The sequence below is a fragment of the Nelumbo nucifera genome, chromosome 2 (genome assembly GCF_055504915.1).
Source record: "Nelumbo nucifera cultivar China Antique chromosome 2, China Antique-T2T, whole genome shotgun sequence".
NCBI classification, from domain to species: Eukaryota; Viridiplantae; Streptophyta; class Magnoliopsida; order Proteales; family Nelumbonaceae; genus Nelumbo; species Nelumbo nucifera.
In genome coordinates this window covers 37958008-38102186 of record NC_142650.1, presented here as the reverse complement: position 1 = coordinate 38102186, position 144179 = coordinate 37958008, and the positions used below count along the sequence as shown (strand labels likewise).

Here is a 144179-nt window from a genome sequence, read left to right as displayed (position 1 = left end):
AATATGTTGGGCACTCAACTCCTTTATCATTTTCTTATGCCAAAAGGCTTCCTATTTACCTCTGGGTTTGATTCAATGCAGACTTTGAACTCTCGGCCGTTCTTGGGTGGTTACATAGTTGGGGCCTTAGCTAGGGTACTTTTCAATTGCTCAAAAGCTTTCTAATGTTCTTTTGTCCACTTGAATTTCATAGACTTCTTCACTAATTTCATTAGTGGCATGACCGCATGCGCAAGGCCATAGATGAATCTTCTAAGGAAGGAGACCTTTCCTAGAAAGGTCTTTAGCTGGGATTCATTGGTTGGCGATGGGAGATCTAGGACTGACTTTACTTTACTTTCATTTGGGTTGATCCTGGTCCGGTCCACCCTATACCCCAGAAACTTCCTGGACTGTACTCCGAATGCACACTTCAAAGGGTTGAGCCTTAGGTTAAAAGTTCTACACTGGCTAAACACCTTCCTTAATACATTGGGATGATCCTCCTACTTCTTTGCCTTAACCACTATGTCGTCTACGTAAAAATTGATCTCCTTGTGCATCATATCATGAAAGACACTCGTCATCGTCCTCTAGTACGTGGCCCTAGCATTCTTCCGGCCAAAGGACATCATCTTGTAATAGAAGTTCACAATGGGCATCCTAAAAGCTGTGTAAGGCACATCTAGAAGGTTCATGAAGATCTGGTTGTATCCACTGTAGGCATCTAGGAAGGAGAAGAGTTGGTTCCCTACTATTGAATTTATCAGTACCTCCATGTTTGGCAGGGGGAACTCATCCTTAGGGCAGGCTTTATTTAGATCCCTAAAATTGACACAACACCTGCAATAAGGTTTCAAGAGGATAGTTTTCAAAGGTGCGCTAAGGTTAGGTAACTAAACTTCAAGGTACTGACCTGAGTTGTCCATTCTTTTTCTTTACTGGCACTTTATGTGCTAGCCATTGAGGGTGCACTATTGGTTTGATGAACCCTACCTTCAGAAGCCGCTCGACTTCTTCTTTGATCTTCAGAGCTACTTCAGGCTTAAAGACTCTCTGGGGTTGCTTTATAGGTCTGACCCTGGGGTCTATACACAGGGTGTGTCTGACGAGTGCTAAGTCCAATCCTGGCATCTGGTTGTACGACCAAGCGAAAACATCTTGGAATTCTGTGGGAGTGCACAGGGATTAGTCTCTTTTAAACGGGTCTTAGAGTTTTGCGGTAAAGAAAGGCTTTTACCTTTTAATAGTGCGATCAACTTTTCTCTATCTTCTTCCCTTAGTTTGGTCGATATGTACAACGCCCTTTTCTCTTCTCCCTTCACGGCCATGTTGATCTCTTCTAAAGGTTCTTCCACCGTATCGATGGAATCGATCATACATTTGAGAGGTGCTTGGAATTCGTCACAATATTCTAGGGTTCCACTCCTTTGTTCCTATTATTGTGGGTAGTACTTAGTGTTTTCTAGTTTTTCTATCAATTGCGAATATAGTATGTTCATTGTCGTACCTCTAGTGTTTGCGATACTTTTCTGGGTTGCAGTGCTTCTTTATGCGATGAGACTACAACAATGTCCTTTTGCGGGAATGACTTAGTAAAATAGTTTTAATTGAAGCATTACTTTAAATTTTCATTGGGAGGAATCTTATGATAGTCTTGCTTAGAACATTTTCATGGCATACACATATGTCTAAAGAAAAGTATATGTATATTGTATATCTTGGGAATGATAGTAACTGTGACTTGCGATGGAATTACACTTATCATGCTCAGTGAAAGGGATGAGAGATCCATCATATGGATGGCCGAACCCTACAGGTAGGTTGGGAAAATTTTCAAAAATTTCTCTCTCCCATGTAGAATCACATTCCCTATTTTAGAAAACTGCATTTTCAAGGATTAATCTTGAACCTAAACCAGACCAGATCTGAAACCAAAAGGTAGGAGAGGGATATACCTGATACGGAGTAATAGTAACTCCCAACGAAGGTGTTCACGCCCAAGGAAAACGCCAAAGACTGCTTCCACTGAAGATGACATAGCGTAGGGTGGAGCAAAATCAGCTGGTGGTTCTTCAGCAAGAACCGAAGTCTTTAGCAAAAATTCGATGAAGGGTGAGTGAGCCCGACTTGATATCAGTTTTCACCAAAAACTGATATCAAAAACATTTCTTGATCGCTCCTACAGATGGAGATCGAATTGGCTATGGCGGCAGCAATAGAAGGAGGCAAGAGTAGAAGATGGCATCAGTCTAACTGGAGTTGTCTTCTCTCTTGAATTTGTAATTTGATTGGGTGATATGGGGTTCGCCCTCCTCCTCTATTTATAGCCTTAAAGAGAGGTTCTCCTAATCCCATTAGGAGTTTCCTAATCCAAAGCTTGTATTTGGATATGGACTCTCTTTAAGAGATAAGGATAATCCCTTATCTTATCTGCAAATAAAGATCAGCCCTCCTAATCTTATTAGGAGTTTCCCAATCCAAATCTTTATTTGGATCAGGACTCTCTAAGTGGATAGAGATAACTCCTTATCCTATTTGTTGATCTAAATCCCAGAACCGCCCCTCTTTAATTAGTCATATTAAACCAGTTTGAATTGGGCTTTAGGCCCATTAAGTCCATGTGCTCACTTATCCTTCAAACTGTTGCCTAGTTGGGTATCCTTGTATGGCATGGGACCTAAACATTGATCTACACATCAGCCACATGGGTTCAGCTCAGCCTCTGTTACAAGGCCTGGCCAAATTCATTGTAGGAGACAGTGAACCCCTGAGTCCATTACCATGGGCTCTTAATGGGCCCAACATTTACACTAAATGGTCCTTGGGTCAAGCCAGCTTATAAAAACCCAAGGACTGTGGGCAAATGCAAGATTAACCCATCAGGTATTACCCTCAATGGTCTTACACTTAACCTCTTAGCCCATAATGATCAAACACTGCCCGACAAGAGAGGACATTTCCCTCGACTGCAGGGTACAGTGTTGCACGCTTTACTCACATGGATCCCGGGAATTAATACATTTTGCAAACATTTTGAAACCATAATATATATGTATATCTCTATATAAATATATTTTGCAAAACAAATTTCAACGGTTGAAATCAACTGCCAACAGTTTTGGTTTTCATCAGAGAAAGTGCATCCTTGATCATTCACTTTGTCTAGCAAAGGGGTTGAACCTGTCACTATGATCACCCACTCAGATGAATTCTCGGATTGTCCCACATACCCAGGTTTTGACCCCCTCTAAGGATCTCACTGATTGACATATCAAAGATAGCCCAATCCGACACCTAGTGTAGTATCATAATCGAGTCTAGGGGTCAGGTGTAACATTCTAGTTTTGCCCATCAATCTCTAAGGTCTAGGGTAATGCTGGAATTCTAGTTTGGTTCAGGGTTTCAAGAAAACCCACACTGCATGTACCTTAGGTCTCACCCTGGCAGCCGAGACAAGCTACCCCAACCAACTTGGCGGCACATCAGTGTCAGCCTTGATAGGATAAATCTCCCCAGATCTATCCAACGGCTATGAAGATTCTAAACTAACACGATTCTCATATGTTTCCAGTTTAAGGGTATTACACAGAAACACACCATAATAATATGAATCAAATATGTACTTTATTCATTTATATTAAATGTCATAAGGTACATCATTCTGATTGGAGCTAAGGGCATACACTGTCTAACACTCAAAATATTGTAAGATAAATTGTAACCTAGAATTACCAGAAACTCGTACCTTGGGAATAGCTCTTTTGGCCATCGATAGCCCAGTGTCGTCATAATCTATGATTATAGTGTAGTAGCTTTTTCCGTTGTTGCCAGTCATCTGCACACACCTGGTCCTTTTCTTCTTTTCCGCCACCGTCGGAGGCTCCTCTCGTGCTAAGTTTGGAAGCTACATCCCTTTTACCCTAGCTATCTTTGTCTCTCCTTCGTCATTCAGCTCCGTGTGGTACATTGCATCTTGTAGGTGAGCCTCTGATCTGTCGAAAGGGACCTTGGTAGCGGGAATCCTTATTATGTGTCCTTTATGCTTAGCTTTAATGCACTGGTGGTACGTCAACGGGACCAAGGTGAGACTGTGTATCAAAGGTCTCCCCAAGAGGGTATGGTAGGTGGTCCTCCCCAAGATGACTTGGAACTCTTGTCTGATAGAGAATGGTTTGATCGCTACCTACAAATCAATGGAGCCCTCTATAATAGACGCATTCCCGTTAAAGTCAGTCACCTCCATAGGCAGACCTCTAACCATCTCTAGTTATGTATTCATCAACTTCAGTGTATGGATAGAGATCAGGTTGATAGAACTCCTAGGGTCAACCATGGACCTCCTCACTTCGAAGCCCCCCACTCTTGTTGTAAGGTATAAGGGCCGAATGTGGTGGGGGTTTGTGGCCAGCATCTCCTTTGATGTAAATTCTACATTGTTGTGATCATGACAATAAGGCTCCAAAGGTCTTCTAAACACTTCCGCTACGGCCCTGATGGCTAGCTTTCTTGTTGACGTGCTTGTCCCTTGCTTGCTAAAGAAGTGTTGGAGCTTTGGGGCTTTGTTCTAATTTTTCTATTAGCATGTCCGATTGATAATGAACCGGTTCTCCTACTACGTTGATTCTTCCTCCTTGGGTGTGGACTAGGAAGGGGTCGGTCTCCACCTGTGCGGGGTTCCGCTTTATGAATTCATCTAGTTTCACTTTTTACACGAATAACCTCCTCAACGAGAAGCAATTCATCAGGTCATGGTGCAAGGATTGGTGGTAATTGCACCACTGCCCTCTGCACCTGTCCTTCTCCAAGTCTACTCCTGTTGGTGGCAGTGGTAGGCTGATCACTCTGTCCTCGACCAGTTTATTCATTATTATTATGTCTTCTTCCTTGGTGTAGGGTAAAGGAGGAGGGACTGGCAAATCGTTCCTTCTGTTATGGTTGTTGTTTCGGTAATAAGGCCCTGGTCTAGGCCCTGAGCTATTGGCGGGCTTGCGGTCAATTGCCTAGGCCTCGTTTATACCAAACTGTTTGGTATCGGTGTTGACTAGGTTGTGGTGATCCTGACCATGCGCGTTGTCCTCTTCGTGCACCGCCATAGTTGGTTGAATATCTCCACTTTGACATTCTCGATGCCTATTCAATAAGCATTTTGCATTCCTTGGATACATTGTTCGACAAACCCAATTTCGTGGCATGTTCATTGAAAACTGAGTGGGTCAACTTTTGAAACCTCATGACATAAGCCAAGAGGTCTTCTCCCGAATGTTGTTCTGTGTTCCTCAGGTTGGCCATCATCAGTTTCCTCGCCAAGGTGAACCATTTGGCTAGTTTGGAACACGAGTCTATGCTTCAAGTAGTAAGGTTGATAAACCACATATATGTTGGCCCCATTAAAGACTTCGATAACTCATGAACTTTCAGGTCACCATTGAGAGCAAAAGACCCTAGAGCATCTTTGAACTTACAGATTTGCTCTTGTGGACTTCCCCTCTATCCGTCATATTGGGGACACTATTGGGGAGGGGCGTATCCAATGGGATAGGGCTTGTACAGGATTCTATCATAGTAAGGTTTTTGTAGGACAATTGAATCCTGGGCTCAGTTGTGGCTCGCCACTACCACCCCTTGGACATATTCTCTTAGCTTGTCTTGGCTGAGTGGAGCCTCCGTCATTGGGTCAATTTAGGGGAAGATTCTAAGTTGGCCAGTGGAATGTTGCTCTGTTTGCATGGGCGCAGTTGAGCAAGGAATCTGATGATAGGGTTAATTAAGAGTTGAATGAATGACGATCGTAACAAGAGGGACCCCTATTTATAGGGAAGGATCCCGAGATCCTGAAAGGAAGGAGCCAAAAATGTTTGTTTTCTACTAGGAAAGAGAATATTAGATTTGTTGTCGGCCATTAAGGACCATTGCTAGGGTTTTGCCACATGTTCTTATGGGATCTCTTGAAGGTTAACTTTCCTTTCACTTGAAGATCCTCATAACCCACGTGTACTACCGCCTTTCATATCTCACTTAACCGACGTGGCATTAATGATGTCATTGCCTAGAGGGTAGCCTTTTATTAAACCTATGTGGTGCCCAGTCACGTAGGTAACTTAAAGTTTCACGTGCAACCTGTATAAAGGCCCAGTTTTGGTGAATTGCAGCTTCGTAACGATCCCGGGTTTATCATGGGCATGTGATGAACTGTGGGTTCATCACAGACCTGCGATGCACCATAGGTTCATCGTAGACTTGCGATGCACTATAGGTTCATCCTAGGGGAAAGATCGATTGTAGGTTGGTCGCAAGTGTCCATGTGGTATCAATCCAGTGTTTATTGTGCTCTGAGGGACTGAGCGAGCACTCTATACCTACAGAAAGAGATTAAGGCATTCCCACAAGACATAGTAGTAGACAGAGAAGAGTTTGGTCGATAGGGCAAGTAATAAAAATATAAATAATCACAATAATAAAATAAGTAATAAGATAAAAAAAATACTAAAAAAGAAATAAAATTAGTAGATCAAATAATACATAAATCAGGTAAAAGGGTTGAAATGAGGGAAACTAGCTTAGTAGGTTCAGATTTGTTTAGGTAGCAAGGGGAAGATTGGGTTATTGAAAGGGAAATAGTAATAAAAAATGAAATAAATAAAAATAATATATATATATATATATTATTCAAAAAATGTGGAAGATAAAAAATAAAAAAAATGTCAAAAAAATAGAAAAACTAGAAAATATAAAATGTAATGAAATATAATCAAGGTGGTTCTCTCGTAATGCTTTGTTCTTTGTTTGTTTTGCTTCATTAAATAACTATCTATTATGTGATTATGTTTGTTCAAGATCATCATGTGGGCCCCACCTATTGGATCTAGGAAAGGGGTTTCAAGATCATCATGTGGGCCCCACCTATTGGATCTAGGAGAGGGGCGCCTAACCCCTTTCCTCTCCTGTCTGAGTCTTACTTAGACTGGTATAGTCAATGCCTAGGCTTTGGAGTCACTATTGAACCATGGTATTTTTGAAAATCATTCTGAGAGGTTCCATCACGTCAATTTCCTTAATTAATGGGTCGCGACTCCATTTCCAACCCAAGTGTGCCATTTTCCAATGCTCACACTCATCTTTCCTTTTTAAAACTTTAAAATTTTCAAAAAATAGAAAAACCCAAGAAAATCCAAAAATATCTTCTTTTCTACCCATTTCATCTTCCCTAGGGTCCTTTTGAGGAATACTCACCCACCTTCATCCAAACTAGGGAGAATCTGATAATGAAGAAAAATTCAAAGTCTTGACAAAAGTTTTCTCAAAAAAGATCATAAAAGAGAAAAAAAGAAAAGAAAAGAAAAAATTCAAGTATTTTGAAAAGAAAATTTCAAGCAGAAGTCAAGTCAAAGTTACAATACATCATTACCCCAACTATCTAGTCACTCAAGTAATGTAACACCTTAATAGGCCCTAGGTGTCACTTTCAATTTGAGCCTTTTATTACTTCATTTCTTTACCCAAGCTCTAAGCCACATTTTAGGAAAGTCCTCCTTGGACCCTAATGTAATGAAAGCCTCAAGTCAAAGCAGATAGTTGGTATGACTTTGAGAAACTCCCTTGCTCAAAAAAGAATTAGCCTTACAATTCTTAACAAGGTGACCCCTGAAAAACTTACTCCCCATTCTCCTTTTCACAAACCCACAAAGCATCAAAGAAACCTTATATCCCTTGTCTATGAGTCTCGTTATTCCTCTCTTTCTTAACCTAAACACCAAACCACATTTTGTCCCAAACAAAATCCTTTCTAAATCTCATCAAGCTACCAACCGCTTATGATTAGAATCATCTTCTTTAAAAAATACGCTGGCTAGATCCCACATTGGGTATGTAGGTAGTCTAGAACCTTGTTCTAGATGCAACCATTCCAAAGGAATGACATCTCCCTGGCTCGTTGAGATGAAAACCCGAAAAGGGTAACTTAAGAAAAAGATATGGCACAAAAACAAAAAAGAATAAGCCAAAAAAGAAATAAGCCTATGATGAAAACTTGAAAGGGCATCTAGGCAAAAGATAGGGCACTAAAAATAAATAGCATAAGCAATGAAGGAAGCAATTCTTATGGCATATATTAACAAGATGAGCTCACCAAGGAGAAATGATACAAGCTACGCATAGCTAGTGATGAAAGAAACTCAAGGCCAAGGCTTGAGTAACTTTGCTAAGTGATCCAAACTTGGAGAGGTCATGAATGATTAATCTTGTGACAAGGCCCAAATCTAGGAAAATTTTGTTGACATTTATATATTGAGGAAGTTTCTAAGCTCCTAATTTAGTAGTTCGGATCAATTCTTTTTGAGTAATGTGCCAATAACAATTCAATAACTCAAGATGTTTTTCTAAGGCAAGAAAGTCCTAACAATAAAAAAAAAAGTGTTTTCAACAATTCATGTTTTCACATTTCTCCAAAGAAAGAAAAAAGTATTTTAAGTATCTTACGTAGTCCATCACCACTATCTACTTTATCATACATCTCTGATAGCTAAAATTATAACCTTAGAAAGTGCACTAGTTATCAAGTGGTATAAAAATATCGTTCCCACGAGGATTTAACAAAATAAGTATTAGAACTACAACATTCCTTAATTATTTGGACAACCGAAATTAAGATCCAACAATAAGAACTACTGAAAATTAAAAATAGAAAAAAGAAAATAAAAGCAAGGGTAATCAATAACTGAATATGCAACGATTAATTGAAATCGCTAGGACCATTGGTCCGCCTAACCATTCCAATGAATATTAATGGATGAGATTAACCAAGATAAGTTGTCATTTCCATAAACTGAAGTTTCTCCAATTTTATTTAATACTCTTTCCCAAAATATATCAAATCTACCTCTATCAAGTAACCCTTCGATCCTTCAACTAGAGTTCTCAAGATAGAAATGCATTAAGTTCAAAGAAAAACTTGTACATTCAGATGAATCATGTGTATATATCCCTATATACCATTCAATTCACACAATGAATTATTCGGTCCACTATATGAATTCTTCTCCCAATTCATTCACATAAACCCAATCAATTAAGAGATGGCCACTCCTAATCGCATTAAGCATAATAACTCAGACTATATGGAAATCACAATCTTGGACAAATCATAATAAAAATATATTCATTGTCATGGTTAGGCTTTGCACAGCCCTAGCTATAAAGAAATCAATTCATGATAAAGGAAATAAAACAAACAAGAGGAAAGAAAGAACTCATGTTGCCCTTGGAGCTGAGATCTTCTCTTCTTCTTGCTGCCACCTCCTTCTTGAAGCTTTCTTGCCTTGTTGATCTCTTTCTTGAAGCTTTCTTTACTTGTTGATCTCTTTCTTGAAGCTTTTTTGATGGTTTTCTTGATTGCTTCAGAGAGAGGTTCAATAATTGATTGATGTCAAGTGCTGGTACGCCCACCCTTTCTTTCCTTGTTGATCTCTTTCTTGAAGCTTTTTTGATGGTTTTCTTGATTGCTTCAGAGAGAGGTTCAATAATTGATTGATGTCAAGTGCTGGTACGCCCACCCTTTACATAGTTTTTGGGGAGGGGCTGTTACAATTACTTGGAATTATTTCAAGAATGGATAATCCATATTAATTTTACATTGATCCTATCATATCTTATCTCTTATCTAATGATCTCAATCTTCTTTAACTTTCTAGAATTACATTTAGAATTTAAATTTAAGAGGACTCTGGATTCTTGAATTTGAGTGGGCTGTTTTAATAAGTTGGGCTGCTACAAGGCTTTTCTGCGAATTGGGCTTCAACTGTGAGCTGGGCTTTTCTATGGATCCACTTCGACTTTAGGCCTGATTTTGACTTCGATGAAGGCCGAATCTATCAAAACCCAAAATATGAAAGTTGTATATCTCGCTCTTATCTTTCTAGTGCATCTTGAATCAGCCCAATCAAAGCCCGGATATGAGAGTTAGGCCCAGATTACTGAACGGTGCCGAAATTGTGAAAAACCATCCGATTAGCATTGTCTTCCTTCTGATGACCTCTTTCCTCGCCCTGAATCAAAATACCAGCATAACGAGTCCAATTAAGTGTAAAAAGACTGAATATTCATAGATAAGAATATGATAATTTGTATTCACATCAATCTCCAAGGCATATGATCTATAATCAATAGCATCAACACCAACCATTAAGTTTCAATACAGGTAAGCACCAGGTACAAAATCATCAATTGCCTCATCTCTCACATTTCAAATCATTACAATTGCACTCTCACATCTTTGCATCATCACCATCATCACTGTCATTAGATTTCATCCATTACAAGAGCGCTAAGTCTCATATGTGCCTAATCCATATATTAGGTGGTTGACCCAACTTCCAAAATCAAGCATATTTTGGACTTCAAAGCCAAATGCCAAAAAATCCATGCATATTGACTTGCCCATTTCAAACAAGCATGATTTAGGAGTAGGAACATGCTAGATGTCTCTCAATTATAATTTACAAGGAAATACATTGGAATGGTTTTCCCACACTCAATACTTTTTTGTAAAAGATTTTCTCATTAACAAAAATCGCATTTACCTCTTCATCATCTATTTATCAAATCATGCATTCTAAAAAATATGAGGGAATTGGATAGCAAGAGATTTGAAATTCCTTTATTGCAAGGATGATTGTAGTTCTAGACAGCTGCAAACATTGTGGGTGAGAGATTTCATTTCAAAAACTCCTTCAAGAAGATCCAAGTATTGGTTTGCGTATGACAATCCTTTTGCCAATAATCGGATGAGTCCTAGATAGCTACGGGAGTGTACTATTGGAGGAGATTCCAGGGGAATCATTTTCAATAAAAAAACAATCTTGTTTTAATCAAGTAGTACTTTTGTCATAAATAGGTTTTTTAAGCAGCATTTTTTTGAAGTAGGGCAGTTATTCCATCACATTCCTGTACAAAAATGGATTGTCTCCTTAAGGTTTATTGTTCAGATTATCATTCTCCAACAAAGAGAGGCAATTTGTAGACACCCCATTTTTGCACCCTTCAATCTTCCTACAACACTTTGAGCCTCAAGCATGCTTCCACTAACCTCTTAGCCAACACATGGGCATTTTTTAAATTTTACAAAACTTTGGACCTATAAGATTCGATACCATAGGTATGTAGAGTCTAAAATTTCAAATTCGACAACACCAAGATCACCTAAATCCGGCATCATTTACCCCCTTCATCTTAAGACCCAAAGTCAGAATCGATTTCAATCGTATGATCAGGGTCATTTTGATCTTGAATCTTATCTCATAATAAGTTAGAAATCCAACACCATAGGCATATCGATGCCAAAATTTCAAATCCGATGACACCAAGATCATCCAAATCTGACACTGTTTACATTTTCATCTCAAGATTCAAAGCCAAAATAGATTTTGATCATCCAAGTCCAACACCGTTAACCCCTCCATCTTGAGATCTGAAGTTTAACTCGATTTGAACCCTCCATTTGGACTACAATTTCGAACCTAGGGACCCACACAACAAGGTCTTATTCCCAGACTCTAGAATGATGTCTCTAGAGTCCCCTATATGATTGAAATCAAGAAATCCCCCCGAAATGATGCTTACATCTTATGCAAAGGTTATCAAGTATTCATTAGTTCATTATATATGTTACAACAGAAAAATCACAATCATCTAGTCATTTTCTTCTACCATGGGCTACATTCCTAGCAATGTTGATAATCGTTCTTCATTTGGGAACTCATCTTGAGGTAGAGATATCGTTCAACAAGCCAAAGGGTCTTAGGAGTGTGCAATTGGAAAGGTAATCAAAGGGTGGAGTTATTGATTTAATGTTTAAAGTTGTTGGACACAAAAGAGTGGAAGCAATAGTATTTTCATATGTAATAAGTCTCCCAAGAGTTATGTAGAAATCCCCATCTGTTTATTGTTTTCTCTACAAAATTTGAAAGTTGCCACCATCATAACATGATCAATAAAAAATATATATATTTTTATTACTTGCATTATGTTTTCTGCACTCTTTAAATTGCATATTCATCATTTGAAACATTCTCTTCATGTTGATTATTTCCTCTCTTTTTTTTTGTTCTTTTCTATAAGTTTCCTTCATATGAGTAGCCAATAGGATTGGCTAACTAGCCTTCTAAACGTGAATATCACATTGCTAAATCTTAGTTTGCTTAAGGTTTTCTTTCAATAATTGTCAATACACTTTGGCTAGCTAGGAAGTCTTACTTGTCCATTTGTTTTGATTGTGAGGCTGATTCTAGTTTTTCTAAAATCATTCCATTGGATTAATTAGCTCACCATTTAGTAAATTCCTTGTCATAGCTTTCTTAATTAGCTAGCATTCCCTCATTTCAAGACAATTAGCTATTCATGCTTTTGTCTTATTGTTTTGGACCATTTGCATCTCTTTTTTTTTCTTTTTCATACTTTAGATCTCTATTAGTTTTGGATTTCCATTAGTCCTTTTTTTCTTTGGTTGTTTCATCATACATCATATAGGAGCATATCTTAAGAATCAACTTAGAACAAGCACTTGGTACTTGCCTAACTAGTTAAGTTTGGTTTTTCATATGGTAGGATAATTGGGATCACTAGGGACCATTTGGTGCGTCTTTTTGAGAAGATCTTGTATCTCTGACAGTCAAAAGACGCATTGAGCTTTTGACATAAGATATGGGCAGCCCAAAGACTGTTTGGCAGACGCACGTCTTTCCATGCATCTGCCCGTGTCTTTCCACGTGAGATTAAAATGCGAAAGACGCAGGCTTCCCGAAATCAGCCCGAAATGGGCTTCTCACGTCTTTTCAGCGCACCGTCTTTTGGCGGCTAGATCTTCCATTAGCCAAATGGGAATAGACAAAAAATCGGTCTTCCTGGCTTGTAAACAGCCGAAAGACTATGCGGAAAGATGCACCAAACGGGCCCTAGGTTAAGTAACATTGGGATTAGCTGGTCTAATAGAAAAGTGCACTATGTTAAACACATTGCATGTTGCATATCAGTTGTAGGCTGGATTAACATAAATACATCAAAGTTAGCCTTATTGCAACCATTGAAATTCAGAAATTCTTGTTGAGAATCCCATCATTCTCTCCTTGTGTACAATTCCTTGGACAATAATATTGCATTCTAAGTTGTTTCATCGGTGTACTTAATTGTGTTAATCCTTTTTGAATTATCCTTGCATAAAAGAAATAACTTCAACTGCTTTGTGTTTAAGAATCTTCATCCTTACCCCTGTTTCTTATCTTATTTAGAGCTCATAGTCTTGCATGCTCATTTTTCAATCCAACTGTGTAGTTTATCACCATCTAGTAATTTGATAAGTCCAATGTTTTTTTTTCTTCTAATTAGTCCTATTAGAATTCTTAGTTTATTACTTTCTACTATTTGGAAAATTGTGTATTGTAATCTCTCTCCTTATTCAATGCTTTGGTATGCTTATTCTCTCTTGTCTAGTAATTTATTCATTAATTAGAATTGTAATTTTCATTTCTATTTATTTAATTCCTAAATTATCGAATAATCCTAGGAATATTGGTGAAGGCTGGTTCAACAAGGCTTTTGTGGGGTGCCTAACACCATCCTACACCATACCTTGGTTCTCAAACTCAAAGAATCTTTATTCCCCATTGGGTTACAAGTCACCAAGAAAAATTGTTTTTCTTGTGAAGTTTTCGAGTTTTCCTAAATTCCCAATTCTCAAATATTTAAGTGGCGACTCCATATCATCTCCCTCCAGTTCGAGTAACCATAGATGGCAACTCAATTGGGGGTTGTTTTTAAGAGGACCAAACTTTAAACATTGAGTTCCAAGGATAATATGCTTATTTTTGGGATTTCAGACATGTTGTATTACATTTTGTCCCCCGACTTGATTATAAGCAGTCCCTGGTGTGATTTCTTAGTAATAACCATCTTAGAAAGAGGAGGATCCTTTTCTCTGGTACATAAAACCACTACTTGAATAAGGTTAGGGGCTCTAGATTAATGAGGTGAGGCCTTAGTAGTGTACCCAAGCTCAATCTTGAGGTATATGGGTAGTCCCTGGTGTGATTTCTTAGTGATAACCATCCTAGAAAGAGGAGGACTCTTTTCTCTTACCTCTGGTACATAAAACCACTACTTGAACAAGGTTAGGGGCTCTAGATTAATGAGGTGAGACCTTAGCAGTGTACCCAAGCTCAATCTTGAGGTATATGGGCAGCCCAACCCGACTAAGGTTCCCTTACACCTATTAGGACCGTTTAGAAACAAAACCAAACCCTTACAATTACCCTTAGGAGTCTCAATTAGGCATTTCAATGCATTGATATTTATTTGTATTTGCATTTGCATTTCCCTTTTGCTTGCATTTATATTCTTGTCTTGCACTTGCCCTTTTGTTTACATTTGTATTCTTATTTTTGTCTTTAGCAAACAAATAAGAGTAGTTGCGGGCCCACCCAGGTTCAATTCTTCCTTCTCTTTTAAATAAAAGCATATACAACCAAAACCCAACTATTTAGAGTAATAGAACAGTCAAGCCAGGAATTAAGCTAATTTCAACAGTCCTAGAGCTAACGAATGAACCAACTCCAAATTCAAACGGAAGAGCAAAATTGCAAAACTAAATAAGTAAGCTCCTATCCAAGAACCAAGGGCAAAACACTCAAGCCCAAGCTTCATAGGCCCCATCCTTTCTAGTTTGACCCAACTATGGTCTAAAAACCCAAACCCAAGCCCAATCTTCATAAGCTTCTTCCTTGCTAGTTCAACCTAACCAAGGGAAAAACTCTCAACCTCAACCACCCTCAGCCTCATCTATGTCTATCCAACACAACCAAGGGTAATCAGTTAAGCCCAACCACCATGGGCCTCATTTATGCCAGTTCAACCAAATCAAGGGAAATTTACCCAAATTTCATGGACCTGAACCATGCCAATTCAGCCTAGCTAAGTGTCACGGTTTGACACAGGCTTAGCCTTGCCTACACTTGGCAGGCTTATGTTAAGGGACATCATCGTCATTTTTGCCTGTAAGATTTTTGGGAGAATTGATGTTATCTTCAAACAGACCACCAAAGCTTAATGTACTCTATGAGGAGGGGTGGTCGACCTCCTTGGGTGCCTAACCTTGGCACTCCTAGATCATCATCCCTTGCGGGGCGGCCCTGGTTAATGGCTAGCATGGCTACCAGGGTTCCTCATGGGCGCGCACATGCTCATGGGATAGTGCATGGACCGGCACTACGCTACCGTCACTCAAGGGAGGCTTGGCATGCGGGCAAAGCTTAAGCATGACCCTTCTCCACGCCACCCCTTGCCTAAGCTGATTGGGCTATCTCGTTGCCCATAGCGCACGGATGTGTTTTGACCCAACGGTTGCCTATATCATGGCACACAGGTGCCCACATCATCGACATACAAGAGACCCATCACATCGGTGCCCAGTCACCTCTCATCGAGGCTCAGTCGCCTCACATCATGGGCTTCCCCCTTTAGCATGTAAGCGGTGCCTCCCATGGACCGGCCAGAGCCAACCGAGTGCCCCGACCATGCGACTTGAGGTCATGATCCAGTGCTACTGACCTTGGTGGAGCCATCTCATCGGGCAAATCCTAGCCTCCAAGCACACATAAGGCTTGTCCTGGCCTACCTTGGCCTAGATGTTGCACGGGTTTCTTCCATTGTAGAACTACCCCCATGATAATTGGTATCAAAGCGAGCTAGCCAAATGTTGTCGCAGTTGGTATCAAAGCAGATTAGCACAAAGCCAGTTGAAGCAGTCATCTCGACAAGCAGCACATTGTGGTGTGTGGTCCCTAGGCACTTCCACCTGGGTTCAAGTAAGCAAATCACATCAGGCCTGGCAAGAGGCCATTCATCGTGTCCTCATTCCAATGACCCCAAAACAGCGCCCTTGTGGGGGCAGACACATTGAGTATTGTGCTCATGCAGGGGCAAACGTGTGAGCCATTACATGGAAGGCATATTGTGGTGATTTGAGTGGGGGAGTGCCATGCTTCCTAACGGACATCAGTTGTTGTTCATTTTGGTGAGTTGTGGGCGGTGCGCCTACATCTTGGTTTCATGGCGGACGAGCCATTGTTCCATAGCTTTGTCTGAGGCACTACTAATGTGGGGACAGAAGTCCGAAATTGGTTGGTGTCGACGATTGGTCAAGGAATATCACTGAAATGGTAGTTTTGCACAGAATGGGTCCTTGGTTGAAGCCACAATATTGGAATGTTAGGAATGTGGGTACACTGGCCGTTGGAGCATGGCGGCCCTTCATCGACAATGCGTCGAAGGACAAGCTCAGCATTCACAAGGTGGAACACTTACAGTAGCAACAACTCATAACAAGGCGAGTGCATGTTCAGCAACATCATGGGTAAAAGTTGCCACACTCGTTCACATTGCGATCAGATCTCCTTGAGGCAACAACACTTTGGGGCCCCCTTAGAGCGAAGATTTAGCCCGAATCGGCAAGGTGAAGTGTAGTTTCAAAGGCCAAGAGAGCATAAGCCATGGACTAGGTTTGAGTAACCCGCACACGGCGAGGTGAAGTCTGCAGGCCAGCATGGTGAAAGGGTACCCATGACACATCGCCAACAGTAGGAGTAGACCTATCACATCGTGTTCAGTAGCACCACTGAAAAGCTACCAAGAAGACGGTTGAGCCTTGAGGTAAAGATGATACATGGGGCAGACCTCCACGAAGCATACATGTCCAATTCTTTGAGGGCCCTTCTTTCACACTTTCAACTGCATAGCCATTGCGCGGTTTGAGTAACTTCAACATAGGGGGTGAAGTCCAGGCAAGCCGGTATGGTGAAATGGTTCCGTCCCCATAAATGGACACCAACATAGGCGAGACTTGGGTTGGCCAGGTGTGCCCAAGAACTGGCAGACCAGTGGATGGTGCGGGACTCAAACGCCCATTCACAAGAAGATCCACTATCGAGGATGACAATGGATTGAGTGGGGGAGCTTGTCACAGTCTGACACAGGCTTAGCCTTGCCTACGCTTGGCAGGCTTACGTTAAGGGACATCATCGTCATTTTTTCCTGTAAGATTTTTTGGAGAATTGATGCTATCTTCAGGCAGACCACCAAAAGCTTAACGTACTCTTTGAGGAGGGGTGGTCGACCTCCTCGGGTGCTTAACCTTGGCACTCCTAGACTATCATCCCTTGCGGGGCAGCCCTGGTTAATGGCTAGCATGGCTACCAGGGTTCCTCATGGGCGCACACATGCTCATGGGGATAGTGCATGGAGCGGCACTACGCTGCTGACACTCAAGGGAGGCTTGGCATGCGGGCCTGGCTCAAGCATGACCCTTCTCCATGCCAGCCCCTTGCCTAAGCTGATTGAGCTATCTTGTTGCCCATAGCGCACGGGTGTGTTTCGACCCAGCAGTTGCCTATATCATGGCACATTGGTGCCTACATCATTGGCATACAGGAGACCCATCACATCGGTGCCCAGTCACCTCTCATCGGTGCTCAGTCACCTTACATCATGGCCTTCCCTCTTTTGCACGTAAGCGGTGCCGCCCATGGACCGGCCAAAGCCAGCCGAGTGCCCCAGCCGTGCGACTTGAGGTCATGATCCAATGCTACTAACCTTGGTGGAGCCATCTCATTGGGCAACTCCTAGCCTCCAAGCACACATAAGGCTTGTCCTGGCCTACCTTGGCTTGGACGCCACATGGGTTTCTTCCGCTATAGAACTACCCCTGTGACATAAGGGCAATACAATCAGGATCAACCTTTATGAGCCTCACCCAAGATAGGTCCAATCACCATGGGGTTACAATTCCAAAACAACCCATTGAAGGGTTTCTTTGCCCAACCTAGCCCTCATCAATGTAGTCCAACCAAACTAGGGATAATTTAACCAAGCCTAAGTCCCTATGCTAGGGGTAATAATTGCCTTACCAGTCCAAAATCAAACACCTTGATCCTCTACTTTAACATAAAGCAAATTTTGGATAACACTAGCCAAGTACAAAAGCCCTTTACAATATCAAGATCTAAGCTATACCATTAACCTAGGATCCAATCACCTAAGACATCAAGCAAATTAGGGCTGGCTCGTTGGTGTGTTAATTGGTTTGTTCCAGTGTTGATGCGGAATCGAATCCCACAACCAACACTTTGGGAAAGAGGAGGTCAAGGGGAAAGTTATTAATGGTGCTTGGCACTGAATACCAAACAAAAAAAAACACCTAAGACATCACCATCAAGGAATCTAGACCTAGTCCCAGATTATCCTCTATCCATTGGCACAACTAAATCTTTCCCTAGAACCAGCTTAACATCACCCAACATGCATCATATGTTTTCAAAGACAAAATCCAACCTAAACAATACCATTGATATTTGGGAAGGTTGTAGTTTTCCCATGCCACTAGTTTTATCATAGTTTTCCTAACAATTTATTAAACACTTGTACAAGTTTATTATTGCATTTAATCTTAGGCATATATAGGAAAAATTTCGCTAGATGTTACTCAATACAATCCGGTAAAGATTCAACTCCAACTTAATATAATATTATATATAAATTATATGCATATTTTATGAGTTTACTAAAATACCCTATAGTTATATTTGATATTTATTATTTAATAAATTATTATATGTAGTAATGTTAGGGAAAATGGGTAAATAAGATATAAGCTTATAAATATCTTGCTTTCCCATTCTTGATCAAAAGTTGAAAGCCTAATCAATGACAATGGAGAACCTGTGAGTTTGTGACAGTTGGGTGATTTCTTCATCTAATTCATTTCTTTGAAACATGCTTAATTAGATTGGAGAGAAATCAACTTTAATTAAGCTTGCTTTAAATCCCGTAACTAAGCATTGGCATTATCAACTCATCCAAGTTCTTTTTGCAATTTTGTGTATAAGCCTCTAATCGTGAATGAATCATTTGTATTGTGTTTAGTCTTTAACTTACAAAGAATTAAATGTTTAATTAATCTCTTGTTCTCTATGTCATTCTTAATTTGAGGATGGAGTGAATTATGCATCTCTGTAAATAAAATTGAAGGAAAAGGGGTGTGAAGCATAAAAAAGGATACTATATTACTACTCTATTTTCAAACTTGATGTTGAAGTTACTAGTGTCGTCTATTAAACTTATTCAAACAAACAGTCAACTTCAACAACTATATTTTGTTTTCTTTTCTTTTGTTTGTCTCTCATGTCTATGAGTGAAAATTTTCTCTTGGTTTTAGTTGGGTTCATTTTCAAGTTTTTTACGTTTTAATCCCTATTTGTGAAGCTTTTGTTTCTTGATGTCCATCTGTTACACTTTTCATTTCTTTTTATCATACGTTTTTCCCAAAAAGAAATGTAGAATCAACGGATTATATATTAAATAGTGATTTAACTAATGGGAAGTTTGAGCACATAATACCCAACATTATTTTGTCCTTGTTAATCAATTTAACTAATGACTCAGACCCATCTTGGTAAATGTTTAATAAGGTGGTAGTTAAGGCATATAAGGCTAATACGAAAAGGGTGAGTATGTGATATGAGACAAATCTTGATGCTCCAAAATAAAATCCAAATGAGAATGTCAATGACCTCATGAATGAACTTTGCCAATACCTCAAGCTTATTTTGGTAAATGATTACTTGATTGGCAATTTAGGAATTTAAGGAAAATGTGAGAATGTAACCAAAATGAAAGTAAAACTATTGTGTAGTTTGTTTATGATTTATTGTGAAACAACATTAAACATTTATGATAGTTGCCATGTGTTTGCATTCTTTGAATCAACCCCTCAATCTTATCTTGGTAAATTGTTACCAAGATGGATATCAGGGCATGTAAAGTCAATATTGGGAAAAGTGAGCACACAATAATAGACACCATTATGTTGTTATTCATGATACCATCAATATGCAATATGAAGGCCAAATTAAGGTATCATTTCTTTGTAAATCACTTTAATAAACAACTTAGACATATCTTAGTAATTTTTTACTAGATTGGCAATTATACTAAGTGATGCTAATATGAGAAGATTGAGCTAGAACTATTATGTCACTGTTTATGAGTTCATTACTATGCAACATTAAGGATAATCAAGGTTGTCATGTCCTTGCCAATGAATTTACCTAACATCTTAGACCCATCTTGTTAAATGTTTACTGGGATGGTAGTTAAGGAATATAATGCTAACAACAGAAGGTTGGGCATACAATAATTGACACTATTATGTGATATTAGATAAACATTAATGTTGCAACATGAACTTAACCAATACCTCGATATCATCTTGGTAAATGTTTGTCTAATTGGCAATTAGAGAATTCAATGTAAATGTAAATTTTTACTAGGTTAGCAATTGTTGTAGGTAATGCCAATATGAGAAGATTGAGCACATAATAATGAGACTATTATGTTATTGTTTATTAGATCATAACTAGGAAACATCACAGGCAATCAAAGTTCTCATGTCTTTCCTTGTTAATTTAACTAAAAACACAAACCCATATTGGTAAATGTTTACAAGGACGACAATTAAGGCATTTAAGGTTAATATGAGAAGTGTGGGCATACAATTACCAGTACTGCTATGTGAAACAAAAGTTAGTAGCATAATCCACCTTTATCACTATCCAAAAAACAAATTAACTACATCCAAAATATCAATGTATGTCCAAGTAGCCAATGTTAAAAATTGTTTCATAATAGAATTTATCTAATATGAAAGGTGGTGAAGAAGGATAATCTTGTAAGATCAATTGATAAGTGCTAACATACATGAATACATAGATTTGCATTCAACCCAGCCATTTATAGACCCTAATAGCTAGGATCAATAATGAGTAATGGCCTTAAAGGGACACACTTGTTCTATCCCTCATTTTCTTCTTCATATAGGCTGTGTTTGTTTGAGGTGTAAATGAGAACCGGGGTAAACTTTACATCTTGGTTCGATTTTACATGCATTTGGTAGAAGTATTAATATAACTCATAAATTGATGTAAAAATCCATCTTGTCAGTATTTCCCTCGAAAATCAATAGAAAGTTTACATTGATAAAATTGATGTAAAACTCCATCCTCTTCTAAACTCGATGAAGCTTCTCTTCCAGCTTCTCATTGAAGAAATCATTTTGATCCCAATGAGAACATGAGTGTCCACTCATTAATAATCCAACATCTAATCTCCTTCTCCCCCGATACTCTCTCTCTCTCTCACCCCTCCCTCCCTTTTTACCTCTTTGATCAATCTCCATTTCTTACTACTGCAACAAACTAGAAAATTGAGTCTGATTGAAGAGGAGAGGATGCTGGAGTCTAATTGGTGATTCGAACATTGCAGCCATAGGAGTGTGCGCAATTTCCATCCAACGGTCTCCTCTACCTTCTTCTCTTGTCTCTCCTGCAACGGTCTCATCTCTTCCATGATCTGATTCACGATGGCCCACCTTGCATCTACCTTCTCTACTTCAAGATGCTAAATGCGGGGGTTTTATTGAGTTTACACCTCTTTCTAATAACAACGAGTTGGTGGTGACTATGAGAACCTCAAAATACCTTCTCTTACCTTCTCTGAATCTCTAAAGCCCTCTTTGAATTTTTCTATCACAAGAGCTTGTTTTGGAGTTGGGTTTCTTGTGGTTTGGGTAGGGACTATGAGAACCCAATTGGCTTTTATTTTGATTTTGAGAGGTTTAATGGGGGATTTGGGTTTGGAGGTTGAACCCATTTAGGTTTTGGAGTTGTTTCTACAATGGCAGAGATAGATGATAATGGTGACTGGAAAAGTCTTACGGCAAGTCCTAGAGGATTGTTACAAACTTTCATTTCTGATGGGTTTGCTTCCAGGTTGTCTTTGAATGGGGCAAATGCTGCTTCAACAAGTGTTGATGGTGAGCCTGTGAGCTCAAAGAGGAAAGCTAAGGATGTAGGGGGTTGCAGGTGGAAGTATTGGGTCAGGCATTAATGCTCCCGGTTTAGGTTTATCAGCCCTTTGTCTCCACCGGGCATTTGTTCATTGTATTCTTCATTTTCTATTCCGACGACACAAGTGGACCTAGAGGTAGGGAGGGTTTCAGAGCAAAAAGTAGAGGAGTGGGAAACTTTTCACTTTTACACCGTGACAACCAAACACCATGAGCTTAAAATTCAAAAATACCCTATTCCAATTTCCATTGATCATTGAACCAGAACCTCTTTTTTCATTGGTGGAAAAGTGAATTTACACTTAAAACAAACACAACCATAAGAAATTTCTTGTACGTGAGCAAATTAAATAAATTTCAATGGTTGAAAACTAGGCTTGGTAACTAGGATTTTTGGTGGGTCCCAATGGGTTAAAATTGGTTTAGGGTATTAAGGGTTAGAGCTAGGATTAATGTCTAGTATTAAGCTAGGGAAATTTTGGATAGTTTGTTTATAGATTTGAAATGTTCAAGAGGAGATTGCTGACTAAAATTGGAGTTAGGTTAAACATTTACAAAATAGTATCTTAGTATGATCTAATATAGTGGTAGAAAACATCCCGTGCAAATATGAAAGTTATGCATAAAAGTTATAAGTGAAATCAAAATATCATGTTTAAGTGAATTTCTTTTCTTCCTTTTCTTGAAGGGTAGGTAGATTTTTGGTAGATTTGATAAAAAATGTGTAAATAAAATAAAATACAAAAAGTACATTCTATTTGGAGTGACTTCTTATTGACACTAAGCCAATTACTATGATAGGTCTACAAACAGAATCAAATTATGCTTGTATAATGCATGAAGAGGTCAACTTCAACTCCTTTTGTGAAATTTTACCAAGCTGAGTTTAATGAACTAATTTCAAGAAGAGAGTTAATAAGGTAATTTAAGCATTAGTGTCAAAATTTGATGGAAATCACATCACATTGGTCTTCCATGCCTTATCTCTAAAATTTATAAAATTCACATAGTTAAATATGGCAGGCCACCTTCCACACCCCATCCCAACATGTAAATAGTTAACTAAGCCAAGGTGTTTACGGGAAAAATAAATAAGCAAAACCAATAGGTCAAATTTATACTCATTTGGCTTTAAGTATTTACTACTAAGATTTGGCTTGAAGTTATATGCCATCTTAAGTTTTTGATGTATTGAACATCACTATACATTCTTTTCCTTTTATATTACTAAGATTTATTTCAAATTCAAATCCCCAAATAAAGTTTCTTTCCTATCAATTACTTGTTTTTCCCATATCTATGTCAAGTTCACATATGATATAATGCATCAATGTTTTTAGGGTTGACAATGCCTTCTACCTAGTCTCATAAATGCCTCATTTGTTACTAAACTGCAATTGCATGAAGTGTGAACAGTAGAAGTAAACAACATGTCACACAAATGTAAAGAATTAATATTTGAGAATGAAAAATAGCCAAATACAAGTAGTAGTTACGCTTTAAATACAATCACTTGATTGAACATATGGACATGTACGCTTACTTTATATCTTATTGGTATTACATCCTAATAGTTGTTGGTATATAACCATTTACTTGTATATTTTCTTTTCTCTTTATGTAATTGTTAGAGAAACATAAAGTAACAGACTTTGTCTTTCAAATTTGATTTTGTGAATACCCTATTTTTTCTAGTGTAAACTTTGTATCAATATTTTTTATATAATTTCTATAGTTTATTTATACCCTTGGTCTATTGTAAATTACAACTTAAAGTTTGTTTTTTTTTTCAGAAGAGTTTTTATGTTATACTCAACATCTAACTGTTATTTCTAGTTAATGTAACCTCTTATTGAAGATTCTTTACTATATTCAAATAGTCCCTCTTTAAAACACTAAACAAAATCCTAATTTCTAAAAGAAACCAACCCTCTAGGTGTCCTCCCCCAAAATAAATCTCTAAAGAATTGCCAAGTTACATGTGAACCCCATTAAACCATTGAAAATAAAAAATTTGGGCTGGACTTGAAGTTGCCACTATGAACTCCATAAGTGATCCATACAAGTTTCTCATCTTCCATGTGGTTTGATTAGGTGAAACCAGATATATTACCCCCTATTATATTTTTTAGATGAGGAGGGCAATGCATTCCATTAATTTAAGATTCATTTTGTTCCAATAAGTGCTTAAAGGTAATAATTGAAAACATAATTCAAACAAAGCATTTTACCAATTATTTTAGGATGACTATAAATTTTCTTTTCCATTGCATTCCATCAAGAGTATTAAACTTTGAGCCAACAAAATTTTTTATCACCACTTGAACCTTGGCCCTCCCCTCACCCCTCTTCCAAGATACATTAAAATCTTCAACTCACATTTAGTCAATGCATATGAGTTTAGCATGTGATCTTTTATTAACACATTATCCAAGAATATGAAATGCTTTTTTCTTTAATATTGTAAAATATAATTATATTGCTTTTTGTGTATATTTTTTCCTTGTATTTTCTAAAACTTGTATTTCCATTTATTATATATTTTCTTTTTGATTGTTTTATAGTTTCTCTATTAACTTACAAGTTAACTATCAATCCAATTATCTACTCAACTTAGCATGTTACTTAGTAAGTTAGAATTTCTGAGTTTATAACACTAATTAATGTATAGATGTAACTTATGAGTTCACCTATCTTACCAAGGAATAGGCTAATGTGATACTAGTTCTAGGTACCTTCATTTATGTCATGCTCTGACAAAGACCCCTTAATGTATAGAAACATAGTTGATGCCCTATTTAAGGATTAAGCTTATGTTGAAAGAAAAACAATTATATGTAGTGAGTTTTCAATGGTTGTTCATAACATAATTTTATTATGAAGGTTTGTCTTGAAATATTATAAGCATGATCAGAAATATTAAAGATTTTCAAATGTCAGTGAGTAACATCTGTAGCAAATTAACCATTTTATATTTCACAATATAAAGACATTCACAAATCTAAAACATATATAAAACAACAAAAATTTTGAAATACTTGCAGAAATTAGGTGTCAATAGTTTAGGATTGCTCATGGTCTTGAATTTTCAGCAATGGAAGTAATATGTTCTTGTTTCTTTTTCATAAGAATGAAAGTAATGAATTTAGAAAAACTATACTTAAGTTGAACAAGAATGTAAAGAAATAAAAAAAAATAAATCCATATCTAATACACAATATCATAGTGGTAGAAAATTTGAAAGTGAAGCATGATATTAGATTCTCAAATGCTTTAGTCAAAGCCCTCCAAATCCCTTCTAATTCTTGATTAATAACTATGTATAAGCAAAACATGGAGAGAACTTACGAGCTTGGTGCCACTAGAAGAGAGAAATGGTTAAGCACTTAGACCGATTAGATAAAAAAATGAGAAGAAATTAAGAAAAATATGGACAAAATAGAGAAATCAAGGATTTTCATAATGAAGAAGAAGAAGAAGAAAGGACAAAACCAAAATAGTTTTATTTAAGAGATGTTATTTAAGTCTTTTTACACTTAGGCTGGTTCGCTTTCCGGGAAGTTATTTACCTATGTTCTTTTATTTCGCAAGTAAATAAGACAATGACCATTTTAGACATAAAAAGCCACTATTAAAAGGGGCAATTTTGATAACTTTCCCCCATGGGAAAATTACTTATCCACATAGGAGATGGGAGGAAAAATAAATTTTCCTTGGACCCCACACAAATCTAAAAAATGGGAACCAAAATCCATTAACCAACTTTCTCTCCTCTCAAAATCCAAAAAAAAAAAACAAGAATAGACCCTTAAGGGTATTTTGGGGTTGTGTAAAAGTAACTGAAAAAGATGACGTGGATAACCACCGGTATTCCATATCATCAATTAAAACATTTACCCTTACGTGGTTCGGGAATCTATCTATTAAATTATTTCTAATGATATTTGGGCTTTTGGTGTCTGATTAGAGGGTGACCCCTTGTACTTAGTATGGGGCCAATATTTTGATATTTTTAAATTTATGTTTTCTAAATTTTTAATAAATTTTGTTTGGCAGCCCTTTTCTATTTTGTAAGTTTAAAACATTATTTTATTTATTTTTTACGTATAAATTTGATACTTAATTTAAAAGATTTTTCAAAGAAACATAAATTTTTTTGACTAACAAAGAAAAAGCATATGAAAAGTAGTTATTCTTTCTAAAAGATGGGGTGTCATGTGATACGACTAGGCTAGGATTGTGTTAATAGTTCCACAAAATTTGTGTCAACGAAAACAGTTTTGGTCATATGGTGACAAGAACAAATGGTTTTGCCATGTGTCAAAATAGGAAGGAAGGCACCGTACTTCCTCCGAGATCATCTCTGCTAAGACTTTCTCCTTCCGTGACTAGTGGCGTAGTCTTTGTGTGCCTGTGACCTTAGAGCACTAATAACGAACTTAACTGGAGAAAGCGATCAGAACTATCCAAATCTCCTCTAAAATTTGTGATCAGAAAATCAAAATTGAAAAAACAAACAAGAAAGAACGGAAAGAATGCTAGGCTCAGACAGGCGAAAGGCATCGTTCGATACTATCCCTCTCCTGGACAATCGCTTCTCTACCTCTTCCTTTCGCACCTCCTCCTCCTCTACCTCTGCTAGATTGGAGACGGATGCCACCAATTACAGTTCTCGTTCTATCTTTCTTGGTGTTGACGTTGGTACGAGTAGCGCTCGTGCAGGTTCAATTCCTTCGTTCCCTCATTTTCTCTTCCAGTTTGATCATGTTAAATAGATGGATATTATTTGCTTTTGGTTTTTAATTGCAAATCTATTTGCTGTGATCATCTTGATGATTCGGTAATTTCTTTTTTTTATTGTTATATAAATGCGGATGTCATGATTCCTTTATTTTAAATAATTATTAAAATTTTAAAAATATTTATTAAATCACCCTATACATAATGATAATTACTGATTATCATTAATAAATACATACATACAGAAATAAACATTAACTGATTATTAATAACTTTTTGTGTTCATAATAACGTTTCTTAAAAATGATTATTAACATTAACAAACTATTATTAATTAATGTTTATTTGAAAACTAATACTATTCCATAATGATTGAATTTAATGACTGTTAATAGTTAACATCTAATGATTAGTTATTAATATTAATAACTAATGTTAATCATTAGTAATAATATATACTAACCATTAATATCAATTAATGTTAATGTGAATGTTGTAATATTAATGATACTAATGTTAACATTAATAACATAATGATAGCATTAGTTAACATATTATCATTATCATTAACGATAGTTATTAGTGTTATTATATTATTAGTATATTATTAATATTAATAATAATATTAATTAATGATAGTAATTAGTGATACTAATGATATAATAATTATAATCATTAATATTAATGTTAATAATAATATTATTATTAATAGTTATTATAATGTTAACATTAATAATCAGTCAATAATAAAATTATATCATTAGTAATGATTATAATCTAATAAATTATATTAATAATATATAGTAATGATATAATCATTATTGATCATTAATATATAGGTTGATAATGTGAATATTATTATCATTAATACCAATATTAATATTATTATTATTAACATTAATATCATTAATGACATTAATGATTTAACATTATCATTAATATCACTAATGGTTCATTAATAGTATTATACTATTAATAATAGTATCATTAATAGTACTATTATCATTAAAAATATTAATGAAATACTAGTACTATTAATAGTATTAATGATAGTATTAGTATTAATGATACTATTACTAATATTATCATTAATTAATACTATTACTATTATTAGTACTATCATTAATTGTAATAGTATTACTAATACTAATACTATTAATAGTAATATTATCATTAACGATAGTACTAATAATGATGCTAGTACTAATACTACTACTAATATTATCATCAATACTATCATTATTAATACTATTAATGTAATGGTACCATTATTAATTTGTATTAATGATACTCTCATTATTAGTTTTATTACTATTATAATATTATAATAGTATTATTATTTTACAATAATATAATAATATTATATTATATTATAGTAAATTTTGTTTAAAATTTACTATTTATTTGGAATATCTAATTTAAGTTTGTTATTTAATGATAGTATATTGATAGTATTAATATAATACTAATATTATATTGTTAGTAATGTTATCATTAATGATAGTAATGATATTATCATTATAATATTAATAATACTTATACTAATATTATGATAAAATTAATATTAATATAATACAAAAGCGAAAGCCCTATCTCCTCATTCGCCCGACATCCTTTTCTTAAGAAGAAAAGATCCGAGCCGATTTCAGTCGATTGGATACCTCTAGTCAATCTCTACCAACTCCTTTCAAAGCTAAGAATTCTATATCTTTATATATTGGCCTATTCGAGTAGGTTATTACATTCCAATTATATTAACCATTAATGATTAACTATAATATTATATTTATTAATATATTACTAATAAATATTAACATTATCATTACTAACAGTATCTATTATTAATAATGATTAATATTAAACATTACCCTGTACTGATAGATAACCATTATTAATTAATAATTATAATATTAATGCAATTTATTATTAATATCATAATGTTTAATACAATTATGGTTCTATAAAGGTAACCGTTATGTAATAATGATAACCCGGTCTAATGAAGACTAACAATAGTTATATATTAATGTTAATCATAACATTAATATTATTTGTTGTTGAAAAACTAATACTATTCCAAAATAGATTGTCAATTACCAATTAAATATTAAATAACAAACTTAAATTAGATATTGCAAATAAGTAGTAAATTTTAAACAAAAGTTACACCCTATACTTAATAAGGTGTGTTAAACAAACTTTATTTGTTCAAAACATAGCTTCTCAATAATTATTAGTATATGGATAATTTTCTTTTGTTATGATACGTAAAGGGTTAGTGATTACCTAAGATTGATAGAATGTAGATAACCACTTTTGCATTTTTTGCATTTTTTTAGGAATTGATTGAAAATGGTAGTAGTGGGTTGTGGCTTTAATAACTTCTCAGAAAATGCCATAGCCCACATGTCTAGCTTTTCAAAAAAATGAGAAGACCATGTGTTTGAATGGTGGGGAGTTGTAGCCTGATAGTAGTTTGTGCCTTTAGCAAGAATTTCTTAGAAATTGCCACATGTAGCTTTCTAGAAAAGAAGGCCACTTATCTAAATGGTGGTAATGGGCTGTGGGCATTAACAACAACTTCTCAAAAAAAAGCATTGCGCTAAATTTGAAAAAGCCTGTTTGAATGGTGGGGGTTGTAGTCTGAAATATATATATAACCATTGAGCCAAATGACCAAACCCACAAAGACCCAAATTCCTCTTTAATAAACTTATAGTTGGCAATTCATCAAACAACTACAATTCATCCACTTTCGGCCCAACTACCATTTTGATAAAGAGTTGTTTGATAATCCTTTCAACAACAAGCCCGATAGTATCATATGCATGGCATGCATTAGGACTTGCTCTTGGACAAAGAGGCTCACCAAAGATAAGCTCATATAGACCTGTATTGACGTGATTAAACCATGGATCATTAACGCTAATCTCCATCTCATGCATTCAGTTCTCTTCATGATCAATTGGTACAAATATCATCCGACCACTAGTGTTAGAATGTATTCAATGCATGCTTTTATGCATCGGTTTAATCAGTTTGATTCTACTCAGATTCTCGAACCTCATCCTGTGAGAAGCAATTGTCAGGATTAGAATTCCAAAATGCATTGGAGCCTTGAGTAGCAAAGTTGGTTTCAACGTGGTTTTCTTTAAACCCCCATTGCTTTTAAGTTATTTATTTGGATAAATGTAATTACCTAGATCACTTAAGTGCATTTATCCATGTCCTTTTATTTTTTTCAGGTAAATAAGACAGTGACCATTTTATTCATAGAAATCCATTATTAAAAGGGGCATTTTTGTCCATTCAAGTGTTGGATAACTTTTCCCTTATATGGAAAATTTATCACTTTATTTGGTAAATGATATAAAATATATTTTCCCTTATTAGTCAATGAAAATCAAAATAGCAAAATGCCATTAACCAATTTTCCCCCTTTCCATATAAAAAAAAGACCAAAACTGATCCAACCCGACTCAAACCGACCAAATCAATTTTGCTTAATATTAGGTCAGTTTCGGTTTTAAGTTAAGGTAACCCGACCAGATTGAATCGATTGGAATTTATCGTAGTGAACATGTTAGTGTCTTCACATTGGTGCCTACCTCGCAAAAAACCCAAAAATAAACCAAATGTTTATTCAGGTCATGCCCAAGAAGCTTACTCTCATAGATCGTTCGTACGTGAAGTGGGTGCTGGATAGCATAGATCAGTTGCAGTCGTTGAAACGCAACTCCTGTAAGCGTGTCAAGTGCTTGAGCACCCTTGGCGACACGGGGCATCGCCGGATGGAACCGGGCAACGTATACTCCTCTCCAGTATTCTGTTGAGATTTTACGAAACTGGTAGATCTTTTTGCTGCTCCAAATGGTGAGATCACCAATAACTTTGAGATCGGTGGTTTTGCTATGGCTGGAAGATGTTTGGTCCACACCATGACTTTGTGACAGAATAGGTTTGTTGGCTTAGTGAAAATGGCGGTACCACACTGGTTATACTGTTGGAGAGGGCGCTTGAGAGAGGAGTAACCGGAGCAGAGAGGTGAAGGGGCTGAGTTGGCAAGGGTTGTATAGTAATAGTTGGGCTTCTTTCCTTCTTCGAGGGGGAACAATGTTTGTCGTGATGGCTGTTAACACTGTTGGGAGTAAGGTTCAAAATTTCGAATTGTATCATTGGTTTAACGATACGCTCATACAGGGGTTGTATCAGGGTGTGACCTGGGTCTGGTTCAGAGGGTAGATCAGCCTTATACCGACCCCGATACACCCCCGGCTTGTATCAATATTTTAAACCTTGGTTGAGAGTAGTAGGGTTGAGGAGCTGGTGGGTATTGGCTTGAGGGGTGAAGGTCTTTGCACTAATCGTCAGAAATGCCACCGTTTATTTATCAATAGGGGCAACAAGATCCGGTGGTGGGTTTGGAGTCTCAACACCCTTCCACATTGCTTCATCAACCAGAGGCAAAATCTGTTTGAGGTTGTATTCGATCTCTGCCATTTGAGCTAGGATCAGTTCATGGTTCTTCTTGATTCGACTAGGATGAGCTTCGAGATTTGCTCTTCTTGAATCCATGGGATAGTCTGCTTTGATACCAAATGTTACGTATTCCTTTTCGGTGAGAGGAGAAATAGGTAACTCCCTCAAGCAATGGTGCAGAGCACCGCTCAAAGAGGGCTGAAACCAATAGAAGGCTTCAAACAAATAACTAAGGGAATAAAGTGATCGCTGATTTCATTATTCAAGCCATGCAAATATATAGAGAGGGTTGCCTCAGACCATTACAATAGAAAGCAAATAACAGAATATAAATGATTGCATCTGCCAATGGCTTCGTAACGACCTCAGATGCTTGCAGATGTGAGTAAGCATTGTAGCTGAAAGGCCATTGCTTGCTCCCTTGATGCGCATCACCCCAATGAATCTTCCACTGTGGTTACTTGCCAGATCTTTTGCCACGTGTCCTCTGCCACCAATGGCTCGTAACAAAAGCTGAAGCTGTGTGGATTGGATGTCCCTGTTTCGTTAGGAATGCAATGGGTTAAGGGTCAATCAAACGTTGCCCCTGTTGATCATCTTTTACATGTGGCTCCTACAGCTTAGCTTTTAGGGTCCCCTTTTATGGTAAAATGGTCAAACTAAGTGGAGGATTCCAATACTCTAGAAATCATCAAAGGATAACCTCTCAAGATCCTGCATCAGGTCCAGGTCACAAATAGATTCTAATCTTCTTGCACTTCATGCCCCCTTTTTCTGGATCTTGATTAAGAAGAGTAGCTTCCCATCTAGCTGTTGCTTCTGCCAAGATGATGTTAATTTGTATACCCTGAGAATCTTTCTTTAAACTTCTGTAGTGTTCATTAAACTCCTGTAGTTTCAACCATTGATGTTGATGCTATGTTAGAGCTGGGTACTGGAAAAAATAGTAGCTGATAAGATGATAATGTTATTCTTATTTACTATGTAACCGATCAATGAATGTTTTGTGAAATTTCTTCATAACTGCAAGTAACATAGTGAAAATTAATCTCTAGTTAGAAGGATTAATTTATAAAATTTGTAAGATCCACATTATATGATTTCATGCTGCTGGTCTTTGATTACTAGTTGTAAGTTCAAAAATTACATTGAACCAGTTGTTGTCTAAAAGAGCTTTCAACTGGTTATATTTAAATATTTATGCTTTAGCTATTATGGATGTTACCTTTTTTTCTTACCTATGGAGTATCAACAATTGACTCAGGTCTCTTTGATGGGAATGGAAAGCTTCTAGGTTCAGCTAGTAGTCCCATACAAATCTGGAAGGATGGTGACTGCATTGAGGTGACAAGCAATTTAAATTTTTTATCCTAATAATTCTTCAGTGGAATTGTTTTGTTGATCCACTGGACCAAGTAATATGTTGTATGAAGGTTTTGTCGCATTAAGAGATAATTGAGAAATTAGTAGAAAACTTCTTGCATTTTAAGATTTTATTCCATATAAATAGGACTCCAGTGGATGGTTTTTTCTGTTTCTTCTTTTTTTTTGATAAGAATATGATTTATTAATAAAACCAGAAGATGTACATAGAAGCTTTCCAAAAAGTAGGTGTGAGATGCAGCCTCAGATACAAATCGAATTACAATTGAGCCCAAAACATCTATTCCCTATGCATCCCCTTTCTTGTCTAAGTGATCTGCTATCCCATTAGCTGATCTCCTTTGCTAAAGGATCCGTACAGTCACATTAGTGGTAAACCATTTAAATCCTTTCACAGCTTCCCTATAAGTCCAAATGTTGTGTCAGGATTTGTCAACCACCCAATACCCAACTTAGAGTCTTCTTCAGTTACCAATCTGTCCACATTCATCTGTCTTGCAAACTACACCCCTTGTCCAACCGGGCTTGAATATAAAGCAATTATATGCCCTTCCACATCCTTGAAGACTGTTGTGAGGACTGTAAATTGCCCAAAAAGGTTGAACCTTGCTAGGGTTTCTAGGATGAAATTCAATTCTTTTAACAGTCCAAGAAATAGAGAATTGAAATTCTCATTAGAGAAACCAATTTCTCCTAGGATCGATCTAGCTTTAGGTTGCCCAATTTGATTTCCAAATTTGAATAGGTTTATACCTGATATGGAGACCACAAGTTGCAGCTCCCAAAGTGGTTGTTCACACCCAAATTCAAGCTCAAATCGGGCTCCAAGTTGAAGATGGCGCAACACCAATAGAGAAGTTGATCTTGCAATCTTTTGTGAATTGATTTTGCACTCCAAGTTTGTACTTTGTGTGCATCTATTAACCACTTGAGAAATTTGGGTTTTTGCTGGAACAACAGAGAAAATAAGAGAGAAAAGTTTCCTTCAATGGCCTGGTCGAACTAGGGTTTGGATGCTATGAGAATGGATAAGAATCTCTTTCTAGATTTCTCTTACTCTATATTTTATAGAGTTGACAAGACATAATGTCATTAGGAGTTTTGAAATCTTCGCTCTAACTTAATTAGAAGTTCTCTAATTTGGGAATACTCCTAATTACATTAGTAATAAAAAAAGACCAAGCTCATTAACAATTCGACCCAAGCAACCCACCCATGCACATGACGATTTAAACTAGTCATGTGACTAGTCTTATTAGCTCATAGAATGGATTAGGCCCATTACTTAAGTAGTTGTTGTTCACATTCCTTGCAAGTCCATTATACCTGAATATTGTATGGTGTGGGACCCACTAAGCTCTCATATCAATCTATATGGGTTTGGCCCATGTAGAGAACCACATGGACCGAATTCACTAGGTAAACCTAGTAAATCCCTAAGGCAATTGTATTGGGCTTAGAATGGGTCCAACACTTAAGTATAAGTGGTCTTTGGTTTCAGCCACCCAATGAAGCCCAAAGACAATGAATTAATGTAACAAATGGTTTCAGCCTAAATGATCTTTTGCTCTTAAATTCTCAGCCCAAAATATCTGTACACTACTCACAGGGAAGGACCTCTTCCCTGACTACTAAATGCAATGCCATACCCTCTGCTCAAATGGATCCCATGATTAAAATCTTTTGTAAACATTTTTCATAAAATAACCATTTATAAATATAAATACATTTTGCAAATTGATTTCAAAACACATTGAAATCCACTATCGACAGTTTTAGGTTTTCATCAAAGAGAGTGTAAACTAGGATATTCTCTTTGTCTGATAAAGGGGGTGATCCTATCACAATAAGCACCCACTCAAGTGATACTCCAAACTGTTCCAACGTACCTAGGTATTTGACCCTTAGTGGATCTCATTGGTTGGTACATCAAAAGCAGCCCAGTCCATCACTTAGTGCAATACACAGGCAAGGTTCAAAATTTCGATACGATACACAAACAAAGTTGTATTGTATCGGGCGTATCGTATTTGTATCAGTGGCTTAACGATACACCCTTATAGGGGTTGTATCGGGGTTTGACTTGATTAGACCAGTCTTAAACCGACCCCGCTAAACTAGTTTCAAAGAAAAAAAAGGGGAGACTGAGCTTCGTTATAGGCCAATATGCCCCTACTGGTGTATCAACTTGTATCGATATTTTAAACCTTGTACACAGAAACATTTTTACTAATACAAGTCTCATAAATGTCCAGTTTAAAGGGTAATACACAAAAAAATACCAAAAACACACAAAAAATAATAATGATATGATTTTATTCAATAACAAAAGTCATAATACATCAGTTTGATTGGAGCTGAGGGCATACACTGTCTAACAAAGACACCCCCTATTCTTGATGGCCTTGGGTTTCCAAGGCTGCTGCCATCAAAGTTTAGTTTTATGAACCCTTCTGTAGGCCTTGGAGCAAGCTTTGCCTTAGCTTTTGAATAGTTTGCCACAACTCCCCAATTCCTCCAAATACCACCGAAGGTAAACTAGGAAAAGAGATTTAAGAGTTTGGCCCAATGTATATCTCTTTTAATGAGACAATCCTAAATAACCTCCACCATTCTTTCTTTATCATTGAATATTCTAGCATTCTTTTCTTCTCAAATGGTCCAAATCACATCTCCATGGGATTCTCCCCTTCGCTTAAATTAGCTGAAGGTAGAAGTATTGTATGGGCCATTGATTTGCAAAGGTGATGTTCAACTATGCCCAAAGAGTACTAACAACCTTTTCCAAAGGCTTCCAACCATGGGATAGGAAGCAAATAAGTGGCAACAACTCTCACCATTAGCTTTACAAAGGGTACACCAATTAGGGGAAAGGCAAAGAGAAGTTGTCTTTTTTGTAGAATATCCATGTTCTTCAACTTTTCATGAAAGATTCCCTAACAGAGAGCATTGACCTAGGGTGGGATAGGTTTGGACCAAATTCTTTTGAAGGAAAGAAGAGGGAGAGGAAGATGAGCACAAGGAGGAAATGAAGGAAGCATAAGAGAAGACACCTTTAGGGTGAAGAGTCCAAACCCTAGAGTCAGGTAAGAAAGGATCCAAAGAAATAGGCTTAAGAATTTTAAAAAGCAGAGAAAGATAATCAAACTCATGATCCATTAGGTTTCTTTTGAACCTTAGATCCCAATTAATACCATTCGAAGTGGAAAGGGAGTCAAATCTTTGTACATGTTGATTTTTAAGCACAGAGAGGGACTACGAGGGAAAAAGGTCTTTAAGAGTAGAATTACCAATCCAAAGGTCTTCCCAGAATAAAACCTTATCTCAAGTACATGCATTGTACCTTATAAAGCTTAGAAACTTAGGGAGAATGCCACTATGAAGACAAAGTAGCCTATTGAGAAAGACCAACATTCCATGTGTATTTTCCACCACTTCATGCCAAAGTCTTCCCCTCTCTTAATGCCATCTCTAAAGCCACTTACCTAACAAGGTTAAATTCTTCTTCCCTATTTTCCCTATGCTTAAGCCCCCTTCTTTGCCTTTACACATAGTTCCCCAACTTATCAAAGATCCTTCCTACCGTCACTTGGTTCCCACAAAAAATCTATCATAGTTTTCTCTACATTCCACACCTTCCTTCTTGGCATGTTGAAGACTAAAAGGTAGTAGATTGGTAGGTTTTCTAGAGTGGGTTTTGTCAATGTTGAGCATACTTTTCTTGAAGAAATTTGCAAGGTGTAATTTCTCTTCCATGCTGCTAAACGTTGAGCATACTTTTCTACTATGGGTATCTAGAGCCTCCTTTCTTGAGTATTATCTTTTAAAAGCATGCCAAATATTTTAGTTGGTAAACAAGAGTTATAAATCTAAGGTTTAGAAGAGAGAAAGAGAGATGTGCCGAGAGGTGTGTGTTAGTTACTGTTAACACCCTCAAAAGTTCTTTATATTTTGAAAAGAGAAAATTACTAGGAAGACCCTACTTGGGCGTCCAAATATAGAGAGAGTACAAGAGAAGGAAAAGGCTAAAATACCCCTAACTAAGCATTCTCAACACTTCCCCTCAAGCTGAGCATATATGTCAATCATACCTAGTTTGGTAAGGTTCTTAGCAAACTTTGGATGGTGAACACCTTTAGTGAGGCAATCAGCTAGTTGGTCTTCTGACCTTACAAAAGGAAGGCAAATCTCTCTGCTAGCAATTTTTTCTCTAATAAAGTGTCTATCCACCTCAATATGCTTTTTATGATCATGTTGGACAGGATTGTGGGCAATATTTATGGTTGTTTGGTTGTCACAATATAGTCTCATTGGGACATTTGCTTGGAAGCCCATCTCAGTCAATAAGGTCTTCAACCAGAGTAGTTCAGACACTCAATGAACCATTGCCCTATACTCTGCCTCAGCACTAGAACGAGCAACAATAGATTGTTTCTTACTTCTCCATGAAACCACATTGCCTCCAACTAAGGCACAATAACTAGATGTAGATCTTCTATCGTCAATGGACCCTACCCAATCAACATCTGTGTAAGCCTCAATCTTTAGATGGCTGTGATCGGAACACAACATACCCTTGCTAGGGCATCCTTTCAGATAGGCTAAAATTCTATTAACTACTTGCATATGAGATGTCTTGGGTTCATGCATATATTGGCTAACCACTCCAGTAGCATAGGATATGTTAGGTCTAGTCAAATAGAGATACAGAAAGTGATTGGGGCTGTATTGGGATCTCTTTTAGCTTACAGGTATCACAAAATTCATTAAATCTCCTCATATTTGTAGAGATTTGTTGGTTAGAATTATTTGTTTCATTTGTTGAACCTGATCACATTAAAGTCCTCCCCAAGACACCATGCACTATCTTAAAAGATTTTTTTCTTGATGGAAGGGTATTGGAATGTAGGTCATTTGTATTGAGTGTGGGCACAATTGGGTGAATTGGTCAGTTTGTCCAGGTTATCTTTGTCCAATAGCCATAAAAAGATATCTTTCTTCATGTTTTGTCAGGTTATGTTCTTTTCTGTTTTGTGATATATATATATATGAATATGTAGGTTATGTGTTCTGTTTGTAATTTGGATTGAATTTCTCTTCATTTTTGGATTGTCTCTCTTTTGGGTTAGTTGGGTTGTCTATTTAACATCTTATTGGGGCTCTATTGGGAGTGGAGCTTTGATGCTCTTCCCTATGGGTGTAAACTACCAAACTAAACCACATTTAATCTTTATGACTTTTTTTATTCAGCAATACAAAAATTGATTCATTAGATTAAAAAAACAGAGATACAACAAGGAGTTGTGGGCAAAAACAAAGCCCAAATAGAAGCTATTCACTGTTTTCAGATCTCCTAATCCACCTTATTTAGATCATCATGTCTTTAGAAATTTTCTTGAATCGCCTAAATTCATTCCTTAACTTCCATATGATTCCTTCCCCCTTTTACAGCTAGCCCACAACTACGTTTGAATCACCTTCAATAATCAGCTTATTAATTCCCATTTCTTTATCTTTCTCTACTCCATAGACTGCTGCCAATAATTCTGATCTCACCGCATCTCCATGCTAAATAGGCCCCGAGTACAAAGCTAGAATGTTTCTATTTTCTTCCCTACTTACCCCACTAATACCCAATGGTTCAGGATTGCCCATACAGCTACCGTTAAAGTTTAATTTCTTTCACCCAACACATGGAGGAGACCAGGCCTCATGTACTATCTGTCTTCTAGATGAAGAACCTGCAATTATTCCCCATGATCTGAAGAAGTTTTCTACCTTAAAGTCAGCAAAAAGCTTTAAGGTGCTCACCCTATGTGCTACTTTTAGGGTAATCACCTCAATCACAGCTTCCTTCTTTCCTTGTCTTCAAAGATTCTTAGGTTCCTTTCCTTCTAAATTGTACAGATCACTGCTACTCTAGTGCATCTCCACATAATCCTGCCTCTTCTTTTAGGGCAGCTGAAAAATTGATAACTAAATACACCTACCAGACAATCAGGGGGAAAGCCAACTGCATCCAAAAAGAGATGAAAACCACTCCCAAATAGAATTAGCAAAAGGACAGGAGATCAAAAGATGAAAGTCAGTTTCACCATACAACTTACATAAAGAGAACCAACTTGGGGACAAGCACCAATTTGGTCTTTTCGTTTGAAGTAGATCATAGGTGTTAATGGAATCATGAAACACTTCCGAACAAAAAGCACCAAATTTTGGAGGGATGGGCTGAGACCATATCTCCTTAATAGGGAAAGGTGAGGGGTGGTGGAGATAAGAGAATTCAAAAAGGACTTATAGGAAAAAGAACCCGACTGATTAAGGGTTCACACTCTAGAATCTAAACCACCCTCCCCCAAAAATACTGAACTCAGTAGAAGAAGAAAAGAAGAGACATTGGAAATTTCAGATTCTCTCACGTTTCTAGTGAAGCCAAGGTTCCAACTCAGGTCTGAAAGGGATGGGGAAGAACTAATAAATTCACAAATAGGTTTACCTTTGAAACTAGAAAGCTCAAAGAGAGAAGGAAAAACCTCCGAAAGGGGGGATTCCCCTACCCAAATATCCTCTCAAAATCCAATTCTCTGACCCAAAGCCAAATCATACCTTATGTGATTGAGAAATACAGGAAGATTGCCATGGATAGCTTTCCAAGGAGCAGCCAAAGTAGCTCTATGTAAGCAGCCCGCATCCCAACCATTGTTTGACAGCCCATGGATACTTTAAATTACTTTAGTCCACAGCCTCTCCTTTTCTTTAGGGAATCTCCAAAGCCATTTACTCAACAAAGCCAAGTTCTTCAACTTAACATTTCCAATGCCCAGAGCCCCTTCAGCCTTTAGTTGCATCACCTTATACCATCTAACAAAATGATCTTTCTTCCCTTCACCAGGCTCCCAAAGGAAATTTCTCATTATCTTTTCAACTCTTTTTACCACAGTTTGAGGCATCCTAAAAACCGACATATAGTACACTGGGAGGTTCATTTAATCTTTATGACTTGTTTATGTCTTTCTTGTTATTTACCCCTCATACTGACAGCTTTAAATATGTAAGAATTTTGCTGTTACCAAAAAACCCTGTGAAATATTTAGCACCACTGATAACTTTTGAAACAGAGCTGACTCTCTTGCTAAACAAGGGGTAGAAAGGGAGCAATTGTTCTGGGTATCTTTGTAACATATTGTTGATTTTGGGACTGATATCATGGTCTTCAAATCAAAATTGTATTGTTTTTTCACGTATTATTTTAATAAAATCAAAGTTTTACTGATTAAAAAAAAACTTATTGTTGAAACAGCAATCTTCAACTGATATCTGGCATTCAATCTGTGCATCTGTAAAAGCAGCATGTTCTCTTGCAAATGTTGCAGGTGAAGAAGTAAGTGGTCTGGGATTTGCGGCTACTTGTTCACTTGGTTTGTGACCTTCTACTGATTCTTCATGCACATTCTCAAGTCTCTAGTTTTTATTTTTTAAAAGATATTATTTAATGTATTTTTTAGACTGTGTTGCTAAACTATTGACCTTGTTTTCTATTTGCAGTTGCAGTGGATGCTGATGGCTCTCCTGTTACAGTTTCTTGGAGTGGTGATACAAGGAGAAATATTATTGTGTGGATGGACCATAGAGCTGTCAAGCAAGCTGAACGGATAAATTCCTCTAATTCACCAGTGCTGCAATATTTTGGGGGATCAGTCTCCCCTGAAATGCAACCTCCAAAGGTACTTCAGCAACTGATTTGCTAATTTCTCATGTTGACCATATTCTATTGTCATAATGTTCATTCCTGTTCCTCTCTGCCTATTGGTAACAGTAAAACTTTGAACACTGGACTGTTCTTTTTGTTGTGCCCCTGAGATGCAACCTCCAAAGGTTCTTCTGCAGATGATTTATTAATTTCTCATAGATAACCATACTCTGTTGTCATAATGTTCATTCCTGTTCCTCTTTGTAGCATTTAGCCTAGATCTTGGTAATAGTAAAACCTTGAACACATGGTGTGGTGCCTAGATGCCAGTATGGATTTTAAATACTAGGTCCCAATGACATAACAGATCCAAGGTGTTTAAGGCACCATATTCAAATAAGGATTTGTCAACCCTCCTGAATAGCATATGCCAAGTAATAAAGCAATGTTTCCTATCTTTTGAGTGCATGATCCACTGGATTCCACTCTTCAACTGCAGATTTGTGGTTTTAGTGGCTATAGTATCATATTATTAGACATTTTAGGGCCTGAAAGCATTAGACCTTGTCCATGAAATTCCCTATTTCTATCCACAACTAGATCAATCTCACTTGATAAGCCTTAATATTAGATTCTGGTTGTCATACATGAGGGTGTTTCCTCTGGCAATCTCTGAAAAATTTCTGGGAGACAATTACCTCACAAGTGACGGGCAATATCAGAGAAATGAAAGTTCTACAAATTACTTTCTCATTTTATTGACAAGGAGTTGATACGGTGAGGATATTGACTCAAGGTAGTACCATAAAATTTGATTGGAATGAGCGTGGGCAAGGTTAGTGGTAAAGAAAAAAATATGGTAGAATTATATCATTTTTTAGGCCCTGTTTGCTTTTTGGGAAGTTAATTACTAGAAATACTTACCTGTGTAAGTGCATTTACCATGCTCTTTTATTTTCTAGGTAAATAAGACAATGACCATTTTAGCCATAAAATGCCATTATTAAAAGGGGAAATTATGTTCCATCCAAGTGTTGGCAACTTTCTCCCCAGGTGGGAAAGTTACTTGCCCACCTGGGAGGTAAGTGATACCCAGGGAAAATAAATTTTCCATGGACCCTACATAAATCCGAAAATAGAACATGGGTATCTTGGTCAGTGGAAACCAAAATTCTATTGACCAACTTTGCCCCCTCTCAAAATCCAAAAAACGAATTGGCCCTTAAGGTCAAAAGTAGGGTTCAACAAAATACTATCAGGTTGAGTTGAATCAGAGTCAAACTAGACGAATTTTACTGAGTTGACTTGTGAGCCCAGTTGATTTAAAATACATTCAATGCCATTTACTTGGCTATTTCTGAGTTGAACTTTTGAGTTTTAAAACTATGGTAAGTAATAGTAAGAAATTTCAAAGAGAACTCTAATTTAGGATGAGTCAGATGGCCTCAAACTAGAGTCTTTAGTTTGTCATGTGAGAAGTCTAGTTCAGGATGAGAGTTGGACCAAGAAATTGGAGATGTCATTACCTTTGAGAAGAGTATGGAGTCATATGACCAAGAGGGAATAAATTGCCAACAAATTTATGTTTAATTTCCAACATCGTAATTTTCCCCAAAAATTGCTTAGTAACTTTATGTTCTAGTATTTCCTGTTGCTGGAGTCCACAATTTCCCATGTTTTTGCTTGAAACTAAAATACTATATTCCTAGCCTTTAGTTTGGCTATAATGCAGATTCAATAATGTCTTGATGGATCAGTGTTTGATTGTTTATGTATTAAAGTGTAGAGATTTTGTTTTTAATTGGTACACTATTATGAGTGTAGATATAGAGGATGGTTATGAGTTTCTATTTAGATTTGGGTCCCTTTTGTACAATTCTGTACTTCTACATTTAATAAAATATTTTTTGATTACTCATAAAAAATTCTATTTATTTTGAATTTTGAAATACATACATGTTTTTAAATAAGTTGATAGCAAACTAATTTTGCAGCTGTTATGGGTGAAAGAAAATTTGCAAGAGTCTTGGTCAATGGCATTTAGGTGGATGGATTTGAGTGATTGGTTATCATATAGGTAATCCATGCTAGCTACCTGATGTTTTTTTTTCTGTTTTATTTTTTAAAAGAAGATTTTTTTTGTTGGCTTCATGGGACTACACAACCGTGGGGAGGAGTAGCCCATCCCCCAAAGCCATAACCCCCTAAAATTGGTGCAGGCAGGATTTGGTCCCAAGTCTTTGCTACAACCAGCTGGCGACCTAACCAACCAACCAGTTGGAACCTTGCACTATCTGCCTAATGATATATAATCCTTTAAGTTCCATATTTATTTTATTGTACATAGTTTGGTGGATTATAAAGTATTTAATTTTGGTATCTGCTGTTGTTCTTGGTCTAATGAATTTATCCTGATGTATATTATCCTAGAGCAACAGGAGATGATACTAGGAGCCTGTGTACTACAATCTGCAAATGGACTTATCTTGGCCATGCACACATGGAACAACTCAATGAGAAAAATTCCCGAGATATGGAAGCTTGTGGATGGGATGATGACTTTTGGGAGGAAATTGGCTTGGGTGACCTTGTAGAAGGGCATCATGCTAAGATTGGTATACTCTTATGTCGTTTTATATATTTATTTATTCTTTTTCTATAGAATCTAGATTCTAGAATGACATCAATCCCCAAATATAAAAACTAAAAAGGAAAAACAGGAACTAAAAGTGGAAATTAACATTAGAAAGGATTAAACTTCTTGTTTCTTGTTTATGGATTAGTGGTTTTCTAGTCAGAATTGTAGTAACAAACAATTTTGTTGTCTTCAGTGCATTATGGTGCATAGTTGTAGGGAAAATGGGAAATTATTCTCAAGGAAGGAAATGCATTACACAACAAACCTGTTTGTTAGAAAGAATTGTTTGCATATGCAATTTTCAATGGGAAAATGGATTGGGGGGGTGTCTACAATCTTGTCATTATTTAGTGATATTAAATGTTTCTATAAAGGACTTCTTCGGGGCCATTAGGGATCTAAGACAAGGTGATTCACTTTCCCCCTTCCTATTCACTCTTGTTGCAGATGTGTTGAGTAGGCTCCTCCTGAGAGTAGAGAGTCTTCAATTGTTCAAAAAATGGAGAGTGGGAAAAGATACCCTTCTAGTGACCCACTTGCAATTTGTAGATGATACTATTATTTTTTGTGATGGGGAGAATAATCAATGGATTGAGGATTTAACTTTGGTGGCGAGACTATTTGAGAAACTTTGAAGGAACTAAGGTCCTGGGTGGTAGCTTTAGGGTGTGTCTGTAGTGAGTGGCTGATGAAGTACTTAGGTCTCACTTTAGGAACCAACCCTAAAACTGGTAGTTTTTGGAATCCAGTGGTGAAGAAAATAGAGAAAAGATTGGCGATGTGGAAAAGGAATTATATCTTGCTGGGAGAAAGGATATTATTGATTAAGTTCACCTTGGCTAATCTGTTTTTTTTTTTTTTTTTTTTGATAAGATTCACCTTGGCTGATCTTCCTGTTTATTACCTTTGTTTTTAGAATGCCTCAAGCAATTGCTAGAAGAATTGAGAAGTTGATGAAGGATTTCCTATGGGAACCTGGGAAAGGAAAGGGGGATCATTTGGTTAGGTGGGAGTTTGTGAGTAGAAGGTTGATGGGACATTGGAGATAGGTAACATTGCTAAGAATAATTTAACTCTTCTTGGGAAATGGTTGTGGAGGTTTTCGGGAGACTTTGAAAAGTTTTGGCATGAAGTTGTGGTGAGCATTCATGGGCTCTTAGAAAATGGTTGGGATGTTAGTGTTCTACGCAAAGCTACCCTTATTTCTCCTTGTAAAGCAATTCATAGTACTTTTTCCCTGTTTCTTAATTCACATTAGGTATGATCTTTCTTTTGGCAACAAGATTAAATTCTGGAAAGATCTTTGTCTTGGGGAGTCCCCATTGAAAGAGGTGTTTCCTTCTCTTTATGCCATCTCTAATCTTAAAAATAAACCAGTCTCTGAGTTATTCCTACCTTCTTCTTTATCGCTTGGTTTTGATTGGAAGGTTTTAGGAGAAATCTGAGAGAGTCTGAGCTAGGTCTTGTTTCTGGTCTTCTAAACTTGTTGGATGGGGTGGGTGGTTCTAAACTTGGGGATCAATGAATTTGGGTTCCTAATTCTGTCATTTTGTGGGTAAGATTTCTTGTAGTTCATTTTTTTATATGTTATGTGAAGAAACTCCCTGATGTACCATTTTATTGTAGTCCTTATTGTATTGTTTCTCTTATTTATTATTATTTTCACTTCAGCCCTGCAAGGGCCTCTCTGTAAATTCTTTAAATTGTGTTGCCCTACAAGGGCCTCTCTGTAATTTCTTTAATTTCACTTTCTATATAAAGGACCCTTGGGGTAAGGTCGAATCATCCATTTCTTCATCCCCAAAATTCTGTATTCTGCTCTGGGTCTGTTGAGATGGTATTAGAGCAGGCTGCTCTATAATCTCTACCCTTTCCTTGCTCATTCGTTGGGCATATTAGGGTTTTTTGTTCTCAGGGTGTTTTGTCTGGTGTTAGGGCTGTTCTCTTTAATCCTAACCCTTGTTCCTCTTGAAAGCTTCTGTCTGGAAGGATTTCTGACCTGCTGTGTTGCCCAAAACGTTCTTCTTTCTCTCAAAAAATCAGCAGAAACTGACAAGTATTAGAGGAGTTCTGGTCTTCTCTCCTGGGTGGTAGCAAATTTGTTTTCTTCCTCCCCCCGTGTACTGATATCTCCAGGGCAGCAGCAGCTTTTCTCCTTGTGGTTCAGTTTTGAACAGTCACAGATTAAGGAATCTCAACAGTCTAGCTTCTTCTTCCCTCAACAACAGCAGTTTCGAACCTGGTTTCTTTCGCTTCTGACTGAGGAACTTCAACAGACATCGGGTCCTCTCTTCAAGCTGATCTGGAAAACTTCTCATTTCAGGTTGGTGCATCACACTATTGTCATAATCGACTATTATCAGTCCTTGGAACCCTAGTTTTTTATTTGCCCCAGGGATTTTCTTCTCTTGGTTATCAGTCCTTGGAACCCTAGTTTGTGCTGCCCTAATTCTGTGGTGTTTATTGGAGGATTTTTTATTCTTCTCTAAAGTTTCCTACTGAAGTTGCCTTGGATTTGTCTATATTTCATGCTTCAACCCTCATTTTACTTTTCTGAAGAATACTGTGTTTGGCTGAAGTAATTTTCTGCCTTGTTCATTGCTGATTTGAGTGCTTTTCCAACATCAGTGCTGCTATTTTGGGTTGTTTTTTTTTGCTCATTTATGATGGCTGAAAAGGTTGATTTTCTCCCTGTAAAATTTGATGGAACTAACTACAATATGTGGAAGTTCCATTTTGATTTCTATGTTGAGGGAAATGGACTTGAAGGTTACTTGAATGGGACTGTATGTAAACCTGATGAGGCTGAGGCTGATAGTAAAGCTTATACACAATGGAAGCTAGACAACGGAAAGTTATCTCCTAGATTTTGAGCTCCATTGTGCCTCACATTAGTGTCCTTATGAGAAGACTGAGGACTACCTATGAGATGTATGCCTATTTGAGAAGAGGTTTATCATCAGTCCAATATGTCATGTCAATATTAGTTTGAATATGAAATCTTTGCTTATTGCCAGGGGGACAAAAAGATACAAGAATACTATTCAGGCTTTATTGATCTCTGGGCTGAATACAGACTTGTTCATACTGAACCTTCTGATCCCATTGAATGTGACAAGTATTTGCAAAAACATTTTGAAAATAGGAACATTAACCAGTTTCTCATGAGGTTGAGACTTAAGTATGAAATAATCAAGTCAAATATTTTGAGTGAGGAACTCTTCTAGACTTAGACTCTATGATGTGAGAGTTGTTGAGAGAAGAAACTAGACTCTTAACTACTACAAACATAGAAGGGAAACATCCTAATTCAAAGATTGATATTGTTTTTCTTGTACGAGGGAATAAGAAATCTGGTGGAAAAGACCATTCTAAAACTTAATGCTATGAATGTAAAGGATATGGATATATATCCTTTCATTGCAAAAAGAAAAATGTCTGTACATATTGCAAACAATATGGACATATCATTCCAAATTGCCCAATTCATCCACCCAAGGGACCCCTGAAGAAGAATCGGCCATGAGCTTATCAGGCATCTGAGGGACGAGTGTCCGATACCCCTATTGCCAAGGGAGACTCTTCTGCTTCCATGAATAAGGAAGATATACAACAACTGGTATCCTCTGCCATCTCATCTGCCTTTTCTGCTATCGGCCTATCTAGTGAGTTCTCCGGTTATTGCTCTTCTCCCTCTCACGTTTGGATAATTGATTGTGGTGCTACAAATCATACGACTGGGGCCTATCCTGAACCTTCAAACAAACTGTCTGAGACCAACCATAGACATATTGTCACTGCTAATGGTGAGAAACTTGACATCATTGGGAGTGATGACTTGTGTATCAAACTTTCCCCCTCAAATTTCTTGTCCCTTGCTAAAACCTTCCTTGTTCCTAAACTTACTGCCAACCTTATTTTAGTTGGTCAATTAGTTGATGAAGGTCATATTCTAACCTTTTCCTCTGATGGTTGTTTGATTTAGGACTAGTGCATTGGGAAGGTGAAAGGGAAGGGGCGTAGGATGGGCCGCTTGTTTGCATTGGAGTTTGAGAAATCTCCATCAGCATCATCCTCTGCTTTTTTGAGCTCTTCGACATTGAGTCCTGTTTTGAGTCAAAGAAAATATGTTTGGGATTTGTGGAATAAACGTTTGGGTCACCCAAATTCTGAAAAACTTAAATACTTGTTCGAATATGGTTTTATTAAAACTAAAATTCCTTTTATGAAATCCTTTGATACATGTTGTGTTTCTTGTTGTTTGAGTAAGATTCATATTTTACTGTTCACCCTCATGATAATATCCTTTGTCATGCCTCTTATCACCCTCATGATAGATCAAAACTGCCATTTGACAAGGCTGTCATTCATTAGACAACCCAGCACCACTACTGAATCTCCTTCTACAATCAAAACCAAGAGACCTCGCTAACCTCATTATTGTAGTACAATTCTTATTTCTGCTCTCATTGAATTTCAGTGACTTATGGAGCCTGACTATAAAGCTAGAATTGACCGTCTATCATCTCTAGAGGTGTCTCTTATACTGGAAGGGCCAGGACATGCATTATTTTGATTTTGGTTTATTATCATAATTCTGGGTTTTTTTGTTCATGTTGTAAAGTTTCTAAGTTTTACCTGCATTGTGCAACTCGAAATTGGGATGCTTTTTTTTATCTCTTATCTATATAGTTTATATGGTTTTGATCCTTACTAATAATAATTTCAGTTTATAAAGGGAAACAAAATAAGGAAAACCTGAATATTTGAATATGGTCCTCCCTTTCCTTTCCCATGCATTTATGTTTATATGTATATGCATGCATGTAAATATTACATGCATATTAATATTTTCTCTGCACCTCCAGTTAGGAAAACCTTTTATTTTTATTTTTATTTTTATTTTTATTTTCACATTTCTGCTAGACATATAAGAAAGTTCATGTTTATGCTAATTCTATTCCCATATGATAACCATTTAGTACTCCAAATGGTGCTCTTTAAGATTGGCAATATTTCATCTGCTTGGATTCCATTGGTAACTTTTCTATAACCAATGTGAACAGGGCGAAGTGTTGCATTTCCTGGCCATCCTTTGGGTTCTGGTCTTACTCCAGCTGCTGCGAAGGCAAGAAACTTTTAGTGAAGAATTCACATTGATTTCAAGTGGCGCTCCCTTGAGGTCCATTAACAGAGCAAACACATCTATTTTTGTTGAAAAATGACCATCACCTTTTTGTGGGCTTCACAGGGCGATTTTGCTTGAGATTGTCAAAGCAATTTTGCGCTTTCTTGATTGTTTTCCTCACAGGAGCATTGGAATTTTCAGGAGCTGGGCCTGTCAGTGGGAACTCCAGTTGGGACCTCATTGATTGATGCTCATGCTGGAGGGATGGGGATAATGGAAAGTGTGCCAGTATCACAATATGAGGAAAAAGGTTTTACATGCTTTTGGAATTATTTTAGTTGTCTAACATGAAAAGTACTATGTGTTTTTGATTTCTTTTTTGACGAAGCATTCTGTTTTTTTCAGAAAATGGCAAGGAAGCTATATGCCATCGTATGGTTTTAGTTTGTGGAACATTCACTTGCCACATGGCTATATCTCGGAATAAAGTTTCCATTCCAGGGTTGTGGGGACCATACTGGTCAGGTATGCTTAGACAGATCCTGTGATCATCATGTGGCTGATATGAAAGAATAAAGTTATCTTTGTTATATCTTTTTATGTTAACACCATACATCATACAAGGGCCGTTTGTGAAGAGGTTGACAAGTGGCAGCCTATAGTGGGATTACCAGCCTGAGGTTATATGAAAATTAGACAAGTTTAGGATCTTTCTCTATCTGCTTGTCTGTCTCATGTTTTGGAACTCAGTGATGTTTCTATAATCAGGTTGAGTACCCACTTACTGTTTGTTTCCATTGTTGGGAATCCAAAATTTATACAAGTATTAGGAGCTAGAAAATTTCCATTGATATTTTACATTATTTCTTTGTTTGTCTACCTATACAGAATATCCTAATTAATAAAGTGTAGATACATAATAGCATGGAACAAGAACATACTGTTAGAGAATCAAATTAAAGTTCCATACTATGGATTGTTAATATGGCACACATGCTTGCACATAGCCTATCAAATTGTTATTACCTAAGAACATTCTTTTGTATCTTCTATCTTTTATATCTTGTACTGTTGTGCATTAATGGGGTTGACAATAACTGTAATACTACAAAAGGCCCAATTAGGCCCATCAAATATGTGTATGCTAGGGGATCCCGTAAGCAGGCCCAATACCTACAAATGATGTAATCAGCAATGTATAAGTAGTCCAAATAATGAGAAGGCATCGAGAGTTTTCCCTCCAAACTTCCTCTTTCTCTATCTCCTCAATATTTCAGGAGGCAGAGTCTCCCTTGAATAAGAACTCGAGGTGAGTTGGTGATCAATTCTGGTATCTGTAGAGCTTCGATCTACCATGCCTAATACCAGATAGGAACAAGTTGACTGGATCATAGTGTGAAAGGATGACAGCAACAGTAGGCGGAGGATGAATCAAAGAGTTTCAGCTAAGGCAGTGGTAGGAGGTTTGGAGGAAATTTCTCGTGAACAGTCAAGATGGACTTTCTGATCTTCAATGGTGAAGATCCTCTCTCTTGGATCTACTGTGCAGAGAGATATTTCGAACCCTACGAGGTTCCAAGTCATTAGAGAGTTGCAGTGGCTTTAGTTTATATGGAAGGCAAAGCTATCCACTAGTTCCAGTGGTATAAGTTCTCACATCCTTGATTGAACTGGAATGATTTTACAGGAGGCTCTGTGTTATCCAGACCATCCTCTTTTGAAGACTTGGAGAAGGTGCTAGCCAAGCTTCAGTAGGCAGGATTGGTCTGAGATTACCAGGTAAATTTGAGAGGTTGCAACGTGAGTACATAGCAGGCATGAGAATGCTCTTGTTGGCTACTCTGTGGGAGGTCTTTGGGAAGAAATCAGGCTGGAAGTGAAGGCTATGCAGTCTATGACTGTTCCCACCACTGTTGGTCTCTCCAGAGTCCAGAATCCACAAGGAAAGACTAATAAATGGCCTAAGGAGAGTGAATTGAGTGGTAGGAACGGTCCTAAAGATTCTACCCAGCTGTCCTGAGTTCTATGAAAGTAGTAAGCTTCCGATGGTACTAGCTAGCTTAGGCCACATTCCTCTGAAGAAATTGTCGTGGTTGGAGAGGTCCACTAGGAAAGGGGCTCTGCTATAACTGTGATGTAAAGTTTTCCTGGGGCAGAGGTGCACGTGGTAGCAAGTATTCATTTTAAAAGTCAATCTGGAAGAAGATGATGAAAGCGGTTAAGCAGATAGACCAGGAGAACTGGGCCAGGTGGATGAATCGGAAGTGCTGGTTATCTCTTTACAGGTCCTTACCAGTCTGCATTTGGCCCAAAAGATGCAAATTGTGGGTTTACTTATGGGCTTCTGCATTTTGGTTCTAATCAATATCGCACCCTTCATTTTGTTACTACAGTGCTCGAGGGAAGCCCTATCATCTAATGGGATTTGGTATAGGCCTGCTTCATCAAGAGAAGCTACAAACCCTTGTTTAGCCAAACTATCCACCAAACTGTTGGCTGATCTTCTAACCCAATTAACTTGAATCAACATTTTGAACCTCCTAAGATCACTCCTTAGGTTCCATGATACTCCTCCTTTCTTTAACCAGTTCACAACTGTTTTGGAATCACTTTCAATAGTTAGCCTTTCAAAACCCATTTCCTTGGCTTTCTCAAGCCCAAAAACAGCTGCTAAGAATTCTGTTGATGCCACATCACTTTGCCCAGATGGACTTGAGAAGAAGTCACATATATTACCTTCCTCATCCCTTATAACTCCTCCAATTCCAGTGGGGCCTGGATTGCCTACACTACTCCCATTGAAATTCAGTTTCAACCAGCCACAAGGTGGGGGAGACCAGACCGCTGTTGCAATCTGTCTTCTAGAAGATGAGGCAGCTATAGCCCCCCAAGCTCTGAAGAAATCATTAATCTTAAAATCTGAGAACAAATTCATGGTCTTAACCCAATGTGCCACTCTTAGGGTTATGACCCCAATCAGTGCTTCCTTATTCCTCCCCAAAAATTCTAGAGTTTCTTTCCTCCTAGAAAGTCCAAATAATTGCTTCCCTTGTGCATTTCCACATCAAAGTACCTCCTTTAGTAGAACACCTACAAATAGAAGGATTAGACAACCCTCCCAAGTTAACAGGAGAGAGCCACTTGCAACAAAAAAAGTGAAGCAAACCACTCCCAGATAAAAGCCAACTAAAGGACAGAAGATTAGAAGATGAATTGCAGTCGTCTCACCATGAAACACTTCCCAACAGAAAGCACCAACTCTAGGAGGGATGAGAGAACACCATGTTTCCTTGACAGGGAAAGTAGGGGAAAAGAAAGGTGAGGAAGCTACAAGGGAGTTAAAAAAAGGATTTACAAGTGAAAGTCCTAGCTGAATTAAGGGTCCAGACCCTTCTATCCACGCTTCCATCCCCAAGGACCATTGGATTCAACAAAGAGAGCAAAGAGCAAAGCAGAAACAAGGGGAATTTTAGATCCTCTAAGATTCCTAATGAGGCCCAAGTTCTAGTTTAGCTCAGAAGGAGAGGAAGAGGAGAAAATGAATTAAGCCACCAGTCCGCCTTTGAGAATGGAAGGGAAGATCTCCGTCAAAGGGGTCTCCCCAACCCAAATATCTTCCCAAAACCTAATCTTCTTACCCAAGACCAAGTCATTCCTGATGTGACTGATGAGAACAGGAAGACAGTTGTGGATGGCTTTCCAAGGTAGCTCTATGAAGGCAACCAACATCCCATCCATTGTTTGACAACCAATGAACACTTGCTACCACTTTATGCCAAAGCCTATCGCTCTCCCTCGGGAGCCTCCAAAGCCACTTCTTCAATAAGGCCCAATTTTTCATTCTAATGTTCCAATCCCCAACCCTCCTGCCTTCAACTTCGACACCTTTTTTTTTGAAAGGTAAGAAAAAAAATTATTGAAAGAAAAAGCTTGGGTACAACGAACAAGGTGTTAAGAAAACACCCACCCTTCAACAACAAAAACAAACAACACATTAGGAGCACAAATTCTAAAACACACCAAATTGAGGGTAAAATAGATGAAAGCCACCATGAGAACAAACAATTTAAAAAAGCATTTCGTCTTGTCCATCTCCTTCGGCTCCTTCATTCCTTGCCTCTCCTCCTCTCCTAGTTACCTTCTTCTTCAAGCTTTCTTCCCTCTTGCTTTTTCAAAGGTTTCGAAAGCCTTTTTGGCGAACTCCTTTCCTACCCAAAGAAACAGCCCTAAACCTTGACTGATGAAGTTGTAATTGTCCCCTTTTCACTAACTCAATTACCCCTTTCCTCCTTGTCACCATCCTCTGGCCTTGACTCCAAATCTTCTATAGCAGCCCATAGTTTTCAAGGCGCCAAGGTGAGGCTAGGCGACTGGGGGGTGCCTTGTTGCCTAGTCGCCTAGGCAATGGATTTTTTTATGTAAAAAACATAGATCCTAGGGTAGTTCCCTAGGTACCATAACCATATTTCTTCAATAATTATTCATGATTTTCATAAGAAAAGTATAAATTTCATATTAAAGTATAAAAAATCAACATATTCATGAGAAGAAAAGGAAGAAGGAAAATAAAATTCAAAAAATATAGGGGATGAACCCTTATTTTTGTTATGGGAAAAGAAGAAAATAAAAAGTATTGGTGGTAGTAGTAGTAGAAGAAGAAGAATATATGGAAGAGGAAAATGTGCTGATTAGATAAAATTTTAAGTTCTTCCTTACTTATTGGTTCACGTTTTCAAGTCTTTGAGGGTTCAATACAGCATTTAGCAATGTTTGTGTTGATTAAACCCTAATAAATAAGAAAAAATAAAAGAAATTAGTATATAAACACACAAAATGATTATTTTAGTTTAATAATGTCTATTTTATAATTATAATCTCAAAAAAAATGAATAAAATAGTATTTTATAGTAGGAAGTAGAAAACTGCTAGGCGATTAGGTGAGGCGAGCCTCAAAGGGCGCCTTGTCGTCTAGGCATCGCTTTGACAAGTATGGCAGCCAATGACTACTGTAGTTGAATCCCTTGAGAATCTTGGCATTTGGTTCCCCTAGTCTTCACTGTTTTCATCTTCATAGTTTTATCTCTTGAGCTTCTTTTCTTGCAAACATTCTTAACTTGTTGGTAGGACCAGCACCAATAAGACCATCTTTCAAACATGAGAAAACTTTTGACACATGGATAAGCTGGAACTTGCCTGACTCTCTTGTTTTCTTCAATAACTCTAAAGAGGAAGCATCCTTTTCCCTGGCCTCAGAGTTCCTCTTATGTCCTAGGTCGATTCCAAGTCTCCCAACTGGGACTTCAAAGATTAATTGCTCTTCTGGACACTGTTCCCCACCATTCTCGTCACTTATGCTCTCTTCTTCTTGTTGATTGCTTACTTCCAAACTCCTGTCTTCCCCTCCTTCAAATTCCCCTTCCCCCTTCTCTACACCTCTTCTGAGGTCCTTCCTCCCCTCTTACTCCCTCATCCTCTCCTTTCTCTACCCCAGACTCCTTACCTCCCCTGTTTCTCTCAACCTTGGAGGAATCCACAAAAAGCGATGCCAAATAGTCCTTGGGGGGAGAATCAGCAAGAAATTCCACCACAAAAGAGCCAAAACGGATAGAGCAATCTGTAGACCAGACGGACTTTGCCTGTTCCTCTGATCTCCCAACATCTTCCTCAGGATGTAAAATAGTTTCACCACAAGGAAGATGATGAAGCTCCTTCTCATCAGTTCGACTCTCCTTATTCTTCAGACTTAGTTTTTCTTACTAGGTTGTAGTTTGCAATGATTCAAACCCAGTCCTCCATCTTTCTTGTTCAAAACCTGTGAAAATCCCTCTTTTCTTTCCACCTCTTGAGCTGCAAAGCCTTGGTGCCAAAGCCTTTCCTAACCTTTAATTTGTTGCACCTAAAACTGCTTCAAATCCTTTTAAGTCTTGACCTCAGAGAATGGTTCCCACTCTTAGAATCTGACGTCTTAAACGAGCCCTGTGACCCTTCACATCTCCCCTCAAGGTGCGCTCTTAAGCTCCCACCCTCCAGTCTGCACCTCTTCGCAATATCCTCGTCAACTCCCGCCACGTGCCTCTCTATTAATGTCCCTATCCCACCCAAAATTATCGCTATGCCCCTTGTACCATCTCCTTCGTTGTCTTCCTCATTCGAGCGACTCCTTGACTTCCCCTCTTCAACAGAGTGAGTGTCCTGCAGCTCCAGCCCTATTTCAGATTTCTCAACGTCCCTTCCTTCCCTTCTGGTGTGTGCTTTGAAAAGGTATTGTCCTCTCCCTTGAAAGATGTGAATCTATCCTTCAAATATGATATTAAACTGATAAAAAATACGAAAAGTGAGAGAGAAAAGAAGGTTACATCAGAATAGAAGAAGAAGATGGAGAAGAAGAGAAAGGAGAAGAGAGTTCGGTGGATACTTCTCTCCCTTCACTAATCTTTTATTAATCTTAATCAATTATGCTAATTACAAGTCTGCCCTTTAAGTGGTGGCTAGCAAAGCAAGAACTTAAAAAGAAATTAAAAAGAGGTTAACAGGCCCATTAACTCATAAGACAGATAGAACACTACTTAGACATAAAACAAATTGTAGGAAACTGTGGACCTCACATTAAAAGTATTATTGTGACACCCTGAGATGTACTTAGATTTAATTGATTAGGATCAGCTTTCCTAGTAGGATAAGTTTTATTCTATCTTATCTAGGATTAGTTTTATTTTAATCTTTTCTTTTATTGCCATGTAAGCATTAAAGTTCTTTTACAATTAGGAAACTATGCATATAAATTAAGGAGTGGGGCAGCTGTTTTAAGCACTCCAACCATTCTCTTCTTTCAAAGCTTCTCCCACGAGTGCTCTTTCTCTATCTCTTTTCTTCTCTTTTATTTTCTGTTCAAAACCTAAAGAGTCTCTGTAGTCTTGTACAACTATTTGGTATCAGAGCCAAATTTAGGGCTTCTCATGTGAGTTTGATCCAGCCGACCACATGAGAACTGCCTAGGGTTGGAAGAATAGAGAAAGCTCCCTTCGGCTGATTCTTGGATGTTATTTACAACAGCAGTCCAAAGATTGGATCAGATCTTTGATAACCAGGAAGAATCAGAGGAAGAGAAGAGGATCAAGATCAGTTCTTGATCAAGACTAGAGGTGGCGATCAATGTTTCAGAAGAATTCTGGTTCAAGATCGGTTTCTTCTATTCAAGACTGAAGTTGATTATCAAGATCGGAATTTCTTAGAATTTTCTGGTAAGTTTTCAAGCCTTACCAGAAATCAGCAGCAAGGATATCTTGATATAAGAGGTATGGTTAAGAAAAAAAAACCCTTCCTTTCTGCATTTTTTTTAAGGTTTAAGAGAAAACCCTCAAGTTTCAGAGCTGTTATTACTTCAAAGAGGTAATCAGATTTGTCTCCCTTGATTTTTTCTTTTGCTCTTTGGAAGATCCAGTAGTTTTTTTTTTTAACAGGACTGATATAGTTCGGTCTCAATAGGCTGACTGTCACAAAATTAGGGTTTCTGAATCAGAACCCTCCTGTTACCTGCTACAGGCCCAATAGGCCGATTGGTACAGTAATTAGGAAGCATTCTAATGGAGTTTAAAAGCCAAGGGGAGGGTGTTTTTGGGGCTGGTTCAGGCAGCATTGCTGAAAACACCTTCCAGATTACAATTGTAAAATTTGATGATTCAAACTACTTAGAGTGGGCCCAATCAGCCATGATGGCCACTGGGGGAAGAGGAAAGCCGAACTATTTGTTGGGAGATGTGAAGGAACCAACCAAGGAGGATCCCACTTATGCTAAGTGGATTCAAGAAAATTATTTGGTGATGACATGGCTGTGCAACTCTATGCAGCCACACATCAGCCGAAATTACTTATGGGCAAAAACAACTAAAGAAATTTGGGATGTTGTGAAAGAAACCTACTCTCAACCCCTTAATGTTGCTAGGGCTTATGAGCTGAAATGCGAGGTCAAAAATCTCAAACAAGGGGAGAAACAGGTCTCTGTTTATTTCTCAACCCTAAAATCCCTATGGCATGAGATTGACCACCTTGAGACAATTGAATGGGAGAGTCAGAAAGATGCACAAACTTACAGAAAGCAAATTGAAACTAACAGAGTATTTGAGTTCTTGGTTGGTCTAAATTCTGAATATGATATTGTAAGATAACAACTATTGACAAGAGAAAGTGTGACTCTATCTCAAGCCTATTCCCTAGTGCATATTGAAGAGACTAGGAGAAAGGTTATGTTACAACAGCAACCTTTTGAATCTGCCTTGGCAACAGTTAAACCCAAGCCAAGGGGAGATAAGGAAAGGGATATGAAGAAAGAGGCTAAAAAGGACCTAGTTTGTGAACATTGCAAGAAACCTAAACACACCAAAGACACTTGTTGGAAGTTGCATCCACATCTAGTTCCAGCAAAACTCAGAAACAAAAAGGGTAATGCCAATATGGCTGTCAACACTGATAGTGCAGCCTCAACGGCTTCAAGAGGTACCCCTCTTGATACCCTAGATGCTGCCCGAGCTGCTTTGACACAATTAGAAAGTGAAGTCAGTAATTCAGTATCATCTCCTTAGCCATCATTAGTTCCTTCAACCTCATATTTTGCTCAATCAGGTAATCGGGCCTCAACTTATCATGCTTCAGCTTCAGGTAATACAGAACATTCTTAGATAATAGATTCAGGCGCATTTGACCATATGACTGGCTTGCCATCACTTTTCTCTACCTATCATTTATCTTCTAGTAAAGACAAAGTGTCCATTGCTGATGGATCCCTTGTTCCTATTTCTGGCAAAGGAGACATCAAGTTGTTTGATGCAATTTCCCTATCCTTTGTCCTACATGTTCCTAAGCTTAATACTAACTTGCTCTCAATTAGTAGCATTACAAAAGGGCAGAATTGTTCAGTAACCTTTTTTCCTAACCGATGTGTTTTTTAGGATTTGGAAACAAGGAAGGTGATTGGGACTGGCCGTGAGACAAATGGAATCTACCTACTTGGAGGAAGTGCTCATCAGGAAGATAGTAAACAGAGAAATCCTTTGTTTCTCAGTCTGTTGATCAGGTGATGCTTTGGCATAATAGATTGGGCCATTTATCTTTTCAGGCTTTGAAAAGTTTGTTTCCTAGTATATCTGAATCTATCCAGATGACTAGTTTGAAATGTGAAAGTTGTGAGCTCGCAAAACAGTGCAGGACTACTTATTCATTAATTAATAATAGAAGCAATATTCCTTTTGAAATTGTGCATACTGATGTTTTGGGACCCTATCATACCACTGCCATGGGGGGGAGGGTACAAATATTTCCTATTATTTGTTGATGATTACATTCGATTTTCTTGGGTTTACCTTATGCGTTCTCGAGATGAGGTTCCAGCATTAACCCGAATCTTTCATCAAATGATTTTAACCCAATTTGGGGTCAAAATTAAAATTTTTAGATCAGATAATGCAAAAGAATATTTTGCAAACCCATTAGCCTCCTACATGCTTGATCATGGGATTATCCATCAGAGTACCTGCCCACATACACCACAACAGAATGGGGTTGCTGAAATAAAGAATAGACATATATTGGAGGTAGCCAGAGGCATTATGTTTACCTCAAATGTGCCTATACGTTTCTGGGGGGATGCTGTTCTTACAGTTGTTTATCTCATCAATCGGATTCCCTCACAAGTTCTTGACATGAAAACTCAATTTACCCTTGATAAAAGACTTGTCTCAATGGATGTCACCTTCTTTGAGGATAAACCCTATTATCCAAGGGTTTCTCCTTAGGGGGAGAATAGTGAAGCTGGGAGTAGCTCATTGGAAGTTCCTTTTCCAATCCCATTAAGTGAAGAAGGATGTAATGGGGAAGGATGTAAAAGGTGCAAGGATGTGAGAGTCTATCACAGACGATGGAGACATGTCGATTTTGGACATAAGCAGTGCAGGCCAGTTCCAGTTCCCTCTGCAAATCCAGATCCCGGTACCACAGTAGCCCCAGTTCCTTCTATAGATCCAAATCCAGGTACCACAGTAGCCCCAGTTCCTTCTGCAGATCCATATCTAGGTACCACAGATACTACAAATGAGAGACATCCAACGATGGAGCTTTCACCTTCATTCAATGACCTTGATCTCCCCATAGCAGTCCGTAAAGGCAAATGCCGTTGCACTACAACTCATTGCATTTCTCAGTTCCTATCCTATGATCATTTGTCTCCCTCGTACAAGTCTTTTCTCGCATCCATTGCTGATATTCCCATTCCCAGAACAATACAAGAAGCATTGGAAATACCAGAATGGAAAGATGCAATAAAAGTAGAAATGGATGCCCTCATCAGAAACAATACTTGGGAGATAGTTGATCAACCTAAAGGAAAGAAACCGATTGGATGTAGATGAATATTCACTGTGAAACATAATGTTGATGGTTCTGTTGAAAGGTATAAGGTCCGATTAGTTGCAAAAGGATTTACTCAGACATATGGTATTAACTACTTAGAAACTTTTACACCAGCAGCAAAGATGACCACTATCAGAGTACTATTATCTCTTGCAGTTAGTTACTCTTGGCCATTGTATCAAATGGATGTCAAAAACACCTTTCTCAATGGAGACTTGTAGGAAGAAGTTTACATGCAGTTGCCTCCAGGATTTTATGGTACGGAGACAGGAAAGGTTTGTCAGTTGAACAAAGCTCTATATGGACTAAAACAGTCCCCCGGAGCATGGTTTGACAGATTCAGATGAGCCCTTGATAGGTTCGGATATGTGTAGGCTTAGTCAGACCACACCTTGTTTATTAAGAGAGTGAGTTCCTCCGTAACCTTGCTTGCCGTGTATGTGGATGATATTGTAGTAACCGGGAGTGATACTAGTGAAATTGAGTTTCTTAAACAACTCCTTCATCAAGAGTTTGAGGTAAAAGGTTTGGGGGAATTACGATACTTCTTGGGAATTGAGGTAGCTAGATCCAAGCATGGGATTTTTGTCTCTCGACGAAAGTATGCTCTTGATCTGCTAGAAGAAACAGGAAAGTTGGGAGTTAAGCCTGCGGACACACCTATTGAACAGAACCACAAGATTAGTGCAGAGGGTGGAGAGTCTATTGAAGATAAAGCTATGTTTTAATGGTTAGTTGGAAAGCTTCTCTATCTTTGCCTCACAAGACCTTACACCAGTTATGCAGTCAGTGTAGTTAGTCAGTATATGCACTCTCCTAGAACTACTCACCTCCTTGCGGTTGAAAGGATATTAGCATATTTGAAGAGGTCCCCAGGCAGAGGCATTTTGTTCAAGAAAAATGACCACATGAAGATAGAAGTCTACACAGATGTTGATTGGGCTGGGTGTGTTGATGACCGAAGATCTACCTCTGGATATTGTGCCTTTGTAGGAGGTAATCTGGTCTCCTGGAAGAGTAAAAAACAAAGTGTTGTTTCTCGTTCAAGTGCTGAAGCTGAATATAGGTCCATGGCAAATGGTGTGGTTGAGATCATTACTTGAGGAATTGGGTATTGTTTATGAGAAATTCCTAATGTTGTACTGTGATAATCAAGCTACCATCAATATAGCCCATAATCTAGTACAGCACGACAGAACCAAGCATATCGAAGTGGACCGACATTTTATCAGAGAAAGGGTTACATCTCAAGAAGTATGCCTTCCCTACATCACCTCTAACATGCAGCTTGCAGACCTTCTCACTAAGGCTGTTTCAAGAAAGAAGTTAGAAGCTCTATGCAAGTTGGGAATGACAAATATCTACTACCCAACTTGAGGGGGAGTGTAGGAAACCGTGGACCCCACATTAAGAGTATTCGTGTGACACCTTGAGATGTACTTAGATTTAATTGATTAGGATCAACTTTCCTAGTATGGTAAGTTTTATTCTATCTTATCTAGGATTAGTTTTATTTTAATCTTATCTTTTATTGCCATGTAAGCATTAAAGTTCTTTTACAATTAGGAAACTATGTATATAAATTAAGGAGTGGGGCGGCTGTTTTAAGCACTCCAACCATTCTCTTCTTTCAAAGCTTCTCCCACGAGTGCTCCTTCTTTATCTCTCTTCTTCTCTTCTTCTCTTTATCTTCTTCTCTTTTATTTTCTGTTCAAAACCTAAAGAGTCTCTGTAGTCTTGTACGACTACTCAAATATTAGGGCCCATTCGACCCAATCACTTTACACTCCCCCTCAAGTTGAACATAGATGTCAATCATGCCTAGCTTTTTTATATAGTGTGTCAGCTTTCCTTTTGGTAACACCTTTGGTTAAAACATCAGCCAACTACTCTTTTGAAGCAATAAATGGCAATCAAACTTCCCCTTAAGCAACTCCCTCCCGTATGAAATGTCTATCAACCTCTATATGCTTAGTTCTATCATGCTAAACAGGATTATGTGCAATGTTGATAGCTGCCTGGTTGTCACAGTAGAGCATCATTGGTTTTTCATAGTCAATACCCAACTCTCCCAAAAGTGATATCAACCACAATAATTCTAACACTCCTTGTGTCATTTCCCTGTACTCGGCTTTAACTGAGGATTTGGCAACTATAGACTGTTTCTAACTTCTCCATGAGACAATGTTTCTTGCCACCAAAGCACAATATCCTAAGGTGGATCTCCTATCATCAATACATCCAGCCTAGTTAGCATCAGTGTATGCCTCTAGCTTCATGTGTCCATGCTTGGCAAATAGAATACCTTTCCCTAGAGTGCCTTCCAAGTAGCACAAAACTCATTCTGCAACTAGTAAATGTGCATATCTAGGAGAATGCATAAATTGACTAATAACACTTACTGTATAGGAAGTATTTGGCCGAATCATGCAAAGATATAATAGCTTCCCCTAGAACACTTACCTATTAGTCAATAGTTCACCATCAATAGTAGAAAGGTTATGGTTTAGGTCTATAGGGGGTGGAAGCCGGTTTAGCACCAAGTTTACTAGTCTTTGCAAGGAGATCAAGAACATACTTGCGTTGAGAAATGAAGATACCATCCTTAGATCTAGCAACTTCAATTCCCAAGAAATATTTGAGATCCCCCAAATCTTTTATCTCAAATCCAGTGTTAAGGAATCTTTTGAGCTTAATCACTTCTTGAGTGTCATTACCCGTAACCACAATGTCATCAACATAAACAATTAGAAAAGTCACCAAAGAGTTACTTCTCTTCACAAACAAAGTATGGTCAGATTGAGTCTGTGCATAACCAAAAGAAACAAGGGCAGCTCTGCATCTCTCAAACTAGGCTATAGGGGACTGTTTGAGACCATAAAGAGACATCTTCAATTTACACACCTTCCCTTGCATTTCCTTTCCATACACCCCTAGAGGTAAAGACATATAGACCTCTTCATGTAGGTCTCAATTCAAGAAGGCATTTTTAACATCAAACGGGTGAAGGGGCCAATCAAAGGTAACAGCTAGAGACAAAAAACTCGAACCAAAGTCATTTTAGCCACAAGAGCAAAAGTTTCAAGGTAATCAATATCATACATCTGAGTGTAACCCTTAGCAACCAATTGAGCCTTAAACCTCTCAGTAGTGCCATCAAAATGATATTTGATAGTGAATACCCATTTACAACCCACTGGTTCCTTCCCTTCAGGAAAGTCTACAATATCCCAGGTATGGTTCTTATGCAAAGCATCTAGCTCAGTCATCATAGCATCCCTCAGTTCAGTTTTGGGCAAGGCTTTTGGTACATACTTGGGAATAACATGGGTAGAAATAGAGGCCGGAAAAGAATAATAGGTAGGGGATAGAAGGTTGTAGGACAAATGTTTATAGATACAATGTATTGTACACTTCCGCTTGCCTTTGCAAAGGGGGCAATAGGAAGGTTCCGGGAAGGTAGCAGGTGGGTCAGAGGAAGGCTGACTTGTTACCTCAGTAGTGATGGGAGGTGTAAGAGGCTCTGATGAAGGAACGGAAACAACTTGCCCATGCTTGAATCTGTCTTTGGTACCACCTTTGGAGAACAGGATGTCAGGAAAATATAGGACGATGAGCTGGGGAGGAGGGGGAGCAAGAATTTGTGAGGTAGACACAATGGAAGGAGAGGCAACAGTAGAAGATGACTCAATAGAAGATTCAAAAGGAACTGGAAGAGGAATAGTTGGAGACATAGCAAATGGTTCCTTAGGATGCTCCCCCTTTGGAGGAATACTAAAGAAAGGAATAGACTCAGCAAATGTGACATCCCTAAAGACAAAGCGGGTGCCACGAACCGGATCAAAACAACAATATCTCTTCTATATGGAGGCATATCTTAGAAAAATGTACTTATGTGCCTTAGGCTAAAATTTGTGTCTCTGATGATTATGAACATGTACATAGTAGGTGCACCCAAAAACTCGGAGAGGAAGAGAAGAGATCCGCATCCAAAAAGAGAAGGCTAAACGGGGTCTTGAAGCCTAGAACCCAGGAAGGCATAGCATCCCCCAAAATTTAATAGGAACATGAGATACAAAAAGGAGGCATCTAGAAACCTCAACCACATGGCGGTTCTTCCTTTCCACTATTCCATTATGTTGTGGAGTGTAGGAACAAGAACTCTAATGAATAACCCTAAAGGTCTCAAAGTAGGATGAAAGGTTCTTGTCAAAATATTCCTTAGCATTATCAGACTAGAATATTTTGATCTAGGTGTTAAACTAGGTAAGGATAAGTTCATGAATTTTTTGCACAATAGTTGGTACTTCATCCCGGGATCTCATGAGATAAATCCAAGTATAGCGAGAATAATCATCAATAAAGAGGATAAAATACTTGTAACTCCCCATAGACCATAGCAAGCAAATGATATGGCCCCTACACATCAGAGTGCATAATATGAAAAGGAGAAATAAATCTTTTATTACTTACCGAATAAGAATGTCTACAATGCTTTGCAAGTTCACAAGACTCACAATGAAGGCTCGATAAAGACACCCTTAAACATATCGGGAAACAAATGACTCAAGGTAGGAAAAGGTAAATGACCAAATTGTAAATGACATAACATGACTCTATCAATAGACTCTAACAAAACAGACTCCAAAGCAACTCCATTAGGTGGTCAGACTCCTATCAGGTGTGTCCAACAAGTATATTCCATTCGCCTCATGGCCACTCCCAATCGTCCTTTGGGATTTTAGGTCCTAAAAAACATAATGGGTAGGAAAAAAAGGTTATGCTACAGTTCACGGATTTAGTCAAGGTACTAACAGATAAAAGGTTGGCATTAAGCTTGGAGACATGAAGGACAGAGGATAAAACAAATGTGCCAGAGGCCTTGATATCTCCTTTGCCAGAGATGGATGCAAAAGACCCATCAACAAGGGATATCTTCTCTTTACCAGAGAGGAGTCAATATGAACAAAAGAGGTTAGATAAACTGGTCATATGGTCTGATGCACCAGAGTCAATAATTCAAGGGATTTTATGATTACCTAAAATCGTAGCATGATTTGTAGAAGCACGAGTACCTGAGTGAGAAAATGTGGATGATGAGGTAAAGATGCTGAAACAGTGGTCTCCAAGTGATTAAGTAACCTCCCATACTTTTCAAACTCTACCTTTACTTCTGCCAGTTGCTCCATAGCTGATCTTTCTTCACTTTCCTTGTTTCCACCCTTAGGCAGTGAGGGAACATTAACATTCTTAGGCTTCCTAGTCTGACCATTCTTCTTAAAGTTGTTATTCCGAAACCTGTCCGCAAGAAGATTTGGATGAAGTTTCCAACAAGTGTCCTTAGTATGCTTTGGCTTCTTGCAATATTCACATATTACTTCTTCTCAATCGGCCCTGTTAGAGTGAGCTGAATAGGGGTAGTTTAGTAATCTCATGTCAGTTAAGTACTTTGCTTATGTGGCTGTTTTATTAGAGTACTCTGCCCCACACTTAAGTGAGGGCAGTTTAGTCTTTGTAAGTGTAATTAGAACCTAATAAACATAAGGGGGTCGACTGAATGGGAGACTAATCAGTTTTCGACTAAACCCTCCTGTTCTCTCTTTCTCTTGTCTTCTTCCTCATCTTCTTCTTCCTTCTTCACTGGTTCGGATTACTGTAGCTGCTCCAAAACAGGCCCCTTCAGCTTTATTCTAGCATGTGCAAAGTGTTCTGTAGGTGGTCCCTATAACTGTACTTGCCACCTACTCTCTCCACTACTTACCATGGCATATGCTTGAGCAAGACTGACCTCATCTTTGGCTAGGATGTTCTACCTAGTAATGTCGAACTCAGGGTTGAGTCCTATAAGAAACTCAAACACCCTATTTTGTTCCACCAGTTTTCTAAATGTCTCTACGTCTTTAGTACTCTCCCATACAACTGTCTCCATAATATCGATTTCCTGCCATCGTTCCACCATAACTCAAACATCCATTTCTCATATGCAGGGTCCGTCTCTGCAACCTTACTACTTGTGAGATACCCTAGTTTACCTCTACTGCAAACATAAATCTGTATGGATTGTGCCTAGGCTAGATAATTGGTTCCATCTAGTTTAATTGTGGTCACTCTAGTAAAAAAGGAATTTATCAGACCAACCCCAGATACCAGCTTCTGCTTCATTTCACTTCCAGATTGCTTCATTGATAAAAAAAAAACTAGTTTTTCAGTCTTCATAGACCTAACTGAGGTCAGTACAGTCCTGGAGATTCAAAAACTTGGGTTTCACTACACCTGGCTGTTGGGGAGGAAGAGAGAAGAAGTAGCCGCTCCTACCAGAGCTTCCCAACCTTCTTCAAATCTCAACCGCACACTTCTGAAGATAAAACTACACCTCCCAAGCCCTAAGTGCCACACCCAATCCTTCTCCTTAACCTACAACTTGAAATCTCTCTAGTTGGCTAGGGTTTTGGGCAGAAAAATTACAGCTTCAATTCTTCTCAATTTTCGGCCAAATTCTAACTCTCCAAACCCTCTACCAACTAGGAAAATAGTCCTTTGATTGATCAGCAACTTATCTCTCCATACACTCTTCTAATGGAAGGGTGTATGGAAAAAAAAAGAAAAAGAAAAGAGGAGGAAGAACTGCTTTGATACCAAAATGTGAATCAGTCTTTCAAATCTGATATAAAACTGATAAAAAATAAGAAAAGTGGGAGAGAAAAGAAATTAACAGCAGAATTAAAGAAGATGGAGAAGAAGAAGAGAGTTTGATGGATACCTCTCTCCCTTCACTAATCTTTTATTAATCTTAATCAATTATGCAAATTACAAGTCTTCCCTTTAAGTGGGCGGCCAGCAGAGCAAGAACTTAAAAGAAATTAAAAAGAGGTTAACAGGCCCATTAACTCATAAAACAGATAGAACACTACTTAAACATAAAACAAATATTAGGGCCCATTCAGCCCAGTCTTTCTACATTGACAAAAATTCTCGGTTCATATTTCTCACCAGTGAAGCCTAGAACTAAGCACCCATGAATGGCAGAGATTTGATCAATCCCCACCAAAATTTTTGTGGCATTGATCTTCTCCAAGTTTCTGTTCCGTTCGTCGACAAATAGAAATTTACCACAGGCATCCCCAATCGACCTGAAGGAAGCATCACTCTATGCATGCAGGAGGATTCCAAGAACTCCAATCCACATTGCCCTCCTCCTTTTGCCTTCTTGTAGAAGGCCTTCTATTGGAAACCACCAGGTCAATCGTAAGTCACAACCCTACTCATCTTAGCTTTTGACTCCAAAACTCACTCTGCATCCTTCCTGCCATGGAACATAAACAAGAACAAACCCCCCGTTCAGCCTTCTAGTGCACAAAACTCTGTCCTTACTCCGTTTGAGGAAGGCCCAGGTGACCACCTCATTCTCCCTCATATTTGTTCCAACGAACCTTCCATTCAAGCTTGCATTGAGAGATTTCATCCTCTCGTCTAGACTTTCGTCAGAGTCAATCTGAATCTCCATCATCTAGCCTTCTTAACTTTTAGAAGAAATTTTAATGATTGGGAGCTGGGTTAGGTGGTAGATCTGTTTTCTTCGCTTCAAGCTCAACATCCAGATCTGCATTCTGAGGATGCTAGATCCTCCTGGTCATGGACATTTCTCAACTTGACACCTTCTCCCACCTAAGCAAATGATCTTTCTTCCCTTCCCCAGGTTCCCACAAAAAATCTCTCATGATCTTTTCCAGCTTTCTCACGACAGCCTAGGGTATCCTCAAAACCAACATAAAACAGATAAGAAGGTTAGCTAAGGTAGATTTGATCAATGTTACCCTCCCACCTAAAGAAATGTAATTTGTCTTCCGCCCAGCTAGCTTCTTAAACCTTTCCACCACTAGATTCCTAAAACTCAAAAGATTTAGGGTTATCACCAAGTGGTAACCCTAGGTACTTGATCGGCCAATTTCCTTTCTCACAACCCAGATAACTTGCCATATCCCCCAATCTTCATGCACATTAATTCTGACCAATACACTTTTATTCCAGTTAATCCTCATGTTAGAGACCCTCTCAAATAGATTCACTACCAACTTCAAGTTTTCCACACCATCTCTACTGTCCCCCTCACAGAAAACTAGGATATCATTCTGACCAATAACCATGTCTGGTTCAAGTGAAAGGGTCTAGATATGAGCATGCTCAGGTTAGACTTTTCATGCTCCTAAGTGGTAGAATGATGTAATTTTTTGGCCCTAATAAATGTATGAAATAGCCAGCTGATGTGCCTGAATTGGTTTGTTCTTTTGATCAGTAAAAACATTTTATTAAAAGCAATTTGAGGATTCAAGGTGGGATTAATATCCATCCCTTTGAAGCTTGGTTCAAAGTATTGACACGATGTGCCACGTATCACCTGTATCAGGTGTATCATATCATATCGGCAGGTGGCTGATACGACTTTTTTACGGTATATTAAGGAAACAGTAATTTTAATAGTTAAATAACATTAAAATAACCCCTCAAATTTTGAAAAAAAACTAAAAAAAAATATAATACATTAGGTACAAAGTACTGATACACCCCTTCCACCGTGTCGGGGTGTATTGATACTTTGAACCTTGCTTTGAAACAGAGAATAAAACAATTGTTGTCTAGTAGCCCCCTGCTTAGCTAAAGCATCGACCATCCCATTTGCTGTTCTTCTCACCCATTTGAAGGTAACAGTTAACTCTCTTGTTATGCTTTCAATTTACCAAAAGGTGTATCTATAAACCCATGGGATTTGAGAATTGTTTTGTCTGCTGCCAACTTATATCCAGTTTCAATCAAAATTTTTCTGTCATTGTTGCTACTAAGGCTATGTCATTCATTCAAGCATTGCTAAGTATGGAAATAAGTGACTATTAACATTGTTGCTACTTTTTATATCTTCAGCATTGGTACCAGAGTTCTGGCTTACAGAAGGGGGCCAGAGTGCAACTGGTGCTTTATTGGATTATATAGTTGAGAATCATGTTGCTTCTCCTTGTCTTGCAAATCGTGCTGCTTATCAAAGTAAGTTTTACTCTTGTCATATTGTTTTAATTGATAAATGTTATTAAGAATTTAATATAGAGTTGATTATCCTTTTCCTACTGATAGTTTTTGTATATTTCTAAAAGTATCAGTTTGATCCCTCATTTATTTCTCCATATATTCCAGGTACTTCATTGTTTGAACTGCTAAATAGAATCTTAGAATCAATGATGCATGACATGGAAGTTCCTTTTCTTGCTGCATTGACCAAAGATATACATGTCCTTCCTGACTTCCATGGGAAAAGGTATAGTCAGTCCATTGATAGAGTGATATAATGTTTCAGTTAATAATGACGAAACGTGGTTCTGAAGCATCAGTGTATGATATCCTTTCAATTTCAATGTCTCAGGTCACCCATTGCAGACCCAAAAGCAAAAGGGATGATATCTGGCTTAACACTTGACACGAGTGAGAAACAGCTGGCTCTTCTCTACCTTGCTACAGTGCAAGGTATTGCATATGGCACACGCCACATTGTAGAGCATTGCAATTCCTATGGGCACAAAGTAAGAATATGCTTTTTATTTTATTAATGGTTAATTGACCTTTTTGGGTGGTTTTGTCATTCTGCATCCTATTTTGTTCTGGAATTTAGTTATTTTATTCTTTCTAGGAGGTTTCATAGCTTCATTTAAGGGTGTCAATGGACCGGTTTTGGATTGGATGGGGTCCCCAATTCAATATCAATTTGGATGGATTGGATGGACCAACAAGACATATATATTGGATTAGACCAATCCGGTCCAAAATATTTATTTGATTGGATTGGACCTGGTCTGTCCGTAATAATTTTACATTGGATTAGGTTGGATTAAGCCAAAATTTGGTCCATTGATATAAGACAAGAATATGTCAATGGACCTGGTTTGGGTTGAAACCAATCTAAACCAAAATGAATTTGAACAGATTGGACGGTCCAGACATGAATTGGACTGGTCCATAATATTCATCGGATTGGATTGGACCTGGTCCATTTATAGTGGACTCACATTGACACCCCTAGCTTCATTACCTTCAGAAACATCTTCCTAGTTCTTTGCAACTTCTGTTCTTATGGTTCATCCTACTTAGGTTCTACTATTCCATCATAACCTACTATGTCATAAAATTATCACAGAGAATCGAGTCTTTGAAAATTCAGTATTATTCATTGATTATTATAAGTTTGCTTATAAACATTTTCCACTCAAAATATTCAATATTATGCTGCATTCTTATAATATTATAATATATACACTTATATTAAATTATCCTTTTTGCTGGTTCATAATATTTCCATATTTCATGATACTAGTTTCTTTTCTATTATTTTATTATTTGTCGGAGGCTTCAAAATCTGAACCAATAAGCAAATGAAGATTTTATCTGATCAACACAAAAGAGCAACCAACGCATGCTTTCTTCTTCCTCTTCTTCCCTCTTTGTTTCTTCTTTTCTTTTGGGAAAATAGGGACTCCACCTCTTCTTTTCATTATATTATCTTTTTTCCTTGGATTAAAACAAAGGCTCTACTGCTCTATTGTGTTTTTTGAGCTTTTTTTTCGTTTTAACTTCATTTGATGAATATGTCGGACAATGTATGTCCTTAGAATCCAATATATGATGTAAAAAACTTTCGTTATGAATAAAAGTTCATTTTCTTGTATGGTGACATCTATTGTTTGGTGTCTTTTTATGAATTAGCTCTTGATCTGCATTTTAGGATTATTATTATCTTGAAAATGTTTAAAGATAATCATAGTCAGTATGTGGATTAAATGCTTTCAAATAGTGGATGGACTTGTGTAGTTTATCTTGGCAAGGTTGACACACTTATACTGCCTTGAGGGAAGGAGTAGTTTGTCTTACCTGCTTAGGTTATACCCAAGGTATTAGTGTAGGTATTTGTGAAACACTAAACCAAACCACTTTCAAATAACTTCTGGACTTTTCGATTTGTGGAGTATTTAGATCGTTGCATATGGTCCTCAGACTTGATAATGGTACTCTATAGGATCTTGGACTTGTCTACTTTTGATATGCCATCCAGGTCAATATCTGGCTATGGCTTCTCTAATGGATACCTAAATCTGCTGGTTGTGTTTCAAATTGATTCAGATTCGGTATTGGTTTTAGTTTTACAAAATGTATTTAGTATATTGATAAATAGTTTATTTTTGAAATGAGTTTGCAAAACGTTTTTCCATAACATTGATTTTATTAGAGTGGGGAATAAATTCCTCCCTATTATTAGCGTTGGATATTAATAGCAGAAGGATTATGTTGCAAGTGTCTATTAGACCCAAGTACTTGATGGACATATTTGAATTTGAACCAACAGTTTGGGATTTGAGGGTGTCAGAGCCTGAAAATACTGACATATGATATTAACGGGCCTAAGTTAACTGTAAGCTCAACTTAATTGGTTGAATTCTCCTTGAGCTAGGATAGACTTCAGCCTTAGTGTATCATACACTTAGGGGACCCAAGTGTTGGTTCAAACTAGACTCCTATGGGTCCCAATATATTCAAACTCCCTCTCTCACCAGGTTCTCTAAATCCGCTAGGAAACAGGTAGGTTCCAGTGAGGATGAGCTAAACTAGGAGAGTCCTAGATTGATTGGAACTCTCTAGTGCATAGAGAATATTCTAGCTGAATTTGGAAGCTGCTATTTTGCAGACTTTCTTTGTTGCATTGCGAATCAAACTAGGTTTCTTAAGAGGCTTTTGAAGTATACTTTAGACTATTTTTTTAGAGTCGTAAAAGTCGTTTTTGTTTGCTATGAAACGTAGGGAGTTACCCTAGGATTTAGTTTTTTTTAATCCATTTGACTAGGCACTCCTTTATTGCCTAGCTTTTCCTTGGCACCTTGACAGCTATGTTGACTAATCAATTGAGGGTCATACTTACTACATTATTATTTAGTTGGTTGGTATCCATGATGTGGATTAGGGGGGATGATCATTTCTGCACAGGCCTGCATTGCCTGGCCTGGTCCAGATGCTTAAAATATTTCTCTTTTATGGGACTTGGGAGTATTTTCGTACTATGTATTATATACACTGTATTATAGCTGAAATGTGTCTAATACTCCATAGATGCAAGCTGTTCATGTTTAAGGATCTGATTTTGGGTAGTGGTTCAGTTCCTCAAAGCTCAATAAATCCCAGAAAAGAAAATTCACCAATCAGATGGTTAAAACTCATCTGATCATGATGATTTCTTTTCTACAATATTAATGGTCTTGAGGTGGTTTATACAACATTAGATCTCGATACTTTAAACAAAAACCATGTCGAGAGTCGGGGGGTTCCAGATCCATTGCAATTTTGTAGCCCCCAATCTAGGTTAATTGTGCTTTTCTATATACATCTTGTTTCATGTAAATATTGTCCTGATAAGACCTTTTAGGTATAATTGTGATTTAAAACTGAATTCTTTACATGATATCATTGCTGTGTGCTTATTTGTTATCATTTTTTAGGTGAACTTGATGTTTTTTTTAATATTCCTGCCTTGTGAACTTATTTTTCTTTCTTATTTCTCTTTCCAAGTACAGATTGACATACTTCTTGCATGTGGTGGGCCTTCCACGAACCCTTTGTACATTCAACAGCATGCAGATATCATTGGTCTCTCTCTCTCTCTCTCTCTCTCTCTCTCTCTCTCTATTTATCTATCTATCTATCTATCTATCTATCTATCTATCTATCTATCTTTCTATCTTTCTATCTTTCTATCTTTCTATCTGTGTATGTGTGTGTGTATGGGGTGCATTAGCTTTGACATCCATTAGTAAATAGTCCGAGGAGAAATCAACTTTCAGATGACTCTTATAGCCTGAATATTGTAAGAAAGCTTCTTAGAATGCAGTTTTAGTTTAGTCAACTCCTGAATGTTTTCTGACCCAACGGTGTAGCTTTTACCAGTCCAGTTTTCTTTGCCTGTATGGGATATCTTATCTGATCCATGATAGAAAATGAGATATTAACAAATTAATTAGGTCTTGAAAAATAACCATAGTCCAATTATCAATAAATAGGTAAAAAGGAAAAGTGCATAACGACGAAGTATTATTAGAGTATTATTTGTTTTTATGTAGTTTTCATATACTGATTGAATTTTAGGGTGAAGCATCCTAGTTCACAAGAGATCCATGAAGATTTTTACTTTCAATTTCCAAAACTTTTATTTGTTATTTCTTTGTTTTATTTATTTATAACCAACTCTGAGGCTCTTTCATTATTATTGGGAAAAACAGTCATGCTAAAGTTGCATGATGCACTGGTGGGCATAGATTCTGAGATTCCTATTATTACCGTTCATGGACAAAACCTGAGAGAATCCTGATCCATGAAAAATACAGGTTGTCCAATTGTTCTTCCAAGAGAAAGTGAATCTGTTCTTCTGGGTGCTGCCATTCTTGGTGCTGTTGCTGCAAAGAAGTACTCTAGTGTTGATGAAGCCATGAAGGCACTGAATGCAGCTGGTCAGGTATGAACCAAATATACTATTGGATATATTTGCCAATTATTTTGGAGCAAATGAAAAATATGTATGGCTGGATTCCTCAAGCTGAAGCTTTAAATTATTCTGGTACTTCGATTCTAATGATCTTAACTCTTGGAAAAAAAATCTTTTCATTGTCCAAATGTATTTGGTTTTGTTCTTACCATTTAAATGGGTCAATTCTTTGTATATCAAAACTTTCTCTGCATATATGATTCCTTCTGGATATAGCCCACAAATTAAACACTCAATGGTGAGTTGAATATGAGGCATTTGTATCAGTAAGATCCACGCTATTAGTAGTCCTCCAAAGATTCCTTGAGTTGTCACTGTGCTATGACAGTATCATAATGGTTCAAATACTTTGGTAGTCCAGGAACAATTTTATCAAGAGAGTAATACATTGAAGGGACTGTTGAGAGGATCGTCCAATATCAGAAGGCAAAATTCTCTAAATGGAAACCATAAATACATGTGACTTTGCATCATCTGCAAATACTCAATGAATTTGGCAAGATTATTAAATGTTTTATTGAAGGAACTTGAATAGGGTACTAAAAAGTACTGTTATGCTCTCAGTGAGTATACAGCTTTATATTTTCAATGATTGTACAGTTTTGTCATAGTACCTTGAGATTTTGGGTTGGAAAGATTTTGAGACGACTCCCCCCCCGGCCCCCCCGGCGGTGCAAATATCCATAGATTACAGGAATTATTCTTAGTATTTGAACTAAAAGCTATGGGTGAAAAAGTTTGAGACATATGCCATGAATAATCGTAACTATTTTATATTTTTTAATCGTAACTGGGCTTATATATTTCAACTATTGTCAGGTCATCCATCCTTCAGAAGACCCGAAGGTGAAGAAGTACCATGATGCCAAGTATCGCATTTTTCAGGATCTTTATGAGCAGCAGTTGTCCCATCGTTCAATCATGGCTGAAGCATTGTCATAGATCTTGCTCAAGTTAAATGTAATGCTTGTCAGGGATTCACCATTGATTTGAATGTAAAACGCCCAGCCAAATTAGCTTCTGGATGTGTAATTGGGTCCATGTACTTTTGAAATGAATAAACTCAGAAGTTCCATTGTTTGGTTTCTATTTCTTTCATTTATTATATATCTTGTTTATTTAAGTTTTAGTTAGGACATAATCTATGGCCTAGGGGTGTCAATTGGACTAGGTTTGGTCCAATCCAATCTGGTTCAATATGAGCCCATTACAGATGGACCAGGTCCAATCCAATCCAATGAATACTTTGGACCAATTTGGACCGGTCCAATTTAATGTTTGGACCATCCAACCTGTTCAAATTGGTTTTAGTTTAGATTGGTTCCAACCTAAACCTGGTCCATTGACACTCTTATCAATGGATTGGATATTGGTTCAATCCATTACAAATCCATTATGAATGGACCAGGTCCAATCCAATAAATACTTTGAACCATTAAGTCTAGACTGGTTCAATGTGCCATGTCTCATTGGTACATCCAATCTGTCTAAATTGATTTTGATTTGGACCAAGTCCAACCCAAAACTTGTCCATTGACACCCCTAATGTTTTGTAGATGACAATGTCTCTTATTAGGCCTCGTGATCCTTCAAGTAAGATACTAAAATATTTAGAAGTGAAGATACATTCGACAAACAATTTTCTATTGTTAGATAGAAATTGACATTTAGGTCATTGAAAAAGAGGAGGTAGGAGAGGATATGAGTATAAGGATGAGTGCAATTGTTCTTGCACGTTTTTTAAGAAGGTTCAAAATAGTAATATACAACCTTAGGTGTTTTGACGACAACAAATTTCAATAACTCACTGAAGATACTAACATCATTAGAATCCAATTATATAGATAACTTGATAATTCTCCCACGTTTGAGTTGAAAGATGGAAGAGAAAAAAATATATCCTCTCTAGAAAGAAGGAAATCAAGTAGAATATCAAAAGTTGTATTATTTGATGTAATCAATTGCAAGAAGATTGATTTGAGTTCAATTCAAATTAACCGTGGATAAACAGACTTTAGAGACTAATGGTTAGCTTACTAGGACCCTTAGGCTGTGTTTGGAAATGATGCAAATGGAGTGTAAATCCTGGTTCAGGGTAAATTGGTACTCTGGTTCATGACTTTTGCCTGTGTTTGGCAACATTACATTTATGCATTGACAAATGACAGGCCAGTGCATATTTACATTGATAATAAGATGTAAAAGCACATCAATAAAAAAAGAAGTAAATTTGCATTCAAGTGGGTTTTTGATAAAAAAGCATATGCTTTATTGAAGTTCATGTTTGCATCTATTACAGTTAAAAATCTGTTTGGTAAGAATATAAATTTGTCAGTGCAAAACTAACCCAGCTTTGCAATTTATATGAACCATTTTACACTATGTATTTACATTCACACTTATTTGCATCGTTTCCAAACGCAGCCTTAGACAATTTCTTATACCTTAGTTTGAGCAAAATGTTGGTTAAAAATTAATATTTTATATTTTGATGTGGCCTAACGAGTTGACTTCCAAAGCTCTGGACTCGGCTTCATGCATATGCTAAGCTTACATTTTCTAACTAGTCAAGTCCTTAGTGGGAGAAAATTGGACTCTGCAAAGGATTCGACTGCTAGCTTAGTTTGTCAGAAAAGTTTCTTACTCTGACAATTAAGAGTTGATTTCTTAAACTAACTAGTTGAGTTCCCAGATTATTCAATGCTCTAACGGTTCTTTTCTCTTTGGGAATGCTTCGAAATCACTTGGGAGACATCACTGAATTTCTCTAGTTGAAGAAAAATTGATGTTAGAATGGATTCGCATGGTCATATTCCTCATTCTTTGAATCCTTGATATAAAAACTTGGAAAAAAAATAAAGAACAAAGTAGGCAAATGCAAGATAAATAAATAGAGAATCCTAAGAAATGGAAAAAGAGAGAAAAATAAGAGAATTTTTTTTATTGTGAAAGCTTTAAGAGTAAGAAATCGAGAATGCATTGAGCCCCAAAGTTCTCTTGAGCCTTAGTTTTTAGAATGAGCTTTCTTACATATTGAATAATTTGCTTCATATTGATGTATCAGTCTTGTAGAGATAAAAACTTCATTGTTTTCTTCTTGTGTTTACATTCAATTTTTAAAATTTTGCAACATATTGGATGATACAGGTTGATATGTACCATATTAGAAGAGGCCACGTACATAAAACGTATAGAATTACATAGTTTCACATTTTCGTTTGTATCAGCCCAATACGGGCCCATTTACTTGCTTTTTGTTGTCCCAGGTAGCCAACCCAAGATGGTGGTGAATTGGGTGTTTAAAAAAACTTTCCCCCTTCTTTTATTAATGCCTTATAATGAATATGAATGCAAGAGCAATAAGAATGAAGGTTGTGTTTTGTGTGAATGTAGTGGAATTAAAATAATACATGTAATATCTAGGGTTTTGTTGAGAAAGAAAGCAAGAAGAAAAGAATAGAGAATAAAAGAAGAGAGAAAGAAGGTAATGAATAGAGAAGAGAGAGTTACTGTTCATTTTCTAAAACTTGGGATTTATATTTCTAGATGGAAATTACAAGAAAGCCCTAATATGGGTGCCCAAATACAAACGAACATGAAAAGACAAAAAGACCCTTAGCCCAAACAATCTTAATACTCCCCCTCAACCTGAGCATATATATCAATCATGACCAATTTATCTACATTCTTAGCAAACTTTGGATGATGAAGGCCTTTAGCGAGACAATATGTGAGTTGGTCTCTTGACCTTACAAATAGTAGGAAAGTTTCTCCACTAACTATCATTTCTTTAATAAATTGTCTATCCACTTCGATGTGTTTTGAACGACCATGTTTCATAAGTGTGTATAATATTTATGGCTACTTGGTTGTCACAACAAAGTCTCATTAGAGAATCAACTTGGATGCCTATCTTGGGGTGCTGGTGGATAAAGGGAGGGTAAAACTCTATCACTATGAAAATGTGCTTGAAAAAATAACAAAAAAAGTGGAGGGTTGGAAAGGAAAATTGCTCAGCTTTGATGTGGGAAGCTCACTTTAATTCAACATGTGCTACAAAGCATTCCAATGTACTTGTTGAGTGCTATTGGTGCCCCTCGGAGTGTCTAGAAACGTTTGGAAACTAGGTTGAATAGTTTTTTGTGGAATGATACAGATGGGAGAGCACTAAACATCATTGGTGCTCATGGAAGGAAGCTTGTTATCCAAAGGATGAGGGTGGTTTGGGCACAACTAGTATACAGGTGATTATAGTAGCTTTAAATTTGAAAGCACTTTGGAGAGCGCTCTTCAAACCAGGGCTATGGTTAGAGATGTTCAAAGCACTTTATCTGAAACACAATACAATAGAGATGGCCGATATTCCACGGCTGGGTTTCAAAACCTTGTAAAACAATTTCCAGTTGTGAGACACTTTAATTGAGAATACAAAGATGTTGGTGGGCAAAGGAGATGCGGGTTTTTGTTATGATAATTGGCTACACTAATCTCTCACACAATTGATGCAGAAAACATAAGCCATGGTTTAATAGCTAAGGAGGTTCTATTAGAGGATGGGAGCAGTATTTGCTCATAATACCAATCCTGGTGAAATCTTAGAATAGATCCACCAAAGCGAAATCCTATTATTTGACACCTTGGATCGCATGGTCAAGAAATTGACTATTAATCTATTTATGTGATCCCAGCATTTAAAATAAGTATTTATTCATTAACTAAGGGTCTGTTCGTTTCCTTTTAACTCTTATCTCTTAAGAGAAATTTTTTAATTTTAAGAGAAAAATAGTTGTTGGTTTCCTTTTATCTCTTCTCTTAAATTGCAATTATATGATTTTTTATTTTCAAATGATACACCTATAAAGACAAGCAAAAATTCTTATATATAGGGTCAAAATGAATATTTGATAATTTTCAAAACTCACAACATTCTCTACATTCATAGTTTAGAGGAAAGAAAAGTTCACCGATACCAATATACCTCTAAATGTATTTATTGCACTAACGTGCCTTAGGTGTTCCCTAACAAGGACTAAAATGGAAAGAGAGAGAGAGTTTCTTATTCTTTCTCAACTACCTCTTCTTAGACTATCCCTGGGGGAAAAATAATTGACTGATGGGGCTCTCCCTGTGTGACATATTAGTCCACTAGAATTCTGATATTCCACGTTACAGTTATACCTAATGTGGCGGGGTTCTCCCTATCGACATCACAAGGCTGTGACATAGACAGGCAAAGTAATAATAAACTGTTATACCTAACGTAATCATAAAAATATCAAATAATTATAAAAATTATCAAAAAGAAATTAAAAGAAAATATCAGAAATTACCATTAGTTAATATAAGTTACCAATATTTATAAAAAATTACTAAAAATAAATTAAAAGAAATTATCACAAATCAGTAGACCTTAGCATGATAATTACATAAAATTATCAAATAATATAAACCTAAATACGTTACAATAATTTGTCAAAAATTATCATAAATTAGTAGGAATGTCCAAAAATAAATGCTAAATTCCACGAATTGAGATAAATTACCAGAATTTACTAATAAAGTATCTTATAATATATATATATATATATATATATATATAATAAAATTAGACGTTCAACATGTCTATCCTTTCAACAAAGGTATTTATCTATTTTTTTTTCATTTTTTCCACCTTTTTATCTTTTTTATAAATTTCCCTTCTTCACTTTCAAGGACCTATGTGGATTGACCGATTGAGGCGTTTGATTTTCCTGTACATGCCTCACGAGTCATGCAAGACAAAATTAATTTAAGTCTATTTTAACGCCTCACGGGTCTATAAAAGAGAGCTAGCGGCTACTCTATTTTAACAAGGCTTCTTCTAGCAACAAAACAATAAAGAGGGAAGGCCACCATTGAAAACCTCTCTATAGGCTCAGTTTCTAAAGAATATAAATGCAAATGCAAATATGTATAGTATAAATACATATAAAATAATATAGAATATAAAGTTTTACACTCTACATATTTTCATTTGTACTCCTTCCAAACTCAGCCATAGGAAATGCGAGACTGGTGGTTGATTGGACTTCCCAAAATATCTCCCACTAACATGTAGCCACTTAAACAGGTTAAGAAGAGGTATTTGGGTCGGATGCTGCATATATTACAGCCCCAAACCAGAACTATATACCTTTTTTTTAAAAAAAAAGTTTGGTCTAAATCTAACTATTTAAAAACGGGCTGGCCTAAACCACTTAAGTTTCCTAAACGGCCCTATGGACGTTGGCAGTTCTATATAATTCCTAAGCTGATGAAGAAGACTGCAATCACTTAGGTCTGCTCTCAATTACTTAAAAATCATTTACTCTTTTTCCTTTTTCCTTTATTGTTTTTCTTTTTTATTTTATTCTCTCTTCTCTCCTCATTAATCTATTTTCTTAGGTGTGATCATTTCAATCCGGCCTGGGTGGAACTGGAACTGGAACTGGACCTAGAACCAAATGAGACTCGATAGGGTCTACAATTTTAGACCCAAAACTGAACCGATCAGTTCTTAGGACAATCGTATCTGCCCCGATGGGCCTAATTATAATAAACTTGCTGAAAGTATTATATATGTATATATATTATATTATATTAAAATAATTATATTACACATATTATAATATACTTAAAATATTTTTATATTTCAAAAAGTTTCAATGTTTTAAGTAAATCTATCTTCAGTATTTTAATATATATTGTTTCAATATTTTAAAAATACTTTTAAATTAAAATCTTTAAGGATTTGGGTCCCCAACAAGGAATTCATCCCTGTCAAGGATTGGGGATGGAGGGATTTGTTTCAAAGTCGAGGTCAAGGATAAAGAGTAAGGTCCCAACCCCAAACCCAAACCCACCCTATTGTCATTCCTATAGACATACAAATTTTCAGGCTCAAGCAACCATTTTCTTCTAAGCTAGGTCTATCCTAAATATACCCAAGTGCACGCATAATGTAGGTAGTAGGTTTGTAAACGGATCAGATTCATATTTGATCCAAATCTATCCTAAATATGCCCCAAATCCACACATAATGTAGGTAGTAGTATTGTAAGCAGATTAGATTCATATTGGGTCCAACTACATATACATCCTCATTCAATTATGGAATATCTACATCAGCATCTGCATCTGATTATTTTGTCAGATTTTGGATCGAATTTGTGTTTATTCCACAACCATCTTATTATGCTTAAAATGGCCAAAAAGTTTTGGAATTTGAGAGTCAATTGGCAACCCTAGCAGGTAGGACACAAACTAAGCAACCCTTAAGCTTGACCTGAACGTTATATACATGTATATATTCAGATATCAAATTTTATATTAATATACAAATAAAAATCTTTATATTTTTATAATAGATTAAAATTGAATAAAGTTTTAATTTGTAAAAAATCATAGTTAATCATAGATTTATAATCAACAAGGGTAAGGCTATCCCTATCCCAATCTAAGACAAATATTATTATGCTTGGGATGCAGGTCAGGATAGGCCAAACTACCTTAAAAATTGTTAATAATCGAAATGTTTTGAAGCTTACATATCCAGAGGACCCATCACCTCCATTTCAAGCATCAAACCTGCTGTGAGCATTTCCATGTGTTCATAATGTAATCATAGTTCAACCTAGACAACCATCTGGTCTAGTCTGGCTATACTTTATTACCTAGGCTATGAGAAAAATGCTTCTATCTCCATTACTTTTATTTTTTGTATTTTGGTAAAATTAAAGTAGACTTCCCATTTTTTGAATAGTGTTTTTAGGAATTAATTAAAAAGTTGGATTTTTGAATAATAATCTATCATGCATGAGTTGAAGTTTAACTAAGAAACTAAAGAAGCTTTTTGGTATCTTTTTTGTGTTTTTAAAGGAAGCTTTATTAAAACATTCTAAATGATGATTTGGCTGACAGAATACTTCCTTTTGGTATATAACAACAAATTATGCAGTATATGTTCTATATCTAATTGACATGTAAAACAGGCCAGACAGAAACCAAAAGAGAATAACAAAAACCAAAACTACATTTCCAAGTAGAATCCAGTGATATTCCAACCAAAAGACATGGAGATTCTTAATTATTGTATGATTAGTAACTTAGTGTTTAAGAACTCCGACTTTCGAGTTGCTTCCTGATCTTACGGAGTCTAACATTCACTTCATTTATGTTGAGCCTTTCATCTGCTGACTCCATCGTACAGTCAAGAGCTAATTCCATGATGGAAAAGAGAACTTGTTGTTTCAGGTTTAAATCTGATTCATCTTCACTCAAAAGGATTTCATCCACTATCTTCATAACTGCATTAGGAAGTGATGCATTCACCCACGTTCTTAGATTCAACTCTCCAACAAACATCTCATCTGTAGGCTTCTTTCTGGTAAAAATTTCCATAAGCATGATTCCATAGCTATAAACATCACAGCTCCTGGAAACTCTTCCTTCTGATCCATATTCTATTTGCACAGTCATGCGTTAGAATGATAAAGATAAAAGATTTATATGCTACATCCATGGTGCCAAATTATTTATGCTACGTATGCTTTCAAAGAAAATAATAAGAAACAGAAAGTTGTTAAGTAAACTCCTTTTAAGAACTTTCCCTGAACTTTTTGGTTCTCTTTTGTTTTCTATCAAACCATGACACTGCCTTAAAAAGATGTCCATACACTAAGAGGAAAGTAAAAAGTCTATAGGAAGTGCAGACGCTTAATCCACGCATTATATATTAATGCCTAATGTCAAAACCTTACCATTTTGCTGATATAATTTGAGGGAAATCTGGTATAGTTATTAAAAAGGTAAACCCTAATTAGTCCCTTATTGAATTATGACCTCATCTCCTCATTGATCGAGCCATTTGGGAAAAATACATCTAAAGAGTAGTTATGTTTCAAAGCAATGGACAAGCTACAAGAGGTGAATCATAATTCTTACATTATTGCCCATGTTTAAATTTCACATTATTACAAAGTTCACTTTTGCTCCTTCATGGAAGGATCAAAAAGTCCTTCCAGGTGCCCAAGGGAGAGCACATATTGCAGCACTTCCTTTGCAACCCCAATGAAACATGGATGCATTCACATTGAAAATAAAATAACAGTTCACATGAAGTTCTGAATTTATTTCCAATGCTAGAATGTTAGTGTTACACTGGGAAGTCAAAAATAAGGCTGCAGCCATAATCACAACATAGTGAACTCTATATGGAAAGCACTCCCTTGCAACCTAATAAAGATATCGCTCAAACAAACACACAATCACTACCAGGACTCTAGAACAAATAGGTTCAACTCCTATGATAAGATATATAGGATGAACTCTTTGTTTCTAGTTCTACTAGAACTATTCCTTTCTTTATTTCATTCCATGTAAACTACTACAAGTTGTATTATAAATACTAAATCAATGAAGTGGGTCGTCAGACCTTTCCTTTCTCTCAATTATCCCTTTAATTTTAGAATTGTCACATGGTATCAGAGCCAATAATGGCATCTTCTTCATTTAACATTGCTTTTGTTCTGTCTCTCCTCATCACCACTTCCTCCACCTTTTCTTCGTTGGTCTCCATGACAATGCCTAGCGTTTCCCATATCTTATTGAAGATATTACCTATGACTCAGTTCCTTTCCCTATTCAAAACCCATGAAACTAAAGGGATTTTTAATGGAATGATCCCATTCCCTCTAAAACCATCCCTAATGCCAAGGATTCAATCTAGGAGATTGTAAACCCATATATGATTTTTATGACTTTGAATAAATTTGATTAACTAAGACTTACATGGATCATATCTTTTCTTTTTGAAAGTATTATTAACCACGTCATTGGACTCAAATTTTCGTCAGTAGTTTGGAAAGCATTGGAGAGTGCCTATGCTTCACCATCATGGGCCAAAATCTCCTAGTTGAGGTTTTAGTTGATGAACTTAAAGAAGGGGAACTCTAGAATTATAGAATATGTTCAAAAAGCAAAAGGTTTGGCCATTCAATTAGCAGCTATGTCTGATCCGATCTGTACAAGAGATCTTCTTTTCATATACTAGGTCGACTTGGAGCATATTTTGATCATTTCGTTACATCTACAACCACAAGATTAAACTCTACCTCTCTTGAAATTTAAGATTAATGGGGTTATATCTTATTTTTCAACATTGGGTTAGGTTATAATCTAATGGTAGGTGTGGTCCCTCTTTTAGGTTAAGGTGGGAGTTACATATAAAAGGGTTCCTTTTGTATATAGAGGTTGGGGAAGTTTATTCTTTCTCTTGTTGGAGAGGAAAAAAGAGAGGTTGAGAGAAAGATGGTGCTCTTGGTGTAAGAGTATTCTTTTCTCTTATTTTGTTCTTTGGGTTGAGAAAGGAATAGGAAAATGGGTGGTTGTTGTAAGTTCAACAAAGTTGTATCAAAGATTTTAGGTTGGTGTTTATATTGTTTTTGTGAAATTGTTTAAGAGATAATGGAAACAAAAGGTACAAATTCTCAATTCCCAGTTAAGAGGTTTAATGGTAGAGGCAATTTTACCTTATGAAAAAGAAAGGTGAAGGACATCCTGATTCAATAAGGCTTGGTTAGAGCATTAAGGGAGACGATGCAAAGCCAAAAGACATGAAGGATGTTGCTTGGAAGGGAATCTAGTTAAGATGTGTTAGTACAATTTGATTATTCCTACGTATACCTGATAATTTTATGAAAAAGATTCTATATTAAAGTTATGGGATAAGCTTGAAAACTTTATTTAGGGAAAATTTTAACCACAAAGTTATATATAAAGTGTAGTTGTATAGGTTGAAGATAAAAGAAGGTAGGAAACTCTTGAGCACTTAAATGTGTTCATGATAATTTTAAATCAACCAAGAAAAGTGGATGTTAAAGAAAATGAAGAAGACAAGGCCCTTCTTCTTCTTAACTCACCTTCTAATTCGTACGAGAACATGGTGACAATGTTTTTATATGGGAAAGATACAATGAAGTTGGAAGAATCCACCATTCTTTTCTATCCAGTGAGGTTGGGTGGAAGAATATGAGAGTGTATAGGATTTTACAATGGTTATGTAGGGAATAAATCAAAGATGAAGGTCTGCTGACAAAGTTTTTAAGAGTGACAAGTTTATATCCAAGATTAGAGAAAAAGGAAAGTTACAGTGTTATAGATGCACTGAATTTTGTCACACAAAGAGAGATTGTTTTGCATAAGAAAAGAGTAGGGATGAATTTAGAAGTGTGGAAATTGCATCGGATGATGATTAAAATGTTCTCATAATGAGTGGGTGTTTAGATTCTAAATGTTTTATGCACATTTTCTCTAAAAGAAAATATTTTGATACATTCAAAGAGAGGAAGACATGGGTTGTCTCCTTGGGTGATGGATGTATTTGTAACACCACAAGTGTTGAGACAGTAAAAATCAAAATGTATGGTGGAGTTATTCATACTCTGGATTGTATGTCATATGTCCCAAAGATGCATAGGAATCTAATATCACTTACTAGTTGGGCTCCAAAGGTTATAAGGTCTTTCTTGTAGGTGGATTCACAAAAATCACATGTGACAGTATGGCTTTGATAAAAGGGAGAAAAGTGTAAGGATGTATATCATCTTCTTGGGAGCATGATAATTCCCAAAACCTTAATTGTTTGCTAAAATCAAAATATACAAGTGTGGCCACATAAGGAGTTTCTTTCATAGCTAGGATGGAGACAAATGATACATGTTTCCAAGATACAAATGATAGTGAGAAGAATGCTCTAGCCGAAAGAAAGGATTGAGGTCCCTTTTTGGAATTAACTAAGATTATTAACTGATGGGTAGTTATACAAGTGGATTGATCGCTTTGTTTGAATTAATTAGGCGATGTTATGGTTGAATGATTCAGGTTATGTGTAGTTGGTAGTGTTTTCCATTGGCAATGGATGTTTATGGTAATTACAGATAGGTGAAGGCACAAATAAAAGATGTCTATGGTGGTTCAAAATAAGTAAAGGTGGAGATTCTTGTTGTGTTTTATTTTTCAATCATTGGATTAGGTTATAATCGAATGGTGGATGTGGTCCCTCCTTTATGTTAAGATGGGTGGTACATATAAAGGTCTCTTTTTGTATTTAGGGTTTGGAGAAGTTTACTCTTTTTCTTGTTGGAGAGGAAAAAAGAGAGGTTGAGACTTCTTTCAAGAGTGTATTCCTTTTACCTATTTTGTTATTTGGGTTGAGAGAGGAAAGGGAGAATGAGTATACAAGGTTTAATGGTTGGTTTAGGTTGCAAGTCACAAGTTACCTATATTGTTTCTCATTTTCTTTCATAATGAAGAACGGATTTTATATTTCCTATCGATGTAGGTGGTAAGGCCGAAACACATAAATCCTTTATGCTCTTGGTGGTTTTTGTTTTTATTTGTCTTTGCTTAGATTTCTTTATTTTTTATACTATTGGATTCTCTTGGTTGTTATCTCATTTCAAATAATGTGTTCTTTTCTCCCATAGGTGATTGTTGTGAGCCCAACAAAGATATACATGATTTTCTCAAAAACCCAAAAACCATAAGGTCTAGCTTTATCAACGTCACCTTCTTGTAATGGACTCTCTTCAACCTACTATTAACCTTACCAACACCCAAACTCAACCTTGCAGCAGAATACAACTCTTTAGTAGTATTAAAACAATAGTTTGTATTTTAATCAAAATATGGACATGGAAGGGGTTGTAGTAGTCGTGTTAAAGGTATTTACTCATATTTTTCTATTAGAATGTACCTTGCAATTAACCAAATTATGATGTGTTAATTTGCAATAAGAGATTTGATGTCTTCCATACTAGAGAACCAAATCAATATCAATATAATGCATATCAAGCAGGGGGTGTCTCCAATTCTTTTGGTGGTGAGAGTTTGTTATGGGCCCGAGCGTAGGATCGCGTCACGGGTCGTTCCACGGTAGGAACCCCTGATATTCCCTTCCCTTTGGCCTTGTGCACAGACCCTATTTTGCCTATCTAGTGGGTGATTTGTCCAAGAGACCACCCGAACTCTCCCTTAGGGTGATTTGTCCAAGAGACCACCCAAACTCTCCTCACTCGTTTCTTGACTGGAAAACTGAATGCTTTATTTCAATTCGTAGCTTCTTAAATAGGAGATTACAAAAGAGAATTCCTTGTTGGATTCGGCTAGGCTAGGGTAATCCAACTCAAACTAAAACTCCTAATTTCCTACTTAAACTAAAACTCATAACTCTTACTTAAGAAGATAAAATAAGATAAGGGATAAGGGATAAGGGATAAGGGATAAGGGATAAGGGATAAGGGATAAGGGATAAGGGATAAGATTAAGCTGGCGGCGAGTTGACGTGTCCAGATAAGGGTGGGCCCACCCCTATGAGCTGTCGTGTGGGCCCCGCTCTGCTGCTGCTGTCGGGTGCGTGCGCGCGGCTCATGGTGCCGCTGTCGTGCGGTGCCGGCGTGTGCACGGTGCATGCTGCCGTGCAGTGCGTGCTGCTACCTGGCGGTGCATGTTGCGCGCCATGGTGCCGCTGCCGTGCGGTGCCGGCGTGCTGCCGTGCAGTGCACGCTACTGCCTGGCGGTGCATGCTGTGCGCCATGGTGCCGCTGCCGTGCAGTGTTGGCGTGTGCACGGTGCGTGCTGCCATGCAGTGCGCGCTGCTGCCTGGCGGTGCATGCTGCGCGCCATGGTGCCGCTGTCGTGCGGTGCCGGGCGTGTGCGTGCAGCGCTCTGTCGGGCGGTATGTGTCGCGCGCTGCCAGCCTGCTGTGCGGCGCTGCTGGGCGGTGCGTGCTGCTGAGCGGCCCGCTATGTGTGTTGCTGCCTATGATTGCACCGCAGCATGCTGCCGGGTGGTGTGTCCATAACATCACACCCCTCCCGGACTACGAGCTTGTCCCCAAGCTCGAATTGGGTGTTGAAACACCCTCAAGGGAATCCTCGGTGGCTTTGCCCTCTTGGATCGGGTTCCCATGGAGGGGGTTCATCCTCATCTTCCACTTGTTTCACCAGGAGGCAGAAAAGTCTCTTGCACCTGTGCCCTGCCGAGTAGAGTTCATCGCAATTAAAACATTGCCCCCTCGCCCTGCGTTCTGCCATCTCAGCCCTTGACAAGTGCTTGATAGGGGGTGTACCGCCGCTGCTCCCCACAATGGATGTCGATCTGGAATTGGTGCTCGTCTGTGGCTTCCGTTCTGGGCTGGCTGCTGGATATGGAGCCATTCCGAATGGTTCCCTGTTGTCTTTCAGAGAAGACCCTCCTTCAGTAGGCTTCGGGTTTGTCCAAGCCACTGCTGGGCATCCCATGTTGAATGGCCCTCGGCTAATCTACAGTTTGCGTTCGAAGGCTCGGGCTAAATTCATTGTCGTGACCAGGTTAGGCGGGCTCTGCATCTCTACATCAACTCTCAGGGGTTCAGCTAGACCTGCTGTGAACATATCAACCTGCTGGTCTGGGCGTACTGAAGAGGCCCTGGCGAGAAGGGTCTGGAACTGCCGCTGATACTCTGCTATGGTACCAGTCTACTTGAGATTAATGAGTTCCCCCAAAGGGTTGTTTGTTAGTGGGGGTCCGAACCGAAGGAGGCAGTACGACTTGAACTGCCCCCAACTAAGACTTGGTTCCTCCTGCTCCACTCGGTAGAACCAGAGCTACACTTCTTCGGTTAGGTGGAACGCGGCCAAGCTGACCTTGTCCTTGTCATCGGTGCGCTGGTTGCGGAAGAACTGTTCACAGCGGTGCAACCATCCTAGTGGGTCTCCAGCGCCGTTTTAGGATGGAAATTCCAGCCGACTGTACTTGGGAATAACAGTGGCTGTTGGGGCAGCGGTCTGCTGTTCGCTGGACGTCTCCGCCCTGTCCGGACGGTGGCTGTTGGTGGTGGCGGTTCCCTCCGAGCTTCTTTCGTTGTTGGAGAGAAACACTTCCAGAAGGCGTCGTAGCTCTCGGACATCATCCTTGACCTCACGAACTTCCAAGCAGGTTTCGGCGAGCCTATGCTCTAGCTCGTGGACCCTGGAAGACAGCGGCTCCTATTCCCCCATGACGGTAGGCTCTGATACCAAAATGTTATGGGCCTGAGCGTAGGATCGCGTCACGGGTTGTTCCACAGCAGGAACCCTTGATCTTCCCTTGCCTTTGGCCTTGCGCACAAACCCTATTTTGCCTATCTAGTGGGTGATTTGTCCAAGAGACCACCCGAACCCTCCCTTGGGGTGATTTGTCCAAGAGACCACCCAAACTCTCCTCACTCGTTTCTTGACTGGAAAACTGAATGCTTTGTTTCAATTCGTAGCTCCTTAAATAGAAGATTACAAAAGAGAATTCCTTGTTGGATTCAGCTAGGCTAGGGTAATCCAACTCAAACTAAAACTCCTAATTTCCTACTTAAACTAAAACTCATAACTCTTACTTAAGAAGATAAAATAAGATAAGGATAAGATAAGGGATAAGGGATAAGGGATAAGATTAAGCTGGCGGCGAGTTGACGTGTCCAGATAAGGGTGCGTGCGCATGGCTCATGGTGCCGCTGCTGCGCGGTGCGTGCATGCAGTGCTGCTGCCGCGCAGTGCGTGCGTGTGGCTCATGGTGCCGCTGTCGTGCGGTGCCGGCGTGTGCACGGTGCGTGCTGCCGTGCCGTGCACACTGCTGCCTAGCGGTGCATGCTGCGCGCCATGGTGCCGCTGCCGTGCGGTGCCGGGCGTGTGAGTGCAGCGCTCTGTCGGGCGGTATGTGCCGCGCACTGCCAGCCTGTTGTGCGGCGCTGCCGGGCGGTGCGTGCTACTGGGCGGCCCGCTGTGTGTGCTGCTGCCTATGATTGCGCCACAGCGTGCTGCCGGGTGGTGTGTCCATAACAGAGTTCCTTTTGTTCTTTTAGTTCAACTTGGTGTCCTAATATTGGTGCAACAAATCATATGACTCCTGACATCAACAACTTGCTGATCATATCTGAATATAGTGGAATAGATCAAATATGCATTGGAAATGGAATAGGTTTACACATTACTCATAATGGTAATTCATATTTTTCTTACATTGATTCACTATTCACTTCTATTTTCCATGTTCTTCACAATGTTAAGAACCTTTTTAGTTAGTTAGTTTGCTCAACACAATAATTGTTATTCTGTATTTCACCCTTCTTTCTTGTTAATGATCAATCCTCAAGGAACATCCTTCTTCACAACTTCAATAAGGTTGGTCTCTATCATCTATCTTCTTTACATTTTTTGGATTCTCTCAAGTTCTAAGCTTCTTAGCATCACAACTTCAACATGATGATGTTTTCTCTCAAGTTCCAAGCTTCTTGCTCTTGGTTTCCACCCTTCCATTGGTAACTCATCTTTGTTTATACACAAGTTGAATGATGTTGCAGTTTTCTTCTTAGTTTATGTTGATGTCATATTCCTAATTTTCTAGGGTTTGAGATTCAATGGACTGATAAAGGTTTACTCTCTCTCTCTCTCTTTCTCAACATAAGTGTATCTATGATCTGCTATGTCTTTGCGACATGGACGGAGCCAAACCCATCTATATGCCCTCCCTACTCCATTCCAAGCTTTCTAAGGTTGATGTTATCCCTCTTCATGATCATTATGAATATAGAAGCATTGTGGAAGTGCTTCATGATTCAATATGCTACCATTACTAGACCTAATATAGCATTTATAGTGAACAAAGCCTATTATAGTTCCTTCAAATTCTTATTGATGTTCGTTGGGATTTTGTCACTCAGACCCACAAATCCCTCAAGGGTACCGTTGATATGGGCCTTCATTCTTCTTCTTCTTCTTTTTCTCTTTGTAACTCAGACCCTCAAATCCCTCAAGGGTACCATTGATATGGGCCTTCATTCTTCTTCTTCTTCTTCTTCTTCTTCTTCTTCTTCTTCTTCTCTCTAATGATGTAGATTGGGCAAAATGCTAGATGATCGTAAATCTATAAGTGGATATGTTTTATTGGGATCTAACACCATTTCTAGAAAGGCACACAAGTAAGCTACAATTGTTAGGACAAGCATGTAAGTTGAGTTTCGTTCTCTTGTTGGAGTCACCTCAGAGGTCATATATCTCTGCCAATCCTATTTTTTAGGGTTGAACTTAGCATGTCCAAATCAGTTTTCACTTCATCTATGACTAGGTCACTTCAAGAGACCTGAGTACCTGATCTTACATCTTCTCTTCTCTAGTCCATCTCTCCCATGGTTGCAAATCTTACATCTCCACCATGAGTACCTGATCAGCCTCATCCCCTGTTTTAAGCCATCAGTGATAGCAACCAATAGTATCTCCCTTTGGTTCCTTTGAAGATTGATGGCTTCTTACATTATTTCGACAGAAAAATTTTCTATGAGGGACGACGTTGCTGATGCCCCAATCTTTCCAGCTTCAGTTCAAGGAGTTTGATCGTTGACACCTCCATGCAGAAGCGATCACGAGTGGTTGTCTGCTACAATGTGGTTGTAGCAGACAATGTTGCTTCATATAACTGTTAGTGGGTCACCTGTGGTTTAGGATACAGGGTTGAGAGTCAAGTCTCCCAACGTGGAGAGGAAGTTCGGATTTCCTCTTCACACCTACCTCACAGCACATTGGAGTCGCGTATCTCATAATGAATATCTTCCGTACTTGAAGTTGCCCCATGTTTTCATTCATGGGGCGATGGTCCCCGTACACAGATAAAGTGTTGTAACTTGCGTGGGCAGAATTCTTTGAAGATTAGAAAAAGCCCACTAAGGCATTTTTTGTTTTCGGACTACAGTGGCCCATCTTCAGTTTTGGCTATTGAGGCTCTTTATTAACCCATGGTGGTTGTTGGCCCTTGTTGGCCTAGTTTGGTATTGGCCGAATATGGCCCACTTTCAGATTAGCTTAAGAAGCCGGTCCATAGAGGCACTTTGATTGACCCATTAAGGTCTTTTCTTGGCCTATTTTCAGTTTGGCACATGGTTGGGTCATTGACAATTTTTACCATCAGCCCACGGAGGCTCTCTCTTAAGGAAGCAATATGTACTTGTCATCATGCTATCAGCACGGCCATGTCATCATTACTTTATCACAACAAACTTCCTGATTTTGATACATCATCACAGGTTCTCATCATGCCATCATACAACTGGCCATCATTTGCCATGACATCATTATCATTCCAGCAGGCATGTTATCATATTCACAATAGGACACCATCAAGATCATCATTATCTACATAGTTATCGTCATATTGTGGGCATTTGTGATCAAACACGTGGATATTTTTTATCTCCATGTGTTGGAGGGGGTGTGTTAGGGAATTAAGATAAGATTTAGTATATGGACTGTTATGATAAGGGTGATGTTGAATAGAGTTACAATACGAGTTCTCAGTAAGATAGAATTTGTTATGTTATCATTGAGTTTGAGATGGATTAAGATAGATTACATAGAGTCCTAGATAGAGTCTAAGAGTTCGAATATGTTTGATCTATTTTAGTCTGTAAATATGATATAATTACCATATTCAATTAATGCATTTTTTCTAGCCTTTTTTGAAACTAATAGTTAGAAATACTTCAAACATGTCTTACTCCTTTAACTACCCACTTGGGTCCATATATTTACTTTGTCTTGTTATGTAATTTCTTAAATTGTCTTTATGTTTATGCTGGGATATGTTAGATTTGGGCCACATGCATGTTTCCCTTAGTCCTCTTTTTTCTTGTCTCATCCCAACTTTATATAAGTAGCCTTGTATATCTTTTGAGACAAATGAATGAAAAACTTGCTTCCGAAATTTCTTTTCTCATTCTCTTGTTTAAAAAACCCAACATTTGTACTGTTGGGCACAGAGAAGGTCGCATTCATCACTCCACATTACAAAGAGAGTAGAAGCAAGGGCAATGCAGCTGAATTTGATTTTAGTTATCTATTACCATATCACACCCATGAAGAGAATTTGCATCTAGAAGGTCTAAAACTAACAACCAAATTAAAAATGAGGTATGCTGCCAACAATGATCCATAAGTCTAAATCACCTTTTGCCCCGTCCCCGTCCAAGTCTTTGGTTGTGTACTATGTACAACCAAGAAAATGGAGGTAGTTAATTATTAGTTGAATAAGTGTCACCAGATAATAATGGAAATACTAAAAATTATGTTGAATCTAGATCCAATTCATTAGTAACACTTGCCAATAGACTAGTTTAATTGGATCATTAGTTTGGTTATATTTTTCAATACTATCTTTACTATACTAAAAGTATGAATGAGAGAATGGAACTTTGTTTGACTAAAATACCCAAATTTTTGAATGTGCTCCCTCTCTAATTGTACTTACAAAAATGTAAATTGAACTATTACATTTTTCCTCATTTAATTCTCTCTCATTAAGTCTTATATTTAGGGTATTAACTTTCATTCCCACATTGAATCTATATTTATGCTATTCTTTTCACTAATAAATTCTATCAATTAGATCTATATCCAATGCTTAATGATATAAAATACATGCTTTTAAAGTTGATCTAAAAATAGAGCCACTCTTCCATATTTGTGGCGAGTAAATGATTCTACCATTCGAGTCAAATGGTTCAATCCATGATATCATAATTAAATAAAAACTTTTAAAATAGAAATAAATAAAAATTATAGAAAATTGGGCACATCTATAACATTTTATATTAATCATATTAAAAAATAAGTAGGACAATATAATTATGCTTCTTGGTGTTGGAATAAAGTATAAATTTAAAACCAATCCAAAATAAAAAATTATTTTCATGATGGTGAGTCAATAATTCAACCTTTTGAGTCAAACGTATCAACCCTTGATGTCATAATTAAATAAAAGTTAAGAAAATTAAAAAAACACAAAAAAATTATGTAATAATACTAAAATTTTATAAAAACATTTAGGTACTTCATCTGAAATTTTATATTAATCATAATAAAGAAAAATAAGTGCCATAAATAATTGTTGTTTTCATTGATGTTGGAAATAAAATATAAAATTTAAATCTGAGCCAAAAATAAATTTGTTTTCCTAGTGGTAGATATAGTTCAACCTTTTTTATCATATGTGTCAGCCCTTGATCTCTTAATTAAATAATAAAATTAGAAAATATAAAAATACAAAAAATAGGAAAAATATAGAAACTTTGTAAAAAGCATTTGGACACATATCTCTAATATTTTATATTAATCATATTAAAAATTTAACATGAAAATTAGTAACTATTTTTAACTTTTTATTGATGATGGAAATAAAATACAAAATTTAAAGCTAACCCAAATGTGAAATTGTTTTCCTATTTGGTGGTAGGTCAACAATTCAACCTTTCATGTCAAATGTATCAACCCATAAAGTCATAATTAAGTAATAAAAATTAAAAAGATATAAACACAAAAAAAATGTAGAAAATATTTGGGCATAACTCTAATATTTTATATTAATTAATTAATCATATTAGGAAAAAATAAGTATGACAAAGAATAATTGTTTTTATTAATGATGGAAATAAAATACAAATCTAAAAGCAATTCAAATGTCAAGTTTTCCTGTATAGTAGAAAGTCAACAATTCAACCTTTTGGGTCTAATGTATTAACCCTTGATGGAATAATTAAATATTAATAAAAATTAAAAAAATGAAAACACGCAAAAGTATAAAAATACAAAAAAAAATTATGGAAAACATTTGGGTACATCTCTAATATCACATTTTTATCATATTAAACAAAAATAAATGTAACAAATAAGAATAATTTTTATGGATATAAAAATATAAACAATTGTATAAAATTTTAGTAACATATTATTTAGTGTCATCATCATAAAAAATTATCACCTGCTTATGCTTACTAGTTTTATTTAATATCCATTTTTTTTCTTTCTCGACTAATCACTTTGCATACTTAAAAAATTGTGAAAATGGTATTTTGTGTAACTGAAGTCTTTATTCAATTTATAACTTTTGTTATCTTCCATATATGAAAATTTCTAATTTCCTTTTTTTATCTCATAGGTCAAGTGGCTTAGTAGGATAGTTGCATTGAATTGATCTGGTAGCCTTAAACTGCTAAATGTTCTTTACCAAGAAAAAAAAAACTGCTAGACGTTGGATTCAAATTATCTCTAAACTCTGCTCAAACTTTAAGTAGTTATAAGCTAAAGGTTAAAAATAACAGTTATAAATACGCAGAAATTTATAACAATCTATTAATGATGAAATCTGAATAATTAATGGAAGTAGAAATCTTACCAGGTGCAATGTAGCCTATGGTGCCCAATGTCTTGGTTTGTGTGGCATTCTTCTTCTCAGCTAATATCTTTGTAATGCCAAAGTCACTCACATGTGCGACCATGTCTTCATCAAGGAGGACATTGCTTGGCTTCAGATCACAGTGCACAATGGGTTCTGAATAGCAGTAGTGAAGATATTCCAGCGCTGAGGCAACATCTATCATAATGTTTATTCTTTGGAGGAGACTCAAAAAATAGTTCTGAGAATGTATCCATGTTTCAAGGCTCCCATTTGGCATAAACTGCATAATTAAAGATCTAAAATCAAGGTTAGAGCAAGAACTGATGATTTTGACTAGATTTCTGTGTCGAACACTGCGCATCACTTGACATTCTGCATCAAAACTCTTAAATGCCCCCTCAAGATGCGAATCAAAAACTTTCACAGCAACAACCATCCCATCAGACAATGTTGCTTTGTATACAGAACTGAAACTCCCTACTCCAAGCAAATTTGCGTTGTGGAAGTTATTAGTCCCTCGAAGAAGCTCCTGATATGTGATCATTCTATAATTCACTTCAGTTAACGAATTAACTTGTACTGGAGCATGCTTTCCTTTCAGTCGATACCTCAGTACTAGTAGAGATATGAGAACAGCAAGGATCACAATGGATATACAAGTGGGAAGAATATATTTAAGCTGAAGAAACTTTGTTCTTGATTTTGTAGCCTTAGGGGGACAGGGTGGAACTCTTAGTTTTGACAAGCCACAGAGTGCTTCATTCCCCATGAAAGATTGTGCTGTGAAATTCACAAAAGGTCCTCTGCTTGGAATTTCCCCTTCAAACTTATTATATGATAGATTCAAAAAGCTGAGAAATGGGAGTTTCTCTAATGACTTGGGTATGTTTCCTGACAGATTATTGAAAGAGAGATCCATGGATATCAAGCTCAACAAATTACCGAAGGACTGTGGAAGAGAACCTTGCAATGAATTTCTTGATAAAATGAGATATTTTAATCTTTGGAGGCCACCGATGGTACTTGAAATGTTACCTGATAAATGGTTCCAGGACATATCAAGTAACTCTAAAAAATCCATGTCTCCTACTTCTTGAGGAAGATTATCATATAGAGAATTATGAGACAAGTTCAAAGTCAAAAGGTCTGAAAGACTCCATAGGCTTAAAGGTATGTGAGATGTAAGTATATTGGAGCTTAAGTCAAGGACTTCTAGCCTACTAAGATTCCCAATGCAGTTTGGTAGCTGTCCAGACAAGTTATTTCCATGAAGATACAGTTCCCCCAACTGGTTCAAAGAGCAAAGATCATTGCCAATGGATCCATGTATTTTGTTATGACCTAGATATAACCTTTGAAGCTTCCCTAACCCTCCAATTGTTGATGGAATGGTTCCGCTGAGTTCATTACTACCAAGATTCAATGTGATTATATTACTCAAGTTACCAAGTCCTTTAGGTATGTTGCCTCTTATCTGACATGAGGCTCCCGTGAAAATGGTAAGAGAAGTGGAGAGATTTCCAATTGAATCTGGCAAGAAGCCATTCAGTGGATTCGAATCTATTTCAATCTGTTCCAAAAATCTGCAGTTGGTCAAGGAGGTGAGAAATACAATTTCCTGGGTGTTAGGTTGATCCTCTAGTAGATTACCCGCCAGATTGAGAATTTGGAGGTTTCGCAAATTTCCTATCGATGTAGGTATTGGTCCAGAGAAAGAATTGTTGGCTAGCTCTAGAGAAGTCAGCTGCGAAGCATTTGAAATAGAAGCTGGGAACTTTCCACTAAAGTGGTTGTTACCTAAATACAAGATTGTAATCCTGGGGAGCCAATTACCAATACCTGCTGGAAGATTCCCAGAGAAACTGTTATCCGTGAGAGCCATTACTCCAAGAGTGGATATATTGAAAATCTCCTCTGGTACTGACCCCTTAAGATTATTGTCCTGGAAACTCATGAATCGCAAATTCTCCAGGTGCCCTATTTCTTTAGGAATGACACCCACAAAGTTATTGTTTCCCATGTCAAGTTCTAATAGGTTTGAAAGATTACCGATAGATGGTGGAATAGTACCTGTCAAAGCATTGTGGTGAACATATAGTCCTACAAGGTTAGACAAATTCCCAATTTCTCTGGGTAGACCTCCGATGAAGTTGTTGCGTCCTAATGATATTTTCAAAAGCTTTCCACATTGACATAAACTGGATGGGATGTAGCCACTAAATTGATTCTTAAAAAGAAGAAGCCATTGAAGCTCAGGAAGTTGACGTCCAATGTCCATAGGTAGACTACCAGATATGCTGTTATCTTGAAGCAAAAGGTAACGCAAGACAGAAATGTTAAATATGGTAGAAGGAATGACACCTGTTAGTTGGTTATGTTCCAACGACAGTAGCTGTAAATTAACTAGATTGCCAAGCTCCTTTGGTATAGGCCCAGCTAGGTTGTCTGAACTCAATTCAAGAGCTGCTAACATTGATATGTTCCCAATGGAAGGTGGGATAGCACCGCTAAGACTATTATTATGAAGAGACAGCCAAAGGAGCTTAGAGAGCATACCTAGCTCTCTTGGCACATTTCCTGTAAACTGATTGTACTCAAGATGCAGATACTTCAAGCGATGCAAATGGCCGAGTCCATATGGAAGTTGGCCATGGAAACTGTTGTTGCTGAGGTCAAGTACCTGGAGGAAGGAAAGGTTGCTCAGCTGTGGCTCGATGGTGCCTTTGAGACCCATGTTAGAAAGAACCAAGCTGGTCACTCTTTGCCTACGACTGCTGCATCTGACACCTATCCAATTGCAGAAGGAAGACCCAATGGTCCAATTAGTGGCCAGAGTGTTATCAGGATCCAAAGTTATCCTGGCTTTGAAGGCCAACAAAGCCGACTGATCAGTGGTGTTTGAAGATGAAGAAGAAACCAACCACGCTATACATGAATGAACCAACAATAATACAGTAACAGGAGAGAGGATGCTTGCTTTTCCCATTACTCTGGCAATAGCTAGTAGTGTACGTAGTAGTTCTATATATGTTTTAAAGAACAACAGTTGATCCTGAAAGCTAGCAGTCCAAGTGGGATGGCACACATAAATTAATGAGCTCTGACTTAGGCAACAACCTCAATTATTATGGTGTGTCGGTCACCACTCACCGGTTTAATTTAACTAAATTGAACTTCAAATTGAAATACACATAAATGCTTCTTAACTCATCACAGTTGGCGCACAATACAAACGGGGGCCACAATACAAATTAACCTAGCCTGTTAATTTGCGGGCTGGTAAAGCAAAATTAATACTACCACTACCACACTAAATAGAGCCTCCTTTAATTCCTTAAGGCTCAGTTTGGAAAGAGTATAAATACAAATATGTATCCTATAAATACATACAAATTAATATAAAATATAAGGTTTTGCATTATATATTTGTATTTGTATTTGTACTCCTTCCAAACTGAGCCTAAATGAGTGGGTGGGCATAATTAATGGAAAGAAATAATTATTTAAAGCTGACACCTTAAAATTAGGGGTGCAATTGAGACGAGTTAGTCGAATTCCTGTATGTCTTGGTTAAAATACAATTATGCTTGAATTTGAGTTCGAGTTCAATTTGAAATCTATTTTTTAATTTAAGCTTGACTCAATTAAATATTTGATGAGCTCAACATCGGCTCAAAAGCTCGAAAGTGAATCACCAGTTATTTTCGCTTTTCGTTTTTCAACTTTTAGTTAAAAACTGAAATTAACCAATTAACTGGTTGATTCAGTTTGATTTTGGTTCGGGGATTTTCAAAAACCGATAGTACCTTTTCAATTTAAAAAAAAAAATACCCCATTTTTCAGTTTATCAAACCATGAACAAACACCCTAGGATTTGGACTTCCATCTCAGTCCACTTATGTTGTGTTAAGATTAATTCTTACACATGCTAACGTAGGAGTTAGTGGTTATGCCATTGGAACCACATATAATAATACATGAACCTAATTGGGCTTGATACATTTGGACCCTTGGACCATGGGACACATTTATGTATAATTGGACCCTGGGTCCATGAAGGCCCATTTTAATTTAGAAAGTGTCACATGTAAATTAAACCAATGACTTTGGCCCAAAACTTAGACGTCTACACACACTAGGACAATTCTTTCCTGGGGAGTAAGGTGCAGCCACCCCACATGGCACCACTCTCGAAATTGACGCAATTACACTCAGAAAATTCTTGCTCCTTGCGATTGAAATTGAGTGGCCAAATGCCATTCCATAACCGAAGAGGCTGCAGTACCAGAGGTAGGGGAAGAAAGGTTTCTGTATGACGACTGTGGAGATGGTTTTCTGGTCGGCCTGGGCTCTTTTTGGACCCTTGTTTTTCTCTTTTCGGTTTATAAGGTGGTTCTTATTTTGGGTTGTCCTTTGTTTGGAGTTGTATGCATGTGATTAGTCTTGATCTTTGGGCCTGAATTGGTTTAGGCCCAGTTGGTTTTTATCCTGGGCTCACCTGTGATAGGCTTCACTTGGATGAGCTTTGTCTATTGTATATTCTCTTTTTTTTTATTCTTTTCTTTAATAAATATTTACCTAAAGAGAAATAATTATTACAAAATTTTTGTTGGAGCCTTCGGCTAAACCTCCTTGTTGATTCAGATATATCATGGCTGATTGCAGAAGCTATTCTTCCAACTTATATGGTGTTGGGTTCAATTTGTCTCTATATTTGTGAATATGGTAATCATGTATTCTGCTAAGTGCAATCTTCTTTCACTAGCTGTTGGTTCCAGATTTTATCGTTCCTCATCTGGAATCTGGTTTGTGTCTGAAATAAGTGTTGATAAGTTCTAAGGAAACCTCTTTTATTTATGATTGTTAATTAGATGATGACTGTAAGTTTCTTTCACTTCCTGGTGTCTCCTAGGTGGATAGGTTAGCCATTTTTCTCTATCTAGGCTTGTAATGTTTAACTAGGGGTGGCAATTTCTGACGTGACCCATGTTAGCATCCAACCCACCCACTTAAAAACCACCTATATAAACCTAAACCTACTCACTCACTTAAAAGTTGGAAATGAGCTGAATCACCCATTGGATTGATTTAGATGAATTGAATTTAGTGGGTTAGGTTTAGTCATGGGTACCCATTGGGTAAATTGCATGAACGAAATTGGAAAGCACAAATTGTTCCAATGAATTTCCAATTCTGGTTATTTTTAACTAGCTCAACTTGACAAATATAGGGTAGGTTGGGTTGGGTTAGAGTAGGGTCGGCTTGTCTTGGATTTCACCCATTTACCTTTCTTTTAAATGAATTGCTAGTAGGTTGGATTAGATGGGTTGGTTGAAGCACAATCCACGCCCAAATCACCCCACTGCCACCCCTATGTCTAGTCCATTTAGCCCAGTATTTGGTCAAAAGCATTCAAGTGATGGCCAACTTGGTGCTATTTTTTTTTTCGTTTTAAAATAAAGAAAATATGGTTTTATATCAAGGTTTTTAAAAACGCACTGGACAGAAACGTTTTGGAGATCAGTTCTTGGATCGAACGGTTTAATCATCTGATCCAAACGGATAGTTTATTCTGACAAAAATAACCAAAAACCAATATTTGAATCTACAGTTCAATGGTTTGACCACCTGAATTAGTGGTTTACTGACCAAATCAATGATTTTTTGCCAAAAACAGTTTTGGGGTGAACTGGTCTGATTTTAAAAACACTACTTTATATGATTGTTCTGCTCATACGTGAAGAAGTAACGAAAACCCTAGTTAATTTTCTGACTGATGACAGATAATCACTCCAAAATTCTCTTTATCCTTCTCTCTAAAATCTTGAATTTGTAATTGTAAAGGAGGTAACCTTATAAAATGATCTTGGGTAAATTATAGTATGGCACTTAGCCCTCTGAACTTTTCAGATTCTCGCATTTTGCCCCAGCTCATTAACAGGCTTGACTGTAAAAGTAATATTATGAACATGCCCATTTGAAGTTCAGTGGACTGAGAGAAAAGATATCAAAGTAACATCTGTACTAGATGCCTCATTAAATTACTAAAATTCTCACATTGAAATACTAGTTCACAATTTACATTTCTTCTTGTCTTTTCTGTTTCCCATATTCCCTGAGTTTTCATGTATTTTTTCTATATTTTATCCTATTTATTTTGTTTTTGTAATGTAGGTATTATATTAGGATAGAAAATATATACAATGTGCTTTAAGTTTTACAAAATATATCAAAATTTTCGTTATAAAATCTTTAAAATGTGCATATATTACAAAAAATTAAAACAAAAGCAAAGGAAATTGCATATTTATTATGAAATCGAAAAAAAAAAATGAAGATAGGCGTGCATTGATGGCTGAACCATCGAGCTGTTGATGAACCGCACTGTTTGTTTTTCATTATTGTGATGGGTTTGATGTTTTACTCCGCTCATTTTCAAGATCATCAGTTGTATTGAGAGGAAGAAGAGAGCAAGTGCTAAGTAAAAGATAGGGTTTTTTTTTAATTGATACAGTGATTTTTCTCTGTTCCAGTCATTAATTAACATCAAATTAACGTCAACTTATTACTAGAAATTTTCTGTTAACAATAGAAAATTAATAATGCAGGTTTTAGAATAGGGAAATTGTCTAAAACTCAGCATGAGTTTTCAATATTTCTCTTAAATTCATCACCACAACTTTTCAAAATGTCTAAAACTCACCATGTCAGTAAGTTTCTATTTTTCAAAATTCACCTTCCGTTAGTGCACCGTTAATGCTTCTTAACAGAGGTGTCCATGTCAGCATAAATAACAATTTTTGTGACCAAATTAACATTGAATGGTGAGTTAGAGGAAAAATGATCTTTTTCAGTTTTCAATTTTCTTGTTTTTTTTTGCAGTTTTAGTGCTTTGTTATAATTTCTATTTGCTTATATTTTAAAATCTTCTACAATCCATAAATTTTCCTGTACTTTTGTTATTCATTTATAATTTCTGTGTTTTTCTATAATTTTGGTGTTTTTCCTACAATTTTTTTTTCAATTTCTATAGTTTCTATAATTTGAAAATAATTTTTTGGTTTGTTTGCAATTTCTATAATTTTATATTTTTTTTGTAATTCCTTTGTTTTTATGTATTTTATATTTGAAAATATTGTTTTGAACTCTTTTTCCTTTTTCACGTCTAAATATCAAAATGGTAATATATTAACACCCGTTAATTTATTTTGTATATATTTTGTATTTTTCTATGAAGGTTAAAATGGTAATATATTAACACCCATTAGTTTGTTTAACGTCAAGTTAGTGACATGGCGAGTTTTAGACATTTTGAAAAGTTGTGATGAGTTTAAGAGATTCTGAAAACTCATGGTGAATTTTAGACAATTTCCCTTTAGAATATAATTATGTGATTTTAGAATAATTAATCATAGTAATTTCTGATTTTACTAATTTAAATTTCTCATATTTTTCTGATATTCAATTTTTTGTTCATTATTAATTAATAAAAGGGTAAATTTTTTAAACTACCCTTATGGTTTAGCTAATTGACTAAGTGTACCCTTATTGTTTGAAAATTGACTAACACTACCCCTATTGTTTTTAACAATTAACTAACTCTACCCTTACTGTCAACATCTATTAATATTCTGTCAAAACCCGAATACACGTGAGACCATGTGACATTTAAAATTCTTTTAAAACCCAATATTACCCCTCCCTCGTTCCCTTCCACTGACCGGTAACACCTTCCTCACACGGAGGAGAAAATCTGGATTTTGATGGTTGACGGTGAGAACGATCAAATTCTTAGCAATATTTGTTTTGGCCCATTTCCATTTTCTCTCTCTCTCTTTTTTTTTAAGTCTTTAATCTTCTAACAACCTCCTCCCTCTCATTTTTCTCATTTTTTTCATCTACAGTCGCCGCTGCAACTCCAACAGTGGCAGTGTTCTCACCGGCAACATGAGGATAGGTTTGACTCATATACAAGAAAGACATCGGATACAAGAGAAAGTACTTCATTTTCTTTCCAGCACTTTTCTGGCACTGAATCCATACCTCGTTGGGAGAAAATTTCTATAGGGGGAGGGGGAACAAGGGCAAGACAAGTCATCTTTGACAAAGAGCAAACGAGTGTTGAAAACAAGTCATCTTTGGACAAAGGGCAAAAGACAGAGGGCAAACGAGTCATCTCTCTCCTTCTCTCTCTTTCTCTCTCCTCTCCTCTTTCACTTCATTCTGCCACCGCCGCTACAAGTTGTAGCAGCGGATTTGGTACTGTTCCTTCCACCGCTTTGTGCCACTTTTAGACATCATCTCTCTCCTTCTCTCTCTTTCTCTCTCCTTCTCTCTCTTTCTCTCTCCTTCTCTCTCTTTCTCTCTCCCCTCCTCTTTCACTTCATTCTGCCACCGCCGTTACAAGTTGTAGCAGCGGATTTGGTATTGCTCCATCCACCGCTTTGCGCCATTTTCAGACATCATCTCTCTCCTTCTCTCTCTTTCTCTCTCCCCTCTTCTTTTACTTCATTCTGCCACCACCGCTGCAAGTTGCAACGGCGGATTTTGTACTTCTCTTTCCACCGCTTCCAACACCACCACTGTGTGTCGTTTTCAGACATTATCTCTCTCCTTCTCTCACTTTCTCTCTCCCCTCCTCTTTCACTTCCTCCGTTCTACCACCGCCGCTGCAATCTCCTTCCACTGCTCCCAACACCATCGCTCTACTCCATTTTCAGACACTATCTATCTCCCCTTTCACTTCCTCCGTTCTGCCACCCATTGTCGGCCATCGTTGGATTCTCTAGATCCTTGGTCACCAACTGATAAAATACTCAAACTCGCCAAAGTCGTAGATGCCCATGTAAGAGTTATCGGAGATTCTTGGTGGAAGCAAAATCAGAAGAGGAATTCGGTTCGCAAAAACCCACACACCCGATGGTATTCGTTCTCCACTCAGGTTCAAATTGATTTTCCATGGTTCAGACTGAGTTCTCCTGGACAAAAACGCCATCGCACCGCCGGGAGTAGCAATGGTAACCCATGCAGCCAATGGTGTTCATTCTCCACTCAGGTTTAGACAAAAACATTTTGTGGCTCTCATCGGAAGGAGAGAGAGAGAGAGAGAGGTCGAATATTTTGCATTAAAACTTAAAACGAGGGATAGATCGGTTGAGTGTTTGAGTTTAAGGGTAAAATGGTTATTTTATATTTTCCGTCCATATTTAACTATTTTGGTAATGTTTAAACAATTGTCAGAAACAGTAGGGGTAGTGTCAATCAATTTTCAAACAATAAAGGTACACTTAGTCAATTAACTAAACCATAAAGGTAGTTGAAAAAATTTTCCCTTAATAAAACTAATGAAATTTTGGATATCCATGCATAAATAGCAGGGGGAGTCGAAATCTGTCAATAAAACACATTCAAGCATTCTACCAACTTGATCTAACCTTGTTCATCTCATCATGAAATTGGGACCCACCATAAAAGTGGGATCCCCACATATAAGAAGCACGAATATCATGTTAGTAGATTGTTGGAACGTGTTTTGTTGGCAGGAACTCATTAGCGAGTCCGAACTGGTACTCTCTCTCTTCTTGGACGTACAAATTCAAGTGCCAGAAATCAGTTGAAAAGTAGATAGTACCTCGCTAAAATTGGCTCAACATTACTTCCATTTTGGGTTAAGAATGACAAAAGAAAATGGTTAATAAGTGATGGCACTGTGACTTATTGATTGATAAGAAATTATTCATCAGCTATCGATTAAGCCCAAAAAGTTGCAGAGGAACACAAGAACCCATCAATAATTATGTTTCCTACTTGTTTCTGTACATGTTAAATCACCATTTAATTATATAAGTTGATATAACTGTTTGCAGGTCTCAGCTTCCAAGTTCCAACAGCATACCACTGACCCACATCTCCACCCAAAAAAGGAGAAAGAAATGAAATGAAGCCCCCATGTCAACCCAGAGCCCTCGTTTGCGGATTTTTTATCCTCTCCTGTCAGGATTTTCTCAGACAATGAACGGACACACTGTTCAAATAAGCCAGAAATGATCAAAAGCTTCATATGTAAAAGCCGAAGTCGACCTTGTTAGCATTGAGTTTGCCACAATATATAAAATGTGGCTATCTAGTCAGACTCGTTCAACAAAACTTTTGGCTTTGGAAAAGTGGATCGATGTCTGGTGGGTGCTTTGGAGGACAGCTTCTTAGAGTCCGAAAGATCAGCGTCCATGAGCTTGTTTCAATTCATCATGATGGCCTACATGTTGCAGTTCTTCTGGTTTATCTCATGGTCTTTGCATACTGCCTCTGTTATTGATAATGAAAGCCTACTTCTATTGATTTTAGACCTAAATGTATATATATATATATAGGAGTGGGCTCGGGTTGTTTTATGGTCGAAATTTCTTCTGGTTGGGGTTCATTTAGCAATCCCTAAATAATATTATTGGAATTTTTCATGTGGGTTGAAAATTTAATTTCAAACTAGGGCTGCAAATGGTATCTGTTTGTCCGAATTTGAATTTTAAATTATTTACTATTAAGGGTCATCTGAATTTGATCCACTTATAATTGGATTGAATATGGATCCACCTCTGTCATATCCTATCCGATAAAATTTGTTTCGATTTGATTTAAACATATATATATATATATGCTCATTATATGTATTTAAAATATATATTGTATCTATTTGTAGTTGATTTTGAATGTTGTGTTTTTATTAAATTGTCATAGGTTCATGTCATGTTTTATTCATTTAGTACAATATCAAATAGTTCATTTTATTAATATAATATATGATATTTTGATCATTTTTAGTTTAAATTATTAACATTATCCATTTGCAATCCAGATCCAATTTTTATTTCAATATAAACCCGATAATCGAATATATAAAAAACTCAATATATTTGGATCTACCTATATTGGATCCATTTGCAGCCCTATTTCAAACCGCTAGCTTATATCACACTGTGTATGCAAAATAAGCACTCTCTCATGTCGGTATATTACAAAATAAGAATTATTGATCACAATATGCATGTACTATAAAATTGAAAGAGACCCATGTATGCAATGCATGAATAATGAATTAATGTTAAAAGATATCCATGTTCTATGAGGGAGTAATTAAAATTACATTTAGTAACAAAAATGAAACTGAATTGATTGCAGGTGAATCTAAATAACCTCATATTCGATTTCTTTTATTTTTCAAAAATTAAAAAAAAAAAAAGAACTACAATTAAAATTTAATTTGAAGATTGGAATTTGGAAAGTGAGGACCCACTTTGGGACGTAACCTAACAAGCACTGGAATCTAATCTCTCAATTGAATCATGCTTGAACTATAAGGAGTGATGGTCTCACATTAGCTAGCTCTGTGTGTCCCAATTCCTACATTGTGTGAGCTCCCTTGTCGTCCTAAAAGTAGTTAAAAGACAAGATGTGACGCCCCCCATTAGCGTGTATATTTGAAAATAGAATACCTGTTGATGTTGGGTCTTATCTCCTTTCAGATTTAATGGGCTCCCTTGCTCGTGTGTGAGAATTCCTCCTCAAGTTTCAAATTATCACACAAATTGCAATGTAAACGGGATGAGCTACAAACTAATTAAACCTGAAACCAAACCAATTAAGAGTGAACGCACCCCAGTGTGTTCTACTCTACGTATGGAGTGGTGTGTTGTGTTCAGCACTCTTGATTTTACATTACTTTATTTGTAGTTAATCCAGACACCACCTAATGATGTTGTAATGTTTTTTCCAAATGCTTTATAACTTGTTTTTCCAACCCACCTTATGATCTAAACGCAACTTTAATGCATTAGCATCTTCGAAAAAGAGAAAGGATAAAAGCTTTAACATTTGAAAATCGTTCAACTACAAGTCTTGGGACAAGAACTACATGAAATTCGGGGCAAAGACAGTAAAAAGTTAAATATTTTATATTTATATCTATAGTTCTGTACTACTTTTAAAAATATTAAACGAAATCTACATTATCTACTTTTTATTGACTAAAATCAACTTTCTAAATATTGATATGCCCAATATATCGGTCGGTAGGGGCGTCTTGGATAATATCGGACCCTTTTTTTATTTTTTTTTTTTTTTATTGGTTAAATTATAAAAAACCCCCTCTGTACTATGGAATCTGTGAGAAAGACCCCCTCTCTACTATAGAATCTGTGACAAAGACCCTCCTGTACTATGATTGTAGGACAAAAAGACCCCTTCCGTTAGTTTTCGTCTAAATCTGCCGTTACATTATCTTTTAATCCCCATACTACCCTTGAAAAAAACACTGTTCATCTTTACACGAGGAAAACCCAAGGCGGGCATTGTTCATCTTCTTCGGTTCTTCTACACACAGTAGCGGCAGCGGCAGTCTCCTCAACCTCCAGTCTTCTCACCTCTCATCGTTTTTCCACATCTCCCTCCCCTGTTCACCCATTCTCTCCAATGAAATAAACAAACAGGGACAGCGAGTTACTATTCATCGTCTCCCACATTGATTGAGGCGAAAAACAGAGTAGCGAAGACAAAAAATCTCTCTCCTCCCTGTTTCTTCCTACTCCCATTCCTTCTATTCATCCTTTTCCACCCCCAATCACCAGTCCTCTATTTGTAATTCCTACCGAAGGAGAGAAAGAAAAAACAGTGGTGCATCGTGTTAGAACCAACGGACATTCCACTCATCAGCTCCATGGAACTCAAGCTTAGAAATTAGTTTTTCTTCAACAGATCCCTTCGAACTGCTTCTGAGTTATTTCTTAAGTGGTCAGCTACCGAAACAAGCTGAGACTCCCCTGTTTCTCCGATTGAGTGCAGATTGAAATCGTATAGTCGAGTCTCTACATCTCCTCTTCCATCGAACCAAACAGGCAATCTGAAAGGTGAAACCAACAACCTGGACGTGTTTCCCTTTGTTGCAGCGTTGGTTCTTTAAGACAAAAATAAGATTAGGTAAGCTTGATTACTACCGTATCTTCCTCTGTTATTTTCCGTATTCTCTGCTTTGTTTTTCTAGTCATTTTGCTCTGGACTGGTATCAGGACAACCATCCGAACCTAACATGCGGCTTCTGAGTTATTCTCTATGAGATCCTTGAAGCCAACTCAGATTAGCCGTTCATGGCATTCATGGTGTCGTCGAGCGCTGCTTTCGCAAAATGGAGTGCTGGAGTTACCCTCCGAACGGGAAAAGAAGATTTTCGTCGACGCCGTTCAAGCTCCTCTCCGCCAAATGCTCACTACGGCTGCTGTCGCAAAGATGAGCCCGAGCTACATCGTCGAACGCTGCCGCAACCCTTTTCAACTCCTCTCCGTCGACGTCGTTCAACAGATTTCTCTTCTCTAATTTTCTTCTCACACAAACAAAACTTTGGATCGAAAGAGATCAGAAAATATTCTGAACAAGCACTCTCTAATTCTTCTTCTTCTTCTCTGGAAGAAGGGTGTATGAAGCCATGAAAGGCTTTAACATCCCGGAATTCCTGAGAGCTTTGTTTTTCATGAAGGTCTCAGCTTTCGCTCTCATTTCCTTTGCTCTGATTTACCTCGGAAGGCACTACTCAGATGGGTACCCAACAGCTCATCTTCTTCAGCTCCCGCCAGCAAAACCCAGTTATTGCTCAAACCCCATATGTAGCTCTTTCTCCCAACGCCAACAAAACGTTCACTCTTGCTTCTATCACATCAATCAAACTTTAGAGACGACGAATCCTCCTCTGCTACCAACATTGACGTTGCCGCCGCCACCACCGCCGGCTGCGGTGGATAAAACGGGGATTTTGGATGAGACTGGGACGATGTCGGAGGAATTTGAGGTAGGTGAATTTGATCCGGAGTTGATTAAGAGTTTGGGCAATTTGAGTCGACAGGATGGGAGGGGGGATGACGGAAATGGTGGCGGAAGAGGAGATATGTCGTGCTGTAACAAGCGGAGATGCCTACATCTAAGTCGGATTTCACTTGAAACCGGATGCTGCAACAAGGGGATGTCGACAGAGCAAGTTCCTTAGACTGATCGCCTTCACACAAAAATGGACGTCGTGGTTGATAACGTGGAGACTAGTAAAGCGAGTTGTGTTTCAGGTATAGTATCTTTAATCAATGGTGGATTTTCCGATCATAGATCGTAATCCGCCCTGTTCGGACGACAGAAAATAGAACGGTTTTTAGAGAAAAAGGGCATAATAAGAAAATAGAAAAAATTTAGTGGGGTATTTTAGTAATTTAACGCATTCCGTTAGGGGTCTTTGTCTCACGGTTATAGTACAGGGAGGTCTTTGTCCCCAATACACCCTCTGTAGGGTACAACGGGGTGCTCCCAATATGATACGTATCGGCCAATAAGGGTCAATACGGGTGGATACTTTGAACCTTGACTAAAATGTTCCTATTTATGAATTTATTCCTCTTTTAGTACAAGGGAAAAATGTATTTTGAACTACTATTTTTATCAAGTTCATTTTATTCCCTCTCATTAAGTCTTTATATTTAGAATATTAACTCCCATTCTCTCATTACATTCTTTGTTTGTGGGATTTTTGTTTAATTTTAACTATACAAAACCTATGAGTTTAAACCAACGGTGTCATAGTTAAATAAAAAAACAAAAATAAATAAAACAAAAAATTTAAGAAAAAATTTGGATACATCTCTAATATTTATATTATCATATTAAACAAAAATAAGTATGATAAACAAGAATTATTTTTATTAATGATGGAAATGAAATATAAAATGTAAAACTGACCGTATCAATCCTAGATTTAGGACAGTATAACGTAGTGGCTCAATATAAAAAGGGGAGTGATGTGATTTTATTTTTAAGCGGGTCACTCAATGCTTACATGCTTATGTCTCTTTAACTACCAAGTTACTTCTTATTTCATGTCAATAAAAGTAATAAATTTACTTTTATTAAGATGAATGTCTACATGCAATAAAAAAAACTACATTTATTTTTAACAACTCCAACTACAAATTAAATGGAACAATATTAAAAATTAGTATTTATAAATCAATGGAATAAATAATTTAGAAAATCCACACACACATATATTAAAAAATGAAAATTGATTTCAAAAATTTATATAAATAAAAATATTAATAATAGAATAATTATTTTAATACTTAGAACTTATAAATTTGAACACGATATATATTTCAATTTTTTTATGAATTATTAATTAATATTTTAATTTTCATTAAATATCAATGTATTTATTATTTACAGGAATAAAAATACTGTTTACAAGATATATTAATATATAATATAAGTTGAATCTATCAAACAATATATTTTTTTTAAGTTGGAAATTTTATAAAAATAAAAATATTAATAATGGAATAATTGTTTTAGTAATTAAAATTTATAAATTTTCATATGTTATGCATTTTCAAAATTTTAATCGATCTAATATATTATAAGTTAAGATTATATTTTTTCTATAAATTATTAATTTATATTTTATAATAACATATTTATTGTTTATAAAAATAAAAATATTGTTTACCAAAGATTTGAGAATTAATTTTTTTGTTGAATTTTTTGTTAATGTTATATATATGTTTTATATGTTCTAATTCTTTTCTATTTTCTAAAATATACATTTTTCCAATTTTCTAACAAGTTTTGTATTTTTCTTGAATTTTCTTATATTTTTTGTTCAAATAATGTTTTATTACTTTTATGAAATTTTGTTTTTTCTAAAATTTCTTCTACCTTTTTTGTTAAAACATATGGGTTTTATTATTTATGTATATGTGTATTTTATGAAATTTCTACTATTTTCTGGCTAAAATATATTTTTTTTATTATTTATAAATTTCTTTTTTCTACAATTTCTATTCTATTTTAGTTAAAGCATATTGCATTTTTTGTAAATGCAATTTTTGCAGAAACATATACATGAATTTTTTTTCTCAATTTTTCTACTTTTTTGAAATATATGATTCTGTTTTGAATATCTTTGAATATTTGTGTCCTTTCAAGAAAGGTAGGATTATAATACCAGAAAGACATGATAGCTGAAAAACTTATAACCAATCAACCCATATAACGAAGTGGTAACCAATTAGGTGAGGAGGGTAGGGGGGTCTTTGAGATAATGAACGAACAAAATTTGCCACTGCATGGGCACTGAGCAGAATTGCTCCATCTATGTAGAGCAAAGGTAATGGCGTAATGGAGATGTTAAGGATGTCTTTGTTTGCAGTGTAAATATCGGACTGGTGTTATTTTACACTTTGGTCCAATTTTGTAGTCATTTTGATGAAATGTAAATGATCACCAAAATCGATGTAAAACTCCTCACAGGTCCAGTTTTACATTGACTATTCGAGGAAAATTTATCTCTCATAAAATCAATGTAAATCTTTACATCGACAACCGCCACATTTTTAAACCAATGAATGTAAAACACTCCTCTGGTCCAGTATTTATACCACATTCAAACGGTGCTAAAATAATTTATACCCATCTTCACCTTCTATATGAATTGAATGACCCACATCACCTCCCAAAGGGAAAAGAAATTAAAGAAATCAAACTCGCCAAATGAACATTCGTGGACATACGTGACCCAAACCTTCCTTTGCTGATTTTTGATCCTCTACTGTCGCGATATTCTGAGACCATTAATGGAAACCTTGTTCATCCCATTTGGTAGAAATGAACAAAAACTTGCTATGTTGAGGTAATCAAACTCGATTTTGTTAGCTTTGAGCTTGGCACTGTATACAAAAGGTGAATATCTAGTCAGATTCATTCAATCCAATCGATCATTTTCCAGAGAAGATAAGGTGGGCATGAGGGGAACTTTTGGCTTCAGGAAAGTGGATGTCTGGTATATTCTTCTGAAGGTTTGGACAGAACTCATAATTAAAGTCCAAAAGAATCAGCTCCAATGAGTTTGTCTTATTTCACTACTATGCCCCGTTACATATTTCATGTTCTGATTTACCTCAATTTGTCAACCTACATTGGGCTTGGATTAGGGTTCGGGCCCATTTCCTATCCCACCCAACCCAAGTTATTACTTCTCACATATGCATGCTTGTAAGGACATTGATTTACCCTCTATAAAACTTAAAACAGTTGTGTCGTTAGGTCAGCATAAGTGAATTAAGCTATGTGGGCTTACTGATAAACCAAATGTCACCAGGGAGATCCCTAAACAGCTTAATTAGGAATCTTTTAATTAAGTTGCAAATTAATTAAAATTTCTCTGGAGCTCATCCAAAGAAATCTCCTTCATGAATAAGCATCCGTTAAGCTATGTTTGGTAAAAAAAACTCGAAATTTCAAAATTGACTTACATGAACCATAAAAACCAGCTTTCCAGTGAAGCTATCTTTAGTAATTTCTCCAAATTTAACCTCTCAATCAATGCAACTCAATCAACACACAAAGTACCCTCCAAAACAGGACCTAAGATTTTAGACCAAAAGATCTAACCACCTATAAGCCCTCGTTCATATATAAGTTTTATAGGGAAAATCTATGATGCAGGAAAGATATGATATGGAAAGAGTTTGGACCAAGCAAAACCCACCTATGAATTTTGATAAATAAGCGGTTATTCACTATAACCGATTCTAGTTTATTGGTCAATCGCTTTTTGGATATTATATCTTCTCCATATCATAGTCGAACTATCAAAATTGAAACTTTAAATGGCTAACATTTGTTGTGAGATTACCATTAGTGTGAAATTCAACAAGTGGCCAGAGTAATGGAATCCCATCTGGTGGACGGAAAGCCTGGGCCGTTTTCATAGTCTAGCATGAATGACATCTAATCATGAGTGGGGGTAAAACAGTATTTACACTCAATAATCTTCTAATTGAAAAGACAAATGAGGATCTGAATTAGCTGAAGTGTCATGTGGAGAGGCTCCCATATAAAAAAAAAAACTTCAGAAAAGTGCAAACAAACTCAATGCAGAATTATGAATTTCACTGCATAGTTATAAACATTCAAAATATCAACATCCCCCACTCTATGTATCAGTGCCCGCCGATAAATTGACATCAATTCCGAGCTGACACCCACTCCACCTGTACTTTGGGCCTAAAATATTCTGACCCTCAAAAAACTTTAGCTTTGCCTTAATAGCCTGGCGTGATTGACCTTTAATCATGAATATGAGTAAAACAGTATTTACACTTTAACATTCTTCTAATTGAAAAGACAATACATAAAATGGTCGGTTTAATTCTATGTACCAATCGAGTTATGCTTGAACCATATAAGGATGGATGGCGTCACCATCTAGAAAACCAATCAACTAAGCAATCTACAATTAGCAAAAGCTTTCCAATTCAATACCCTTGTCCATATTAGTTCTGTCCCACCTTGTGTTAGATTCTTCCTTCAAAGTCAAATAAACATCAATGTGGTCCGAGCGCTCAACTTGTTAAAGAAATAAAGGGCAAACAATCCCCGTCTCTATTGTCCTTTCGAGATTTAAGCGCCCTCCCCAGTGTTCAGTGTGACATCCGCATTGCTTAGATGTCAAACTAGAAATAGCTTTCTTCTATGCCTATTGCAATTGCATTATAACTTTCCACGTCATAAGGACTTAGCAAAAAAAGATAAAGCCCATATTGGCCCATGGCTGGCTATGTAGTCATGGTTCAAAGTATCTATATTTTGAATATGCTTCCTCTATCCAGAGCTTTTCACAATCGATACTGTTTTCTTTTTCATCAGTTTGATAATTCATACATACTTACATTTAATTATTAATGTTTAAAACTATTAAAAAGGTTTAACTCTCATTATTTAGCGTTAGGATAACCCTGATAATCAATATGTATCATACGTATTGATACTTTGAAGCATGTACACCCCTATTACTTATAATTTTTTATGGGATCTCCTGCAAGCAGAAGTTTTGTACATAGTCGGAAAGCAAGTAAAACTTTTTTATATACTCCGAAGGTATATGCATGATGCATCCATGCATTTGGAACATCTTCCTATAAATTTAATATATTTCCAATGTCTGGTTGAATGTCATGTGATCAAGTAAAAGCTCTTTATATACTCCAAAAGCATATCCATCCATGCATTTGGAACATCTTCCTATAAATTTAATATATTCCCAATGTGTGGTTGAATGTCATGTGAGCAGAGTTTTTGTTTTCAGGAGATCCGAGCTCATGTATAATTTAAGCTCCCTTATTATGTGTGTGCAAATTTCATTACCACAATGTAGATGTTGTTGGATTTTAATCTCATTAGAGATTAAATCCAATGGGGTTTGATTGATCAATTACATGGAAAACACACAAGCACACATATCTTGAAAAATAGGTTTTTTCTCTTATTAAAACCAGTTTTTAAATTGTCCCACATTGGAAAATTACAAGAATTGTTTTGCATTTTTTAAATAGGAGTTTATTTATATTCTTTAGATATAAAGAGGAGAGTATGGAGGCTTGCTACCGAGGCGCATTGGCTCGCGAACGGCGGTTTTGACTTTTGGTGCGAGGCTGACCGTTGATGTTTTCAACAGCCATGATTTGATCGGGTGTGATCAAAAGGCACTTTTCAAACTTAACAGTCCTTAACTGTTAACTACCTTTTAACATTCACAATTTTTTAAATTGTGATTGTTCAATGAGCCTTTTCTAAACCAGTACCTTCCTCTGTTCTATGACTCTTCAGAAATTATTTAAGGAGCGTGAACCAAGCAATTGTACACACAAGTTTTTGAAATCACTCCTATCTCTCTCAGTCCAATCTGCTACTGGAGCAAATTCATGAACTATAAGTGATAGTGAATAAAATTTGGATCACTTAATATCATCTTCCTTGAATCTTTCCAAGTGGGAGCAATAATTGCCAAACTTCCACTCTCTTGAAAGGGTTATAGGAAGAGGCTTCAACACAATGTTGAAGAACTTACTTTTGAGCAAATTCAGCAACACCTTTATATTGAAGAAGAGTCTCGGATTAGAGACAGTAGGGATAAGACCCTAGCTGGTATGCTGAAATCTAAGGTTAATTTTGTGGAAAATAGATTGAAGAAAACTAATTCTGCATTACAAGTAAAGAAAAAGGACGTGAACTTCAAAAGAGCAACAATAAAAAATGATCCTGCTATGATTGGGGAATAAAGGGGCACTATGCCCGAGTTTGTCGACATTGGAAAGGTGAAAAATCTGCAAACATGGTAGAAGACAATCTGGTGGCCATGATTACTGAAGTCAATATGGCATAATTGTCTTCTGGTTGTTGGTGGTTTTGCTTCAAGTGTCACAGTCCACGTTTGCAAGGATAAGTCCTTATTCAATACATATGAATAAGTGACTGATGACTAGGAAGTATAGATTGGAAATCAAACTTGTTCCAAAGTTGTTGGGAGGGGCAACGTGAAATTGAACTTTACCTCCACAAAGACACTGACTCTCATGAATGTTCTCCATATTTTTTATATTAGAAAAAACTTGGCCTCAGTAAATTTTGTTTGTAAGTAGAGATTCAAAGTTGTCTTTGAATCTAACAAACTAATCATGTCCAAGATTGTGATGTTTGTTGGAAATATAGTTGTAATGGTATGTTCAAATTGAGTATTAATGAAGGAAAAGCTTATGCTTGTATTGTTGACTTATTCTATTTATGGCATAATAGATTACTTGAATTTTAAATCCACAAAAACATGAGAAAATTTGGTTTAATTGCTTATAATAATGAATTAAATGAAAAATTATGTGTAAAATCTAAAATGGCCAAGACGCCTTTCTCAAGTGTTGAGAGAAATTCTCAACTTCTAAAACTAATTCATTCTGACATCTATGGACTCAATGGTGTATTAACTAGAGGAGGTAAGAGATATTTCATAACCTTTATTGATGATTTTTCAAGATACACCTATATCTACCTTATGAGAACTAAGGATAAAACCTTTGACATGTTTAAACTATATAAAACTAAAGTTGAAAATCATTTGAAAAAGAAAATTAAAATCCTTAAAAGTGATAGGGGTGTTGAGTACTTTAAGAATGAGTTCAATTTTTTCTGTGAAGAATTTGGAATACTACATCAAAGTTCTGCTCCCTATACCACTCAACAAAATGGCCTAGCCAAAAAGAAAAACAAAAGACTTATATAAATGGTAAATTGTATGTTGATGAAAGCTAATGCACCCTTTAACTTGTGGGGGGAAGCACTCTTAACAGCCTGCCATTTACATTACAAAATTGTTTTTAGAATTAATAATAAGTGTCCATATGAACTATGGACAGGAAGAAATGCTAACTTAGCATACCTAAAAGTGTGCGGTGCTTAGCATATTATAAAGTTCCAGACCCAAAAAAGAACCAAGTTAGAATTCAAAGCAAAAAGAAATATGTTTGTTAGATATGCAAAACATAGCAAGGCCTATAGACATCTAGATCTAGAGTCCAACATAATAGTTGAAACTAGAGATGATGAAATCTTTGAAAAAAAAGTATATTCTGAATCCACAGAAACTAATAGAGAACTAGGAAAAGAAACTCATATCTCAATACCCATTGGTAACAATGAGACTGAAAGAAGAAATGACACAATTGTGACACCTATAGTAGAACTAAGAAGTCAAAGACAAAGAACGGAGATACACTTAGTTTCAGATTTTATCTCTACTCAGTCAATTGCATTTTTGGTCGATGTTGATAGAGAAAAAAAATTTAAATAAGATACCATTTGTAGTAAACATTGAAAATGATCCGAAGACCTATAATGAGGTTGTGACCTCAAGAGATGTTATCTTTTAGAAGGAAACTATAAATGATTAAATGGATTCAATATTGTCAAATAACACATAGGTACTAATAGACTTGCCTTTAGGATCAAAACCAATCAAATATAAATGAGTGTTTAGAAGAAAATACAACACTGATGGAATTGTACAGACTTTTAATGCTATATTGGTAGCCAAAGGATTCGGTCAAAATGAATGGATTGACTACTTTGACACCTATGCGCTAGTGGCCAGAACAACTTCTGTTATAACACTTATAGCACTAGCATCCATTTATCACTTATCTGTTCATCAAATGGATGTTAAAATTGCTTTCTTAAATGGTGATTTAAATGAAGAAGTTTATATAAAACAACCAGATGAATTTGTTCTTCCCGAAAATGAGAAGAAAGTTTGTAAACTGATTAAATCACTGTATAGTTTAAAACAAACATCCAAACAATGACATGAGAAATTTGATTTACATTCTAGCTTTTGGTTTTAAACACAATAGTGTTGATAGATGCATTTACTCAAAATTTACTATGTAATTGTATGTCTTCATGTTGATGACATGCTTATTATGGATAGTAATACGGTTAGCATAAATGAAACTAAAAACTACTTATCATCTATCTTCAAGATGAAAGATTTAGGAGAAGTACATACCATCTTGGGAATAAAAATTAAAAAGCATAGTAGGGGTTATGCATTAAGACAATTACATTATATTGAGAGAATACTTGAGAAATTTAAGCATTTAGGATTTAAAGAATATAGCACACCATATGATTCTAGTATAAAGCTAGTAAAAAATTCTGGTAGAGCAATTGCACAACTTGAGTATGCTAATACAGTAGGAAGTCTGATGTATGCTATGTGATGAATCAATTTTTTGGGTAATGGCCAATTTTTTTGTGCTAAGTACCTCGTCATTTGGTCTGCTTCCAAGTGGCTGATGACTCTGGCCAAAGTGGAGAACTTTAGCTGTCGAGCTGAATCGAGCTAGGCAGGCTAGGTGGCGAGCTGTACATTATATTGAGAGAATACTTTAGAAATTTAAGTATTTAGGATTTAAAGAATATAGCACACCATATGATTCTAGTATAAAGCTAGTAAAAAATTCTGGTAGAGCAATTGCACAACTTGAGTATGCTAATACAGTAGGAAGTCTGATGTATGTTATGTGATGAATCAATTTTTTGGGTAATGGCCAATTTTTTTGTGCTAAGTACCTCGTCATTTGGTCTGCTTCCAAGTGGCTGATGACTCTGGCCGAAGTGGAGAACTTGAGCTGTCGAGCTGAATCAAGCTGGGCAGGCTAGGTGGCGAGCTGACTATAGTGTCGAACTGCCTATGAGGTGCCGAGCTGACCAGGTGGCGAGCTGCCTGTGAGGTGCCGAGCTGCCTGTGAGGTGCCGGGTTGACAAGGTGTCGAGTTGCCTGTGAGGTGCCGGGCTGCCTAGGTGTCGAGTTGCCTGTGAGTAGACCTATTCATGGGCCGGGCCGGGCCGGGCTCGGGCCGGGCTTTTACTGTGTATTAACAAATTTTTTTAAGGCCCGAGCCCGAGCCCGGCCCTCATAAAAAGCCCGAAGCCCGAGCCTGGGCCCGGGCCCGAAATTTAGCCTATATTATTATTATTATTAATGTTGAAGCAGAATAAAGAGAGAGATAGATTGAAATTATAAAGAAAAGAATAAAATATATATATATATATATATTAAATTATAAATATATATTTTAATAAATATTATATTATTTATATATAAAATATATATTATATATTTTATAAAATATATAATACTGAGTTGGGCCGGGCCGGGCTTTTTTGACAAATCCCGAGCCCAGCCCGAAACACAGTCGGGCTTACTGTGTTAAGCCCGAGGTCAGGCCCGCGGGCCTAATTATATGACCAAGCCTGGCCGGGGTGCGGGCCGGGCCGGGCCAGGCCGTCGGGCTACCCGGCCCATGAACAGGTCTACCTGTGAGGTGCCGAGCTGGATTGATGAGCTTCGTTGCTCTTTAGAGACCTGCAAGGAACTAAATGTCAAAGGAACCGGGGTGGCTAACCCAGCGAGGTCACTCCGATGCTTAAGTTAGTACTCTCATAGTAGACTGCGAGCTAAAAATCACGAAGTATGAGAGCTAGAATTTGCTTGCTTGTTTACTTTCTTTCTTGCCATTGGGGTTGATGCCTTTATATAGGCATTGTTTGGCGTAGGCTTCACGCACCATATCCGAGATTTCTACGAGGTCGTCTAAGTGGTTCAAGATTCCCGGAAGTAACCGCCATGCACGTTGACCACCCTCTGGATCGTTCGGCACGTGGTCCAACTTCCAAGGATCGTGGGAGTGTTAGGATATGCATGTCGAATTTGTCAGTGAGCACATCTCGCAGGTCGCCAGGTCGGCACCTGGGCCAGGCCGCCAGCTTGCACCTGGGGCAGGCCGCCAAGTTGGCGCCTGTGTCAGGCCGTCAGGTGAGACACCATCAACTTGGCTAAGGCAAGTTGTTACCAAAGTGGTTTCGGGTGTCACTTAATTGTTCTGAGGTGCCATGTGTCATAATATCATTGGAGGGCCAAATCCGCCCTCATCACTATGCTTTGTACTAGAATTGGTATTGCATTTGCAGTAAGTAAACTTAGTCAGTTTACAAATAATCCCGGTGTAGACCATTGGAAGGCAATTAGGAGAGTTTTTTGGTACCTCAAAAGAACCTTAAAACTTGGCTTATTCTATTGTGATTATCCAACTGTATTGGAAGGGTACACTGATACAAGTTGGATTACCGGTAATAGAGATAATAAGTTCACTTCTGGATGGACTTTCGTCCTTGTTGGGGGTGTGATATCTTGGGCATCCAAGAGAAAAACTTTTATATTTCACTCGACTATAAAATCCAAATTCATAGCCTTGGCGACTGTTGGAAAAGATGTTGAATGAATTATAAATTTATTATTGGATATAAAAATTTGGCCTAGTCCTATGCCTCCAATTTTCATTAACTGTGATAGTGAAGCAATTATGTCGAGAGCTTATAGTGGTACCTACAACAGTAAGTCCAGACATATAAGTCTGAGACATGAATTTGTCAGGCAACTGATTCAAGATGGAGTCATCACTATAACTTATGTGAACTCAAGTAAAAACTTAGTTGATCCTCTTACCAAAGGTTTGCCCATAGAATTGTTAAGAACAAAAACTAAAAAGATGAGATTAAAACCCTTTACTTAGTCACTTATAACGGTAACCCGACTTCAACTGAAAACATCAGTATTGGGTTTAATGGGTAACAACAAGTTGCAGCAATGTGACTGTTATCACTGACATTGAGAAATTTTCAATTGCAATTAATATAAATAATATTGTCAATAATGATGAGATGTTGAGTTGAACTATTAATGAAGTTCTGAAATGTATTTAATAACAGAACACATAGTGGAATTTCACCTATGTGAACATTGGAGTGATGCCGCTTTTCATGAGAGCTTGAATTTGCTCTTGGAATTGATCAAGAGAGTCCTACGTGTAATGGGATATTTTTCCCCTATAACGTGGGGTAGGCCAAGTGGCAATTATTATGCTCGACATAGCCATGCATGAACTGTAAACTGGTTGCATGACTGACTCAATTCACCAATGACCCAGGAACAGATTTATGAAAAGTGAGATGTGTTCTAAATTTCTAATCACTCCCCAATAAATCTCAACCCTTTGTGAAGTGAAGCCATAACTTCACCTTTTCCCTTTTTCAAAACTTGATCCAAATGCACCCTTACGTTTTAAAATTTAGAAACAATCTCTAAAATTTTCAAGTTTGCAAAACCTGATCCAAATGCATGAACTGTGGGCTGGGTACCTGCACTATCTTATTTATATCATTTTTGATAACATTATTTTATGTATATTTCAATCATACTATATAAATTTCCTACTTAAACGACCCATATTTAATTCAATTTCAAGCGAGATACATTGCATTCTTACTTCGAATCTTTCACTGGGTTCATAATGTATCAATATCAATATCCAAGGCAATCTAATGTCTTAAATCTTTTTCTCAGAAAGCATCTTCTATATCTTGTTATTGCCAATGTGAGAAACGAGGATGAAGGAAATTCAAGAACTAAGACTTTGGAGCATATTTGCCTGGTTCGTTGTATGTACAATTCCATCCATGTGGCTTTTAATTTGCCACACATTTTGTGCAGTTAATTAGTAAATAATTTAATCGAGGCAGAGGTCCAGCTTATCTATCCATACCGAAGTCTTCCACCACACATGGGTGGGGAGAGGTGTCAGCTTTTAAATAAAATAATAATAATTTTTTAATAAAAATAATTATGCTTGTAGTGGTGTTTGGTAACATCCCAATAGAACATAAAAGAAAAAAGATAAAAAGAAAAACACAAATAAACTTGGCTTCTTTCTCTTTGTATTCACAGCAAGGCAGCAGGAAGAAGGGACGCATGTAAAAGGAAAAAGATTCATTAATTCCGAAGTCACAGGGTCCATTAATTGCACAGTTTTAATTAGGATACATAGCTTGTAAAATTTCCCATTTTCAAAGAAATAAAACCAGTTTTATGGAACCTAATTAAAACCTAATGTCAACCTCATACATGGATTTTATATGTATAGATCTATCCTAGTGTTTCATGATTGGCCCAATATATATATATATATATATATATATTTGTTGAAAGGTTATACAACAGTCGGTCAACATTTTCCCTTCAGTCTCAAGACAGAAGATAATGAACAGTGTTTTCTTTTAAAGGATAATTATGATATTTGTAACAAATAATTGATAGTCGATTAACAACAGAGACTAATTTGACATTTTTTGAAAATTTAGGTACGACTAAAAGTTTGGGTACTAATTTTGACACTATTCCCACAGTTTAGGGTATTAAAATGAAATTTTCTGTTTTCTTTTTTATTTTCTTTTAATTTTTATTGAAGGACTACACAACAGGTAGTATTGCAGATGGCACCTTACCAAGGAGACCTTTCCAACCAGTTAGTTGGCACCTTGCTGATTAGCCTAATATTACGAGTAGAAGGGTAGACAATTCTGAACTGGTATGTCATCCATGTGTCTAACTGACAAAAATGTTGACTCCAATTTGAGACCAAATGACAGGTATACCTGTAGAACTGTCTGGATCGGATCAGGTCTCATTGGATATCCACTGGGACCTAACAATCAAGTTTGCCCACCAACTAGTTACCAATATGAATGAGGCAAGGTCAAGTTCTATCTTCCCTGCAAACAAAAGACATTTATTGGCTGTGTTTGATTTGTTACAAAATAAGAGACAAACAGAAAGTTGGGGAAGCAGGTTTTTCACGAAGTTCACAGAATTTTATTGAAAACTGTCTCTCAACTTTCTATTTTTCGATCTTTAACGAAAACAAGAAAGAAAAACTTTTTATTTCTCTACTATTTTCTATCAAGCCAAATAAGCCTGGTAGTTTTCCCGGATATTATCAAATGATTGGTGAGTATGGTGGACAACAATGGAAAACTGAAAGAAAACCATTCAGTTTCGTGCATGTAGAGTTTGAATGAGGCCTCAGCCAATGAGGGTTCAAAGTCCGTGACACGGTCCAATCATCTGTGCTAGTATTAGGTCTGTTCTTCACACTAATCTTACGGTCACATCCCACTATTTATTGGAAACATTTCCCATGAATAATAATATACAAGTACAGGAAATGTTTTTAGTGTGAGGAGCAATTTATGAGAAACAGATCTGAGAACTTATACATGGTGTTTGGAAGTGTGGGTTCTTTTTGGGACCGATTTTCAAGAAAAAAAGTCCATGCTTTCAAGACCTGCTTTTCACAAAAAAAAAAAAAAAAACACTTCTACCACATAAGCAGTGAACAACACTATGCTATTTGGTAAAGTGATTTTCATCACCGTTTTCCATGTATATGCTGACAGGTAAACAAACACCACATAGAATACACATCAGTCAACCGTTGAGGGAAACGGTTCATCGGTGGAGTCCCAATTTTTTAATAATCGGCTGAGCCAAACACCTATGTGGATCCAATGTGGCACCGTTTTTTTGAAAAACGGCCACGGTTCCAAACATCCCCATAGTAAATTTACCTCACATTGTGCATGTGGACCAATCTAATTGCACCCTTAACACTTGTGTACTTATCGCAAGCTAATGATCGACCATGTAGGCTTATATCAAGCATTACAGGCAGTGAAAACAGACTCCAAATCTCCCTGCCCAGAAGAATCCTACCCACGTCTGCCCACATGACACTACAGCTGTATATTGGGAATATCTCCCATGAATAATAATATGTAAATACTAGATCTGGAAAAAAGTTGACCCAACCCGAAAAAACAGGGTTAGGGTCTCATATTTAGCTACCTAAATGTGAGAATGACCCGACCCGACTCAACCCAACCCGAAAAAACAGGGTTAGGGTCTCATATTTAGCTACCTGAATGTGAAAAAGACCCGACCCGACTCAACCCAACCCGAAAAAACAGGGTTAGGGTCTCATATTTAGCTACATGAATGTGAGAATGACCCGACCCGATCCAACCCAGAAAAATCTGGGTTGGGTTGGGTTGGGTCATGGGTCAACCCGCTAACCCGATTGTCAAGTCTTACCGGGACTATTTATGTGTTGTTAGAAATTTCCACTCTTTAATTTTTTTCTATTTAGTCTTTACTCTTTAAATTGTTAAATGTTCAAGTTTTTTATTTATATTTGGAATTTTAAGGTTAATTCTTTTAATTTTGGCATTTTCATGTAGTTTTTTTTATTTATTTAAATTTCAGTTATTTTTTTGGATGACCCCAATTGACCCACGGGTCAACCCTAACCCAAACATTTAGGGTTAGAGTCTAGCATTTTCCAACACAACCTGAAATTCAACCAAACCCGAAATCAACCTGAAGTATCTTGACCCAACCTGAACCCGACTCACCCAACCCAATTGCTAGGTCTAGTAAATATGAAGATGTTCCATTGTACAGCTGTAGTGTTATGTGGGTTGTGTGTAGGATTTTTGTGGGCAGGAGATCCGAGCTCTTGAAAACAAACTTACTTAGGGAGCCAGTATGGGATCCATTACTCCCAAATTTAACGGCTGTCTCTCTCATCTAGATGATTCACCAAAGGTAACGCTCTATCTCTCAACTCTCTTTGAATCTCATCGCTTAACACTCACCTAAGCACACCTCGCACCTCAACTCATCAACCAAATTCATCACCTCATCTTTACTTCCAAATTTATTGATTTCATTAACCATCAGAGATCCTGCCCCTGAAAATCCACCTTGGGGCCTTTGATGTCTGTTTGTGATCACCGGTTTGACATCTTTGCTGAGGTCTGTCGTATAAGCTGTCCAATTCCAATTTCATTGCGGGATCAAACATTGACGGTCTGGATTTTGTATTTTTTCAGCGTACAATACCTTATTATTATTATTATTATTATTATTATTATTATTGTTGTTGTTGTTGTTGTTGTTGTTGTTGTTGTTGTTGTTGTGATGATGATAATGATCATAGAGAATGATGGTTCAGCTCAGGGTCAGAATTTGTAGGCCTAAAGTACGGTTGGAGTAGGTGTCAGTTCAGAATTGATGTCAATTTAATGGGTTGGTGCATGGAATGTAGGTTGTTGACATTTTGAATGTTCATAACTCTGCAATAGAAATCAGAAATCTGCATTGAGCCTGTTCTTACTTTTCCATAATATTTAAAGATTAAATGGTCCATGCCATGCTGGGCCTAGGGTTTCAGGTCTGCAGGCCGTGCCACCCGCAGCCTGGCCTAACACAGCCCATATATACTATTTATATATATTTTGTATATTTATATATATAAAATATAATATTATATAATATATTAATAAAATAAATTTTTATTTTCAATTTTATTATACTAATTTATTTAATTATTGTATATAAAAGAAATTATATAAATCAAAATTTATATAAAAATAATATTTTAATTTTTTTAAATAAATAGACAAAAATAGATTTAACCCAGTCCATGACCCAACTTGGGCCAAAGCTAAGCCCACGGACCAGCTCAGCCCGTGGCACAGCACAGGCCACTTTACACCTCTATGGCCGTTGAATTTTGATTGAACATGTTTAATTGTTAATTCATGGGGCTTATGTGAGTCGTGGGTAAATAACTTGCTTCCTTGGTATTGGGGGCGGATTAGCTGGAGACAATAACATACACATCCGGCTGAATTACAGCTGGGTCTCAGATGAGGCCCACAATAATTTTGTCTCCAGTTCATCCGGACTTATTGGTATTATTATATGATTCATGCAAAAAAACAAATGCTTACTAATATTTTATTTTAAAATCCCAAAGGTTAATTTCATTCATCAACAAATAGAATACATCTCACCCCTAATAACATGGGTAATACAAGGCGGAGAGGACCATGTACAAGTTCGATGCAAACTTTGCAGTCAGATGTGCAAATCTTGCCTCTCTTAATAGAGGTATCAGTGGATCGGTTTTGGGTTAGATTTCATCCAAATCAAAATTCATTAAATAGATGGGACAGACTAATAAAACATATTGAATTTGGACGAATTGGACGGACCAATATGACATATTGGAATGGATTTGGTCCATACATATTGAATTTATATTGTATTGAGCCAATATCTAATCCATTAATAGAAGATAAGAACATAATTGTCAATGGACCAGGTTTGAGTTGAAACCAATCTAAATTAACAAGAATTTAAACTGATTGGACAGTCTCTGGATCAGTCCAAAATGGTCCAAAATAGTCATTGGACTGAATTAGACCAGGTTCATTTGTAATGGACTCACATTGGACTGGATTGGACCAAATCCAATCCAATTAACACCCCTATCTCCTAATATAAAGAGAGGAGTTAAGGATTTTTGGATTGCAATCCCCATCAGATACTTCTACAGTCAGAGATGAGCGTATGGATACGGCAAAGGGGAAAAGAATTATTCTACAACAGAATTCAATGATCAGCAGAAACCCATGCTTTCAGAAAACTTCAGACCCCCGAGTACATAGACCCAGCTTCCAAGGGAGACTCACCCAAAGAGAAATTCTCCAAAGTGGTCTAAACCCAGCATTTGTGCTGCTTAAGGCTTTGTTGGAATTTGTCTTTAATTTAGGCTTGTTTGTTTTTCATCAAGTCATTTACTCAGATAAATGTATAGTCAAGTAAGTGTATTTATTCATGTTTTTTTATTTTACAGATAAATAAGACAATGACCCTTTTAGTCATAAAATAAATTGGATAATTCTGTCCCATTATATTTAAGTATTGATAATTTTTTGGGCCCCTAGGTGGAAAATAAATTTTCTATAAATCTAAATTAAAAAAAGAACATGGGCATCTTGGTCAATGAAAACCAAAATCCTATTGACCAATTTTTTCACCTCTCAAACTCCAACAAAAATAAATAAATAAACCCTTAATAGCCCCAACTAGCAATTTCAGCCATCTATAAACCTGTTCCAAGTGTAACCGAGCTAATGCCTACCACTTTAGGATTTCATACAGCTAATGCAGAAGCCATAGTAAGCATTGGCAGCATTCAATGTGTGCAACGCACAATCATCCATTAGTACATTATACTAAAAAATTCTTTCTTGGTTGAGAATACTAGAATTTTCGTAGTGCTAAAAATTTAAAATTTCCAAGACCACGGGATTAGTGGACCTACAACTACAAATTGATGTTAACAAATGAACAAGAATGAAGAAAAAGATACAAGAAAAAGCAATTGAATTAGATAAAGAAAATAATGGTTTTAGATTTTAAAACGAGACAAAACACAATGAACCACATTGACTGGTAAAGTTTTGGGAGTCAAAACCATAGACTGAAATTGAATCTCACCTTCACCAATCTTTTTTTATTATTTCCATGGTTTTTAGAACCGATTCGGGGAACGAATTAGTCAGGAGTCCGGTTCCTGGGTCGAATGGTCCGACCATTCAAATCAAACAGCCGGCTCATTCTGACAAAAATTTCAAAAAAAATAAAAAAATGGTCAAAACCGTTGAACGGTTTGAATGATTTGACCACCCGAATCAACGGTTTACTGACTAAATCAACATTTTAGTTAAAATTCGGTTTTGATGAAAAACAAAACCAATCACCGGACCGATTCCCAATTTTTCTAGTCTGATCCAGTTTTAAAAATCATGATTATTTCTTTCTTGAGTTCGTCCTTAAGCGCCATTGATCTTTGCAATATATAATCTCGATTCAGGTCAACCTCTGATCAGAAACTGTTGATTTGGCCAATGACTTATGGAACTGAATATAGTTAAACCATTAGAATGCTTGATCCATCCAATGTGTTAACATGTTGGTCTTTTGTATTTATTTTATTTTATAATTCTATATATGACAATATCACGGGTTTACCTATTGATTCATTGATTCAGAGGAAAAAGTGCTTCAACTTCGATCTACAGAGGTTTTAAAACACTGATTATAACTGTGAAATTCATTATGTATTAGAATGATACATGAGATCCATGCGAGCACTGACAGAATAATCGGGTTATAAAACCAATCACAACTAGGGATAAAACTCAAATTGACCCGAATTGGTATTGTACACTTATTCGGGTTTGGGGCTTATTCCAATTTTGACAAAAGTCAAATGCAAACCTGTCCATGTTGCACCTCTAATCACAATTGAACACATGCAGGTGTTTCCATGAACTGATCACTGTCAATGTAGGCCCATGTGTATAAAACATTAGCGTACGTGTTCAATTGTGATACGTGCGTAGATGTTTCCATTGTTCGCAGAAGCTAGAAAGAGGCACTTTCTTTTTCTTTGCCATATATATGAGCTTTAGAAATATAATCAGTAAATCCAAATTCAACATTTGACGAAATTGAGGAGGTAGAAACTAAAAACACATGATTTCTAAAATCGATTTGAAATAAACCCCAATTCCAAATGCAGAATATTCCATCCACTTGAAACCATCTTTAATGTTTTTGAAATTAGGCAATCAAATGTCTTCTTTCTATTTTTTGGTAACAATAGGACAAGGAACTAAGTTTGCCGGCCAAGTCTATTCAATTGCCTCTTCACTTGCAATTATGGTTGAATGTGTCGATACATTTTTCTTAAGGATGGTACTCAGTGAGCACCTGTTCCTGTCCGTTCCAACAAGATAGGGTTTTTTGTTTGAAGGATGGTTTTGAGATTCTACAACTCATACAGGTATAGGTATAGATAAGGTATGGTATTAGGCTAAATTTGACTTTTCCCAACCTGTATATTGTTGGAAAGCATATAAATTTTACGTATTAGGTGTTGAGTATAATAATATTTTGAAATTTATATGAAGAATAATTGATAGTTTATATGTTTTTGCATGTTTTAATCAAATAATTGAAAGTTTTGTTGTTTGTTTGTGTTATTTTATTTATTTATTGCTTATATATAACAAAAAATAATACAAAATTAGTTGTGGGTTTTAATTCTAAACCCAACCTACCCTACCCTTGAATGCGGGGAGGTTAAGTCAGGGAGGGTTTTGCATTTTCATGTGTAAGGAGGATTTTGATTCTTAAAAACCAGCCCACTATAGGTTTTAGGTGGGTACGGGTTGCAAGGTTTACGGAGGCAAGTAGGGTCTAGATTTTATAAAGCCCTCCTCAAACCTGCCCCAACAAGATAGGGTTTTTTGTTTGAAAGATGGTTTTGGGATTCTACAACTCGTACAGTTACAGGTAGGGTATGGTATTAGGTTAAACCTAACCTTCCCCAACCTGCATATTGTTGGAAAGCATATAAATTTATGTATTAAGTGTTGAATATAATAATATTTTGAATTTTATGTGAAGGATGATTGATAGTTTATGTGTTTTTACATGTTTTAATCAAATAATTGAAAATTTTGTTATTTATTTGTGTTATTTTATTTATTTATTGCTTATATAACAAAAAATAATACAAAATTAGTTGTGGGTTCTAATTCTAAATCCAACCTACCCTACCCTTAAATGCAGAGAGGGTTGGGTTGGGCAGGGTTTCACATTTTCATATGTGCGGAGGGTTTTGATTCTTAAAACCCAACCCACTACAGGTTTTGAGCGGGTACGAGTTGTGAGGTTTACAAAGGCGGGTATGGTCTAAAATTTATAAAACCCGCCCCATTTCCATCCCTAATTGGCATAGGTGTATCGGTGCTTTAACTCGTATTCCTTTTCCAAGAACAAGCAAATCGATGCTTTATTGCAAAGGATGAAGAGGTGACTCCAATGGCATGAAATCTTAGGTAGAATCCTCCAAGGATGATCCCCCTCTTCCACCTACTAAACCCTCCGCTTCTATTCTCTCTCGGCTCTCTCTCCTCTCTCAAATTAAACCAGTTTTGGATGTTTCGGTGATTGATGCAAGCCTCAAGGTGAACCTACAATTTTTTTCCTGATGATATACTGGAGAAATCTTATGATATTCTACGTTGGGCTTTAATGGGCAAATGTATGCAAACCTTTTAATCTAAAAAATGGGGTTTGGGTAACTGCGCTCAATTCAAAACATATTTTAATCAGATTTGCTGAGGAAGACAATTTCCTTAAAGTTTGGTTAAGAGAAATTTTTAAAATCAAGATTATTTAAAGGGGGAATAGCATATATAAGGACAATTTTTGGGGTTTAATATCAATAAAAATAATATATTTTAAAAAAAATTCAAAATCAGGTTAACTTTTTAAAAATAATATCAATAAAGGGCAAAAACATTATTCATCTTCTTCTTCTTGCCATTTGTTCATCGGAGTCGTCGCCAGCCGCCGTCTGCCACCACCGTCCGCTGCCGCCCACCGCACCTCCACCCACCACCGCCTCCGCCTCCAGCAACGTTGTCGGAGGTGGCCGAAGGCAGAGGTGGTGGCGGTGGTGCTGGTGCTTTCACTGTCCAACGTCGCCACCTCTGCCTTCGCCTCTGACAATGTTGCCGGAGGTGGCCAGAGGCAGAGCTGACGGCGGCGGCACTGGTTGCCATTACTCTGCCCGCCATTGCTGCCACCTCTGTCTCCACCCACCTCCAGCAATGTTGTCGGAGGCGGAGGTGGCAGCGTTGGACAGAGAAACCACCAGCACCGCCGCCGCCACCTCTGTCTCCAGCCACCTCTGACAACGTTACCGAAGGCGGAGGTGGGCGGCGGAAAACGGTGGTGGTGAGCGACAACAAGCGGCAGCTCCGATGAACAAATGGCAAAAAGAAGAAGATGGATAGTATTTTTTTCCTTTATTGATATTATTTTTAAAAAGTTAACCTATTTTTGAATTTTTTTTAAAATATATTACTTTTATTGATATTAAACCCCAAAAGTTGCCCTTATATGCTATTACCCCTTATTTAAATGGGTTCCTGATTCAAACATGGCTGCTGGGAACCATCTATGGTTCCATTTTGGATTAACTTCCCATTTCTCCTAGTTAATTTATTTTTATGTTGAAGGTTTTCTTTGGTCGATTGCTTTAGCAGTCAAACTTGTGTTGAAATTTGATGATCAGGCAACCATAACACTTACCAGAACCACTACGGCTAGGGTTTATGTGGAATTGGATCTATTGGATCTACTTGAAAAACATCCAAGCAAAATCTGGATTGGTTCAAGTCGTGATGGCTTCTGGTAGGAGATAGTTTATGTTGAAGGGAAATTCAAATTTTCAAGAATCTCTCCTCCCTCCCTTGTGTTCTTTGGATTTTGTCCTCCCCTCTTCCCTCCTTTGAATGCATGGAAAGACTCATTGTCCCACATTGCTTGGGAAAGGAGTTGAGTTTGAGTGTATCTATAGACTTGCTCTATAGATGTTCACATGCATGTGATGGGGGTTGGGGCTACTTTTCACATGTGTGCATCGAGCTAGGCCGGGTGCGGGAACAGGTATGGGTATATATGTGTGCTACACCAAATCATTTTAGATTTGTCCGCTTTAAATAGTTTGACTTTTGAATTTAAAATTTTATTTTTTTAAACATTTTTTTCTTCATCTTCATGTCTCTTCTAACAGGTGCACTATTCTAAAGAAACATCTCTCTGAAATGACACTTCTGTGTCCATTTGAGTGACTGAGAACATTCTATAAAATAAGTGTTGATCGACCCAGAAATACAAACCAATGCATTCAACACATTCTTTTCTTTTCTGCCAATCGTTCTTCTTTGAGCATCAATCTTTGTAATTCACGAAGGTATGCAACACTACAGTTCTACAAGTTCTCGATTTGAAAAATGATTACCGATAAATCACATCTGTATTCTTTATTATTTTCCAACAGTTGATAAGGATATCCTGAACATTGTGAAAACCGCTTTAAAGTATGACATTTTGAAGTTGTCTACAAGCACAATAAAGCCAATTGGAAATCCAGAGAAAAGCAAGTTGACGAGGAAAACAAAGAGAAGAAAGAAATTGAGAAAGGCAAGAAGGTTTATGCTCGAGTAAAGTTGGTGGTTCCTAATGAGGTCTCAATCCCAAAGATTTCCTCTGAAAACCCTGGTGGATCACATGATAGAACTGAAATGCAAATGGCGGTTGTTCAGGTCATTCCTTCTTCCAATCAAGTAACAACCCTAACCACTGGGATTGATTACTAGACTGATATTGCTATGGTCCTTTCAGACTCTGAGGTTGATGAAGCTACAGTTTAATTTGCATATACCAGTTTCTACGGATGATTCCTTTATTCAGAAAGCCGCAGGCATAAAGGGGAGGTCTCCATTAATGAATTGAGGTCCTTCCGATCTGCTATTAGTGTCAAACTGTGTTCTCCAAACAAAGTACAGACTGTCAGTCTGCTGAGCCTGATGCCGGTTTCCAACAAGTTAAGTCTAAAAGCCAGAAGAAAAGGAAAGACTACAGTGTCCAAGTGAGTAAAAAATGGATAACTAGATGCCGACGGGGTGATTTCGACTTCAGTCCAGCCACGCTCAATCAGGGCACTGTTCGCGCATTTGGAGCACGCGCCACATGTCCTCCAAAACGTGTAAACGGCTGTAGCATGCGAGGATGCTTCCTGCCATTAGTTCTCCTCTTCTCTCCTCACCCTTGAGTGTCGCAAACTAGACATCCCTTCTCCCTCTCTCTCCTCAACCTAAGCTAGTCTAAGTCCTGGCATTAACAAGAGGCGAATGAGGCGATATGAAGTGTGGTGACATGACCATCTCTTCAAATCTCCATGATGATAAGCTTAATCGGACCTTATGCTTTAGCCAATTCTTCTTCCTTACAGGCACGTCAGCTTCCTTGGGATGAAGCACGAAGTTCTGAATTCTCCGTATACCACTTCCATATTTTTACTGTCCGTATTTGCAAAGCATACTCTAAACCAACCAAAATTATAAAACATGTATCACAGTTAATGAAATGGGTGAAGACAGTATGTGAAGCTGCCGGTAGTGAGATCACAGAGTTTGTAATTCACTTCGACTGGTAATAGGAGTCCAAACTGGCATCAGTGTGTTCACACAATTGGTGATGCACTCTGAGTGGTGCTGGGAGTGCTGGCAGGCTCTATTCTTCACAGCATGATCCCTTTCGGCTTCTGCCATGGATCATCATCGTGGTAGACATATGCGAAGCCGCTGTGCCGGGTCAAATCCATTCTGGCCATCTCATCTGATGAAGGAGGATTTGGCCCGACCTCGTAATAGGGAGACACGTGGACGTGATTCAGCATAAGTGACAGCTCGACATCAACATTCCGGTACGTGGAGGTGACTTGGCACGAGCGACAGCTAAGCATGGTCGGTCCATCGCAAAGTGACCTCGGGTACGAAGCGATACCTTGGAATGAGACCGCCTCCTTAGCTGGTCACGGTCCGAGGAATGTCGAACCCAAGCAAGCGGATCCCCTCGGAGACAACCCACCTCGGACGAAATCACCACGATGCTGCACAAGCAGCTCGCTGCAGGGTAGCTCGGTACAGGATAGCTCGACATCTCGCGGGAAGCCCCCTGCCTGACAAGACCGTACCTGCCAAACCTGAAGACTGCAGCCACGTCCCTCATCCGACGGCATCGTACCTGTCAGCCCCAGAGGTTGTCTCCTACCTGGCGGGACCGTACCCTACAACGGTCACATTAGCTCGTCTACCCTCAGTCCTCATAGTAACGGCCAGCCATTCCGAAACGTTACCTGACACCAGCTCGCCGCCGCAGGGATTCGGGATCATTCTCACCAGACCTGTCAAGACGCTATATGCATATAAGGACTCCGATCCCCCAGGAGCCAAGGTATCGCATATTCACCACTCTCTAGCTTTCTCATCTTCTTGCAAACTCATTCTCTTTCAGCTCGCAACTGTGTACTAACTTAAGCATCGGAGTGCTCCCGCCGGGTGAACAACCCTGAGTTCCTTCATTTCTCCTCTCACACAGTATCTCTTGCCCATCGCTAGGTAGGAGCTTAGTCGCTTCCAATTAGGAGTGACCGGATTGCGCATCCTCATCATCCTCACCAGATATCCTCATCAAATTCAATCTATAGCAAATTCAATCTATGTAGTGCATAGAACAGAGGACCCATGGTGGCACTGACCCACCCAGTGATCACCAAAATCTGAATAATGTGAGCTGCCAAGAGCTTTCCGCCTCCGCTCCTAGACAACCCATATGGCCTCCCCGCTGCGTAGACCTCCTCGACATATGCCTTCCTTGCAAACAAGGCCGTGAATATGATCCCCCAAGCTCCACAGCCACCGTGCAACTATGCCGCCTCAAGTGGGTCGTCGTATTTGTACTTCTCGGCGAGCCTGTTGCATTCAATCAAGAACCAAGCGGCGACGAACCCGCAAATGATAGCAGCCCACGGCTCCACCACTGAGCAGCCGGCGGTGATGACCGCAAACCCACCAAGAAACCCGTTGCAGACGTCGGTAACGTTCCAGTGTCCCACAAGCAACCTCTTCCCGAACAAAGTGGTCAGATCAGCTGTGCAACCAGCCAAGATCGTAGTTATTGCCGTCCAGCCAATGGCGCCCCACTGTCCATAGTAATTTCCTGTCGTATAGGGCTGCAATATGATCCTGAAGGAACCTGGATTAAATCCATACCAACCGAACCACAGCTGGAAGGTACCCAGCACGACCAACGACGCGTTGTGCCCACACAAAGCCACAGTTCGACCGGAGTGATCGAACCATCCAATTCTAGGACCCTCGATGAGGGCACCCCATAGTCCAGCAATACCTCCCACCATGTGAACGATGCCCGATCCAGCAAAATCGATGACCCCGGAACCGAACAGCAAGTCGTTATCAGTCCTGAAGGCACTGTCCCAACCGTCAGGGGACTAGAACCAGTGAGAGACAATCGGGTAGACAAAACTCGTCAAGAAGGACGAGTAAATAAGGTAAGCAACGAACTGGGTTTGCTCCGCTATCGACCCACTAGTGATCACAGCAGCGACGACGGCGAAACTCTACTGATACAAGAAGTTGCCGTAGTCAAACGATGGCGAGGGAAACGCATTCATATACAACTGGTGACCCTGCAGCACAAGTGTACGACAAAATTAATGAAGGACGTACGATAAAATAACAGAGAGGGAAATCGTTTTGCTTAACAAACGGCGTGAAGCATCCTCGCATGCTTCAACCGTTTACAAGATTTAGAGGACGCGTGGCCTCCAAAAACGCGAACAGTGCCCTGACTGAGGGTGCCTGGACTACGAATGGTGGAAACAGTGGATCATCTTTTTATCAATGGCACTTTAGCCTCCAAGGTTTGCAATGAATTTTATAATTTATTTGGACGTTGTTCATTTGTAACAATGCACTTTAATGTTGCCCAGAAAATTTATGTGCGTAGGTACATTTACCTATATTCTTTTGACTTTTTTAAAAAATAATAAAATGATATTTTTATTCATAAAAATTAATTATTAAAATGGGTAAAATAATTATATCATATTTTGTAAAAATTTCTCTCTGCTAAGAAAGTTAATTACCTATATTGGAGATGGATAAGTTTTACTAGGAAAATAAAAATAATTTTATTATAGGGCTCATTGCTTAATACAAAAAGAACATAAAAATATTGATCAATAAGAAAAAGAGGTCTAAACATTCTCAAGTTAGCCTCAACAGAAATGCCTTGTCATGGGCCACCTTTTGCAAATTTTGTACTTCTCAAAGTTATGTGGTTGGTTCTGCCTAAACATTTGGCGTCTCAGCTTGTTATGTGGTTGGCTCTGAAATAAGGTTAGGTTAAGTGAATGTGGATGGTTCGGCTAGAGGCAACCCAGGTTGCTCAGGTGGTGGAGTGTTTTCAGGGGGAATCACAGAGAATTTATTTTTTGCTTTCTCCTCTTTCTATCGCGTTAGGCTCAATTTGAAAGAAGTACAAATATATATAAAATAATACAAAATACAAGATTTTGCGTTCTACACATTTGTATTTGTACTCCTTCTAAATAGAGCCTTAACAGTCTAGACCAAGCAATTGGGTTGGGTAGGTGGGTTGGGTTTGGGTTGGGTTGAAATACTTCAAGTTGAATTTTGGGTCGAGTTGAATTTCGGGTTGGGTTATCAAATGCTTGACCTTAATCCTAAATGTTCGGGTTAGGATTGACCCATGGGTCAATTCGGGTCATCCCAAAAATAATTGAAATTTAAAAAAAATAAAGAAAAATTACATGAAAATGTCAAAATTAAAATAATTAACCTTAAAATTCTAAATATAAAATAAAAAACTTGAACATTTAACAATTTAAAGAGTAAAGACTAAATAAAAAAAAATAAAGAATGGAAACTTCTAATAATGCATAAATAATCCCAATTAGACTTGACAAATGGGTCAACGGGTTGACCCATGACCCAACCCAACCTAACCCATTTTTTCGGGTCAGGTTGGGTCATTTTCACGGTCGGGTAGCTAAATATGAAACTCTAACCCTATTTTTCGGGTTGGATTGGATCGGGTTCGCAGGTTGAGTCAACTTTTTGCCAGGTCTACTTAACACCAATATGGTTGTTGAATGCAGAGCCCTTTATGATGCATTTTATTTTGCTAACGCTTGGTTTTTCCAAGCTAGAGGTGGAGAGTGATTAAAAATGTTTGGATCGATGTGCTTTAGGACAAATCTAATGCTCCATGGAGTAATTTGAGGTGGTTGAGCAATTTTGATTCCAACCGTTTGGTTCATGGGAATAGGGGTCTAGAATCGGAATCAGAATGGGCAATTATGATTCCAACTATTTGGTTGGATGGAATCAGAATCTCATTCCCATTCCCTGCCCCATCCTTGGGAATGAAACCCCACTCCTACTGATTTTAATTCTCATTCCCATTCCTATCTAAACCAAACAGACTATGGGATTGGACCATTTTGACTCTGATTCCAGAGGATTTTGATTCCAATTCTGACTGCAAATCAAACGAACCCTTAGTCTTGTTGGGCTTCAAACAAGTCCAATAAACCCATGTTATGTTTGCTTTACTACAGTTATAACTGTTATCTTGACAAAGTTTTAATATTGTTTTTCTATTTCAGAATACATATTTAGGATCTGTTGGATTCACACTCGAAATTGGAATCAGAATTATAACCAAAATCCTTAGGAATTGAAATCGGAATGGCCTAATCCCATAGTTTGTTTGGTTCAGGCAGGAATGGGAATGAAAATTGGAATCAACAAGAATGAGATTTCATTTCCAAAAGAGGGATAGAGAATGACTATTCCCTCAAATGGGAGAATGTCATTGTTATGGGCCCGCGGGTAGGATCTCGTCACGGGTCGGTCCATGGTGAGAAAGCCCTGCTTTCCCTTGCGCCTTCCCTTGCGTGCAGACCCTATTGCGAAAACTGAATGGGTGATTTGTCCAAGAGACCACCCGAACTCTCCTTACACTTTTCTTGACTGGAAAACTGAATGCCTTTATTTCAATCCGTGGCTCCTTAAATAGGAGATTACAGAAGGAAATTCCTAATTAAACTCAAACTCCTAATTACCTACTCCTAATGGTAACACAACACTTACTTAAGATAAGATAAGGATAAAGATAAGATAAGATAAGGGGTAAGGGATAAGGAATGGTGTAGCTGGCGGCGAGTTGGCGGGCAGAGCTAATGTGGTAAGATAAGTGTGGGCCCACCCTGATGAGCTGTCATGTGGGCCCCGCCCCACTGCTGCTATCGGGCAGTGCGCGCGTCTCACAGTGCTGCTTCCGTGAGGAGCGTGCTGCTGTCGTGCAGTGCGTGCTACTGCCGTGCGGTGTATGTTGTTGCCTAGTGCTGCTGCCGTGCTGCGCGCTGCCAGGCGTTGCGTGCTACGCGTTGCCGGGTGGGGCGTGCTGCGTGCTACGCATTACCAAGCGGTGCGCTGTCGGGCTGCTGTGCGGTGCGTGCTACTGGGCGGCCCGCTGTGCGTGGTGCTGCCTATGCCTGCGCCGCAGTGCGCTGCCGGTTGGTGTGACCATAACATTACACCCCTCCTAGACAACGAGCTTGTCCTCAAGCTCAAATTCCGGATACGGGGCTAGGAACTCTGCCAAAGGATCAAACGGCTGCACACTATCTCTTAGTCCACCAACAGCATGAACAACTGGGACTGCCCCGTAGCTCAGTGCATAAAGCTGGTTAAGTCCACATGGCTCAAATCGAGAAGGCGAGAGTAGGATGTCTGCACCCGCAGTTATTCAATGGGCCATTTGCACAGAGCAACCAACCCAACCCCTGATTTTGTCATGGTGTTGACTCTCAAGATGTTTGAGAAGCTGTTCCCGATCAGGTCTCCCAGTGCCCAACATGACTAGTTGCACATCCTGGTCCACCATCCTAGGAATGGACTCTGCAACGAGATCAACACCTTTCTGATGGTCAAGCCTGCCAATGTACCCAATCAGAGGAACATTCTTCCGAAGAGGAAGACCAAGCTCTCTTTGTAGAGCTGCTTTGCATTGAGGCTTGCCAGTCTGAAGAGTCTCCGTAGGGTAATTGGTGTAGCCATCCGATGCCAGGTAAACATCTAACGGTGGGTTCCCTTTGTTTGCATCAATCACATTCATGATGCCCTTCAGTTTCCAATCAAACTCACTTATTATTTGATGCAGATCCCGGCCACCTTCTTTAGTTTACAGCTCCCAGGCGTAACCATGGCTTGCAGTGACTACACGATCTGCTGCTCTCAGGCCAGCTGTAAGGACATTGAAGTGTTCCCCACCTCCTGGGTCATATAGTTTGAAGTAGTTTTGTGGAAGATCCACGTAACAAAAATCACGTACTGCACCACGACCCCGGTGTGCTATGTTGTGGATCACAAGAATGCACCAGGTATGCTTACAGAAGAGAACCTTAAGGGCATCCTTACAGAAGCGAACCATGCGTTTTAAAATATCCCCTCGGCCTCCCCCATATATATTTTTCTCAATGTTGCGAAACATAGGGCTATCCATGAACACAAAATCTATGCCATCAATATAAGCTTGAAACAAAGTTACCTTCATATCCTGCTCATCCACCTTATATCTTTTGCGCACTCCTGTTTCTTGGGCTTCTGCATAGTTATCATACCTTGGTGCCACAATCATAACTCTATGTTCACGCCGAGCCAAAGCCTCCGGTAAAGCCCCAACAACATCGCCAAGTCCACCTGTCTTCGACAAAGGAGCGCATTCTGTAGGTACCAATATAATGTTCGTGACATTGTCCCCAGCCAAAGGAGGAGACTTTATAGTCTCATCCTCCATGCATTGATCCTTGGTAATAACTGCGGTTGTAGGGTCAGTGATCTGTTGTTCGCTGGATGCCTCTGCCCAGTCCGGATGGCGACTGTTTGTGTTGGCGATTCCCTCAGAACTCCTTTCTTTGTTGGAGAGGAATGCTTCCAGGCGGTGTCGCAGCTCCCGGACATCTTCCTTGACTTCACAAACCTCCATGCTGGTTTCTGCTAGCCTATGTTCCAGCTCGTTGATCTTGGATGACAGCTGCTCCATATCGCCCGTGACGTTTGGCTCTGATACCAAATGTTATGGGCCCGTGTGTAGGATCTCGTCACGGGTCGGTCCACGGTGAGAAAGCCCTGCTTTCCCTTGCGCCTTCCCTTGCATGCAGACCCTATTGCGGAAACTGAATGGGTGATTTGTCCGAGAGACCACCCGAACTCTCCTCACTCTTTTCTTGACTGAAAAACTGAATGCCTTTATTTCAATTCGTGGCTCCTTAAATAGGAGATTACAGAAGGAAATTCCTAATTAAACTCAAACTCCTAATTACCTATTCCTAATGATAACACAACTCTTACTTAAGATAAGATAAGGATAAGGATAAGATAAGATAAGGGGTAAGGGATAAGGAATGGTGTAGCTGGCGGCGAGTTGGCGGGCAGAGCTGATGTGGTAAGATAAGTGTGGACCCACCCTGGTGAGCTGTCATGTGGGCCCCGCCCTACTGCTACTGTCGGGCGGTGCGCGCATCTCGCAGTGCTGCTGCCGTGAGGAGCGTGCTGTTGTCGTGTGGTACGTGTTGCTGCCTAGTGCTGCTGTCGTGCGGTGCGTGCTGCGTGCTGCTATGCACGCTGTCGGGCAGTGCGTGCTACTGTGCACGCTGCCTGGCGGTGCGTGTTGCGCTCTTCCATGCAGTGCGTGCGGTGCACTTCCGGACTGCTGTGCAGTGCTGCCGGGCGGTGCGTACTGCTGGGCGGCCCTCTGTGCGTGCTGTTGCCTATGCCTGCACCGCAGTGCGCTACCGGTTGGTATGACCATAACAGTCATTCCAGCAGGAATGGGAATGAGATTCTAATTCTGCCCAATCAAACAATTGGAATTGGAATAGCCCATTCCCATTTCGAATTCAGACCCCTATTCCTACGAACCAAAGGGGGCCTAAATTAGGTTATGAAACACAAAAATTATAGTAGATTTTGAAACAGTCAATAAATATGTCACATCTTAGGACATTCAATAAATATCGATAAAGTATATTTTGAAAAAATATATATTTATATTTTAAATCCTTCTACACCACACCACATTCATAATATAGAACATTATACTCAAGGTATGAATTTCAAAATCTATCATTTCAGATATGCTACATTGAGGATTGGTAACATAGAGCATACCTATTTTTTATCACAGTATAAACACCCGTTTTTTCATTTTTCATTCCTTCAAATTGTCCAAAAAAAGAAGGCAGTTTTCTCAATCAATACTGTTATCTGCCTTGTTTACTTTTTTTACTCCCTGCTGTAGTTTTTCTTCTTCTAAACCAGGGCCTTAACATAATCCATCAGTCGCCAGTCAAATCTGCTGCTATAGGACAGGGAAATCCAGTCCATCTTTTTTATCAGTGAAATACATTGCACTCCACCACAGAAATATGATATTACAGCCCCTATAGTCTATTAGTAGCCTCCCCTATAAATCCCATCTTGCCCGTTGAGATTTCATCAACGTTGAAATTCTGGGATAGGACTGAACGGTCATTCTCCCTTTTTCTTGAGGGGTCTAGTCAATCACTTTTGTGGGCCACCATTATGAATAGGGACCCAACCCCTAGGCCATTCCTAAAAAGCATTAAAATCAAAGTAATTGTGACCTACTTTGATGGGACTCGCACCCAAATACAGTTCACGTTGATGAAGTAGTCTTCCATCCTGTCTGTGGCTATGGCCGAACTGATATATTTAGGTAGCATTCATCCAATAATTGATTTAATGATCAAAACATGAACCGTGTAATGTTTCCTCTTAACAGGTTCATCCTTCATGTCATGATGTTATATCCTCGTCCTACATTGCCATATTACATGTGTATCCAAATTCCAAACCCTAGGCCATTATGAATAGGGATGTCAATGGATCCAATTTGGCATCGATTTAACTCGAGCCCAAACTGAACTCACCTGATATGGCTTATATATGGTACATATAAACTCAAACAAGTTACATCCGTATCTCAATGACGAACTGTCAACAGAGTTTTAGAATGGGTTCGCTTTAACACAAACCTGACCAAAATCCAAAGAAGCCTGTGCGGGTTTACCACTTAACCCAGCCACTAGCATCCCCAGTCATGATCTCACACATTAACCCTTCGCTGGCCACATCCCTTGGTCCCTACTGATCTTTCTTTAAGTCTTTTTCTTGCTTTTACTTCTCTTCTTTATTTATATTTCTTTCCATTTCTTGTCTTCGGTAACAAATGGATGGGATTGAATTGGACATGGGTAGATCAAATTTTGATTTGTTAATATTCAATTTCAATCAAATTTCAGTAATAAGATTTGATGTCTGATTCAAATATAACTAATATGGCCCGTCCACGTCGTCCAATCCCGAGCCACCATGTGTCCCTAAACGGAATGCTCAGCAAATTTACCAATGACCCGAACCGGCCTACCCAATCAACCTAATTAATCAGTTCACCCAAATGCCAGACTGCTTAAATCCTAATGAGAATGACATCGAGAATCTTGGGCCAGGCCCAAATGTTGTCTCCTAATTGGACTACAACTCCCTGGCGAGCACAACACCTCAGAGAGATCTCCCCCGGGAACGTTTACCCTATGTGTTTTGATGATTAACAAACTCACTAAAAGTAATAATGAATGTGTTAAGTGTGCAACTAATACATGTTATTGTGATTGAGCTGAAATGTTAGTCAAAGTATTATGAAAAATCAAGCTTGGAATGAAATGCTTTAGGTTGTCAATCAACTAGTGGTTCTCCAAAGAAGAAATTTGCTACAAAGAGCAACAAGTTCCAATGTTCTATAGTGTGTCATGTTGTTAGCACTTGATGTATGTAAATCATTTACATGAAATGCACTCTATGGGCTTAAATTTTATCAAACTCGGTTGACCTAATCCTAGTGACCAATGGCTAGTAGTAGGTTTGGTTCTTAAGTGTTCTTGGACTCATTTGTGGACTTACAGTTGAAAATCTAAGTTCAGAATCCTAAGAAAAATGATTTTTTGACGGTTGAAATCAATATATCAAAGTTTCTAAGATTATGATAGTGATTAGTCGACTACATGTGATAGCCGAAGTAATGTTACAAGGACACTACTTAATAGCCAACCACAGAAAATCTATAATCGACTATGTCTCACACAAGCAAGATTGGACAGAAGATAACAGTCAACTATTAGGAGGAAGTAGTCAACTACTAGATGAAAAAGATTCCACCTTGCAAGTCGTAGTAAACTACTTGTAGAAAATTTTGACTATTTGATGGCATAACATCTATTTCCTCTTTCAGTATGCCTTCTATCTATAATAGTCTCTTGCTCTCTGCCACTATAAATCAATGGTTTTGGATTGAAAACAATAGTAAGAAAGAAGTACTTGAATCAGTGTATAACTAAGTAAAAGAGAGCATCCTGAGCAAAAATCTTTTATAAAGAAAAGATTTATGAGCTTTATCAGCTCTATAGTGAAGAAAACTGAGTAGGCTTTGGGATTAATTATTTCTTACTAAGATTTTTTTATTCTCTTCAAGTGTTTGACCCTACAATTTTGTGCATACTCTTGCATCTAATATAGTTTGCTTGGATTTGTTAACACCAACATATTTACTTTATTTGTGCTTACATTGTTTTATCTATTGTATTTGTGTTTTCTAGTTTGAACACCACTATAGATATGGTTGGCACCTGTAAGTCCAAGTATTCAAGTTTAGTTGACACTTTAGAGTTCAATTATTCAGGTTTTGTAGGCACCCGAAAGTCCTACTATTTGTAAGGTTTTATTGGAACCCAAAAGTCCAATTGTTTAGAGGTATTCTTAAGAGGATGCTTGAGGAGATGACATAGGCTTAGGATTGGCCAAAGCTCTATTAAAATTAGTGTGTGCTTTGCATTTCAAGATTGTTCACTTTAATTGTTTGTCTTACTTGTTTGATTGTTTTGTTATTTAATTCGCATTGCAAAGAACACACATAGTTTTTTTCCCATCAAGTTTACATTAGTTAGGGGAAAATCAATTAGTACCCAATTCACCCTCTTTTGGGTCTGGCTATCTAGGTAATAAGTGGTATTAGAGTAGGTTCACCTCGGGATTAGCTTAACAACTATGTGTTTAAAATGGCCTCCTGAGGTAATGACAACTCATTATTCTGAGGGGTATTCAATCCATTTGCCTCCATTCTTTGGTGGTACTGACTACACATATTAGAAGAAAAGAATAAGGATCCACCTCATTCATCTCAACTATGAGCTATGGCAAGTAGTTGACAACAGTTCCTCCATGGGAAGGGATCGAGATGAAAAAATCGTGAGAATTCTAAAAAGACTTACTAGTAGTATAACAAGTAAACTAACCTCATGAAAAATTATGTATGAAATCCTACATACATTGCAATCCTTACATGAAGGCATCTATTCTATAAGTATGGTTACTAATGTTGTGCACAAAGAGAATAATGTAAATATGCAAAGAAAAAAAACAATAAACTCTGAAAAAGTGCAGTAAAAGGAAAACTTCAACACTCAAGGAGCTTATGGAAGAGAGGAAGGAAGGGCATAAAACTGTCAATCAAGGATTCAACAATTGCTTGATGGTTGAAGATTATAAGGTGGCGTTTGATAAATCTGAAATTTCATATCTGAAAAGTTAAAAAGATATTTTTTTGTCTAAAATCTGAAAAGAAGCATAGGTGCTTTTTTACCTTTTAGAAGCTCTGAATCCATAAGTTTGTTTGTTTTGGATCAACCCTTTACCATTTGAAATTTACTGATTTTACTATTTTACCCTTAGACATTCTATTTGGAAATGTTGAATTCAATTTGCATTATCTCATAAAAAATTAATTTTCAACCTCAAAATAATATTGAAACAATACAAACATTTTATTTTGGACATGATAATCCTTACCTAATGGGTTCATGATAGGTTAGTGAGGTTGGGAAGAGTTCTCTTAATTCTTCCCTTAACTTATTTACAAAGGCTTCCAATCCTACTGTTGGCAGGTCTAAGTGTTTTTGAATTGGATAACCAGAAATACTAATGAAGTCAATTGTTCTTAATCTAAGTGTTTTCATGCACATAACCCTTTTATGGAATACCATAACCAGGATGATGGGTTTTTAGGTTACCTCCTAGTGATCATTCATTTTGTCCGACAAAGGGGCTAATTCAGTCACTATGATCACCCACTCAGGTGAGTTCTCAGACTGCCCCAACATACCCAGGTTTTGACCCCCGCTAAGGATCCCATTGATTGGCATATCAAAGACAGCCCAATCCAACACTTAGTACAGTACCATAATCGAGTCTAGGGGTTAGGTGTAACTTTCCAGTTTTGTCCATCTGTCTCCATGGTCTAGAGTATAATTGGAAAATGGTCTGGTTCAGAGTTTCAAACAAACCCACACTACATGTGCTTCAAATCTCACCCTGGCAGCTAAGACAAGCCACCCCAACTGACTTGGCAGCACATTAGTGTCATCTTTGGCAATATAAACCTCACCAAGTCTATCCAATGGCCGTGAAGATTCTAAACTAACACGAGTCTCAAAAGTGTCCAATTTAAGGGTATTACATAGAAACACACCATAGATAACATGAATCAATTATGCACTTTATTCATTCACAATAAATATCAAAAAGTACATCAATCTGATTGGAGATAAGGGCATACACTCTCTAACATCTCTCACTTGCACTTAGGTCCAATCGGGTACAAGCTGGAGTCCCATACATTCCACGTGTTTTTCAAACACTTTCTATGTGAGTAGCTTAGTCAATGAGTCCGACACATTCTCCGTTGATGCTAGCTTCTGAATCTGGACGTCCCCTCTACCAACAATCTTCCTCAGTACGTGATACTTCCTCTCGATGTGCTTTGACTTCGAGTGGGCTCGGGGCTCTTTAGCCTAAGCAATGGCTCCAGTGTTGTCACACAACAGTGGAATGGGTGATGAGCTGGATAGAAGAAATCCTAATTCTTGAGTGAACATTTTCATCCAAATAGCTTCCTTGGCAGCGTCACTTGCGGCAATGTACTCGACCTCGGTTGTGGAATCTGTAGTGGACCCCTGTTTGCTGCTTTTCCAGCTAACTGTACAGGGCCCCATTGTGAAGATGTAACCAGATGTAGACTTTCTATCATCTAGGTCTGTCAGCATCAGTATACCCTTGGATCTATAGTGAACTACTATCGAATACCAGACAAAACTCTTTTGTCTTAAAAAGGTATTTAAGTATGTTTTTCACAGTTGTCTAGTGCTCCAGTCCTAGGTTTGATTGATATCTACTTACCACACTCACTGCCTGAGCAATGTCAGGCCGAGTGCATAGCATGGCATACATAATGCTCCCTACGGCTGAGGCAAAGGGAACCTCTCTCATGCCCTCAATCTCCTCAGGAGTCTTGGGAGACATTCCCTTGGAGAGAGTGACTCCATGCCTGAAAGGAACATTTCCTTCTTGGAGTTCTCCATGCTATATCTCTTGACAATTTTGTCAATGTAAGTAGATCGGGATAATCCTATTATCCTCTTCGATCTATCTCTATAGAGTCAAAGTCCCAAGATGTAGGAGGCTTCTCCAAGATCTTTCATGGAGAATTATTGTGAAAGCCACACTTTCACCGTAGTTAATATTCTTACATCATTCCCAATAACTAGAATGTCATCTACATACAGAACCAGGAATGTAGCATTTTCTTTCATTGTCTTCTTATAAACACAGGGTTCATCCAGATTCTGCTCAAAGTCAAACTGTTTGACGGTAGAATGAAACCGGATGTTCCAGCTCCTAGAAGCATGGTTAAGTCCATATATGGATCGATTGAGTTTACACACCATGTCTTCCTAACCTGCAGCAATGAATCCTTGCGGTTGCTGCATGTAGATATCTTCAATAAGATCTCCGTTCAGGAATGCAGTTTTGACATCCATTTGCCAAATCTTGTAATCATGGTGTGCTGCTACAGTTAACAGGATCCTAATGGACTTGAGCATGGCCACTGATGAAAAGGTTTCCTCATAGTCAATTCCCTCTTTCTGACTGTACCCTTTCGCCATAAGACAAGCTTTATAGGTCTCAATCTTACCATCAGGGCCCTTCTTCCTCTTGTAGATCCATTTGCAACCAATAGCTTTTACCCTAGGGGTGGGTCTACAAGAGTCTAGACCTTGTTGGTCTCCATTGAGTCCATATCGGCTTTCATGGCATCTATCCACTTCAAGGAATCTATGTCCAACATAGATTCTGTATAAGTCACAAGATCTATGTTCTCAA

At 37.6% G+C, this 144179-nt stretch overlaps 2 protein-coding genes and 2 pseudogenes across 8 annotated transcripts; 1 reads left to right on the top strand and 3 right to left on the bottom strand.

Moving 5' to 3' along the window:
* The first annotated feature begins 26380 nt into the window (after positions 1-26380).
* LOC104599109 (uncharacterized) lies at positions 26381-73034 on the top strand. Of its 7 annotated transcripts, none has more exons than XM_088899482.1 (15): positions 26381-26644; positions 32406-32485; positions 39825-39942; positions 40070-40248; positions 42209-42291; positions 42645-42829; positions 47919-47980; positions 48182-48290; positions 48386-48505; positions 67298-67417; positions 67565-67685; positions 67791-67947; positions 70981-71053; positions 71788-71915; positions 72765-73034. In XM_088899482.1, exons 1-15 carry the CDS (start codon positions 26458-26460, stop codon positions 72885-72887), a joined length of 1845 nt encoding a protein of 614 aa, XP_088755608.1. In that variant the 5' UTR covers positions 26381-26457; the 3' UTR covers positions 72888-73034. The 7 variants fall into 7 exon arrangements, with proteins under 7 accessions (XP_088755608.1, XP_088755607.1, XP_088755611.1 ...); XM_088899481.1 differs by having other exon boundaries at positions 48164-48290; XM_088899485.1 differs by having other exon boundaries at positions 48164-48290; positions 70976-71053.
* Positions 73035-79823: 6789 nt separating this feature from the next.
* Positions 79824-96219, bottom strand: LOC104599361 (uncharacterized). Its single transcript, XM_010261873.2, has 2 exons — positions 93192-96219; positions 79824-80425 (listed from the first exon to the last, which is right to left on the bottom strand). The coding sequence occupies exons 1-2, from the start codon at positions 96178-96180 to the stop codon at positions 80076-80078; spliced, it is 3339 nt and encodes a 1112-aa protein (XP_010260175.1). The 5' UTR covers positions 96181-96219; the 3' UTR covers positions 79824-80075.
* A 33071-nt stretch (positions 96220-129290) lies between these two features.
* Positions 129291-132770, bottom strand: LOC104599108 (ammonium transporter 1 member 1-like; annotated as a pseudogene).
* Positions 132556-137348, bottom strand: LOC104599360 (granule-bound starch synthase 2, chloroplastic/amyloplastic pseudogene; annotated as a pseudogene).
* Positions 137349-144179: the final 6831 nt, after the last annotated feature.

Excerpts from the sequence above, each read along its gene's own strand:
- LOC104599109 (XM_088899481.1), top strand. The coding sequence starts at position 26,458 with ATGCTAGGCTCAGACAGGCGAAAGGCATCGTTCGATACTATCCCTCTC. Across the intron at positions 42,830-47,918 it reads AGGGCATCATGCTAAGATTG|GGCGAAGTGTTGCATTTCCT; the intron begins GTATACTCTTAT and ends CAATGTGAACAG. Across the intron at positions 47,981-48,163 it reads TTACTCCAGCTGCTGCGAAG|GAGCATTGGAATTTTCAGGA; the intron begins GCAAGAAACTTT and ends TTTTCCTCACAG.
- LOC104599361 (XM_010261873.2), bottom strand. The coding sequence starts at position 96,180 with ATGGGAAAAGCAAGCATCCTCTCTCCTGTTACTGTATTATTGTTGGTT. Across the intron at positions 80,426-93,191 it reads CATAGGCTACATTGCACCTG|AATATGGATCAGAAGGAAGA; the intron begins GTAAGATTTCTA and ends CTGTGCAAATAG.